Source organism: Astyanax mexicanus, chromosome 9, assembly GCF_023375975.1.
Source record: "Astyanax mexicanus isolate ESR-SI-001 chromosome 9, AstMex3_surface, whole genome shotgun sequence".
NCBI classification, from domain to species: domain Eukaryota; kingdom Metazoa; phylum Chordata; class Actinopteri; order Characiformes; family Acestrorhamphidae; genus Astyanax; species Astyanax mexicanus.
In genome coordinates, this window is record NC_064416.1 from 13,676,795 (window position 1) to 13,820,000 (window position 143,206).

The 143,206-nt window shown below is 37.6% G+C and overlaps 2 protein-coding genes across 4 annotated transcripts; both read left to right on the forward strand.

Annotated features, from left to right (window-relative positions):
- The first annotated feature begins 4,854 nt into the window (after positions 1 to 4,854).
- glg1b (golgi glycoprotein 1b) lies at positions 4,855 to 60,970 on the forward strand. Of its 3 annotated transcripts, XM_022679512.2 has the most exons (27): positions 4,855 to 5,232; positions 26,333 to 26,362; positions 28,497 to 28,583; positions 29,934 to 30,149; positions 31,343 to 31,546; positions 32,889 to 32,960; positions 33,222 to 33,408; positions 34,561 to 34,775; positions 36,767 to 36,888; positions 38,699 to 38,800; positions 41,809 to 41,962; positions 42,722 to 42,739; positions 43,584 to 43,721; positions 44,059 to 44,145; positions 45,420 to 45,482; positions 45,741 to 45,854; positions 46,046 to 46,134; positions 47,241 to 47,358; positions 48,695 to 48,787; positions 51,534 to 51,671; positions 53,150 to 53,273; positions 53,547 to 53,689; positions 54,735 to 54,836; positions 57,131 to 57,238; positions 57,528 to 57,648; positions 57,885 to 57,991; positions 59,280 to 60,970. In XM_022679512.2, exons 1-27 carry the CDS (start codon positions 4,909 to 4,911, stop codon positions 59,445 to 59,447), a joined length of 3,444 nt encoding a protein of 1,147 aa, XP_022535233.1. In that variant the 5' UTR covers positions 4,855 to 4,908; the 3' UTR covers positions 59,448 to 60,970. The 3 variants fall into 3 exon arrangements, with proteins under 3 accessions (XP_022535233.1, XP_022535235.1, XP_022535234.1); XM_022679514.2 differs by lacking the exon at positions 38,699 to 38,800; XM_022679513.2 differs by lacking the exon at positions 42,722 to 42,739 and having other exon boundaries at positions 4,856 to 5,232.
- A 19,822-nt stretch (positions 60,971 to 80,792) lies between these two features.
- zfhx3a (zinc finger homeobox 3a) lies at positions 80,793 to 119,915 on the forward strand. The gene is made up of 9 exons (XM_049483357.1): positions 80,793 to 81,121; positions 91,207 to 93,969; positions 96,089 to 96,317; positions 103,227 to 103,316; positions 103,477 to 103,613; positions 104,387 to 104,587; positions 109,764 to 109,872; positions 110,906 to 116,260; positions 116,374 to 119,915. The coding sequence occupies exons 2-9, from the start codon at positions 91,243 to 91,245 to the stop codon at positions 117,645 to 117,647; spliced, it is 10,122 nt and encodes a 3,373-aa protein (XP_049339314.1). The 5' UTR covers positions 80,793 to 81,121; positions 91,207 to 91,242; the 3' UTR covers positions 117,648 to 119,915.
- The last annotated feature ends 23,291 nt before the right edge of the window (positions 119,916 to 143,206 follow it).

The window sequence follows — 143,206 nt, forward strand, 5'->3', positions numbered from 1 at the left end:
TCAAAGAACAAAAAAGGGAAAAAGCACTTAATGAAAATACACCTATTTCTAACCCTTTTTAAACAGTGCAGTAAAAGTGGATATATTGTAGACTTGCTGCCAATAAGCATGTAATAGGAAAGTAAAGTCATTACAAGACATCCAATTATTATGAGATCTTAAGTCAATATTTTGAGATACAGGAATTAATTCATTTTAATTTCTCATTACTTTCAGAAACTATATTATTTTAAGAAGCTCCTTCATTATTTTGACATATTATCCTATTATTCTATTATTATTATTATTATTATGTTATTTTGTCATGCTATGTTAAGATAAGACCATAAATACTATCTCATTATTTTATAATTTTAATATTATTATATAATATTTGAGGTGTTTATAAATATTTTGAGATACTGGGATTATATTGAGATGTTGATGAGATAATGAGATGTTTTCTCATTAAATTAATTTGCCAATTATTTTGAGACACTATCTCATTATTGTGAAATGTTAGTTTATGTTTTGAGACATTGGAAAATTTAAGATACTATCTCATTATTGTGTAATGTTAGGTCATGTTTTGAGATACTATCTCATTATTGTGTAATGTTAGGTCATGTTTTTGAGATACTATTTCATTATTGTGAAATGTAAGGTCATGTTTTGAGATACTATCTCATTATTGTGTTATGTTAGGTCTTATTTTGAGATACTATCTCATTATTAGTGTGATTGCAGTAATGCAATCACAGTACTGTTCTTCTTAAGTCTTCTTCTTCTTCTTCTTCTTATTATTATTATTAGTGTGATTGCAGTAATGCAATCACAGTACTGTTCTTCTTAAGTCTTATTCTTCTTCTTCTTCTTCTTCTTCTTCTTATTAGTGTGATTGCAGTAATGCAATCACAGTACTGATCTTCTTAAGTCTTATTCTTCTTCTTCTTCTTCTTCTTCTTCTTCTTCTTCTTCTTATTATTCCACCTGTTTTTTGTCCGGTTAACTAGTGCCGCAGTTTTCGAAATATCGACTTCGTTCAAAAGAGAAAACGTGCGTCCTTATCGGGAATGGTGGGCTTGTATACAGCTTTCCGATCGGACTTACGTTTTTCGTAAAAACTTCGTAAGTACGCGTTTTTTTGCCCATTGAAAATGAATGGGCAGAACTTTGCACGCCCGTGGACGTCGCAATTTTTGAAATACGAAGATGAAACCAATTGAGGACCTGTAGAACTTATTGAGCTCTTTCCGAAAATATGCGTTACAAAAAGTTACGACGTACGGATTTCGTACGATTGTCGTACGAAGTGGCCCCATTGGAATGAATGGGGCCAATCGGAGGACGGCAGCTAGATCGAAGGACAGGTAGCTAGAACTCCAGTACTGTGAGTGTATGGAGCAGCTATGGGATAAAACAGCGTTAGGTCAAAAGTTTGGACACCCCGGCCCCCCAGTACTGTGTGTAATGGAGCCACGGGTCAAAAGTTTGGACACCCCGGCCCCCCAGTACTGTGTGTAATGGAGCCACGGGTCAAAAGTTTGGACACCCCCGAACGGCCAAAGCAACCTAGCGTGCATAGCTGATTGATGTATTTGCACGTTGCGTAGCAACGTGCAAACACCATTTAATCTAATTTATGCATATAAATCACCTAGCAACCACCTAGAAACACCATAGCAACCACCACAGATACCATAGCAACACCTTAGCAAACGCCTAGCAACACCTTAGCAACCACCTAGCAACCACCTAGCAACACCTTAGCAACCTCCCCGGATACCATAGCAACACCTTAGCAACCGCCTAGCAACACCTTAGCAACCGCATAGCAACCACTTAGCAACACCTTAGCAACCACCCCGGATACCATAGCAACACCTTAGCAACCGCCTAGCAACCACCTAGCAACACCTTAGCAACCACCCCGGATACCATAGCAACACCTTAGCAACCGCCTAGCAACACCTTAGCAACCACCTAGCAACACCTTAGCAACCACCCCGGATACCATAGCAACACCTTAGCAACCGCCTAGCAACACCCTAGTAACCACCTAGCAACCACCTAGCAACACCTTAGCAACCACCCCGGATACCATAGCAACACCTTAGCAACCGCCTAGCAACACCTTAGCAACCACCTAGCAACCACCTAGCAACACCTTAGCAACCACCCCGGATACCATAGCAACACCTTAGCAACCGCCTAGCAACACCTTAGCAACCACCTAGCAACCACCTAGCAACACCTTAGCAACCACCCCGGATACCATAGCAACACCTTAGCAACCGCCTAGCAACACCCTAGCAACCACCTAGCAACCACCTAGCAACAACTTAGCAACCACCCCAGATACCATAGCAACACCTTAGCAACCGCCTAGCAACACCCTAGCAACCACCTAGCAACACCTTAGCAACCACCCCGGATACCATAGCAACACCTTAGCAACCACCTAGCAACACCGTAGCAACCACCTAGCAACCACCTAGCAACACCTTAGCAACCACCCCGGATACCATAGCAACACCTTAGCAACCGCCTAGCAACACCTTAGCAACCACCTAGCAACCACCAAGCAACACCTTAGCAACCACCCCAAATACCATAGCAACACCTTAGCAACCGCCTAGCAACACCTTAGCAACCACCTAGCAACCACCTAGCAACACCTTAGCAACCACCCCGGATACCATAGCAACACCTTAGCAACCGCCTAGCAACCACCTAGCAACACCTTAGCAACCACCCCGGATACCATAGCAACACCTTAGCAACCACCTAGCAACACCTTAGCAACCACCTAGCAACACCATAGCAGATACCAGCCAGCACTGCAATCACACTCGCAGTTTCTGTAGGAACTGCAATCTAGTTATTATTATTATTATTATTATTATTCCACCTGTTTTTTCGTAAGTACGTGTTTTTTGCCCATTGAAAATGAATGGACGTGGACGTCGCAATTTTTGAAATACGAAGATGAAACCAATTGAGGACCTGTAGAACTTATTGAGCTCTTTCCGAAAATATGCGTTACGAAAAGTTACGACGTACGGATTTCGTACGATTGTCGTACGAAGTGGCCCCATTGGAATGAATGGGGCCAATCGGAGGACGGCAGCTAGATCGAAGGACAGGTAGCTAGAACTCCAGTACTGTGAGTGTATGGAGCAGCTATGGGATAAAACAGCATTAGGTCAAAAGTTTGGACACCCCGGCCCCCCCAGTACTGTGTGTAATGGAGCCACGGGTCAAAAGTTTGGACACCCCGGCCCCCCCAGTACTGTGTGTAATGGAGCCACGGGTCAAAAGTTTGGACACCCCAGAGCCCCAGTACTGTGTGTAATGGAGCCACGGGTCAAAAGTTTGGACACCCCAGAGCCCCAGTACTGTGTGTAATGGAACCACGGGTCAAAAGTTTGGACACCCCAGAGCCCCAGTACTGTGTGTAATGGAGCCGCTGGTCAAAACTTTGGATACCCCAGAGCCCCAGTACTGTTTGTAATGGAGCCACGGGTCAAAAGTTTGGACACCCAAGCCCCCCAGTACTGTGTGTAATGGAGCCACGGGTCAAAAGTTTGGACACCCCAGAGCCCCAGTACTGTGTGTAATGGAGCCACGGGTCAAAAGTTTGGACACCCCAGAGCCCCAGTACTGTGTGTAATGGAGCCACGGGACAAAAGTTTGGACACCCCAGAGCCCCTGTACTGTGTGTAATGGAGCCACGGGTCAAAAGTTTGGACACCCCAGAGCCCCTGTACTGTACCCCGGTCAGCCGTGCAATCACACTCGCAGTTTCTGTAGGAACTGCAATCTAGTTGTAAAATGTTATTTTATGTTTTGAGACATTGGAAATATTTTGAGATACTATTTCATTATTGTGTAATGTTGGGTCATGTTTTGAGTTACTATCTCATTATTGTGTAATGTTGGGTCATGTTTTGAGATACTATCTCATTATTGTGAAATGTTAGGTCTTGTTTTGAGATACTATTTCATTATTGTGTAATGTTGGGTCATGTTTTGAGATACTATCTCATTATTGTGAAATGTTAGGTCAAGTTTTGAGATACTATCTCATTATTGTGAAATGTTAGGTCAAGTTTTGAGATACTATCTCATTATTGTGAAATGTTAGGTCAAGTTTTGAGATACTATCTCATTATTGTGTAATGTTAGGTCATGTTTTTAGGTACTATCTCATTGTTGTGTAATGTTAGGTCTTGTTTTGAGATACTATCTCATTGTTGTGTAATGTTAGGTCATGTTTTGAGATAGTATCTCATTATTGTGAAATGTTAGGTAATGTTTTGAGATACTATCTCATTGTTGTGAAATGTTAGATCATGGTTTAAGATATTATCTCATTATTGTGAAATGTTAGGTCATGTTTTGAGATACTATATCATTGTTGTGTAATGTTAGGTCTTGTTTTGAGATATTATCTCATTATTGTGAAATGTTAGGACATGTTTTGAGATTATTGTGTAATGTTAGGACATGTTTTGAGATAGTATCTCTTTGTTGTGAAATGTTAGGACATGTTTTGATATACTATCTCATTGTTGTGAAATGTTAGGTCTTGTTTTGAGATATTATCTCAGTGGATTGATATGTCATTATTTTTGGTGTGTTTCTCTTTATTTTGATATACTATCCCACTGTTTTTTTATTGTTTGCTCATTACTTTGTAGTAGAGATATATAATCTGTAAGATTTAATTTAATGTGTTATAAATGGTTTTGACTGTAACTTACCGGGCTCTGTGTACTGAAGTCAGCAGCAGCAGTAGTCACTATAGTAGGTGAGAGGAGCAGTCGGGGGCGCAGTCCGCCCCCCAGCGCCCGCGCAGCCGCTCTAGTAGCGGGGGGAGTGCAGGCGCAGGCGGCCGAGGCGAGCCGAGCTTAGCCGTAGCCGAAGATGGCGGCGTGCGGACGTGTTCAGCTCCTGCTGTTGCTGCTGACGGCCCAGTGCTGCTTCGTGCTGCTCGTTGCGGGGCTCAGACCGCCGGCCAGCGTCAACCTCCACCCGCCGCTTATCGCCATTAACCGGCCGCTGAAAGCCGGAGCGGCTCCGAACGGCGGGAACGCGGGAGCCGCCTCGTCGGTGTCTCAGCCCCGGAGAAGCGGCGGCTGGAAGCTGGCGGAGGAGGAGGCCTGCCGGGAGGACCTGAGCCGGCACTGCCCCAAACACACCTGGAACAACAACCTCGCCGTGCTGGAGTGCCTGCAGGACACCAAGGAGGTGAGCTGACCGGGCGGCTAAATCGGGACGATTAGTCGACTGTAGACTTTAAATTTCAGTGTTGATTAATCGGTAATTTGTAGCTGGGACTGAATTACAGTGTGAGAGAGGGCATACAGTACTAACATACAGCACTAGTGCCCTGTGACTTCTACACTTCTGCTACATAATGCTGGAGCTGTTAGATACAGCTCTGGAAAAAAATAAGATACCACTTAAAAATGATGAGTTTCTTAAATTTTACCAAATTAAAATCCTCTGAAATATATAATCAAGAGGATGATGGATGATCACAACAAGCCATATTAATATATCCATGACAAAAATCCCCTATAATGCAGCACCAATGTTTTATTTTTTAATGCAGTGGAACAAAAAACGTAATCTTGCCATCAGGCAACAAATGAAAAACATTGTTTTACTACATGAGTGAAAACTGTCTTTAAACATCAACTATATTTCTTTAAATGTTCATGCTTAAATACTGTAGATATTGTAAAACATTTTAAATTTATACCTGCGCCATAGAGGTTTAAACACTAAATATTTATTGTGATGACATCTAATTAGGTTAATTTGACTTCTCTGGTCACCCCATTTGTATATATACAAAATATTTCTTAGTATCTGTCCAAAGTTAAATAAATCTCTGCTGTGTTTCACCACTATCATTTACAGTCTCTAATCTGGATATAGAATGGTAGAATGGGTGGGTTTAAAAGTGAGGCAGACAGATGTCATCAGCAGGGCTCTGACCAATCAGTATATTTTGTGATGCATTATGGGTGTTTGATACCTAATTGTACAGCGAATAAAATGCACTGTTGATATTTTGAACAGCACTAATTATAATGTCTGACAGGTCATATAGTGCACTGTTTGTTTAGTTGAGTAACTTGTGTGAAATGACCATCTCAAAGCAAATGTTTATTTATTATTTATAGACAGCGGTCAGTTGTGCACATTTGGTATAATATAATAACCATGCGCTTAAAGTTCTCAGAGACTTGTGAAGAGCACATATTGATGATTTTTGAGGAGTGTTTTGTCATAAATTTGCTTTGTGTTTTCAATTTAGACTTCCCAGTGGCTTTAAGCTGTCACTCTTAACTTTCTTTCTAGAACATTTCTAGAACATGTTGGATATATAGGGAGGGTGGATCTTTCTGCTGTTGACCTTTTAACTCCTGCATTTACTCCAGTATTAAAATCAGCTAGATTAAGATAACTGTTTACATATCTTTGCATTGACTGTTGTGCTTTAGCCTTTCAGCTTTTATGAACTTTTGTCATATTTTATAAGCAAATTCTCTTGACAGGTAAAACTGGTGTGGTGAATAATAATGAATGATAAAATATTAGCCAGCTCAATTTGGCTCATTCACACCTTCAGTCCACAGCCTACCGACTGCTGCTGGCTCTTGGCAGCTACAACCCCTACCAGCTGTCGGGCCTTCCCTGTACTGTTCTGGCTGTTTTCTAATGTCATATTTTTGGGGGAAGAAATATTGTTCCTAATTCTCCTAGAGATTTTGAGACTGACTGACCTGCTGAAAAGAATCCAGTTCAAGACCAACTTTAACTGGTTTAAGATGGTATAAACAGGGTTATTGTGGTTGAAAGCTGGTCATCCAAATTAAGTCATACCCTGTGCTGGTAACCAAAATGATTAACCACCTCTTGACCAGCACAATGTATGCTTGTTGACCAGATTGGCGATGTTGGTCATTCTAGTCATTGTGCTTGTTGATGCTTATTCTGTTTAAACAGCTTGGTTTTGTTGCCCATGCTGATTAACTAGAACAGGTCAGTTTTGGTCATACTTGTGGTTTGGCTTGGTCCGGTCATTTTTGTACTCCAGGAAAACCATTAAACTCAAACTTAGTTTGACCTGGCCATGCTTGGATGATTTATGTGGTGAGAGAGACCACTTAAAAATTATGAGTTTCTTTGATTTTACCAAATTGAAAACCTCTGGAATATAATCAAGAGGAAGATGGATGTTCACAAGCCATCAGACCAAGCTGTACTGCTTGTATGTTTGCACCAGGAGTTACATAAAGTTATCCAAAAACAGTGTGTAAGACTGGTGGAGGAAAACATGCCAAGATGCATGAAAACTGTGATGCCAGGGTTATTCCACCAAATATTGATTTCAAAAATCTTAAAACTTTATTTTTTCTCTTCTCTCAGACAAGGACAGACAGTTGAGGCTGCAGTGTGAAAAGGCTCACCAAAACTGGGCAGTTGAAACATGGCGAAACATTGCCTGATCTGATAAATTGTAGTTTCTGTTGAAGCACCGAGTAAAATGGTTCTGTGAACCCACATTGCAATGTGTCAACAGTCTGTGGGTTTAGTGTTTATCAGTGGGCTTTCTTTTCAGATCTGAATCAGGTAGCACATGTTTGGGATGTGGTAGTACCTGCTTATGACAGTCAAGCATGACACGGTCATGGTTATTTTGACCAAGTCTCAAAGGAGCTTTTCCAGGATTTGGAGTCACTGCCATTAAGAATTAAGGCTGTTTTGGTAGAAAAGGAGGCCATACCCAGTGTTTATTAGTCTTGTTTTTTTTGTCTCCGTCTGTCTTGCTTGCTGGATTCCTCTGTGCAGGCTCTTGGCTCTTGTCATTTAGCCTTGGCTAGTTTTAACTGTGGACTGTGAATGTGGCCATGGATTGACATGAGTGGAATGTGTTAGCTGTATGCCGGGCTTAAAAATGCCCTTATTATTTGTTTCCTTCTCTATCCCTTGCTTCCTCCCTCCCTCAGTCTCTTATTCTCTCTTATGCTTTTCCCCTCTGTCCGTCCTTGGCTAGGCGGTCGCACAAGATTTCATAAGCATACGCCCAAAGTTCATTTGCTGGAAGACAGTAAAACAGCAGTTTTGTCTTTTTTTTTTTAAAGGAAGTGACTGACGAGGCATGCAGGGTCGGAGCTTGGGACCGGCACAGCTCTCTCATTATGGTCACAAGTTAAACGACCCGTGTGTTTTGTAGGTTTTGTTTTCTATTGTTCTTCTTTTTTAACCTGTCTATCTTGCCAGTGTTTCACTACCTAACCCTTTGTTCAACCTTCTGTCTCGGTAATTCGTGGCTGAGGCTGCTCATTAGAGCTGGAACAAGGGTTGTTCTTCATCTTTGTGAAACAGATTCCTGCACAGAATGAAAATACAAGTTTTCAGGACCCAGAATCTCTTTTTCTCTTGGTTTTCCATGTTTTTCTCTATGCGCCGAACCTGCTTTAGAAATTCTGTATTTTCTTTAAAAAATTCTAAAGGTCTTTGCTGTGCTTCAAGCATGAACATCCTTTACTTTGAGCAGAAAAGGGTCATCATTGACCTGACTGAGCTTCCTGCCATCGCAGTCATTGTTAAATACTGTGCTCTGCTGGATGACATCCAAACAGATGCACACACCTCCTGACACATGCCCGTTTTCCTCCTCCTGACAGTAAAGATTGTTGCGGTTCTTTGGGAAATGAAGCCCTGCATCACTCAGGGTGCCATCACTCACTGGTGCCTGTCTGTTACACCAGGATTTGTCACAAGGATTTATATTATTTTCAAAGTCTCTGGGCCCAGTTTTTCATATAACTGCTGTAGGATGCTATATGTTTGTAGAAGTCTGATTGTGAGGCTTGAGAACAGACTAAAATATAGTGATGTGAAAAAAGACACTGGATGAAAAGCTTGATCTTTTTTTTATCATATTGGAACATATGGACATCTTCACTAGAAAAAAATACTGCAATGTAAAAAAAATGGGGCATAAGTTTATTTTTATTATATAATTAAAAAATACAGGCTTGAGCTTCATTTAAAGATGAGGTAATAAAACTGCACACACATACAACTGATTTCTGCAAATTTCAAGTTTCAAGTCTCATTAGTAGAAATGCCATTTTGTTGTGAGGAAATTTTTCTAGACACCCCCACAATTATACCGGTGATTTACCTTAAAAACCAGATGTTAAACCTGGGAATAAATAATTTACACAATTTTAAAACATGTAAAAAAAAAAACAGCCAAATGCTTTGGAGTTTACTCGTGTTTTATGGTCAGTCCAGCTGAAATATTTCCCACATTTTTGTTAGCATTGTTAGCATTGTGTCAGGTTAGCAATGTTAGCTATATCAGTTGATAAATTTGAATTATACAGTATTTGTGCATCACTAGACCCTGAATCTGTGTCCACATATTGAAGTTGTACAGTACTGTGTGCATGACTGTATAGTACTACTGATTTTACTACTGTTTAAATACAGAGTGCAGCTGACTTTGATTCTGAACTTTGGGTTTGTGAAGTTTTCCTGGTTTTCTGTGCAGAAGTCTGATATGTGGAGAATTTCCATTTAATTTAATATCTTCTAAATGGAACTTGGGAATTCTGGCATCTGAGTTCAAATATAATTATTTTAAATGTGTAAAATTATGATTTTAAATTGATATAAATACAATTACAAACCAATCAAAGAATATTTTTGCAGTTTTCCATGTGTGACCGTATGGATTTGGGAGAAAAGGCTGACCTTTCTACCGTTGCAGTCCAGTCATTGTTAAATACTGTAGTAAATGGCATTGAATTAGATTTCTCAGACTTCAGACTGAAATATACCCATTTTCCCTCTCCTGAAGGCTAAGACTGTTGTGGTTCTTTGGGAAATAAAACTCTGAATCACTCAGGCTGGCATCTGTCTGTTACACTGAGATGTGTCAGATGGATTTATTCTGTTTTTAGACTCTCTGGGCCCAGTGTTTCTAATGAATGCTGTGCGACACTGTGCGTTTGTTAAAGTCTGGCTCTGCTGCTGCTGAAGGACAGGGCCGAGACGCAGATTCACACCTGAGGGATTTCTCCAACAAAGGCCTGTCAGCTTTTCTATGTGCTAATTAGCTTTGTGACCGTTTTAGTGTATTTAAAAGTTTAGTTTAGATTACTTTTACACTGACAGCGCTAGGCTGATGCTCTTATTCAGAGTTCTTATGGCTTGATGGGCTTGTTAGTATTGTTACATTATGGACTGATTTATTATACAGCATGTTGAAATGCTGACATTAATTTTTGCTGAATTCCACATTTTTAATTGTATTTATTTGTGTGGTTGTTTACATATAATTGAACATTATCAATATTTTAGCCAATCATGCAGTGATCTAGGCATCAAAAAAACAAAAAAATAGAACCTAGTACTAGGAATTGAAATAAGACCCTAAAAGTGAAAATCACTGAAAAACACTGTTTAATATTGTAAGACAATATTCTTTGTCTCATTTTTTTCTAGGAGAATGTGGCAGTTTAACTACCTATTACACCACACCAACAGTTCTAACAGACCTATCTGTATATTTGTCAAGTTATGATGAATTCCAGACCATAAAACAATATAATGGTTTTATTGTGGGCAATATGCAACTGTGACTTTAGACAGCCTTCAAGTATTGATACATTAATCTATTCATCGTTTTTTTAAGATCTGGTGTTTTTATGTGTTGCTAAACAGAATAATAAAGTAAAGCAAGCTATAACTAGTAAAGTAAAAAATATTAAAACATGATAACACTGGCTTTTAAATCTTTAAACATCAAACATATCTGTGTGGAATGTTTTAAATCAGGACTGCACGATTCTTAAATAATTTTACTGGATTTTCTTTCTGAAATGTATGTAGTTATCAAAGAATACACAATTTTCTTTACTAGTGTTAAAATCCAGAATGTTTTAATAATACATTGCATGTACATTTTATTGTGAAGAAAAATGAATCACATTGGGCAGATTTAATATGCCTCTGGAAGAGATGTTGTGGAAAATGAATTTGAAAATGAATATGAATTTTCCTGTGGAATTAAACAGCAAAAAGCTAACATGATGTTTTTAATATAATTTGACATTGCTTCTGACAGTACATGTCCTGTGGTGTGACTACAGCGCATGTGCACATTGCAGTGGAGATACTGAAATAATATATTTTGCTTCTGTATTTGAAATGATGTGAAAGCCTTGTACATCCATAAAAACATTTGTAAATCTGGATAACCATTATTTAATGTAAAGGTTTTGTACAAAATTGATTATTCTTCATATTTGCCACATATTCTGGGCCTAAAAGCAATCAGTTCACATCTTTTACTGTGCCGTTTAGAGTGATCTTTGTAAATGATCTTTGTTCTAATTGACTTTTGTTAAAAGAAAAAGGCTTTTCTAAAAAGCTTTCATCTAATTTCATCATGGGTAGTGACGTGGAATTTTGTATATTTTACATTTATTGATTTATGTGGTGTCAAATAACATTTTATTGAAACATAGATGTTCTAAATCCCTTATACTCTCCTCCAAATTTCTCTTACCAAAGTTACTGCTTCATTACTCCATGTGATTGAGTAAATCTGCAGTGAAGAATTTTGGTTGAATACATCCCAAAAAAAAAAAAAATTGTCTTTTTTTTTTTTTTTTTAAACATTTGAGTATTTTATCCTCTTCATTCACATGAATGCAATGTATAGAATTGTAGAGAATTGTTTGCCATACATTAAGTGTTAGAAAATCTCAATAGCATAATATCATCATTATCGCAGATTACGTATTGTGATAATATTGTTTTGTGAGATGCCCTGTTATTCCCACCATTAATAATGAGTGGATAGTCCAGTCAGCTGTAACATTACAGTTTTATAGCCTGCCTTGGTTCGCATAGTCAATTTTGTGCAACCATAAAGCACTGACCAACAAAAGCATGGACTCCAAGACCTATGAAGTTGTCCTGTGGTATCTTGCACCAAAACATCACCATCAGCAGTCCTGAAAGTTGCTATGTGAGGCCATTTAGTATAATCAGTATTATCAAACTCATTGAAACACTATTTTGACCAGTAAATACTGCTGCACAGTAGCCAACCCCCCACCCCCCCCCCCCCCCCCCCCCCCTCCCTTCTCCAGACGCAGCATGCGAAGTTTGATTCCCCGGCTATTGTTTAGCTTCTTTCAGCGTATCACTGAGTTTAATTATTGCCGTAATTACTTTGCTGGGGCTCTGAAACAGCTGTGGCCTTCTGAAGGGCTAAATAGAGCCTATAAATCTCTCCCTCCCCGTCTCCCCCAGGCTAGACTCTTCAGGGCTTGTCTTTCTGGCAGAGAAGCTGCAGGCAGAGGGGAAAGGTGGTCCAGACACAGCTGCACCTTGTCTCTCACTCACTACACTCACTCAATTTCATTTGCATTTTGAGCAGGCTGCTCGCATGGGCGCTGCGGAGGGCTCGCGGTAAACAAAGGGCTGAAGTGTGACTGATGCGGGGAGATATTCCTGAGGGACGCCAGGCCTGATGGTGAGCTTGATTGAATCATGGGAGGAGGAGGAGACTCTGATAAGCTGGAGAAGGGAAATGAAATGGCATAACGCTTAATCAGGTGCTTGGTGTTGATTTGTGGGGAATGAAGAGGATTCAGTTCATGAGAGAGAGTGTCTCTCTCTCTGTCTGTGTGTGTGTGTGTGTGTATGTGTGTGTGTCTGTGTGAAGGTAGGGGCAGTGGATAAAAGGATGGTGAATTAATCGATTGAGCAACTTTTATGAACAGTTAGTTCCGTCCATGTGAGTGTGGCTCTCGCCGAATTCCTCTGCCTGTAATTAGTGCTTCTGCAGGATTTGACAGATCTGCAAGCGAAGCAGACCCTCTGCACCCAGCTGGTTGGAGACCAATGCTGAGAGGCTGTAATGGGTTGGCTTAATGTAGAAGAAGAAGAAGATTAGGATGAACTAAAAAAAAAAAAAAAAAAATATATATATATATATATATATATATATATATATACACTTAACTATGGTGATATTATGTTTAGACATTATGTATCAATGCTTAAAACAGTATTGAATTGTGCTTCAACTAATGACTATTTTAATAGTCGACTAATCTGATGATTATAAGACTTATAAGTCTTAAAATGTCTTAAATTAAAATTCAGGTAATTAAGGTCTTAAATTGTCTTAAATGTACTGTAAATTTGCTGTTATGTTAGCAGCAATTACAGAACATATTAATGTTAGCAGTGAGCTAGCTAACATACTAATTTTAGCAGCAAGCTAGCTAACGTACTAATGTCAGTAGCAAGTTAGCTACATTACCGCAGAGAGAATGAGGCTAGTGGAGAGCTAACTAACATTAGCGGCAGCTAGCTAACGTTACTGGGGAGAAAAGGTTAGCGGCTAGCTAACATGCTAACGCCAGCAGCAATTACGTAACATTTTAACAATAGCAGCGAGCTAGCTAACATACTAATGTTAGCAGCAAGCTAGCTAACATACTAACGTCAGTAGAAAGTTAGCTACATTACCGCAGAGAGAACAAGGTTAGTGGAGAGCTAGCTAACATTACTGAAGAGAAAAACAAGGTTAGCGGCTAGCTAACATGCTAACGCCAGCAGCAATTACGTAACATTTTAACGATAGCAGTGAGCTAGCTAACATACTAACCTTAGCGGCAAGTTAGCATAAGTACTTACGTTAGCATCGAGTTAGGTCAAATACTAACCTCAGCGGCAAGTTAGCTAAAATACTAATGTTAGTGGCGAGCTAGCTTACATATTAACATTAGCGTGAGCTAGCTAACATGCTAACTTAATTTTTAGGTCTTAAATTCTATTTATTTAGGTCCTAAAATTTCAGCATTAAATTTCACATTTGCAATGGTGCCAGAACCCTGGGTTAGTCAGTTAGCCACAGTTACTTTTTTATGCCCTCTATTGTTTGTGTTTATCAGTGAAGGTTGTGAACCACTTCATGTTTTACAGCATCTTGACAGCTAAACTTTGAGGGCCTAAAACAGATTTTCCAAGACATTTTGATAATTGATGTAATCACAATATATTGAATCTGTACATTATACTTTTGTACTAATAGTTTTGGGATATAGCTTATTTTATTGTTGCACAGTTTTTGTGAATAACGGTTTTTAGTGGATCTGCAACTGCTGATGTATTTTGTCTGCACATTAAAACATTAAAACAATTACTGTGTATCATTAAAATGTCTTTAAATATTATCATATGATATTTGAAACCGTATCACCCAGCTCCATCAGCGTACTCAATAAAGTAAACCGCAATGTGGCTTTTATACTGTTTATGTCGATATAAGAAAGTACTGTAATATTGTATTGACTGAAATAAAGATAAAAATGTATTGTGATAGAAATTTTAGCCATAATTGTGCAGCCCTGGTTCTGAGCCAGTCTTCTAGCTCAGCTTCCAACCTTACAACATTTTTCTCTCCTGCTTTTGTTTCTGTTTGAATGCTTCAGGTTTTATATGGGATCTGTTCCTTCTCACCTGTACATAAAGACCTCAACACCAAGGGAGCTCTTGTTTGGCTTTCAGTAAAGTAGTCTTATTAAAGATTAATACTGCAACACGCTGCAAGCGCCGGCACATCGCTGTTCAGTTCAGGAACAGGTGTAAACCCTTATCACTGTAAATGATTAATAGCTGCTCTGCTCTCTGCTGTTTAATTTCTCTGTGCCTGGTTCGGTCTGTTAGGACTTCTGTTCCTTCCCATACAAAACTGAGAGCTAAAGAGGAGCTGCTGATGTTGATTCAGGGCACTAAAGATAAAGTGGACATTTGCTTACTTCACTTCCTCGAGGCTACACTACATGTCTTTACTGGTCTTGAAAGTGGAAGAGCTTTTTTATGTATGCAGTTGAGTCCTGAAGCACATAGTTTTGGGTTAACAGGCCTGCGCTTTGTCTTCTGCATGTATTTGCATGATTGTGTGCTTGGGAAGATGGTAATGAAGCCAGAGAACATTCTGCAGATAATTTTTTGCCTTTCTTTTCTTTTTTTTCTTACTATTTTTTTTGTTGTGTTTATTCTTTCCACTCAGACTTTCATTGTTGATTTGTGTGCATTTATGAAACAATAAAAGTAGAGAGTGCATTTTTATGTGACCATTTCCCTACAATTTTCTGCATTTACCGATTTAATAAATGAGTTAATCCACCTTTATCAGTAGCAGATCTTGGCACATTTAAAAAAATATTTATTAGAGGGTCAGTAATGAGAGTGGGGATGGGGCTTAGTGAAGAGCAAGCAGAGTACAGCTAATCAGACATTTCTGCTATTCACAGGACATTTTTTTTTATTTAATCATCAATTTAGGTGAATTTACATGCATGGTAGAATTTACTTTCCAGCCTCAAAGCGGCTCACCAGCTGGATCATTTCACAGCATAAACTGTACATTTTTCTTTTCTCGACAAATCACTTGTTTTAACAAAATATAAGGTGATTAAAATAGTACTTAAATAGTTTTATACCTAAAGAGAATAAGCAAGTGAAATTTATACAGTAGTCCAATATCAAAACACAGGAAAAGATGGTAGCCAGATTGATTACAAAGTGGCAAACGATGACTAGTATAAATATTAGTGCTCAATTGTTGAAATGAAATTAAAATGCCTCTCCATACTATGCTAATGGTTGTGATAAATGACCTAGTCTCTGTTAGCTAACTATAACTGAAGCTCAGTGCTTACCTGCTCAAGAGAAATTTAGCCCACTTGGCATCCATTTCTGGACATTTTGGTCTCCATCTGTCAATCCTACTGCCAATATTTACTTTCATTTTACTCCTTCTTTGGTCATAGAGCTTTTTATATGGATGCCAAGGCTTTTCAGGCTGTGTGGAACCTAATGTTGCTTCTGCTTAAACAGTTGTTTGCCAGCTTCCATGGCTGCAGCACACTGTTTGCCTGCTATTGTGTTCTATACCTGGCAACCTGGGGTAAGGAAATGGGACTGGGGGAATGGCAATTGGCAGGTTTGGAGGCTAAAAAGAACACAGGCTACTGTGACTGTCACTCATTCTGGTCCTATTATGAGTTCCTACAGAAAATATACTACATTTTGGTTCTTTAAGTATGAATGAGCCTTAATAGGTTTCAAATAATTAATACGATTTAAATTTGAATGATTTTTTTACAGTATTTGTTTTGTATATGGCCTTTAAGATGACATCTTGTTAAATAATGTTGTAAAACAACTTGTTTATTATGGCATTCTTGCAAATGCACAGCTATTGCACATTTTATACACTTTTTATATGAATGTTTTCAGATTTACACTCATTGGAAAATCTATAGCATTGTTTTTTGTTTTAGAACTTTGAGACTCATCCTAGTCTGTGGAGAACTTGACCCCTGTCCCACCCACTCCAAAAACAAGGTCCTTTTAGAAATGAAGTTCTCCATTTTGGCACGGATATGATGCCATGTGATCTCTCTCATGACAGTAAATTTGATCATTTATTATTAACTGTGGGCAGCACTGTGGCACAGCAGGTAGGCTGTGTGTGTGCACGCGCCAGAGTTTGTGGCTTCAATTCTTGCTGTAGTGTCTGTCTGAGAGGAGTGTCCATATGAGTTTCTTACAGGTGCTCTGGTCTTTTCCCACCTCCCACAAGCACATGGTTGGAGGACTGGACTTTCTAAATTGACTCTTGGTCTGTGTGTGTGTGGGGTACTCTGTGGTGGACTGTTCTGCTTGAGGAATATGTCTGTGTTGTGTCCAGTGGTTCCATCTAGGCCCTGGAGGCACTGTAATGATCAAAAGTTTAATGCATGGATTGTTAGCTGCATAAAATAAATCAACATTACAAAGTAAAGAAAACGCAGAGTAGTTGCACAGCTAAAGTGGTGTCTATGCTATTTTGCTGTGTGCTGTAATGTTGCTGAGTGGGTATTGCATTGTGGATGGCAATTAAATCCAATATGTCGTTGCAATGTTTTGATTTTAGACACAATAAGTAGTTACACAGTGTTGTCTCTGTCTGTGTAAATGCGTGTGGGTGGTGGTGGGGCTGGTGATGTCATGGCCCTTGCATTGTTAAATATTGCGATATGTACCATAAAAAAAAATGCAATGTAATTTTTTTTTCAATATTGTGCAGCTTTAGTGGATGCTATGGTCTCACAGCAGTTTTCCTACTCTAGGTTTAGGTCAGGAGGATTGCACAACTCCAGTACTTGAGGACCGGTTTCTCTATTCAAATACACCTGATTCAACTTATTAGTTACTTCCCAGGCAATGTGGACGTGCTTGGGTAGGGCAGCTGCCAAACTTTGCTGGCACCCACGTCCTCCACGACTGGACTTGTGTACCCAAGATTTAGATTAAGGTGTGTACTGGCAAAGGACAAAAAAATAATAATAATAATAATAATGATAATAATAATTAAAGGCATTTCTTGATGGAACTGCATTTAAAATATTAGTGACCTTCACCAAAGTATCTTAACACCTTTTTATTTACTACATTGTGTTCAGCAGGAGGAAGTTTAAGTGTGGAAGGGGAAGAGTGATGATAATTCACCCTGACAATGGGAGTGATGGGCAGGCTGTGATGGCTGGTGTTGTTGACTCAGACGTTGCTTGCTGAAGCCTAATTCTTCAGTTTTATCTCCCAGTTGCAGCAGTCACCCTTGTGTTTAAGGATGAATGGGTTTTACGATGCCGTGCTGCATTACGCTCCCATTCGGTGCTGTGATCTGTTGTGGGATTCTATGTCATACGGTCATTTGGGGGGGGTGTTTACCTTGGTTTTGATGAATAAATTATTAAAAATAAAATGGCAAAGTCTTATATACCCTCTAAATGAACCTACCCAAATATGAGTGCAAGAAACAGTTTGTAATTAGTAAAAAAAATGTAACATGCAGTGATGGTTCTTTAGACTGTTAAAAGATTATTCAAATTGTTGCATTTCTATTACGGACATGTTTTTTATTCTGTAGCTAGGTTAACAGAGCAAATGAAAGTGACCCAAATCCAGTCTATTTCATTATATGTGTCATTTGTGTGGCAGTGTCAAGAGCAAAAACTGAGTACTGGTATTATGAATGTTGACTTGGTAATGCACACGATTAATCTTAAAACTTTCTTGCATTCTTTTTTTTTTTGGTAATGCTAATTATTTTAAAAGTCTTATTAATAAGGCCAACAGGCTGGCACTGGAACTCTTGATAGCTCCTGTGATGTTCTTAACATTGGGTTTACTTTGTTCCACAAAATTATACAATATATAAAAAAATCAGACTTCATTAGCAGACTAACATCTGAATAATATACAATACAATAGACCTTAAAAAGAGACAAAACCCCAACAACTTCAACACTGCTTTCTTTACAAAACAATATTTTTTTAAATATTTTAAATGGTTCCATAAACACTATAAACAGATTTTAAATACTCAATATTTAAGTGTTTTAAAGAGAGAGATTTTTCTCAATTCAACAAGTTAGACAAGTTTAATATCAATGTACAATATGTTCTTCTTGAAGCTATTAAAGGCATTACAGGATTTTCTTTAGTCTTTACTTTCTTCAGTTAAAAAAGTTCACTGTGCAACCTTCAAGCTACAGTAATAATATATTTAATCAGAGCTATAGTTATTTTAAAGAGTGCAGATGTGGTGTTGTGTGGCTTTGTTGGTCTCACAATTTCATTTTTTTTGTTCTACTATAAAGTGAATGTTAATATGATTACTACTCGTGGACATGACGAGTCAGAACCTGTCTCATGGCGTGTGGTTTGATTTGTAACTGAAGCTGAAACTGTAGGAGCTGAGGCAGGTACCGGTCAGTGAGGAGAAAAGTGCTTACTCACGCTGAAAGCTCAGGAGTTCAGGCCAGAGACTCTTCTTCTGTTCAGCCTGTGTGTGTTAAAGAGAGGAAATGAGAACATCTGGCAGGAGTGTGTGTGGTAAAATTCCAACGCAGCATAAAAATACAGAATACATTGCCTTTGCCAGGGGGAGTGTCCACAGTAATTTCAGGTCAGCTTCTGATCTGGGTGGTATGAAAATTCATTCTGGTCACTATTTTGAGTTTGTTTTCTCAGTATATATTTTTAATAATTACTTAATGTTTTGACATGGTTTCTCATGTTAACCTTTTTTTTTATTTTAAAATCATTTTTTTTTTTTTTTTTTCAAATTTAATAATTCCAAATTTAATAATGATAACTAATGATTAGGTCAAGAAAATATGTTACTTTTTCTGCAATATTAACATCTGGCTACATTGATATCAAAGCAAACCAGATTCTTGTTTCTCATGTCACTGCTGATGTTTTTGTCTTTTAGCTTAAACCAGGAAGGAGATTAATTAAACAAACTAATCAAAATGTTGCATTTTGCATCTTAAAAATATTTTTGACAGCCAATCAGAAGTCTAGATTTTGGAATATGAAGGCTGACCAAATATTGTAATAATAATTGTCTTGCTTCATGGTTATTATGCTGTTAGAGCTGCATTAATAAAACCAGATTTGTAAAATCAGAGTTGTAAAAAGTTTTCATTGATTCTCTGAGTAAATATTACAATCCTTTTGATGTTTAGATATTTTGTATTTGATTTGATCTTTGTTTCAGACACTTTAGATTCTCTCTGCTTCTGATTAATGCTGAAGTAAAATTAAATTGCTTCTAACAACAGTTTATGTTAAGACAACCCACATAAAATTAAGCATTTTTAGTGTACCAGTAGTTTGGTTTCTAATTTTTCCTGCGCATCTCAAATGCAGTCAAAGCAGTGCCATTAAGTTCTCATGATCCACACTACAAAATAGTTCCACACTACAGCTTAGCTTCAGTGAACATTCCTCATTACAACAGGCTGTGAATAGCATCTGTAAATGGTGCCTAGAGGATGCTTTGCTTGTACACAGCAGTAAAAACACAGGATCAGACCTGGATCAGGCTTAAACATTATTCCTGGACTGGCCCAGATCTTGTGAACATTCCTAAATATCCCTTATAGCAATATAAATAAATAAAATGTATAATTCAGCAGTATAATAACAAAAATAGTATTTTTGCCTTTTGTGCAGCCCTAATACATCCCAGTGTTCTCCCATGGAGAGTTTTCCTGTAGGCTATGTGTTGGCATCAGGAGAAACACCTACCGGCTGCTTGAGGTGCAGCTGCTCACAGGAGCAGATGGCAGTGGTTCAGAGAAATTCAGTGAGTGGAGTAATTATTCTTCTCATTGGAAATTAGTTCTTATCTTTTTTTGAGAGAGGTGGAAAAGTAGAATAAGGCCCTTCTCCACATCAATTTGTTGTTGTGTTTTATAACCAACATCGCTGATAAAAACATGATCAGTCTGGAAAGAACAAAAACTGCTCTTCTTCAAAAGCCTTGTGTCTTCTGTTAGATTCCTTCGAGACACCATCTGAGCTATCATGTGGAATTTCAGGAGGCAGGTACTGACACTGTAAGTGTAAATGTGTGGATGAGACATTACAGTGTTGAACTGTGACAATGCCGGAGTCTAGCTTTTGTTGTTTTAGTTTTTTTATTATTATTATTATTATTATTATTATTATTTTTTTTTTTTTTTATCTTTTTTATTTTTTTTAGCGGACCTATTGTACATACTGCATTTTCTGTAAATGTTATTTTATTTTCATAATACTTTAAATCACTTTTGTATACAAAATGTATTTAGAAGAGACACCACACTAAGCCTATTTATCTAATTACCCTACATGTTCTGTCTTAGTAGTTGCCTCCTCAGGGGAACCAGTGATCCCATGCATGATGTTATGTCTGATTAGATTATTAGGGGTGGGACAAAATATCAATATCTTGACATAGTATATTTGTTTTGTTTGCGATACACTATTGGTACGTGGTCTGAAATATATATTATTGTAAGATTTTTTTTTATTAAAACAGTAGCTCTAAACTTTCTAAGACTCGCCTGACACCAACAAATCCATAATTCCTGGTATTTGATTATTTAGCTTTTTTTTTTTTACCCCCATCAGTAACACAGACACCATTAAGTATAGTAGAGAATTGCCTTGTCATTTATCAAGTATCACAGAAGCACAGTATTGTGATACCGTTATTGTGAAATGCCCTGTGATTCGTACCCCTACCTCTCTGTTTCTCCTCCATGCTAAGCTGTTTTTACACTGAAACAGAGCATCTCTAATCAGAAGAGTAGTTACATACGAATCTTGTAATGAATGAGTTCATATGGAGCAAAGCATTTGAGAAAATTCATGGTTTATAAATGTTTGATCATTTTACTGGAAATTGTACTCATTTTCTGAAAGCAAAACTATATCAAATGTTTCAGTAGTGAAGCCATCTTTTAAAATCTTTTAAACTCCAGAAATAAACCTATTAAACCTGCTTTCAGTCAGTGAGGTCACAGTAGCAGTAATGCAAGCATAAAACCCATGTACTGTAGGAAATGTGAAATATACAGGTATGTTTTCTTTGCTCTTTTTACTAAACATATGTTGTCCTTCCAGAAATTAAAAGAATATTTTGGTGTGAAAAAAAAGTTCACACACTTTAATATTTGATTGGACCGCCTTTAGCTTTGATTGCAGCACGCATTCATTGTTTCAATAATCTTCTGCAAGATCACAAGATTTATTTCAATCCAGTGTTGCATAAATTTTTCATCAAGATCTTGCAGCAGCATTGATAATGGTAGAGTCTGACCACTGCACAAAGTCTTCTCCAGCACATCCCAAAGATTCTTAATGAGGTTAAGATCTGGACTCTGTGGTGAACTCTCTCAATCCATGTGTGAAACTAATGAGCTCCCTGAATCACTCTTTCACAATTCCAGCCCCATAAGTCCTGGCATTGTCTTCTTGGAATATTCCCGTGCCATCAGGGAAGAAAGATCCATTGATGGAATAACCTGGTCTATATTCAGTATATTCAGGTAGTCAGCTGACCTAATTCTTTCAGAACATACTGTTGCTGAACCCAGACCTGACCAACTGCAGCAACACCAGATCATGTACCTAGTTAAATCCAGGTGACAACTTTTTTGGGGGGCCAGGCAGTGTATTTTTTAATAGAGTTTTTAGCAGTTTGGCTCCATTAACCCCTTTTCATCGAGGACTCACTGGTGGGGCTCCCTCTAGCAGTGTGCGGTCATTTACATTTTGGGATGGTAATAGTGATGAATATATTTACATGGTTATTTTTGTTTTCTCTCTCAGGAGCTATTTCAGGCCCTGGCTAAAGATCTGCAGCTGTCTGTAGCTAAGCCACAGGGAAAATCAATATAAAGGATAGGGTGACATCTCAGTAGGGGTTTGTGTGTCTGCTATATTTACATCCTGGTGTTTGATTTCCATTCATAATATTGATTGGCCAATTTTGTTACTGATTTTTCTCTGTGGTCAGTCATAAATCTGCTTCCGTTAGCCGGAAATGCTGTGTGTGTGTTGTTTATATAGGAGCTGGATGAGTTGTGGTGAAACAAAACCAACCATAACATTTAAAGTGAAAGGCAGGTGTATCATATGGTATTCTGGAGCTGAGGCTACACAATAATTCAATATTGATATATCACAATATAAAATGTGTCAATAATGGTGATATGATTTTTAAACACACATTTTTGATATTCCAATACTGGGTGCATTACGTGAAAGGACACATTTATCTTTTAGAATTTTGTAGGTACCTTATTGACCACAATTAAGTAATATATTGTGATTTATACATTTTGCTAATATCCAACCCTAGTAGTGGGGATGACCTGACCAAGAGGGTCGTTTTGTAGTTGATCATTTTAAGCCAATTATAACCACACATGTGATTGTGTGGTTGGATTTTATACTATAATTTTATTTTAAATGTAGTATTCTGTGTTAATTTACTGCTGAAAAACACAGTTATAGACCAGGCTTTGCTGTTAACTGGTTTTAGATGGTCTTAGTCTGTCTCTGATGGTTAAGATGGTTTATAAAACTGGTGACCTGTGCTGGTAAGAAAATATTTTATTTATTCAACTTTATCAGTGTTTTTTTTTTTCCCGGATTCCAACGCACCTACTGAACTAAACAACTCATTAACAGACCATCACTGAGTTAGGGTGATGTGTTAAAGCAGGAAAAGCACTAAAAGGTGTACCACAGTGGTCCTTTAGGTCTTGGGTAGAATAGCACTGGATTAGACAGTCTAAAAGTAAAACCAGCAAGAACAAGCTGTTCATCAATCTGCTCATATTGGCTGAAGAACTAGTGGGGTGAAGCTGGCTGACCAGTTTAATCACCCTGGTTATCCTGGTGGACCAGCTTGGTCAGGTTGCTCATGCTCAGTCAGATTAATAAAATCAAATATATATAAAAAAAAACCATACCTGCCATTGATCGCCTCTTTATTTTTTTTTGTACTACTAAAAGTACTACAAGTACTACTCAGCAGCTTGACAATACCCCAGAAATATCTGTAATAAAAATAATTCATCAGTTTTAGAGAGTAAATGCAGTTAGAATATTCATTCAGCTTTTGTGTTTGGAGCTGAAACACACCAGCACTGTCTAAAAAAGCCACGATTCCCTCATGAGCCTGTCAGGACATGCTAAAACTTCATTTCGGTGCCTCTAGAGCAGAATCCATTTTCACCCCCCCGCCCCCCCCCCCCATCTTACCCCAAACATAGCTGATCAGCCACAACCTGCTGAGTAAGGTTTGCCTTTTATTTTATTTGAACTCCTCTTTATTTAGATATCAGAACTTCAGACTTTACAATAGCGGTACATTTAATTAATAAAATTTTTTTAACTAATGTCTCATTTTATTGTTATTTATACAACATTCTGAAGCAATAGAATGAGTAATGTTAAAAAAGTGTCTGTCAATTATTAATTGGTTTAGACATTACTTAACCATTTAACAACATTTATTACTGGTGCAAATACTGTTATTTGTGACCCTTATTGAAAAGTGTTCCCAAACTTCAGATATCAGAACTGTTCTATGAGATTTTCACAGTATCATAACCATCTCCCAATGTCAAACATATTATTTATGACAATGTTTTACAATTACTCTAAAGCATTAACAGAATAAAAACATGATAAGCAATGTTAAATATAATTGTTTACAGCTTAGTTCACGTGAATTGGTTGTCCGAAATTTATTTCTGTAAACACGTGGGTTTATTTGTTTTTCCTTGCTGGATTTCTCACTCAAAAGCACTATCCGGATGGGATTAGTTTCTAAGGGGGATTGGGGGTAATTTTATCTTTTATGAGTGGCCCTCTGTGATTTTATTCCCATCCGGAATGACCATGTATGTGTTTTTCTCAGACGTCCTCTGAGAAAATTACAGGCTGAGTTATCTACTGTTTTTCACTGAACTCCGGTAATTTTATGAATGAATGAATGAATGAATGAATGAAGTTCAACTTATAAAGCACCTTTCTAGAAACCCAAGGACGCTTTACAATTAACACGTTTTACACACAAGCACATTACACATCTACACTCATTCACCCACCGGTGAGAAGCAGCAGCCAATAGCGCACAGCGTACTCTCAACCGGAAACAACCGTCCACCTGGAGGACTGCATCGGGCACTACAACATTTACCCAGCACAGAGTGCCAATCCATATCTGGGCACAGTCATACATACATTTACACACACACTTACACATACACACTAGATCAATTTAGAGTATTCAATTTTCTGGGGAAATTTAGAATATCCAATTTACCAGATCAATTTAGAGTATTAAATTTTTCTGGGCAATTAAGCATATCCAATTTACCTGATCTCCATGTTTTGGACTGTTTTAATAAAATAGCTATTTTCCACTGCAATGCACCGTAATTACACTTTGGACGTGCGTTTCCAAGAAGATCCACATAAACAAAACAGCAAGTGGAAATGGAGGAGCTACTGAACACAATGTCATGTGACCGAGAAAGCCAAAAAACTTACTGGTCTTCCTGTTTTTTCAGCTGCAGTCAGAATGCAAGAAATTTATCACTGAGTAGAAGTGTGAAATATTTTCACACACATCCCCCTGAGAAACTAATCCTGTCTTAATACGGCTATAGGTTATGATGTACCTACTTTATAAAGCCTAGAATAGTGGATTAAGTGGGATGCTAACAGATGACCTTATCCAGGTTAAAGCTACAAAGCTAGAGGAAACAGCAGCCGGTATCATTTGTTTTGGAGGGCAGTGCAGGGATGCAGTCGTGTGGGAATCTGTAGGGCTGAACAGTGCAGAGTTAAATGAAATAGATTGAAACATCCATCCTTACTAGAAGCATTTGTTTGAGCGTGGGTTTGGTATGTGAATCTGGATGGTTGATTTGGGTGTAGTCGCTAAGATCAAATGGCCTCCTGATATTGGCAGCTCTTCTTACTCTATTTAGGGTTGGGGATGGCTGTGTGGGGTATCTCCGGTGCTGGCATGACTCACTGTATTCCAGAGCGTCTCTAATGAAGCCACGCTGTGTAGGCCTTCCCTGCCGAACGCCCGGTGTGGTTTCTCTTTCTGATGCTGGCTGTGTGGAGTCTAGTGGACGTGAACTGAGCATGACCTAGGAATATGGTATTCTACACGTCTCAGCATTGCTGCAGCAAGTCTGTGTGCTAATCTCAGGGCAGAGAATTCTGGTTTAGAACGTAAAAATTTCTGGACCTGAATTTCCACCTCTGGTTAATGGAATACCATAAATAAAGGAGTGTTTGGAATAACAGGCCTTGGCCTGTTTACATGCTACAAGTGTAGGTGATGCAAAACCTTTTTCTCTGTAGTAAAACTGTAAGAAGCTGCCTGTTCACTCTCTACTCCATTTAATAATTTCAGATCAGTAAGAAGAAACAACCCAAATGCCTCATGTTTGAAAATAGACATAAAAACTAGATAAACATAATCAAACAAAAGGTTTGTAGGACATGAAATATTTGATTTGTATTAAATTAATATTATTAATTTTTAAATGAAGTTCAGGAAAGCACTACTGATATCATTTTTATTGAATATATATTAAAAGTTGCTGATTTACTTCAATATTTTAAGTATTTTCTGTTGCAATTAGGATTTTCAGTAATATGTTTGTGTGCAATACTTGAGTAGAAATCCTCAATGTTTAGGTGTGTAATATTATTTAGAATAAAATTCCTGGACTGTTTAGAGGTTAAAAATACAAATTAATTATTTACCCTGCAATTTTAGGACAAATATTCATCTTTAAATTTGTATTTGCCTTTTTTATGACTAGTTGTGTCGTTTTTTTTCTCAAACTGTTTCTCTCTTCTCTTACAGGAAATAGACATTTCTGCAGACTGCAACCATGTAAGTTTTCTTTTTTCTCCTGATATTTTGTATTAGAGGATTTGCATTAAAAAGCTAATGGTTAATCACATGACTAACTTCAGACTGATTGTGTCTGATGATGTTCTCATTAAACTCAGTGACTCGGTCAATGAATGAATCATAAGGTAATTTTGAACAGATGAGTCATGAGTGAGTCACCTTCTGCTTTGTTCAGGGCTCCTATCTGAACAGACTGTAACTAGTCTACAGTATGAGTTTTGTTAAAATAAATTTAACTGACCATGTCATTCAAAATTTGTTGTCATAATGCAAATTGAGGTCTACATCCCTTTAAATCTTTTTTTTTTTTTAATTGTCAGTTTTTCACGGTGCTTGACTGCTACCTGTACTTTTCTTTTTTTTTTCTTCTGCCTGTAAATTCCAAACAGTTTGGAGCTTGATATCATTTTTTAAGCTAAAATCTGTATAATATTAGCTGGTGATATTAATGCAAATAAGCTATATATGTCAACTATTGATAATTTAAAGGGGCTCCAAGTGGTCAAGTAAGCTAAGGCATTGCCACTATGATCTGAGGATCGCTGATTCGAATCCCGGGTCATGCTGCCCACCATTAACAGCCAGAGTCCGAGAGAGAGCACAATCGCCTGCTCTGTTTGGGTGGGTAGATCATGCCTAAGGTGAGTCAGTCAGCACAGGCATCTGTTAGCTGATGCATCACAGTTGGGTCGCTGTGCTTTCCTCCAAGTGTACTGACTACTCAGTAATGCTGCATCAGCAGCAGTTAAAAAAGAGGCGATGGCTGACTTCACATGTGTCAACGGAGGCATGTGCTAGTCTTCACCCTTATAGTGTTGACTCATTGTTATTCATAGGGGGAGACCTAATGAGTGGGTGGGGTAATTGGTCTTCAAAATAAGGGAGAAAATAGGACAAGAAAAAAAAGTATAATTTAATGTACCTGTAGTTTGTTAACAGAAGTGTATAAGTAAAACAGCAGCATTACTGTCATAATTACAAATTGTGATTACATGACCCTTTCATGAACATGCATGATTGTTTTGTTGTTTCAGTTTTCCTTTCATGTTTAATCTTTAATCTCATTACCTTTTGAATCATGTCGCCTATTTACTCTCTCAGATATTCACAGATATACAGCTCTGAGAAAAAATAAGAGACCACTTAAAATTTCGCGAGTTTCTTGAAAAAAAAAAAAGAGTTTCTTTGATTTTACCAAATTGAAAACCTCTGGAATATAATCAAGAATAAGATGGATAATCACAAGCCATCAAACCAAGCTGAACTGCTTGAATTTTTTCACCAGGAGTGGCATAAAGTTTTCCAAAAGCAGTATGTAAGACTGGTGGAGGAGAACATGCCAAGAAGCATAAAAAACTGTGATTAAAAACCAGGGTTATTCCATCAAATATTGATTTCTGAACTCTTAAACCTTTATTAATATGAGCTTGTTTTCTTTGCATTATTTGAGGTCTGAAAGCTCTTATATCGTTTTTGTTATTTCAGCCTTTTCTCATTTTACTCAAACATATACCTATCAATAGCAAAATCAGAGAAACTGATTCAGAAACTGAAGTGGTCTCTTATTTTTTTTTCAGAGCTGTAAACTGTATTTTGACTGGAGTGCTCAAACTTTTGCATGCCACTGTATCTTGGAAATGAATTTCTCTACTGGGTGGAAAGCCTCTCTCACTTGAGCAGCATGTGATTTAAGCTCATAAAGCAATAAAATACAGTGTGCTGTACCATATCCGGCCTGAAGTACACCTAATAAACATTCTCCAACATCCTCCAACAAACCCACATGATGGAGTTATTGTGTTCCATAACTGGTTGTGGTGGCTGGGCAGACTTTAGAAGATTCTGTACCCATTCAGACTCGTGCTTTGCAGAGACTGAGAGTGTTTGAGATTGCAAGTGTTGGCATATTGGCACTGTCTGAGGTGAGACTGATGGCACTGTTCTCAACCGTCTCTGTCTCGCTGAGTAACGTCTTCACACACATTTCAGACATTGGTCCTGGCAGCAGTCGAGCATGATCAATTCAGCAGTTTTGTTAGAACTACTTTGGAAACACCTGGATATTTGTGGATAGTTATATTTTAACTTAATTTCTTCATTTATTTTTCTGCAGTTGCTGTGGAACTACAAGCTGAACCTGACTACTGATCAGAAGTTTGAGTCTGTGGCAGTGGAAGTGTGTAAAAGTACTATATCAGAGGTTAGTTTAACCTGCACTGCCTGATCACTCATTAATGCTTGTGTTAAACATTGAGTTGTCAGACCTGATCATTAACTCTGCGGATCACACTACACTCAGATATAGTTCCTTAAGTAAAGTGTTTACATAAGCATAAAAGCCATGTTTGTAATAAAGATGTGTACGAGGAACCGTTAGATCAGGAGAAAAAGCTTAAGGATGTACCAGATATTTAGCATTTAAAATAATTCAAAAGGGAACGTCAAAAAAAATTGAGTGTTCGAATAAAAGTAAAAAATATCAAAATATATACCAAACAATGACTCATTTATTTTAACTGATATTTTAGTTATTCTTCTGATGTTAAGCACTAGTGGCAGGCCCACATCCCCTGCCCTGGTGGTGCCTTTTATCAGAGCTAGAGGAGGGCAGTATGGCCCTAAAATAATATTACAATGTTTCAGGGTTTTTTGCGATAATGATCTTCTTGGCTATATGATAAAACAGTTAATAAAAACAATAATTTCAATAACACACTACTGCAACAAAAATAATATTATTTTTTTGGTGGGGGGATATTCTTGCATATGATATATATGATATGATATATGGCACACCCCTAACTGAGATTTTCACCAGTAACAAAAAGTAACAAAAGTCAATGATCCAGAATGTCATGATACTAATAACACTCCATATATCCAGGATTAAAGTAAAATAAATGATACTGGACATATATAATCTGTCTTTAGTAGATAATTTAATAGGAAACTAGAACAGTATGAATTTTCCTTTTGCTTAAAACGGCAAAAAGTTTGTACCCTGATGACCCTAAAATAATATCACAATATTTAAAGGTATTTTTTTTTATATGTCGATATCAAAAGATTTTCGCAATACTATTGCATCCAAAATGAAATGGCACAATGCTAAAACATTAGAGCACTGCTATACTTATGGCAGGAAGTCTGGGAGAGAGCCAGCAGAGAGGATAATAATAATCAGTTTACTACATATTCAAAAACTGTCTATATTCCAGCCAAAATATACATGCTGTATATGGCCAGGATTGTTACTGTAGTTAGCTAAGCAACCTCAACCATAGCATAGCCATAGCATAGCCATAGCATAGCCATAGATAAATAATAGCCACATCTGACTTGAGTAGCATCACTAAGGTAAATTTATGACTGAAATTTGCACTTTGTATTGTGATGTGTGTTATATTGTCAGGTTCTTGCCAATACATAGTGTTCTGTAAATCATCTGTTGTAAGGTACTGGCTGAATAAATGCTAAATTAATCTTAGTTATCAACCTTTATTTTTGAGATTATCATATAAATAATTGTTTGTGTATTTTTTTCCTGTAGCTTAAAGAATGTGCAGATGAGGAGAGAGGGAAAGGCTTTCTTGTGTCCTGCCTGGTGGATCACCGTGGAAACATCACTGAGTACCAGTGCCACCAGTACATCACAAAGATGACCAGTATCATCTTCAGTGACTACCGCCTTATATGTGGCTTTATGGACAAATGCAGAGAAGACATCAACGTCCTGCACTGTGGAAGCATCACCACTGGAGAAAAAGTGAGTATATGGATCTGTCACAGTAATTACACACAATGTAGAACTTTATATGACTTAAATAATTTTTGTTGACCTCAGTATATTTTTGTTTTTTTACTATGAATGAGCCAGTTTTCATGTTTTTTTGGCTTTCATTTTGTTGTCTTTGTTTAATTGAAAGTTAAAATAAACTCTTTAAATGGGTATAAATTTTGAAAAAATAAATACATTTTATACTGTTATATTATTGTATAAGCCTAAATTCCAGGTGACTCTACTTCAAAAAGCTGACTGAGAAAATCCAGCCAAGATGTGCAAAGGTGTCATCTAAGCAAAAGGGGCTTATGAATAATCTAAAATATACAACTACTCTAGTTTAACATTTTTTTTTGGTCTTAGTATACTATGCAAAACATTTTAAAATAATGAAAAGCACTAGTGCTCCACTCTATGAAAAAAGGTATTTGTTCCATAAAGGTGTGGGAAGTACCTTTGCATTAAATAGACCCTTTGACTATTACATCATTATTATTTTAGTACTTTAAAGACTCAAACATGAACTCTTCTATGGTATTGCTCTAATAGCTATCTGTGGCCTTCATTTTTAGAAGTACAGTCCTTACAGTTTCAGCAGTGTTTTCCTCTTTCACTCTTGAGATCTCTGCAGAAATCCCCTTTATTTTTGGAAGAAATCGTGTTTGGCGCAGATCACAGTGAAGGCTGAGTATAAGAACCCCACTCACCCAGTTGAAGGGTGTGGCCTTCTTCTTGCTATTGACTGTAAAACTCTTGTCCAGCTTAAGGGAGGGGACACAACTCAACTGGAATCAGCAGTGACTAATACTGGAGATCAGATCTTTTAGGTTTGAGTATTCTCTATAGATATTGTAAAGCTGTTGAGTAATTAGAGCTCTAGTAGCAGATAACACATCATTCTGTTGTCTACAGATGTACTGTGAAATTAGATTAGAGGGTGGTTGTTTGAAAGTGCTTTAGATATGAGGTGCCAGGAAATATCTGAGTGGGTGTGGAATCCCTCGAGTGATTCTGGTCCACACATTCTTTTAATGGAATGTTATTATAGTTACTCAGCTTCTCGGTTTGTCTTTCTCGTCTCCTGCTTTTCTTGTTCTTTTCTTGTGGTAGGAACTTCTAAAGTTAGCGTTTGTGTTTTACTAACTCTTCATCGGTTCTGTTCCCTGCTCTCCTCTCAGGATCTGCATTCTCAGGGTGAGGTCATTGCATGTCTAGAAAAGGCCTTGGTCAGGGAAGCGGAGCAGCAGGGAAAGGCCCAACAGATCAGAGAGGAATGCAAGAAGTCCATCATGAGGGTGGCTGAGCTTTCGTCAGATGACTTCCACCTGGACCGCTACCTGTACTTTTCCTGCCGAGATGACCGAGAACGCTTCTGTGAAAATGTATGCCCCCTCAACTGTCTGTGTATTTATTTTTCTTCAGTTCCTTTACTCTGAAACCCAAGCAGTATAAAACATTTGAAGGATACTGATGTGAGCGTGTTTGCCTTGAGAAACTCTCAAATTATTAACTGATATCAGCTAATATGGCTTAACTCTTTAACTCTTCACAAAGAAAAAACACAGTAAACTTCAGTTTTTGAATCAAAGTTATGAAATTAAATTACTGTTTGAAGTAAAAATAGGTTAACAAGTTCATATTCATAACGTTTTAAGAGTTCAGAAATCAATATTTGGTGGAATAACTTTGGATTTTAATCACAGTTTTCATGCATCTTGACATGTTCTCCTCCACCAGTCTTACACACTGCTTTTGGATAACTTTATGCCGCTCCTGGTGCAAAATTTAAGCAGTTCAGCTTGGCTTGATGGGTTGCGATCGTCCATCTTCCTCTTGATTATATTCCAGAGGTTTTCAATTTGGTAAAATCAAAGAAACTTTTTTGAAGTGATCTCTTATTTTTTTCCAGAGCTGTATATAATACTAAGACAGTGTGACTTCTAATGGACTTTAGCCTAGCTCACCCCTGTATCTACCCTGGTAAAGATGGTATCAATCAGTTTTAAGTTAAGTTAAACCTTTAATACAGTATAGTGACTCAATAGGCCATTATAACAATTGTTAATTATTGAAGCAGCATTATGTGAGGTTTTTTTTTTTCCTCTTACGGATCATGCTTAAGTGCACATTTACTGACAACTGAACTGATAGACTCAGTTTACACCTTATACACAGTGGACTAGAGCTTTCGTGCATGACCAGTGTGTCAATGACTCCCCTTTGCAATCAACAACATAAAGCTAATAATTTGTATTTTAAATAGTTTTTTTTCTGTCAATCTTATTGATGTGAACCAGTTTGCCTAATTTTGCATGTGTTTACTACTTTAATATGTAAGCAGATGGTCAATGTAAACTTGGCAGTCTGTTTAAAGATAACGCCATTAAAATCTTAGAGTTTTCCTCTCATCAGAGTGAAGCCATAAAATCAACTGAATAAACTTGATTTTATTAGCAACCAACTGATATAAGCCTGTATATTGGTCATATCTTACCTCTGATAGCATCCTCATTGGTAACTCATGGTGACTGATGTCAAAGATGTCCAAATAATGATGATTGACAGCTGACCCCTTCCCTCAGGCCTGAAATCAGCCTGTCATGGAGAAGAGGTTAGCTAACGCAGTTTCAGTGTCTGAGTCTGGATCTGAGACTCAAAGAAAGTCTCTTAATTTTTTCTGATGTGCTTTAAATGCTAATAAATCACTTTTATGCTTTCTTTCAGACTCAAGCAGGAGAGGGCAGGGTCTACAAATGTCTCTTCAACCACAAGTTTGAGGAAGCAATGTCTGAAAAGGTGTGTCCCCCATATCACTCTTTGTTATTATTTTATATTGTGTAATGTGCAGTAAGCAAACAGTAGTAAAAGAGAAGCACTACAGATAAATTCTATTTTTTCCAGGAATGTGTGTTTTGTTTTAGTGTTAAATATTGTTCATAAGACAGAGGAGCTTCTTAGCTGCTCCACACAGAGCCCCAGTGAAACCCACAGGAATGCTTGTGGTAGTGTGTGGTGCAAGTGTATGTCTGGAGCCTAAATAAGCATGTCTGTCCACAGTGCAGAGACGCCCTGACCACTAGGCAAAAGCTGATTGCTCAGGACTATAAGGTCAGTTACTCACTGGCCAAATCCTGCAAGGCTGACCTTCGTAAATACCGCTGTAATCTGGACACCAACCTGCCCCGAGCCAGAGAAGCGCGACTTTCATACCTGCTCCTCTGCCTGGAGTCCGCAGTGCACAGAGGTCAGTAAGTGTGTGGATGTGTGGGTGTGTTTTATGCTGTCCATGTAAAAAAAAAAAAAGAATATATAATTGTTGGATTTCTGCATATCCTCGGTGTCCAAATAACATAAAATATTTGGTGGAATAACCCTGGTTGAGAATTTATTTTTGGTCCATTAATAAAAAAGAAGTTTGGACTGTGTAAGGGACAGTCCGTCTGTTTACATTGTGTAGTAAACTAAAAAACAAAGGTTCATTGAACAGCAATGATATACAGCATTCTACTACCAGTGGCATCTGAAATTAGCTTGATGAGATGCATTAAGCACAAAAAAGTCCCAATATACATCTCCAAAGCTCTGCCCAACCACCCTGTCTTACACAATAGATAGGGATTTTTTTTTTATTAAACCTTATTTAATAAAATTAGATTTCAAATGGGCTGGCATGGTTGCTAGGTCAGAACTTGGTAAGCAATTATAAGATGCAGTTAATTACTATAACCATTTTTACAATTTTATTGACGATGTGGCACCCATGTCTGAGAGAAAAAGAATGAATAGAATGAAATAATATGATTTGAATGCCTGAGACAGAAAATATTTTGTTGTTTATATTTAATGTTGTGGATTGTTTTAAAAATGGATGAACTGTTGGAGAGGTTAGGTATGCTAACCATTTTATGCAATGACAGATTTTTTTCACACACAGGCATTCGTAGTACAGCTAGCAGAAGAATGCTTTGATGACTGAACTGAAAAAAGGGGAAAGCATGTATAAAATATAAAGATCAGAACTAAACAGCTAAAATTTAACTTAGAAATAATAAGAAAAACGGTACACAAAAATGTAAAAAATGTATTTTGGTAGAGAGCAGTGGATGTACAAAGCTACGTTTGTGTTCTGCAATTAGCTGAAGCGATTAAGTTTATATGCGTTTATAGCAGAGTAAACAAGGTAATGAGAGTTTCAGAACTTAGCTGTTTGTTTCTGCATTTGTGGCTCCTGTCTAAGCTTATCTACCTCTCTTTTCCTCAGCTGTGTCACATAAGAGACTCACTGTCATCAGAGTAATCTATATATGTGGTTGTTAGGTTTTCTGCAGTCGTGTTTTTGTCATTGTGCATCTCTCTCTGTATTATTAATGTCTGCTGCTTCTGTGTTTGGCCGCAGGCCGCATGGTGAGCGGCGAGTGTCAGGGAGAGATGCTTGACTACAGGCGAATGCTGATGGAGGATTTCTCCCTGAGCCCGGAGATCGTGCTGCACTGTCGGGGAGAGATTGAGGCCCACTGCTCTGGGCTGCACCGCAAGGGACGCACCCTCCACTGCCTCATGAGAGTGGGCCGGGGCGACAAGGGCCCGATAGACAACCTCTGCCAGAATGCCGTAAGTACTCATACATCTGGAAGGAAGTCAAGAAGAAAATGTGGGCTTCATTATCAGACTTCTTAAGCCTATTCGCAGAGGATGCAGCAGCTTGCAGTGCTGGAAATGCCTGGAAATGAACAAAACATGAGCATTCTAACTGACCGTTTAAAGTGTTGGCCTCATCTTTAGGAGAGCGATGGTTCAATCCCTGGTGATGCAACAGCCATCTGTTGCTGAAAGTACAAGAAATTACAATTAGTGTCCCTTTATCTGGGTTCGTAAGATGGCCATACGTTTCCCTCATCAGTCTGTACAGTTCTTGCCAGACATCTTGTAGCTCATGTTACAGAACTGGCAATTAGTGCTCTCCTCCAAGTGTATTGAGTTTACCCACAAAGAGATAGTTTAGATACTACCCAATATAAAATGATCTAAGAGGTATCTTTGGGCTCTAGTCTATTCACCCTACACCCTATGTTTTTACACCAGCACTATTTAGTCCAGTTAGCAGAGCCTGACTAGTTATCGTTGCATTTTTTTCTTGTGTAAAACCAAACCAAGCAAAGGGAGAAATGTTCCAAGGTAATGAACTCGTTAACTGATTGAAACCATATAAACAAACTACAGGTGAAAACACTCAAAGAATAATAGTGTCTGCTATCTTCCATACAGGTGAACAATCACTGTCAAGCAATAACCACTCTGGTGATTTATATTTTTTTGACTGACTTTACTGGATAGGGAAATTGTAACTGGTGGGGTGGGAATTAGAAATAACTAAATTGGGGAGAAAATTGGATTGGATTGGTTTGGGGTGGTGGTGTGGGTGGGGTTGCATGTTTTAAATGTGTTAAAATGTGCAAAATCTGATTATCTTAAATTTGATTTAAAAATATATTTTTATTTAATGAATTACTCACTTACTATTGTATAAGAAAATCCACTCTCAACATATTACTTGCGAAATCTGGTCTTTTTTCATATTTTATGGATATGGTGGTGTGTTTATACTGACACTTAAAATTGTAAAAAAAAAAATAAAAAAAAAATAGTATAAAAGTATATTGTCTAAATTAGAAGTTCTTAGCCTGGGAGTTTTGACAGGACCCCTTCTGGGTTGCGAGCTGCACTGTGTATGTGACTGGAACTCTTAAAGCTTATCAGAGTGCAGTTTAAATGATGATAAGTAACAAAATATAACAACCATTTTTATTGAGCTTCTATTTTACTAAATTTTTTATCTGATAAAGGATCAGGGAAAATTTCACCATCTTTAGTGCTGAGCGGCAATTTGGGGACTGTAGTAAAATACTGGACAAAATAAGTAATTAATAAATATATTAAATTTTTGTTAAATATGACCTTATTGTACTGTTGCTTTGACATTCCAAGGTTGCATTTTGAGAAAATTAAATAGAGACGTATTTTGAATCCTAAAAAGCAGTCACACATTAAAAAATGTGTTAACACTTTAAAATAAGACTACCTTTATAAAGGGTTTATAAATGGTTTACAATTAGTTTATTAATGGTTAATAATTAGGTTGTAAAGGCCTTAAAAATAATTAATATTCAGTTATAACACATATGTAGGAAGGGCAAAAATATAGATGGCTGTGTGATATAGTTCACTATTTGGCGAACAATAGGTCATTGTTGCCCTTTCTACTGTATGTATGTGTTATAACTGATTATTAATAATTTTTAAGGCACCAAAAATATTAACAACTTCTAATTGCAATAAAACAACACAATATATATAATAACCTGTATATTGTGATTATATACCCTTTCTCTCTTCTGTTACTAGGAGACACCAATAGCGGAAGTTAATTATTTGCACATTTTATTGACTATTTGTCAGGATGAATTCAGATTTGAGTTTGAGATTATATTACACTAGATAATATTAGAAAATTCCCAGAATTCAGTTGAGAAAGTCAATTATCTGATATACTCTGTCTGGCACTTCCTCTGTGACTGAGACTACGGTGTGTTTTTGCTCTGTAGCTTCAGGCTCTGATCCAGTCAGCAGACCCTGGTGCTGATTATCGCATTGACCGAGCACTCAATGAAGCCTGCGAGTCGGTGATCCAGACAGCCTGCAAGCACATCCGCAACGGAGACCCTATGTGAGTCCTGCTACGTGCACTGTGTCTCTCTTATAAACCACTTAAATGTGGAGAGCTGGGAATGATGTTTTAAGTTTTAAAGGCACTGAAATTAAGCATTATTTTTTTTTCTTTCTTCAGCACACTAGAATTCTCTTGTTTAGTTTCTCTTGAATACTTTATTAGGCAAAGAAAACCCAAAGAGGAGCTGGATTTAATTGGCCGTGTTTAATAATACTGTGAACCTTTTTATTCCCTTTGTAAAGACTTTGCAGTTAAAAAGAATACTGGTGCTAGTGTGTAGGCTCTATTGTACCTTCAGGCATTTTTACTAGGGTCTAAATTCTGATGGATCAGATTCCACAAGGTGTGTAAAAAACATAATCTAAAATCTTACAGTTCCTACAGAATTTCATGCTGTAAATCTTTTGTTCTGCCACACCTAATGTTATGTTCTACTGCAGTGGTTCCTAAACATTTAAGATATATAGCATATACTAGCCATTATGAAACAATTAATGTTCTAATTCACACAGTGCAAAAACTACTTTTAAAACTGAAGGTCAATCAGTTTAAAAAAAATTCAAGAACTTTAAAACCATCCTCAAATGCAGTCGCAAACAGGTAGCCAATGGAGCTCAATGAGTAGTGGGCCTCTCCTGCTTATTGAGCTCTATTATCTACTAGTTGCTGCTCGTATTAAATTTAAAGATCTTACAATTGCCAACAAGGTAACGAAAGAAAATGCTCCTTCCTACCTGCACTGATCACTCCTGAAGGCTTACGCTACCTCCCGGGGCTGTGCTCCTCGAGTGAACGTTGCCTCGCTTTACCAAACAAACATTCAGACAAAGCAATCCAGACTGTTCTCACACAGAGTTTCCCAATGGTGGAACAAACTACCTTCTACTACCAGATCAGGAGAATCTCTCACTATCTTTAATAAACTCCTGAAGACAGAGCTCTTCAATAAGCACTTACTCTCCTAACACCTCTTACTAACTACCTTCTACTACCAGATCAGGAGAATCTCTCGCTATCTTTAAGACACTCCTGAAGACAGAGCTCTTCAAAGAGCACTTACTCTCCTAACACCTCTAACAAACTAACTATTACTTCTGACCTCATTTTTAACTTTATTTCCCATATTTCCTCCTCTATCCCACCATTTCCCTTTCACCTCCTTTAGGCCCTATCTAAAAATATATATATATTTTACCTTGAACTTTCAATGTCTTCTATTACTAAATGTACATCATTTGGACAAAAGTGTCTGCCAAATGAAATGTAATGTAATGTAATGCAAAAACCATCTAAATTAAAACTGGCTCTCATCAGGACCAACCCAGGTAAGGAAGAGCAAGAATTTTCTCTGTTTGAGAACCATTGATTTCAGGGAAGCTGGGAGGATCACATTTGATATCATTGTTATAGTTATGAAACCAGTCTGACACACTGCAGTATTGGGGGGATAAAAGTGAAACTTTCCCAAGTAGTACTTTCTCAACTCAACTCTAGTCTCAACTCTATTGGAAGGTGCTGGTGGTGTTCTGGGGTGTTGTGGGGGTGTTAGGAGGAGGGGTAGAGTCTTACAAACAAACGGAATCCGGTGGGCATCTGTAGAGCTAGCCCTCCTCTGCCTGTGTGAATACTGTATAAGACGTGCAGCAGGGATGCAGGACTGGTGTGTGGAAGAGATGTTCAGAGAGCAGGATGTGCACTGTCTGTTCTGTTGATGCTGTCATGCAATAACTGGGTATATATAGGAGAAGACTGACAATTTTAGGCCACTACAGCCTGTGTGTGTGTGTGTCTGCGTGTGTGTGTGCAGGATTCTCTCGTGTCTGATGGAACACCTCTACACTGAGAAGATGGTGGAGGATTGTGAGCACCGGCTGCTGGAGCTGCAGTATTTTATCTCCAGAGACTGGAAGTTAGTAGTCACATTTCTCTCTTAATGAGCCTCAGCATGATACTCCTTTACACAAAGCCTGTGATTCTCGCTCTGTCTCTCTTTATCTTTACACTCGTGGGAGATATTGTCCTAAAATGATATAACATTATTTTAGGCTATTATTGAGATGATAATCTACTTGGTAATTGGATAAAACACTCAAAAATATTTTATTTATTTTAAGAATATGTGTAGCTTTCCATCAGCTGCCAGAACCCTGAGAGAGCACAATTGGTTTTGCTCTCTCTGGGTGGGTAGATGCTGCTCTCTCCCCTCATCACTCAAAAGGGTGATGTCAATCAGCACAAGGCGTCTGTGAGCTGATGTATCGGAACCAAGTCTCTGCCCTTTCCTCTGAACGTGCTATGATGCTACTTGCCAAAGCCTAGTGTTGGGGCATCACTAGTTATAGGGGAAGTCCTAATGAGTGGGTTGAGTAATTGGCTGTGTAAATTGTGGAGAAAATGGAAAAAAATAAAATAGAATACATTTTAAGAATATGCATCACAATAAATGTTTTATTGTTTATAAACGTAACAGGTTAAACTATAGTATATGTTTATCCAATAATAATAATGTGCCAAAATAAATTATGTAACTTATGTAAAAGTAACAATTTAACTAACAGTACGGAAGTGTAGAATATTTAGTACAGGCATATGAACAGCAAACACTGGGGTGTGCCATATTGTAACATACAAAATATATAAAATATAAAATCTGTATCATGACAATAGTAATATCATATATTGAAAGCAGTTTATTTATTATTATAATCTTGATTTACTGTGAAGCTTTAAGGCTGTTTTTGTAATTGTTTATGCAGGTAAATGCATGTAGAAATTCTACATTTTAGTACTGTGGTACATTTGTCTGGTTATGTTACAAATTCTTTAAATATATAATTTATTGTTTTTCATTTTTATTTATACAAAATTAGACTCTTGTTAAGTAACATTTGCCCTCAAAGTAGATGTAAAAATACATATTTTTGGTTTCTGCTGAATGTTTAAAATGTTGAATCTTCTTGAAATACAATTTTAATATTTGTGTTGCAATAGTATTTTTGTAATTGATCAAATATTTGTAATAAATATTGAATATCATCTTGAAACATTGTAAAAACAATATAGGGCCACAAGGAGCACAAACAATTCTACAAGAAATGCCCTTAAAGCATTTTAATACAGAGCAATACATATATATATAAAAATAGACTGCTTTTAAAGCTGTATATTTTTTTCTTATACCAGACATTGTTTCAAAAATGATAATTATTCTTATATATGATACAATTATGGCACGCCACTGTTCCACTCTTCCTGAAATGGAGTTTTTAATAATAGAGGAAAAGCACAGTAAAGAGGGATTAAAGCACTTTGCTTGATTGTGAGTGTCAGTTTGATCTTTTATAATGTTTTTAATTAATATAATTGTGGGTAGCACTGATAGCTCTTCTCTGTAGTGTTTGTCTGTAGTTTGAGGCGTGACATGTCGGAGCTGACCCTCTTCATCAGTACATCACTCTGGTGTTTTGAAATGGGAACAGAGGCGTTCAGGTGTCACAGAGATATGCTGTAATAAAGGCCTTTTCAGCGCTCGTAAAGTCATTCACAGCCCATTAGACAGGAGTATTTTTTAATTGGAATACTTTGTAGTGGCAATTTACTTTCATTACCCATTGTGAACGGCTGTCCACTCTACCGCTTATAGTGGAGCTGCAGCTTCAGAAGGCTGGGAGGACTGGGATCCTGCTGTGATCTCTGTGTGGATTGTAGTAGACGGTAGAGAAGCACAGCGGAGTCCTCTTACTCAGAACTGTAGAACGCTCTGTTAGACCGCGGTAGCTGAGAGATTTCACTGGGTTCTCCTGATTTAAAACCTCACAGCACTGAGTCATTTTCACAACCCTGATTAGAAGTGTGAAAATACACACACACAAACACACACACATGCATCATGATGCGTCATACCAAATTTGACAGTTCTGACTACGCTCCATCTTTTTAAAATTATTATATGATTTGATTGTAGTGAGAATTAGGTTTGGATGATATGGCTCTAAAATAGTATCACAATATTTTAGGATATTTTGTACAGTAAGAAATTATTGGCAATATGACAACACAATTAAATATATTTTATTAATTTCCAGAATATACTACTGCAATGAAATGAATATACATGTATACAATTATTTTTATTTAATTATTTCCATTCATTTTTTAAACAAAAAAAAATTACCAAAACAAAACCCCTGAATAACGCTTATGTTTTTTTTTTCATAAACTTGTTTTTTTTTTATTTTTCATTTTAATTAGTCCAATAAAACCAATCACTCACATCTTTTTAAAAATTATCCATGTTGTCACATGTAAAGAAATGGGTTTCTCAATGTTGATGTTCATCCTCATTTATATTGTCATCTGTTTTTTTTTTTTTTTTTTTTTTTTTTTTTTTCCACTTTTGGTTTTAAAAATAAAATAAAATAAATAAGCAATTCACCAATATTGTTATAAAGTTTTTTTTTTTTGGTTTGTTTTTTTTGTTTTTTTTTTTGGCGTGCAGCCAAATGCAAATTTCCAACCGTTATTATCTCAACTTCACTGAACAATTAAAAAAAGAAATACTACAATAACAGCCTGTCAGGCAGCAGGAATTGTTGGGATGAGAAAAGCGCCATCCTTCCCACCCAGAGAGAACCAAAGGCCAATTATGCAAATATGGGATCACTAAAAGAGAGTGTAGTTAAATATGGGGCTTCTGAGTGACACCCCTATTAGGTCACACTCACTCATTCACTCATGTTGATCAGGCTAAAGATTCACCACAAGGGGGCGCTCAAACTATTACTCAAATAGCTTTTAGTGCTTTACATCACTGCCCCTTTAAAAGGTGCCTCTGTAACTAAACAGTACTGACGCTTCCTCCACTCTCTCCTGTTCTGAAACGCCAGCTGACCTCACGATTAACTGTGTTCCCCACAGGCTTGATCCAGTCTTGTATAGAAAGTGTCAGAATGATGCTTCCCGGCTCTGCCACACGCATGGCTGGAATGAGACCAGTGAGTTAATGCCTCCTGGTGCTGTGTTCTCCTGCCTGTATCGCCACGCCTATCGCACAGAGGAACAGGGCAGACGGGTAAGTAACAGCTGCAGAACTGTAGCTTTAATTTCCTCTTACACACACTTTTTTTTTTCATTTTTGTGTTTTCTGAAATTGGAAGAAAGGATACAAATTGTTGCTGTCATATGAAAAACCTTTATTCACTTTCTGTGGAAGTTAATGTAAAAATTAAACATTTGTATTGGTCTGGTCCTTATAACACTTTAACATAAGGTAAAAAACATTGATCAGATTTACCTTATTGATTGAATAAAAAAAATCTGAGTAAGTATTTTGGTGAAAGCTCAACAATTAACTTGAATGTGAACATGAACTTTAACACCTATAGATTCAATATATTAGTGGCATGTAATGTTTCAATATAAATGGTAGGGGTGGGCGATATGGCCTTAAAATAATATCACAATATTTCATGGTATTATCGCGATGATATTCTTGGCGATATGACAAAATACTGAATTTAAAAAACATATTTCAAAAGTACACTACTGCAACAAAGGCACACCCCTAACTGAGATATTAAAAAAATACTGTCATATCTGTCATATAATGGAAAATAAAAACAGTGTGAATTATTATTTTGCTAAAAACGGCAAAAAAGTATTACCCTGATATCATAATTAGGGGTGGGCGATATGGCACGATATTCCAGAGTATAATATTGTTCACAATATTCAAAAATGTTGGCAATATTATTGCGTACTGTATGATATGGGACACCCCTAATAAATGATACATAAAAGATTAACATTTGGTATTTTTGAATTTGAACAGCTTGATCCAGAGCAGCATGTGAGTTCTTATTATTCAGTTTTACAACAGATAAAAAATGTTTGATAACGATGGTGGCAGGTACTGTAATTTTTAATACTGCAACAATGATTCTCTTTGATCTAAGCAATAAAATGAGGTGAAAATCAATACAAATCTGTAATGATAAAAAAATAAACATTATTTGTCTGTGTGATTCAGTAATTGTCCTGGTGCAGTGTGTCGTGGGGAAGGGGTTAATTAAGTAGGAGTGTAACTGTACATATGTTTGTATTTAACTATAATGATATAAGGGTCATGGTTCAGTGCATGCAATAACATACCGAATTAACCCTAACAGAATTTCACAAAAGTGTGCGTGCCTTAAGATGAATGCCATTGTAGGAACTGTATTATTATAGACACCCATCTTAGTTTTTTTCTCTGACTGTTCATTGATTACATATAGATTTGAAACATCTGGAAATAAAAAATATTTTACTGATATTCTGACTTGCACATCTTATGTAACTCATGCAGTCACAGTGTACTAGATGAGGGTGATGAGTCATGTTTTTGATTGTGTGTGTGGAAATATATGGTTATGTTTACTGCTACTTTACTGTTAAATTTAACACACTACAGGCTATATTAACTACATAAGGCGAATGCTATAATGACACTAATTGAAAAATACTATAACTTACACATCTGTCTGTTTAAAATAAATGAAAAATATTATATTTGTACTGAACCATGTTTGAACCGAACTAACTTTTTTTTATTTATATATATATTTATACTGTTACATCCCTATAATAAATTGATTTCTAAAATTGAAATCTAAAAATTCACTGACCTTTTTTTTTTTTTTTTTTTTTTGCAGCTTACACGGGACTGCAAGGTTGAGGTGCAGCGAATTCTGCACCAAAGAGCTTTAGATGTGAAGCTGGACCCAGAACTCCAGAAACGCTGTATGACAGACCTAGGAAAGTGGTGCAGTGAAAAGACTGAAACTGGCCAAGTAAGTAAAGCTCTTAAACACAGAATGTTAAAGTCTGAATCATCACTGATCGTGGGATGAGTCATTTGAGTGTCTGTACAAAGTGTCTTTCATTGGTATAAAGAATGAGGCTGCAGTCGATTCAGAATTCTAGATTATACTTTTGTTTGATTACAATGTGCTTCCTAAGTTGTACTCTGTGTTATGTAGACTCTCTTACCTGACTGTGTTATCTATTGTCTGTATGTGATTAAAATACATAAGGAAAATAATAAGGCTGTATGTAATATGTTTGCTAATGTTTTTAGACCTGTTCAGTATTCCATTAATGGATTTCTCCACACCTCCTTTAATCCAGGAGCTGGAGTGTCTGCAGGACCATCTGGAGGACCTGGTGTCAGACTGCAGGGATGTGGTGGGAAACCTGACAGAGCTAGAGTCTGAGGTGTGTGCTTTATATTAGACAGTTTTTGTGAAGGTTTTCATCCAGGCAGAACACATATAAAGAACAAGTAGATATCTAACAGTGATCCTTGTAAGAATGTCTTATTTCTAGTCTGGACCTTATTCACTTACATTTTACCATTTAATCATTTTCTTAAAGCAGCATTGTGAGAAAATAGGTGTAGTATATTCTGCTTCCTGTATAGGTGGGAAGTGTAAATCACTTTTACTCCACTGCAGTAAATATAAATCCTGCTTTGTGCAGCCCTTTATGGGCATTTGTTGGCAAGTTTAGAGATACAGTAGCAGTTTTTGAAGTGCAAGGAACATGTGGCCTAAAGACTAGTAATATGTGATTTTAGAAAGATATGACTCCATTTACTAGAGGTGGGTAACCTATGTAAGAAAATAAAATTTCATCCAAAGGTTTTCTTCCAACTATCTGGTAGAACATATCACAATATATTGCAATACTGTAAAGCAAAGTGATATACTGTGAGAAACATTTAGAAAAACCTTCATAGTATATAAAAAAACACCATCATATTTAGAGTTATAAAAAAAAAAAAGTTTGCTTTCATCCCATCAGAATAACAGACAACACATTCATCCTTATTACAGTCATTGAAGTGTAAACTGAATTCTGAAGCTAATTTTATAAGGTGAAAAAGCTGTGTAATGTTGCTTTAATGTAATAAATGTTTGACACTACATAAAGTTTGTATGTTTTAAGACAAAACAGAAGCTACCAGTAATCCTAGATTATTGCCCCAGTTTTTACATTATAGAACAGTATCATATCTGGCTAAATGATATTGACAATGAAAGTGTTGCATCATTTTCTACATAAAAAATATATATATTTTTTTCTCTAGAAGTAAAACATTTAACATGCCATGATGATAATATTAATAAAGTACAATTAATTGTGCCGGTGTAATCTCTTCATTTTTAAAAGTTTAAATTAAGAAAAGTGTGATTTTTGGTCAAAACCAAATTCATTGTAGCACTTTTTTATATATATTTTTTATATTATTGTCTTTTTTTAACATCCCAGTAGATACACCAATGAAACACAATATGACTAAAAAATAACATAATTGTTTGGCATAAATTATTCTCTCTTTTGACTTTTTTACTTTTATTTTTAGCCATTTATCTTTAAATCATTTCAGTTTCAATTCTGCAGTGTGACTGATGTGATGGGGATGCTGAATTGATATGGTGTGTAGCTTTAGTATCATATAGTATTAATGTATATTTTCTTACCCACAGGACATCCAGATTGAAGCCCTGCTGATCCGAGCCTGTGAGCCAGTCATCCAGTCCCACTGCCATGTGAGTACAGCCCTCTCTCTCTCTATTTCTTTTCTCTCTCTTTCCTCTCTCTCGCTCTCTCTGTTTAATTCTCTATTGTTTGCTTCTGGTAGATTGTGTTTATTATGGGTTTGTCTGTGATCCTAATTCAGCCTCCTCTGGCTTTATGAGGCCTGACTGTTCCTATCAGGATCATTTTCCCCACTTGTTTACTTCTCTCAACAGTTTGAGTGTGATTCAAATTTAATCAAGCAAACGCTTCTTCTTCTTCTTCCACAGGATGTTGCTGATAATCAGATAGACACGGGAGATCTGATGGAATGCCTGGTGCAGAACAAACACCAGAAAGAGATGAATGACAAATGTGCTGTGGGAGTTACACACTTCCAGCTGGTACGATGCTCATGTAGAGCTTTGGGTATTAATGATGCTGAATCAATGCTCCTCAGTCCTGTGGGATGGAGTGTGATTCAGAGAATTGATTTAGACTCTGCAGATGGCTCTATTTGCTGTATTTTGTCTGACTGTGTAAAACAATATTACACTAGCCTGAAATAGTGATTTGTTTGTTTGTATTTTTTCAGATTCAAATGAAAGACTTCAGATTCTCATATAAATTTAAGATGGCCTGTAAGGAGGACGTCCTCAAACTGTGTCCGAACATAAAGAAAAAGTAAGTTAAAGGGAATTTTAATGTTGTTTTTCTCATAAAAAAAACAGTATCTGGATTCAGAATAGTCCATCAGCACTATTTTATTCGGTTAAGTGGACTCCAGTTTGTGTGAACTCTTTGTAATCGCACTCAGGTGCAGGCCGATTAAATTTTCCTCGATCAGTGTTATACCAGCTTTATGCGCTGGTATGGAACACAATGCCTTCTTATTATATTAACCTTTTTGCTTCCTCGCCAGACACATCTGACCAATCAGAGAAGAATTTACGCATTACCCATTTATGCGTTTATGCATTGCATATAGAAAAAGCATTACATAGCACTATAATTTATATCATATTGCACCATTTTATTGCATTTTATATTCCACTAATATATTGCACCTTAGGTAGTAAATAATTATCTTAAGACTGAAGTGGTGTTTAGTAGCCTTATGGCAGAAGAAAACTTGTGGTTCTACATGTCAGACTACTGTATCTTCTGTATAGTGAGTTTAGGTTTGTGCCTGTGTGAAAACAAACCAAACCAAGCAGTAAACAAACATCAACTGATTCGGACTATAGAAACGCACCACAGGTGTGAAAACGCTATGATCTGAGGCTAGCTGCTTCAAATCCTGGAATATGCTGCTTGCCATCAGCAGCCTAATATTATACTGGTCAGAACAGCTATCTTCTAGCTGTTGTATCAGAGCTGGGGAATCAGCCCTTTCCTCTGACATCCTAGTGAAACTGTACCAGTTCGGCAGTTCCAAAAAGGGGGGCAGTGACTGAATTCACATGCATCCCCCCTCCTAGAATGGGGGCTTTGTTAGTGATGAATGAAGTGGTATTTAAGTTGGATTTAAACTGAATGTGGAGCTGTTATTTTCAAATTATGAAATTTGAAAGAAGCCAAAATTGTTGGTACAAGACTTGAGTGACAGCAATGATATATTTTTTAGTAATGCTGAATGTACTGTTCTGCATATTGTGCACGTAACAGGTAATCTCAGATTCATACCGAGTGCAATGCTTTTAATTTTACTCTCTCAACATTACACTACATTACCCATTACCTTCTGTCCGGTTCTCAGTCCCAGCCTTTCTCTGCTCCTCTCTCTTCAGGGTGGATGTGGTGATCTGTTTGAGTACCACAGTGAGGAATGACACTCTGCAGGATGTGAAGGAGCAGCGCGTGTCTCTGAAGTGTCGCAGGCAGCTCCGAGTAGAGGAGCTGGAAATGGTGAGTGAGGATTTGCGTTTCTGACATAACACCATCATTTATTTATTTCACATACACTAGAGCGCTTAAATAGGCTCAAATGTTTTGAATTTACATTTGGTAGACAATCTTCCAGAGTGTATTACTGATTAATCTTGCATTGTGTTGGTTAATGTACATTTGAATTACAATTTACTAACTGCAGTACTATAAACTATAACACTAATGAATTATCAAAGTTTTGGCCAAAGATTGGTTAAATTTACAGTTATTTTTCATTTAATGAATGAAACTGAAATTGCTTTGCTGTTACCTTTTGGTAATATTCAGGTAAGACCACCAATGGAGGAATTGTCGTGTTAATCATCTCGATCTTACACTGGGGATATAAGTCATTTATTTAAATGAATCATGAAGTTTTACCTCAGGAGATGGGTTTGTATAAGTTGTGAGGTGTTATATTGTGAATAAGGCTGAACATTGGCCAATGTGCTCATGGCAAGCTGACACGACATGAAGGCCATTTCCACTTCCATTTTGGAAGGTGTGCAGGCATTAAACATTTATCTATCCACACAGTCATATGTATACCTTGAATACATAATCGAAGACATTACCACCCACAGTGGACAGCACTGTGAATGGAAATGAGCATCATTTGTGGTGTCTGGCTTGCAATTCTAGGATCAATTATCTACATATTTACTGCAAGAGTGTATGTGTGTTTCTGAATAGCAGCTATTTATATAATTTATTATATATTTTCTTGTAATCTGAAATATGACAGTTGTTCTTTACATTGAACATTTCTTCTTCGGTATTTATTATAATAGAGATATAAGATTTTATTTGATGGCAACAATATCATGTTTTTTTATTTTAAGTAAGCCTTAATTCAAGTCCATATTTGCATTTAAATAATTACATTTATAGTAAAGTGTCTGAATCAGTACCCCTGGTCTGCTGCATGGAACTCCAGTGTTGCCCACTATGCTAAAACAACTGACAGATGGTAGATGGTTGTACTTAGATTTTACCTTAAATGCAGACAGCTTCTAACATCTAAATGCATTATTACTGCACTACAGGTTAATAATTTCTGCAGTGAACATTATAAAATGCTACAGCTGTAGAATAAATGCAGGATATATGCAGACAGCACCGGCAGAGCTGGCTCCCTGTCCTTCTAATAGATTGCTGAAATTCTCCTGACTCGTAAGCACCTGCTGTGAAAGAGTGATGGCCTTTGCCATGCCAATGAGCTGTATTCCATTTCTACAAGGCCTCCTGAATGAGTCGAGTGAGGAGGAAGTGATACCTCATGCCTTCTCACAGGTTTGCTTCTGCTTCTTTGCAGTCAGAAGATATTCGTCTGGAGCCTGAGCTGCACGACTCCTGCAAGAAGGACATCAACAGGTTCTGCTCTGCTGTTTCCTTCGGCAATGCTCAGGTGAGACCCCCAATGCAGGAGACTTGCTGTTAAATAAATAATAAAGCTCACCAGTGCTCAAAGTGGACCAGAGTGTACCAGCGCTTCTAACAAGCTGCAGTGCTGAATTTCACCTTCCCACCAGAATCTGACTTTCCTTCACATGCTGGTGCATCACACAACAGTATATAGATTATAGATTATGCTTGTGAATGTGAACTTGATTCTGCTGGGGAGAATAATTTATATATATATATATACAATTTTATTTTTAAATTTTCCCATTTTCTCCCCCAGTTTGCTTAGCCAATTATCCAACCCACTCGTTAGGACTCCCCTATCACCAGTAATGCCCCAACACACCAGGAGGGCTAAGACTAACACATGCTTCCTCCAACACATGTGAGGTGTGTTGGGGCATTACTAGTGATAGGGGAGTCCTAATGAGTGGGTTGAATAATTGGCTAATATACAGTTGTGGTCAAAAGTTTACATACACTTGTAAAAAAACATAATGTTATGGCTGTCTTGAGTTTTCAATAAGTTCTACAACTCTTATTTTTCTGTGATAGAGTGATCGGAACACATACATGTTTGTCACAAAAAACAGTCATAAAATTTGGTTCTTTCATAAATTTATTATGGGTCTGCTGAAAATGTCACCAAATCTGCTGGGTCAAAAATATACATACAGCAACAAAATTTGTCAATTTTGGTGATGTAGCGAGTTGTGTCAATCAAATTAGCTTCATGTCATGGCCTCTTCACTTCTTGTAAGTGATTCTGATTGACTACAGCTGTTGACTTCTCATGAGCCCATTTAAATAGGGCTCATTTGACCCAGTGATTAGACTCAGCTACAAAAGCTACAATGGGAAAGTCAAAGGAACTCAGTGTGGATCTGAAAAAGCGAATTATTGACTTGAACAAGTCAGGGAAGTCACTTGGAGCCATTTCAAAGCAGCTACAGGTCCCAAGAGCAACTGTGCAGACAATTATACGCAAGTATAAAGTGCATGGAACAGTTGTGTCACTGCCACGATCAGGAAGAAAACGCAAGCTATCACATGCTGCCGAGAGGAGATTGGTCAGGATGGTCAAGAGTCAACCAAGAATCACCAAGAAGCAGGTCTGCAAGGATTTGGAAGCTGATGGAACACAGGTGTCAGTCTCCACAGTCAAGCGTGTTTTACATCGCCATGGACTGAGAGGCTGCCGTGCAAGAAAGAAGCCCTTGCTCCAGAAAAGGCACCTTAAGACTCGGCTGAAGTTTGCTGCTGATCACATGGACAAAGATAAAACCTTCTGGAGGAAAGTTCTCTGGTCAGACGAAACAAAAATTGAGCTGTTTGGCCACAACACCCAGCAATATGTTTGGAGGAGAAAAGGTGAGGCCTTTAATCCCAGGAACACCATGCCTACTGTCAAGCATGGTGGTGGTAGTATTATGCTCTGGGGATGTTTTGCTGCCAGTGGAACTGGTTCTTTGCAGAAAGTAAATGGGATAATGAAGAAGGAGGATTACCTCCAAATTCTGCAGGAAAACTTAAAACCATCAGCCCGAAGGTTGGGTCTTGGGCGCAGTTGGGTGTTCCAACAAGACAATGACCCAAAACTCACATCAAAAGTGGTAAAGGAATGGCTAAACCAGGCTAGAATTAAGGTTTTAGAATGGCCTTCCCAAAGTCCTGACTTAAACCCCATTGAGAACATGTGGACAGTGCTAAAGAAACGGGTTCATGCAAGAAAACCATCACATTTAGCTGAACTGCACCAATTCTGTCAAGAAGAGTGGTCAAACATTCGACCTGAAGCTTGCCAGGAGCTTGTGGATGGCTACCAAAAGCGCCTAGTTGCCGTGAAAATGGCCAAGGGACATGTAACCAAATACTAATGTTGCTGTATGTATATTTTTGACCCAGCAGATTTGGTGACATTTTCAGCAGACCCATAATAAATTTATGAAAGAACCAAATTTTATGACTGTTTTTTGTGACAAACATGTATGTGTTCCGATCACTCTATCACAGAAAAATAAGAGTTGTAGAACTTATTGAAAACTCAAGACAGCCATAACATTATGTTTTTTTACAAGTGTATGTACAAGTGTACAAGTGTAACTTTTGACCACAACTGTACATGCTTTACCCATTAAGCAAAATGTAACAGTCACTTCTTTCAGATCTCTTAACAGTTTTCAAGCACAACAAGTAATGCTAAAGTCATGAGGTGTTTGAAAACTTCTTTCATGTAGCTTGCTATCATTTACTGGAGCCCTAAGAGAGCAAAATTGGCTTAGCTCTCTCTGGGTGGGTAGATGGCGCTCTCTCCCCACATCACTCCAAAGGGTGATGTCACTCAGCACAAGACGTCTGTGAGCATCAGAACCGAGTCGCTGCGCTTTCCTCCGAGCGCGTTGTGATGCTACTCAGCAATACTATATCAGCAGCAGTTCAAAAAGAGGTGGAGTCTGACTTCACCTGTGTCGGAGGAGGCATGTGCTAGTCTTCACCCTCCTGGTGTTGGGGCATCACAAATTCTAGGGGGATTCCTAATAAATGGGTTGGGTAATTGGCTGTGTTAATTGAGAAAAAACGGGGAAAAGGAAAAAGAAAAAAAAACACTTCAGTAGCATTGCTGCATCTGATCCACTTGTACCGTAATAGTGACAGTATTGGGTATCATGTTTACTCTCCCTCTTCTCTTCACATTTAATGCAGAATAAAATATGAGTCTTCATTCATTTGTTTTGCTTTATTGACTTTAGGTCATCGAGTGTCTGAAGGAGAATAAGCAGCACCTGACTCACACCTGCCATCAGAAGGTCTTCAAGCTGCAGGAGACGGAGATGATGGACCCTGAGCTGGACTACCAGCTAATGAGAGTCTGCAAGCAGATGATTAAGGTTTGAGACTGACTTGTGTGGTTAAACATTCGTTTATGCTCATTTATCTTGTCTTATCATGTTTTAACTGCCAGAACTGTATTATCTACTGTATATAAGAAAACGGCCAACAAATAAACGAGGCCTCAGTTATGTGGTAATTTAGGTATCTCTGCCATCAAAGTTGCTATGGTGGACAGTGTTTGACTTACCAAAGAAAACTATCAGTGAGGAGGGAGTTTGGTTGATGTTTACGCAAACAAAACATTAAAATGTCATTGTAACTAATGTAATTAGTTAATATTAAGTTTAATATAAATATAAATGTAATATTAAATTTAATATTTGTTAGCTAATATCTGTAAATTTGCTGGTTCTATATTGGCTTGTATTGGATTGGGACTGTTTTCTCATCTGACATTTACAATCTGCCTATTCTTTAACTGAAAAGTGGTGAGCAGTAGGTTCTGCTGTGTATTTATAGTGCATTTATGACACTAAATAGTTAAGACAAACAGTAGAAAATGACAAATTATCATTTTATTTGTTAAACGAAAGAGTGTGGTTCAAATTATACAAATCCATTGAATAAGGATTGGTCAATCATGGATTTATTTTTTTTTCACTGGTCTTTTCAGTCATAATACAAGAATATTTGTTTTAAGCTCTCTGTTTTGAAGTTGTGCCATACCACCTTAGATTATTTTAAAGTGAGAAGGTTGTCTGGGCCAGTCCAAACCCTTTATTTAGTTTCTTCTTTTTTAGTTTTTCAGAAGTGGATTTGCTGCAGTGCTTTGGATCATTGTCTTGATTCGTAACCCAACTGCGCTTGCGCTTCAGACTTTATGACTGAACTGCAAGATTTTCTAAAAGAGTTCTTAAATTTTTTGTCCAGATTCTTTTGTGACTTGCTGGATTTAGTCAGTGATTTACTCTTGGAGATTTTATGTTGGCCTGCCTCTTCTGGGAAGATTCTCTGTTCCAAGTTGTTCTTTGTTTAGAGTTAATGGGTCTCAGTGGGGTTTGCTTAAGTCCCAGAAGCTCAGAGCAGTTACTGTTTTCACAGAAGGCCAAACTTTAGCTGGTGTTGGATATCTTTGTTTTACAGCCGTAAATGAAACGCTTATTTAATGAGTGTTTATTATGGACTGTATAGTCTTTTTTTGTCTTTTAAAAGTTTAAGTTTTTAGTTTAAGATCAGAAAGAAGCAATTAACGTACCAGTGTAGGAATTCCCGGCATCTGGTTTTCCATGGGAATCTGTGGACATAAACATTCGGAAACTGGATTTTTAATAATTGGTGACTTTGATCCATCACTGAATATCAGTTTAACATCTGTCTAATGTCTTTTTTTTTTTTGAAGAAGAAGAAAATAAGTACATAACCCTGAATTCAATATGATTTGAATATCAGTGGTGCATTACTTTATGTAATTTAACTTATTTTGTATATCTCTCCTCTCTACATCTCTACATCACCTTCCTTGTTCCTGCATCAGCGTTTTTGTGCCGAGTCTGATGCCAAGAATATGCTGCACTGCTTAAAACAGAACAAGAACAGTGAACTGATGGACCCCAAATGTAAACAGATGATCACCAAGAGACAGATCACTCAGAGCACAGGTGGGCGAATAGACTGCAGTTTATCTGGTTCTCTACTCTGCAAAGTGGCTGGAATACGTTTTTTCTAAACAAAAAATAAATTCTAACAGAATAATCAATAAATATGTAAAATTATGTTTACCCTTCACATAAAATATGTTGATTTCACATGTATAACCTTGTTGATTAACATACCTTTAGGTTTTTGAGCTATAATTCCACTGCTCTAGATGCTGCTGTTCTTCTTTTCAAAATGTAGACTCTAACTCTGCCCTGTCCGGCTCTGTTGCTCAGACTACAGGCTTAATCCGGTGCTGAGGAAGGCCTGCAAAGCAGATATTCCCAAATTCTGTCAGAACATTCTCAACAAGGCCAGCGATGACAATGAACTGGAGGGCGAGGTCATATCCTGCCTGAAGCTCAAGTACGCCGACCAGGTACACACCACTAAATACTCACACTGTTTGCACTACAGGTCAAACTTCTTTTTTTCAGTAGTTCATTGAAAGCAGGATCCAGACAGGCCAGTGAGTTCCTTACTGCTGTTCCACCTGTACTAAAACCTGCAGCTCCAAGCTGTATCTTCACAGCTGAAACTGAGATTGGTCCAGTGTAGGCAGATCACGTTATAACACCTTGTAGCTCAGCTTATTCAACAAGCTTTTGGCTCTGGGAATTATTTTGTCACACCACTTCTTTTACCACATCTTCAGTTTTCCCCAGTTAACAAGAGGTTTTTTAATGCTCTAGAAAACAATGTTTATCATGCTCTGGCTTTATTAGTAATTTCTCTAAAGGAAAGCGCTCAACTTTTAAAATTATTTGTTAAGAGTGCTTTTTGAGTCTTTTTAACTGTTCTTTACTATTTGCAATATCAGTCCTTATTTAACTGTTTATTGCTGTTTTTATACTATTCACCTATGTGCTGTATTAATTGCTCAATCTTCGTGATTGTCAATCTTAGTAATTTTAGTGTTAGATTTTTTTTCTTGTATTTTTGAATGTACTGTATATAGATTTTGTATATATTTTTTTTTTGCATATTTTGTGTCAATTTTAACCTTTTATCTGCGCTGTTGTAATAGTACAAATTTCTTATCTGTATCTAGTCATTATGAGAGCTGCCTGAATGTGCAGTGTTGTGTGAATGCTGTAGTCAAGAGTGCAGCAATGCAATCTGTTCATGCAGTGTTTTAAGATAGAGAAAAGCAATTTGTTGAAATTTGTTTGCAAGTTACTTTGTTTTTCAGTTTTTAGTACATTTATTTTTCTCAATAATCCCTGCTGGCAGTTTACTGATCTAAATTAATCTTTGGAATATTTAAGGTCAATCACTGGACTTGAAGCACATAAATATTAATGAGTACTGGGACAGATTAGAGTATTTTAAAACGTGTGAATAGATTGAGTATTTCTTTATCTTGTGTCCTATTGATTTAATAATGTGTGAATTGAGTTGTGATTCTGATTCGATGTCCGTAGCGGCTGTCTACAGACTGTGAGGACCAGATCCGAGTGATCCTGCAGGAATCGGCGCTTGATTACAGGCTAGACCCTCAGCTTCAGCTTCACTGTAAAGATGAGGTGAGTCAGAGCCTCTGAGCCTCTCTGCCTCAGACACACAAGCCTGTACCATATGTACGGGATCAGACGGCTCGGGCCTGCACTGAGACGCACGCACCGCCTGCTGCTTTGATCACGGAGACAGATGCTTGCTTACAGACACCTACACACCATGACTACTTGTTTTTTTTTCTACATTTAAAAAGCTAACACAAATCTGAGATAGCTAGATTGTGTGGGCAATGGCAGTGCTTACAGTGTAAAGCTGTTAATGAGCATCCTGCTTCCATGAAGAAATGGGCTTGATTGGATGTATTGAGGAGACATTGTATGCCTTTAGGACACAATGGAAACTTCCTACAGATGCACACTATCTTTGTGTCTGTCCGTCCAAATGTTTTATGGACAACACTTGTTTTTTTTTTTTTTTTTTGTGGTTTTATAAGAGCATTTACAGAAGCACAGTAAATTAATCGTGTTTAACTATCCGTTGTATTCATACTGCCCACACAGATCACACCCAGCTTTCACTATTCTCCCCCTATCCACATCCAACAGACAAAACAGTCTAGTATTAAAAAGTGTTCATGGTAAAAGAAGAAACTTCACATCTTAAATTCCATTCAGCCGTATCCTCATTAAAGCTAGATTTGCTCCATCAATTCTAGCTGAAGATAATTCTAAGTAAAGAATATCTAAAAAGCAATGTAACCAGTCTGCAGAATTCTAGTATAATGAATTCAGCATTCTGCTGCTTTAATGGCATGTTTTCACCTGGCATTAAAATGCATTTTTAGTGAACAGATAATGTACAGCTCTAAATTTTTACATAAATTCTAGGGGAGTAAATCACAATTTTCTTAATGATTTACGAATTATTTTAGTCAACGATACAATGTTTGATACCTTAAAATATGTCACAATACGATATATTTATTTAATACCTAGGTATAAACATCCCCACAATGCATTGTGAACAGATTACTTAAGCATCACTCAAAACCCATTTGCAGGCGACCATAGAAGGATCCTATCCACATTTAATAAAAGTGTGAACAGAGCGGGCTTCCTTGATCTGATTTTAGAAAACGGTTCCTGTTTACACTTGTAATAAATTTTGACAAATTCCAACACTGACTATATTTTAAATGTGTTGAAAAAACATTGGTACCTAGCTAATACTGTGTATCTTAACTTCTCACTCCTGCTGTACCTCTCTCTCTTTCTCTGTGTGTGGGTGTTTATGTATGCATGCCTGTTCTCACTGGTAGATGAGAGCAGTAAAGTTTGTTCCCTTTTAGATTTCAGTAATGTTATATTTAATCATAGAGCCGTTACAGGAACATGAGAACTATTTATTGTTCCATTGTGTTGTAAAACTAAAACTCCCATTGTTACCTGTAAACTATACAAAGGCTGAATGGTTTTATTGAGAAACTGTTGTATACAGAGAAGAGAAAGACGTAATGTACGAGTTGTACTTTTTACTATGTGGGAAAGAAAAATCAGATATCATCTGGTCACACTGGGGGCATGTGTTAATAAGTGTAAACACAATCAAGTAAAAGTAGATTGTGGATACTGTCCAGATAAAAAACACATGTTAATGCCCGGTGTAAGCAGGCCATATGTTGCACTCATAGCTGACACAGATGTGCAAAAGCACATGCATAAACAACTTGTTTAGTCCCTGTAGAGAAATATTGTAATTTATCTGCTCTTATCAGAGATAGAGATTCTACTGGTATCTACTGGCAGAAACACTGGCATGTCACTATGCCTAGTTCCAGATGTGGGCTACAGAGTTATAAAGCCACCCAGTATTGATCTGTGGGGCAGTGGAAGAACTGTGTTCTCTGAAATGATGGGAGGTGATCAATCATGAAACTAAAAAGCGCCATATTTTTGGTCTAATAAAGACACCATATATCGATATTTGTTGTAGATTATTTTTGACCAAATGAGTTTTTATTTTGCTAATAATTCAGTTATCTGATTAAAAAATACTAATATGAGTAACAATGGATTTATTGTATTATTATGGCTGTTTATATACACTGGTAGCAGAGTTTGAGTGTTTGAAGCTCTCTCCGAACAGCATTCAGGAAATCATGAAATCCCAGTGCTGCCATTGCGATTCCATCATATCTCATGGAGCGCATTCATCAAACTCGGAGCCCAGGGCCAGACACTGGGTGGCTTTAAGAGGGGAAACATGATATGATTTTGTTTGTGCAGCTGCACTTCATTGGTATGGATAACGCCATTCATCACTGCGCTGTTCCTATTTCCTCCTCGGTGTTTGTGTGTCGCAGATTACACACTTGTGTGCCGAGGAAGCCGCTGCGCAGGAGCAGACGGGCCAGGTGGAGGAGTGTCTAAAGAATAACCTGCTGAAACTCAAACAAGAAGCCTGCAAGAAGGTAGTAAACAAGCCCTCGTACACACACACACACACACACACAAACACACACACACACACACACCAGCATTCCTAATGTGATCTACCGTCCGTGTTCTCATCACTGCTCACACAATCTCCCCAGAGTCTGTTGACCCACTCAGCTGTAAACTCTGCTCTGCCCTTCCTTATCTGGAGGCTCCACTGTTTGCTCATGTTTTCTTCTGTTGGATAAATGGAACTCAGTACGTTCTATTGTTCGTTATCAGAACTGTTCTCACCGTTTCGTTTCTGTTGGTTTTATGATCTAGGAGGTTTTGAACATGCTCAAAGAAAGCAAAGCAGACATTTTTGTAGATCCTGTGCTGCACACAGCCTGTGCCTTGGACCTGAAACACCACTGTGCAGCTATCACTCCCGGGCGAGGCCGACGTGAGTACACTGCTGACTGTGTAAAAGAGCCAACACCTTAACCCTTTCAACCAACAACCATAACCTTTATTTATGAATATAAGTCTAAATAAAGTTTTTTTTTTTTATGTAAAATCTCTTATAATTTTTATTAGTCTTATTAATCTGAGAAGGCCTTTATTAAAAACTAATGATTGTAAATGATTGTCCAGTCTCTTGGTCAGTGTATTATTAACCCCCTATGCTTGATTCCTCAGAGATGTCCTGTCTGATGGAAGCTCTGCAGGACAAGAGAGTGAGACTGCAGCCTGAGTGTAAGAAAAGACTTCAAGACCGGATAGATATGTGGAGCTATGCAGCCAAGGTTGGTTATACATATCAATACTATTATTACTGCTATACTAATACTATTTAAAACTGATACTTCTTCTCATACTGCTGCTACAGTCCCTAATACTGTTACTATAAAACTACTACTATTGATTTTACTTTTATTGCTACAACTTCTACTACACTTGATACTATACTACTGCTTTTACTATTACTACTTCTTATATTACTACTGTTACTACTATACCTACTACTATACTACTACTAGTGCTTTTACTGTTACTGCTACTACCATTACTTCTACTACTCCTGATACTATACTACTAGCTTTTACTATTACTACAACTCCTAATATTACTTCTAATATTACTCCTCCTACTAATAATAATTTTAATACTATTACTACTTCTGCTGTTATTTCTACTTCTACTGTACTAATATACTGTTAGATACTGCTATTACTACCACTACTACTACTATTACTGTTGCAACATAAGGTACTTCTGAGATTACTCCTCCTACTACTAAAAATTAACTACTATTATCATTACTATGTATACTACTTTTCATTACTAGTTACTACAACTACTATTTTTAACACTAATAATAATAATAATAATAATAATAATAGTAATAATAATAATAGTAATAATGGAATAATAATATTACTCTTACTTATACTGCTATCACTATTGCAACATCTTGTACTTCTGATATTACTACTACAACTCCTATTAAAATATAACTGCTTTTTCTATTGTTAACATTATATACGACTACTACTGTTGCAGTTATAACTACTATTCTATAATAATAATGCTATTATTACTTTTACTAAAACACTGCTGCTGCTGCTACGTTTAATATTACTGCATTTATGACTTCTCTTACTTTCTTGCTACCATTGGTATTTTTGCTACTAATACTACGTGAACTACTAGTATTAATAATGAAATAACAGCAATAATGATATTTGTGTATTAACATGGAAACGTCGCTACAAGGAAGTGTGCCATATTATTATTTAAACCAACTCTGATTACCAAATAAAAGACTAAACTAGTTAAACTGAAATACCAAAATATAAGTTAATTTAAATAATGGGAAAATTAGGTTGTCATTAAAAAAGTACTTTTATTTTTTGTACCTTTTTGTATTTTTTGGAAAGTATTTAAATAAATCTTTGTATTTAATATTCTTTTTCTTTAGGTTTCACCTACAGAATTCCTTGGCCTTGAGCTATACTAATAAATGTAATATATCACACTCAGGCCCCACTCTTCTGGCTTGAGTTTCACCAGCTGCTCTTAACTCTTCTGCAGGTGGCTCCAGCTGAAGGCTTCTCAGACTTGGCTGTGCAGGTGATGACCTCGCCCTCAAAGAACTACATTCTGTTCATGATCGCGCTGGCCATCTGCACCCTGTTCCTGGTGGGGCTGCTCTGCGGCCGCATCACGAAGCGTGTGACCAGGGAACTGAAGGATAGGTAGAGCATGGACCTGGGCTGATGCATCTCAGACATTCTTGGAAAAAAGCCTAGAACTTCTCTCCATCCATCCACTGCTGTTCCCCTGGCCCCTCCCAGTGCCCTCCCTTACCATACCTGACTGTGGATGCTGTAAGTAAAGTTCTTCTGGTGGGCCAGTGGCGTGTCGGACCCTCATTCCACCTCAGCTTGCCCCATGTCCCAGACAATGTCCCAGAATCCAAATATCAAAGACCTGGACAAGTCCTCAGATAGGCCTAAGAGCATTCTGGGACATTAATCTTTTGTTTTTTGTTTGTTTTTTTCTCTTGGTTTCTGATCTTAATTGGTTTATCGATTGCTTGTTCTTGCTGCTGTGCACACATTTGTCATTGTAGATTACTTTTTTACTTTACTTTTCTTTTTTTTTTTTTGAGAAGCACTTTCATCACTTGTGTATCGTGTCATATTTTTCATTTGTTTTCAGTCATGTTTGAAGTATGAGCTGAAATGAAATGAAATGAAATGAAATGAAATGAGTGCACATGAGCAGAGAAGCACAGCCGTCCAGCATCACTCCATTCTGTTCTGAGTCCAGAGTAAGTAAGTTGTAATTTGCCCCCTGATTCAGGATATGCGAGGGGTAAATGTGAACACGGACGCCCAAATAGGGTTTAATTCTGTGTAACTGACCACATAACTGATTCTTATCTCTAATGTTGCTTAAATGCAGTTTTTGGAGCTTCTTATGGTTTGGTTCCTGCTGAAATATTATAATGGACAGTATATCAGTGGGAAATCTTGTCCATGATTCCTTGGTCCCACTGCAGATTGTTTGGAAATAGCATGTGCCCTCTATGTGATATGATCAGTATGGTGCACATACTGAATGGTAAACGTGCACATATCCAGTGTTTAAGGCCCTCCATTCATATACAGCCATCCTGCACAGGTACCGTTCTGTTCAATTAGATCAGATCATTGGGGTTTAAGACTTGTGGTGGTGATTTACAGAGAGATCATATTAATAATATGGGTGAAAGGTTGAATGAATGAAAAGTGAATATCTGTAACAGTCAAAGTAAGTTATCATTGACGTTTCTTCATACTTCATCCAGATTAAGACCAATCGTAATTGATTTGACAAACAAATCTAATCTAACAAATTTAAGCAAGAACTACTTCAGTAAACAAGAACATTTTACTGGTTATATGATCTATAGAATGTGTCATGGATTAATTATACCATTCAGCATTTGTTAAAGATCCATTTCACTCTAGATATCTAAGGATATATAATCTGTAAAATCACAATTTACTAAGAAATATTGCAAATTTTGTGGCTCAAAAACTTGTATTATAGTATTTAGTTCATCATTTTGATTTCTTTGATATTTTGGCAGTATTTACGCTATGGGTAGAATTATGATTGAAAAAAAGGCCAGATTCGGATTCTTGGCACAATACAGGGGATACGATTCAATATATATTGCAATACTGTAAGTGGTGAGGCAATATATTTTAATTGTTTTAATCAAATAAATAATATGAAAAAACACTCCAATATCCGATTTATACATTACACTTTATATATCAGAACAGTGAGATCTGAAGACAGAGTACAACACTGCTATCTAGTGGACAGGGTTTAAACACAACACTAAATGACCACCGTCTGACACCAATCTTTACAAGTGAACTAGTTATTAAAAATTAATACTTTTTTTTTCTTCAATTAATAAGGTATTGTAAAATGAAATCACAATATGATATAGAATTTTTTTTTAAACAAACCTACTGTTTCAGATTTGTGCCGTAGCCAATATGTACCCTATACTACACAGGCAACAATAATGTAACTAAGCATCGCTGTGACACCTCAGCAACTCTGCATCCAATTCTCTGCAGTTACACTGTGCACAAACATCAGTGCACAGGTATAAATGCTCACAACAGCGTAGGCTACTTGTCCAGTCCTCACAGTGGACTCTGTTCTGTTACAAACATACTACTTTTCTTGCATCCAACCTATAAAACACACAGGAAGTCACTTTACATGTACATGAAGTGACTCCAGGGTAAATGAGGGTGTGGTGAAGAAGCAGACGGGAGATGGTATTTTGGATGAGTTTGGGTTTGGGTTGGTGTATGTTTGTATATGTCTCTAGAAGTTCTTGAGATTCTGTTGTGTAACGGTGATTTGATGAGTGTGTGAGAATGTGCAGAACCTTTCTGATCACATGGGTGGTGGGGAAGTTAAAACATTGAAAACAATGGATTTATATAGAGTATTGTCACTATACGAAGGCTAAACATCTGTCATGATAATTATATTATCGACTTATTGAACAGTATATGCCACTAATAACATGACCATTGTCTGAGTTTCCCTGCATGTTTATTTACATATGAATGAACTTCGTTCAATATTTTTACTGGTTATTGACCAGTACATCAATAATGTCGACTCATGCACAAAAAGATCCGCTCTAGCAGAAGAAGAAAAATTACACCTCTCTCAGAATAATATAAATTAAAATGAATTGTCTTTAAAAGGGTGTCACTGCATTAATATGCTATTATGTTGTATATCATTATATCAGTGGCATGAAATGGTCTTAAAATGACTATCATTTATTGCAATAATTTCTGGAATTTTATTGTGACCGGCCTAGTCAATTAAAAAAAAAATAAATAAAATTAATTGGTAACACTTTACAGTAAGGGTCACAATTAACAGTACTTAAGATGCTAATTAACATTGTTAAATGGTTACGTAATGTCTCATCTAATTATTAATTGATTCTATTTAAGACATTAAAATAACTACATTTAAAAGTTTAAGAATGTTGTAAATAATGAATCGATACATTGAGTTTGATACATGAATCGATACATATTGTGTAATGATTAATAATGTCTTAACTAGTATTGCTTGATAATTAGTTTAGTTAGACATTCTGTCATAAATACTGTTAATTTATACACCCCTACGAATCCCAGCAGACGGTACAGAGGTTTCAGAGGTATGTTAACTGAATGTTAATTAAACAATTGCACTTTTTGCTGTGCTTTTGTTTGGCCAAGGCCTTATTTGTTGTTTGTTTACTACCTACAGGGTTTCTAGTGCTTTTCTTTTTTTGTTCTTTTTCTTTTGTGTCGACTGAAATTCACTGGTTGTTGCCTTGTTTGTCTCTTATTTGCTGTCAAAGCTTTGGTTGAATATGAGCAGTGAGAGTTCATGAGTCATGAACTGTATCTGAACACACTCATACATCATGGGGCTCATTTACACATGCCTGTCTAGTAACATCATAGTTACATCATTTTTTGCAGACCCCATTTAACAGTCTTCAGATGGGTTGGTCATTGCATTGTTTGAAATGAGCACCTTCTGACACAGGATGGCCCAGAGAACTGATTAAAAACTTGGACAAATGTCCAAATGTTTGTGGACACCCCTTCTAATGAATGCATTCAGCTGCTTTAGCTAATATGCACCCATTACTCACACTGATGTGCAAATGCACAAACACAAAGCTTGTCTAGACCCTGTAGAGAAAAATTGCCAGTAGTGGATAAATCTACAATAAATTATTGTTGGCAATATGCCCAATACCAGGCAGTGTTTGCTAGTAGGGTATAAAGCTCCTCCAGCACTGAGCTCCATATAATGCTTTTGTTGGGGTGGTGATCATTCCACATCCTGACCTTACTAATGATATAATCACTGAATGCAGTCAGATCCTCACAGCAATGCTCCAGATTCATGTAGATTCATGTAAACAGACTTTAATGTTACTTGAATGTGGTTTTTGCAGCTTTGTAAGGTCCTGGGTCCCACCTTTACATGGGAATAGCCAGTGCTAGTCATAGTTGAGAATTCGACTATGACCACAAGCCCAGTGCTTTTATAACACCTTTATTTGGTTAGAAAGGCCCTCCAGCCATAAACAAGTAGGAAAAACTGGATATAACTGTCCCGTATAGAAGTACATAGAGGACTGCATATAATAATACCAACAACAGTTCTACTTAAAGAAGCATTTTATTAATGAAACTCACATTATACAGGTGCTGGTCAACGAATTAGAATAATTTGAAATAGTGCAATCATGAAATTCTTTGAATGCATTTTTTGTGCAGAAAGCAAATCAGGTGTTCACCGCACCTGTCCTACTCGTTAGACTAATCACAGAACTCGTTACCTGGAAAAATTTGCTCTGCTGAGCTTTCCAAAAGGCCAATTTAGGCCATTTAACTGTGACACTGTTGTTTTATTGAATTAGAATAATGGAGAAACCGTTTCATTGAATTAGAATAAATGCCCAAATTTTTGTTTTCTGTGAAGAGTGTTCACTGTGCAGTATAAAGTCAGGGTTGAGTAGAATTTCTAAGTTGTAAAATCAATCATGGGTAAGCAGCGCGACCTCTCAACCGGAATAGTGGCTCAAATTCAAGCCCTTCGCCAACAAGGCTTTACCCAAACTAAAATTGCTGAGCAGCTCGGCATCAGCCAGTCTTCCGTCTGCAAAGCTCTCAAGAAAAACTGCAGCAAGCGCACCAACTGTTCCGGCGTCCGAAAAACTTCTGCTCGCGACAACAAGCAGCTGAGAAAGATCGCAGTCAGCAACCGGTTCAAGTCCACTTCCGAGCTCACCGACTTGTGGAACAAGCAGACCGGCGCTGACGTCTCCAGATCAACCACTTACCGTCGTCTGCGCGAACTCGGCTTCAAATCTCGCGTTCCAGCAGTAAAACCGATGCTGAACAAGAAACAAATGGAGAAACGGCTGAAGTGGGCCAAAGAACACGGCGAGTGGACTGCTGAAGACTGGCAGAAAGTGGTCTTCAGTGACAAATCACGCTTCTGCATCTCCTTCGGTGACCAAGGTCCTCGTGTCTGGCGTCGTGGTGGCAAAACCTACAACCACGAGTGCATGAAAAGATCCGTCAAGTTTCCCCAGAGCGTTATGGTCTGGGGATGCATGTCCGCTCGAGGTGTAGGGAAACTCTGCTTCCTCAAGAAGACTGTCAATGCTGCCGTATATCAAGATGTTCTGGAAACGTTCCTGATTCCGACTGTTGAGGAACAGTTCGGCGAAGAAGACTTCATATTTCAACAGGATCTTGCACCGGCTCATGCGGCAAAGTCGACCAAAGATTGGTTCACTAAAAAACAGCTTGAAGTTTTGGCATGGCCGGCCAACTCGCCTGACCTTAATGTCATTGAAAACCTTTGGGCCATCGTCAAGCGGAAAATTCGCGACAGAAAGCCTACTACGCTAGACCAACTGAAGCAGAACATCGCCACTGCCTGGGAAGCTGTGAGTGCGGAAACTTGCGACAAGCTGGTCAAATCGATGCCGCGGAGACTTCAGGCAGTCATACAAGCCAAGGGGGCAGCCACAAAATACTGAGAAAGCGATCATTGTAATTATAATAAAAATTATTCTAATTCAATGAAACGGTTTCTCCATTATTCTAATTCAATAAAACAACAGTGTCACAGTTAAATGGCCTAAATGGGCCTTTTGGAAAGCTCAGCTGAGCAAATTTTTTTTTTCCAGGTAACGAGTTCTGTGATTAGTCTAAAGAGTAGGACAGGTGCGGTGAACACCTGATTTGCTTTCTGCACAAAAAATGCATTCAAAGAATTTCATGATTGCACTATTTCAAATTATTCTAATTCGTTGACCAGCACCTGTACCTGGAACACACCTCACATGGCCTTGCCTGATGACCCAGTCATCTGATCATCCCCAATTGGCTTTGGTCAAAGTGTCTCGGATGCTTACACTCAACTCCCAACCCAACAACTTCAAGATCTGACTGTTCACTTGCTGCCTAATATGTAAATCCGTCCCTTGATTGGTGACATTGGAAGCAGATAATCAATGTTATTCACTGTGTTTTAATGTTATGGCTGATGGGTGTATGTGTGTTACTGATGATAAGAGTCTGATTTTGTTTATATCTTGACATTTTGTAAAATTGGTAAAACATTTCCCTTCGAAATTTTCCAAATGTACTAAACTGTATGAAAAATTAATAAACTAAATGACGGGCCTTCTTTATATCCTCTGAGACTCTCCAAATCAATAGCAGTGTTTCTCTACCCTGGTCTTCGCAACCCACTGCCCACACCATTTTAGTGCTTTCTTTGTTCCCAACACACCCATTTTTCCCATTTTAGGTTTTTGTTTTAAGAACTGGTTAGTAGGAATGATTTCTGAGAAAAATAGAGTTATTTAATAATATAATAATCATTATTTTGGTACTAATAATTGACTAATCTGTCAATTGTTTGATTAGTTGACTAGTCATCAACTATTTTGCCATGCCATTCCCATCTTTACTTCCTGTGGGTACAGCTCATGTTCCTAGCTTCCTCTATTGCTACAAAATGACAGAAACAGCTGAATGTGGGACTTGCCCATAAAATGTTTAAAGATGTCTAATATGTTGCGTTTGGGCTCTTTTGGAGACACAGACAGAGATACATTTTAAATGGCTGACATTGTCAATTATGTCGACTAATTGTTACAGCCCAACAGGCCAGAGAATATGGATTATGATTACAAACTTTACAGATAACATTACACATTTTACAGTCATTTTTTATTTTGATAATGCACGTCACCCCTGTCAAATACAGAAATAAATGTAAATAATATTAACACACCTGAATAGCAGTGTTCTTTTTCTATCCCTGCACATTTTGGTGGTTTCCCTGGTTTTAACACACACATTGCAATGCTGTCAAAAGGGGTCCAAACCAGGTCAGAGAAATCTTTACATTATAGAGCAGAGAATCCTCTAAAATGTGCAAGGCAGGGTCGAGAGGCACTGCTGAGTAACAGCTCACTTTTGTACTGGCTCTCAGTGCTGTTTTTTGTGTTGTTTTCTGCTGGGATATAGCATATTTGGGATGCATTTGTATTTAATATACTTTTAAATATCTTTTGCCATGACCTCTATTCAACAGGTATTTTTGAAGAACATCAATACCGATGGTATTCTGTAAATATTAGAGCTAGATTGCAAGCTACAGATATTGTCCCATTTTTCCTGTTGTCAGCTTTGATTATAAAAATATCTATATATGCCTCTATATTGTAGATATAAATGTCATGAATAGTATTGCAGATACTATTCTCCTTTCTAAATTGTCAATAGATAGTGGTTATGATTGTATATTTGGGTTTTGCATTCTTTGTTTTTCTAACAAAAAAAACAGCTTTTATAAAGAACAGTTAATAGCAGCTACTTTTGAGGGTTAAGAACTGTTATCTTCTGTACTTTCCTTCACCAGCCTGTCTAGATGGGTTTAGCTCATTATTTTTTTTATTATTATTTTGAAAGGTCTTAAAGGTTTTATTTTTTGACCTTATAAAACCCAAAACCACAAGCAAATTCATTGCCTTTGTTGGGATTAACAGACTTTGTCTCCTTAGTCCGGTAATAGCTGTTCTGATGGTTGATGGTTGTGAAATGTACTGAAGATGATCTGATGTATGACCTGTGATAATGTTGTATAGGTAAAGATTGTAAAAGACCTTATTTGTTTTTTTTAGAGCAGGTTGGATCTTCATTTATATCTTGTTACAAATATAAATCAATAACTTTGTGTTTCCCTCTGGTGAGGTGAATGGAGTGCTCTGGAGCTGGGAAATTACTGCTGGGCTTTCTAAAAGCACGGAACCCCTAAAGGAATGTTGATGGGGTTTTTTTTTTAGGTAAAAACAACACCATGTGCTGAGCACCACTTACTTCTATTTTTTTGGGCCTTCAAGACTTGGATTGGATTGTAACTTTTAAACACAGGAATAGCAATGGATGCTCATTACAAGCAAGACCTGAGAGGGACCTGAGGGCAGCAGCAGGAGAAGAAGAATAAGAAAGAGGAGAACAACACACTGAGGAGCACTGATGTAAAACTTTCTTTGTGCTATTGTTCCCTCAAGTCTCTGATACAGAACAAAGCTTTATACATCTGTTGCCCCACATGTTTTTTTTTTTAATGTCTGTACAGATTATGATTTATCTGTTTAATAAGACTATATGCAGATTTTCCTACTCATTGTCTGTCTCTTGTGGTTTTCTGAAAGGTCTAGATGGTAATTCAAATATTAATTTAGACTGAGTTATGTGATGTAGCAGCTTTTTAGCTAATTGTAATTGTAGCCAATATGAATGCCATGTTTCAAGTTGAAAATTTCTAATCCTAGTTCTAGCTCACTACTCACAAAACACCTGTTTCAACTGATTATCTCATTAAACACACATTACTGAATTAAAGTGGCTGTGATAAAGCAGGAAAAGCACTAAAATGTTAAGGGGAATGGGCCTAATCTGAACACCAGTGGGCAGACCCTTTTGTCCAAGCTACAGAGATGTCCCTAAGGTGACATTATGTAAAAAAAAAAAAAACATGTCCATGACTTGTTAAGGTGTGGGAACATGTAAATCAGCCATTAAGTTGGCCACAATTTCCTTATGTTTCCCAGCTAACAAATCAAGTAGCTCTCAGGGTTTGTGAACAATATGACTGCCTGAGGAAGGTAAACAGGTCTGCATACTGTCTGCGTCTGAGCCAATCAGCTGGTAGTATGAGAATTAAGTGTCTTTTACTTAGAATTATACCCTGTCTCACTGCAACAGACTCCAAAATATCACCTTAATTCATTCCAAGATCAACAATAAAAAGAAACCAGTTCACTCTCCATTTTCTCATTAAAGATTATCCTTGGTTTGGAGCTTTGATGTAATATTCAGTTTCTTCATGAGCATTAATTTACAGAAAAGCAAGCTTTATTATTCTCCGGCTAGATTTAATTGAATCGTTCCCACTCCTTAATAAGTCGTGGCTACGCCTTAATGAACTTGTTTATTTAGTAATAGAAGACATAGAAGTTCAAGTTAAAAACATTTAAGTCAGGGCCTAAAGGAGGCCAAAGTGAAATAGTGGGATAGAGGAGAAAAGGAAGGGAAGATGGAAATGATGTTAGAAGTATTTCAAAGCACCCTTGGTTACCATGGATTCTTCAGTTTGAAACTGTAGCTGAACTTTTAAAGTTTTTTAGGGAACCTCCAAAAAACATTTTCCTCTAAGAAAAAAATATTTTCTAGAAGGTCCTTAAAGGCAGATTAAAGATCAGTGGTAGACGAGCTGTTTTTGGACAGAAATGTTTCTGTATATAGTGGAAACCTGTTTCATACTATATGTACATATTTGCATCTCTTTTTAAAAAGGTATTATTAATGGTTATTAATTAGGTTGTCAATACTTTAGTAACCAAATAGTTAAGAAATGGTTAAGTTACAGCACACAACAAAGAGCAACCGTGCCCTGTCCTGTGCCAAGTGGTGATTCCACATTCATTCATTCATACTGTTAAATAAATTGTACCATGTAATCATTTGATATATTGTTGTACACCACATAATGATTACTGGATGGAAAATGAATCTGGGTGGTTACATAAATAGTTATTAACCCATATGTTAATACTGACCACACATTAACATTGAACCATTGCTTTTATTAATAATAATACTTAAAAAAAAACATTTCTAGAGCAGTAGTTTTCGGCAACAGCAATATACAACCTTAAATCAAAAAAAGCTGAACAGTATAAAAATGCAAATGAAAAAAATATGCAGTGTAAATCTTCAGTTTACTTGAGTCTTTGATAAGCAATGATTGGTAGAGGATCTTCAGTTTGTAACAAATGCATAAGAAAATTATGTTCTTCAATGCTTTTCAAATAAGGAGTGGAAGAGATTTATTTTTTTCTCCTTGTACAATGCATAACATCATTAAATTATTCAAGGACAAAAGTACAAGCCTAAACTAAAAAAAAAACAGTGATCTCCAGTCCCTTAGACGCACTGCATCAGAAATCATTATTCAACAATAATCTGATAAAGAACCACATGAACAAGAAATTACTTTACACACCTTTATCAACAACAAGCTCTACAATACAGAGTTACTATATTCACTACTACCACTTCACTCACTTCAATTACAGGCAGCACTGTATTAATACATTATGTAAGTAAGTAATATACTAGGCAGTATATAAAAACTCATTTTTATATATAATCTGGATAAAGTGGAATTCTGTAAAGCAACTTTACCATTCAAATTCAGAAACATTGCAATTATACAGATAATATCATCATTATTAAAACATCAATGGTATAGTAAGTAATATGTAATGTGTATAATTAAAAGTGAATAAAAAAATCAAGTAATGATGAGCAGGTATAGGAATATCACACTAGTTATTATTATTATGTATCACAGAAGATTATGGTAGACTAATGTTTTACCATAAACCACTATTATATACTAGGAGTGGGACAAAATATCAATTTTGCAATATATTGTATCATATTAAAACATAGGCTCCCTAAGACTCACCCCCCAAGTTGTTGCTTCATTACTCCACATGGTGGAGCTAATCTAATGAACAGGGTAAGCCAGTGGTGAAGAATATTGGTTGTTAAATTCTGTAAAACTGACACCAATAAATCCACAATTCGTGATATTTGCTTATTTAAGAGTATTTGATCCTCTTTAGTAACACAGACACTGTGAAGTATCATAGAGAATAGTCTTGTAATAAACATCATTATCCTGGTCAACATATCTTGACCATATCATAGCATGAGACGCCCTGTGATTCCCACCCCTGTTATAAAATATGGTGATTCCATAGTATTAACAAAGATATATCAGCCCAGAACAATGACTTCCATAAAAAACATAGTAAAACCATGACAATATCAAAGTACGGACACAATAAGTAAAAGACATAGAGTATATCTGGGTAGAATCACTGTGAACTATATACAGCTCTGAAATCACTTTAAAATGATCAGTTTCTCTGATTTTACTATTTATAGATGATGTTTGAGTAAAATTAACAGTGTTGTTTTATTCTTGATGGTTGTCAGAATAAATATTTGTCTGCCAAAAGCAGTCTTACACACTGCTTTTGGGTGCCCATCTTTGAAATTCAGATTTGTTTGATGGCTTGTGACCATCTGTCTTCCTCTTGATTACTCTTCATTGAAGAGGTAAATATTTTTATTTGGAATTTGGGACAAATGTTGTCAGTAGTTTATGGAATAAATCAATAGTGTTTATTGTACTCAAACATATACCTATAAATAGTAAAACAAAAAAAGATCATTTTTAAGTGGTCTCTTAATTTTTTCCAGAGCTGTAATAGCCATATTTCTATGATGTTAAATCACACAAAAATCATATTGAATTTCTGTATATTATGATTACACCTACAGTGAAACTGTACTGGATCCATCCGGAGCTTTAGATCACATTATAACTGGAATTACGATTAGTTGAATGGTTAGAGGTAGTCAGACTTATTTGGATTCTAGATCACTTAATTATATTAATTATATTAGTGCCTAAAAACTAAAATATACCAGTCACTGCATCTTTGCTTTTGAGGTAATCGGGTCTTTGACTTAGGGTAAATAGGCAGACCTTGTAAGCAGGTCAGTGTAATGTTTATCTATTCAATTTTCTCAACATTTGGGGTTAAATTAGATAATAGAAAACTGGGTATAAAACCTTTTTTTATTAATTTTGCCATGTTTTAATTTCTGGAAATATGAAAAAAATCTACCTATTCTTGATTTTCTTATTTTTAATTTTTGCATGCTGTAATAACAATTGAATTAATTACACCATAGGATTTTTGTTACACAATATAAAAATGGAATTACATTTATACACCAAGTATTGTATTCTAAAATCTGCTTATTTCATTGTTTGGAAAAGACTGGCTAGTAAAAAAATAGCTTATTAAAATATATTCAGTAAACAGTTTTAGCTGCATTGTTGTTCTATTGGTTTCCAGCAGGTGGCGCCTATTGTTCAGAATTCCTCCTCCCGAATAAACCGCAGCTTTATGTCCATCTATGTTTATGTGGTATTTTTAAATTAATGTTAGTGTTTCGAGGTTTAAAAAATAGTATTATTAATATAATTCACATATTATTCATATAATTAGTATTATTTCCATTCACATTTCCATACATTTGGAATTCAGATCTCCTTAGTGTCCATATATAGATACAGTAACAGAAACATCAGTATATTTCATAGTTTATGTGTAATATTAAATTGTACAGTTTGAACAGTAATGTGCAGTGATGTGTATGTTTTGTTTACTGTAATGTATAGTGTAGTGATTTGTGTTTAATGTCTCTATATTTATACTTTACCACAATATTTTCAACTTACCTGTACTATATAAAATAAGAGACCACTTTAAAATGACGAGTTTTTTTTTTTATTTTTTCAAATTGAAACATTTGGAATATAATCAAAAGGAAAATAAATGATCACAAACCATCAAACCAAGCTACTTGAATTTGTGCACCAGGAGTGGCATAAAGTTATCCAAAAGCATTGTGCAAGACTGGTGGAAGAGAAAATGCCAAGATGCATGAAAACTGTAAATAAAAAAGGGTTATTCCAAATATTGATTTCTGAACTCTTAACTTTATGAATATGAACTTTTTTTTTTTTTTTTTTGCATTATTTGAGGTCTGAAAGCTCTGCGTATTTTTTGTTCTGCAAAAACTTCTCTAAATGACTACATCTTTATGTGGAATTTGGGAAAAATGTTGTCCGTAGTTTATGGAACAAAATGTTCATTTTACTTAAACATATACCTATGTCTCATATGACTAATTTATTATGTTTAATAATTATGTAAATATAACAATTATAATTTATACATATATAAATACATACACATTTTTAAATCATCTTTCATGTGTATATGTTAGGCTTCGGGAGTCTAAATGACTCCTGCATATGGATTATATTAACAGCTGCATTAGAATAATAACATTATGGTAGTAGATGTGCTTCTAGTATTCATGCATAACCATCACTCATTTACTAGTTTTCTGGTGTCATGCCCTTTGTGTGTGTGAGGGATAGAGGTGTGTGTGTGTGTGTGTGTGTGTGTTAGACAGGCAGAGGGGTCTGGTGGGTAATCAGGGCCATTGTTGTGCTGAAGGCCGTGAACTTGGCCTTTTGTGTTTTGGCCCGCAGCTGCCCCACAGCTCCACACACACACACACACACACACACACGCTCACGCGCACGCTGTTCACTTCCATATTTGTTTCATGACAGATTTCCATGTGCTGTCAGATCACCGAGACAAAATGTAAATGTAGCCCAAAAACCCTGTATCTCCACTTTCACCGCTTTTTTATTTACCATATATACCATTTCTATTTTTTATATCGAGTCAAATAATAAACTGACCATTATTAGCAATGCTTAAAATAAATAAATGATGTATACACCCTGCAACCTTACAAAAACCTTCACGTTCAGGTTAAGGGAACATTTGAGAATACGTTCCCACGTCCAATATAAAACATCAGGGGAACTTTCTAACAACGTTAGAAACACCATTCTGTTAGCTGTGAAATTAAACTAAAAGGTAAGGCTTCTTTTCTTTTTGGAGATACAAGGTTTAAGAGCAAAATCACGACGATTTATAATTAATAGAGTAATTAAAACATTAAGTCTCTCTCAGGTTTAGATGAGCTGAATTCATATTAATATTCACATTTATAAAACGTTTTATTGTTTTAATGTTTGCCAGATTATTAAAACAATAAAACGACAATAATTATAGACGAAAACAGCTGTAGTAAATAACAATAAGAAGAAATAAATCATAATAATAATGTAAAAAAATATTTAATTTTTATATATAAATTATTTCATTTTCACAGTAGTGTGAAAATAGGGATAGGGGTCTCTTGTAAGGGGGTCACTCTGTAGGGGTGCAGGGGTGGGGGGTCTGTGTGGTTTTGGGGGTTGTGTTTCCTCTCCAACCATAAGATGTATGTTTTCCATTAAGTCCATTCCATAAATGTTTTTTTAAAATGGACGATTTTTATAATGTTTCATTACCTACTGGATAATGGGTCATATAATCATATAATTAAGATTCTATATAATAATAATGATACGTATTATAATTATACGTATACGTATTATATAATAATAATAATAATAATAATAATAATAATAATAATTATTATTATTATTATTATTATTATTATTATTATTATTATTATTATTATTATTAGTTTAATCTTTTTAAAAGGGAAAAGTGTCTTCCCTTGAAATTATATTATATAATATTATATTGTATTGTATTGTATTGTATTGTATTGTATTATATTATATTATATTATATTATATTATATTATACATGCTATACATTGTTATACCTTTATAATAAATGTATTACATTACTGATTATTAAAAAAAAATAATAACTAGATTGAGTTCCATTAAACACACACACACTTATATCTAATTTTGTTGCATGGTCTCCTCACCCCCACTAAACACAGGACCGAACCGCTGTGGAGGAGGAGCGTGCTAAAGGCTCGTGTCGCGCGCGCGTCCTGCATATTTACCAGCATCCAAATGTATGAGAAGGGACACCTTATTTTCAGATCCTTAAAACTGAAACCACCCTCAAACACACACAACGTGGTAATTTTTAAATGGTACTAATCGTAGAAACATTATACAATGTATTTAGCTTCATTAATCATTTAGTAACTTTAAGTGTCTTCAACCATGCAAATCATTCTTTATTTTTACATAATGCAGAAACAGTGAAAAACGAGCGAATTACACAATTACACAATTATTACAGAATATAAAGAGTCACACAGCAGCACACAGAACATCCACATCCAACCATTCTCCCCTACCAGCATATTTACATTTCTCCTTTTCAGAACACCAGCACAAATAACGAGAATACGCAGAGGAACACAGAGAGAGATATTAATATAGACTGTATTAAATGAAATGGTTTAAAGAAGAGAAGAAAAAAGAAATTAAGAATAGAATAGTAGAGAGCAGAAAATAAGAAACCTGTTTAAGGGGAGGAAAATGAGAAAATATGAGATGAGGCAAAGATGGAGAAAACAGCAGAAGAGAAGAGAAGACAAGAGAAGAGAAGAGAAATAATAAGAAATAAGCGGGGAATAAGAGAATGACTATATTAGAGACTGTAGCTAAAGAAAAAGGCAATTAAAAATCAGAATAGAAAGAGATAATTACTTTTAAGAAGAGAAAACAGCAGAAGAGAAGAGAAGACAAGAGAAGAGAAGAGAAATAATAAGAAATAAGCGGGGAATAAGAGAATGACTATATTAGAGACTGTAGCTAAAGAAAAAGGCAATTAAAAATCAGAATAGAAAGAGAGAATTACTTTTAAGAAGAGAAAACAGCAAAAGAGAAGAGAGGAGAAGAGAAGAGAAGAGAAGAAGCAGGAAAACAGAGTATGACAATATTAGAGATTGTACTTTTAGAAATAGACAGTTAAAAATCAGAAAGAAAAAACAGCAGAAGAGAGGAGGAGAAATTTTGAAAAGGAGATAGACAGAGAGAAGAGAAAAGAAGAGATGATAAGAGAAGATAAGAGAACAAAAAGAAGAGAAGAAATGAGAGGAAAAAACAGAACAACCGAAGAGACAAGATAAAAAGGAAGAAGACTACACCAAATGAGAAAGAAAAAAAGAAGAAAAGAGAAGAGAATTAGAGATGAGACAGGGCACGAAGAGAAACGAATAAAGAGGGAAAGGGAAAAGGATAGAAGAGAGGCGAAGAGAAGAGAGATAGAATATTTGTGAACGAAAAACACATCATGCAGCTTCATTACAGCATATAAAACACACACACACCCACACACACACACTGAACAGAGCATTCTCATTAGAGAGATAACGCTGGAACTTTAGAAGGTGTGTTTTCTGTTTAACCAGAAGCTGATAAGTTCAGTGCAGCTGTTCTGCCTGTATTCAGACTGAAAATGGCATAAAGCTCAAAATGTGCTGTTGACATTACAGGTCATCAGGGGTCATCTCAGACCCTCTGAAGGGGACGTGATGGTCAGTGGTTCCACAGTCCTCTTCCTTATTCTCTGTTTCCCTCACTGATGTTCAGCTCAGTCGGTTCTTTTCATTTACGTGCATCTGTTTATCAGATCTGCTGTAGGAAATGATCCCTCGTGCTTCACTGATACTGTAGCAGAATGGACAGAGGAGTGTCAATATGTATGCAGATGAATAAAGTAATCTGGGGTCAGCGTGTAAAAACAAGAGAAGAGCTGAGACAAGGGTAAAAAATAGATTAAGAATTGAGAAAAGAATAAGTAATAAATGAGACAACATGAGAAAAGAAAGAAGATAATAAAAACCAAGAAGAGAAGAGAAGATAAAGGAAGCAGGGAAGCAGAGTATGACTATATTAAAGATTGTAGCTTTAGAAGAGGACAATTAAAAACAAAATAAAAGAAAAGAGAGAATAATTTAGAAAAAACAGGAGAGGCGAAAAGAAGAGAAAAGAAGAGAAGAGAAGAGAAGAGATAAAAATAAGCATGGAATCAAAGTATGACTATATTAGAGATTGTAGCTTTAGAAAAAGACAATTAAAATAAAGGAATAGAAGAAAAGAGAGAATGATTTTTAAGAAGAGAAGAGAAGAGAAGAGAAGAGAAAAGAAATGAGGAAAGAAAAAACAAGATGAGACAAGACATAAAAAGACGAGAAAAAAGAGACAAGAAAAGAGAGTAGAAAGCTGCATTTTAGGACCCTAAAACATCACTGAATCTGCAGGACTTGTACAGACTGGGGGTCTTGAACTGTGGAATTGATCTCAGTGTATTTTCTCATCCATATACTGTATGCAATATAGAGCAATAAACATTTTGTTCAAAGCTATCTGGATGAAAAATAAATAAAGAAAATGAAATAAAATCAGCCCGGCCGCCTGCCGAGGGAGACGTGTAGAAAATAGGCTAATATTACAGCTGAACTGATTGCTCACAACATCTTTATGAGTTTGCTTTGTTGTGTTTATAATGTTAACATGAAATAAATCCCAACAAAAGAGGGAGGAAATGAATGAAAGAGGGAAGGGTGGCCTGTAGGGGTAATTAACTCGTATTAGATAAATCTGTGAGGGAGATAATTGTATCACAGTGAAAAACAATGACCCCGAGTACAGCCTTAAGGCAGAGCAACACAGGGGGCTGGCATCAGGCCAAACACACTTATTCACACACACACACGCACACAATGAGCAGAGCTTTGTGAAAAGTAAAGAAGAGAATGAACATATAAAGAGAGTTAAAACCCACATTTATACAGAGTAAGTGTTAATGAACTCGGATTAGAGTGAGTAAATGAAGGGTTTACTGTCATCACTTACAAAAATACATAAACATCCTGACTTAAAACAAGGCCTCAACATCTTTGGTAAGTATGAGCTGGTTACTCCTGCAATGGTACTTAAAATGAGTTTTTTTGATTTGACCAAATTGAAAACCTCTGAAATATAATCAAGAGGAAGGTGGATGATCACAAGCCATCATACCAAGCTGAACTGCTTGAATTCTAGCCTCAGGAGATGAATGAAGCTATCCAAAAGCAGTGTGTAAGACTGGTGGAGGAGAACATGCCAAGATGCATGAAAACTGTGATTAAAATCCAAAGTTATTCCACCAAATATTTATTTCTGAAATCTTGAAACTTTATGATATAAACTTGATTTCTCTGCATTATTTGAGGTATAAAAGCTCCTCAAATAATGCAAATTTCAGCATTATTTCAGTAATTTCTCATTTTCAAATAAATGTTCTAAATGACAACATTTTATTTGGAATCTGGGAGAAATGTTGTCTGTAGTTTATAGAATAAAAAAACAATGTTCATTTTACTCAAATATATACCTATAAATAGCAGCTGATTCAGAATATATATCATATCAAACGTGTCAGTTACACTGGGTCAAAATTTATGATTGGACCAATAGAAATTCTTCTAAATTAAATTCTTTTCTTTTTACGTTGACTTCTACTGTAAGTTAAGAAGGTTTTATCTCTCTCCTTTAAAGTTGCTGTTTTAGGAGACGCACACACACATACAGTACATATATGGCCCTTTGGAATATATGGTAATATGAATGTCAAATCCTAAATTATACTGCAAATTATTCAATTCAATTTCTCATAATAAAAATGTTTTATTTAATGACTTTATTTGCACATAAGAAAAAAAACACAACTATGCAGAAATAGTTAAAGTGACCTCTATGGCCTCGCACTCTAAATTAAAACCGTTTCATCAAACCTTACAATCTCATGAGATGCTAAATGTCGAGTTACCTCGTTAGAATAAGATCCCAGGGGTCTTAAAGAACGAATAACACCGGCTGAAAGAAAGGAGAACCGCGTTATTTCGTTTCCCACCTGCTTTCCGCTAACAGACCCCTACAATGCAGTAAACCCGGCTAATAACTCACATTCACAAGCGGCCCGCTGACAGCCAGTACGCGCTGTTAACCAATCATGCTGCAGGACGCAGGATCGTACCAGCCAATCAAACAGCGGGAGGCGGGATTAGCTGGAAAACGGGTGTGGAGAGAGCTGTGAAGCCGCGCTGAATAAACAGCAGAGGGCGCTAAAAGAGCATCAGCGCTACGGTGAGAGGGGCTATGCTTAAAAAGGCAGGATTATATATATAAACTCTTATTAAGGCCTTTAGCTTCAAAAAAATCGATTAAATAATCACTTTGATAGTTTGACATTTTTCTTTACAACGAATAGTGTTTTTATATTGATAATCAATTAAAGCATCAATCAGAATCTTAATTTTATTAGAGACATTGCTGATATAATAGGTATAGATATAATAGAAATATATTATTATATTTCAATGCGATACTGAAATGTCAAATAACCTGATCATTTTGCTTGTTTGTTTCATGTATTTATTTTATAACACTGAGTGCACCTATTACTAATATTTATTGAAATGTATTGAGATCCATGTTTTCACTGAGGAGACTGCATGGTTTATTCTATATAGTCCTATATATTATAGTGTGAGGAATGTGTATTTGTAGTTATATCACACTCAAATAATACGAATGAATGCAGTAAATTAGTATTATCCTAATTTGGCTAACAAAATGCTTTCATACGTTGATCTGTAACCAGAGCCTTTTAAGGACACTTTTAACAGCTCACCTAATGATATGCATAAAAGTGGTATATTTTTATTATAAATAGTAGCTAAATGTAGCCAAATGATACGAACCTAGCTTATAGTGACTATATTTATATACTATAATTACTTTAACATAAATAAGCATCAGTTTCGTTAGATTAAAAGGAACAGTGATGATTTTAATCCATTTAAACCTTTCGATTGAGTAAAAATGTAATAATCGCAGTGCAAGCTAATATAAATAAAGCAAGATGGTCAAAGTAAGCAGATACCTGCAATAATTGAAAAAAAAATCAATATTAATAAATGCAAGAAATCAAATGTTATGCAAAAATGAATGTATAGAAATAAGAACAAATGTTTTTGAATGAATTTGGTTGACATGCGTGATCATTCAGTGAATTTAATCCGTATGAAACAGACTCAAGTGACTTTTGTTCGCGTTTAATTCGACTTTTCTCCATCAAAGAGAAGCTCATGGTGACTTTGCGATGGAAAAGTCCAGTCTGTCACTTTAATGAGGCTGCAAGACGGACACGAAGACACACACACACACACACACACATACACACACACAAAAGAATTATCATGACAAAAGCAGAATGAAAAACAGAAACGAGAAGAAATAAAAATCTGAACTGTTTTGACCAGTAGAAGTGTTTAATCATCTGCACCTTTAAAAAATCATTTCAATAGAATTAATGGAATTAATTTGCTTTTTTAAATCAGAATCTATCATCCAAACTACTGATCTGTAAACTACAAGCAAATTAGAAAATGAATAACAACAGCACAATTTCTGCTACTACTAATCTAAAATAGTAACAACAAAAATGTAATATATATTATATGCAGCATATTAATATTAGAAATAAACATCATCGTCATCATTTTCTTCATTGCCATCATCCTCATAATAAAATTATGTGAAAAAAGAAACAAATACAATACAATACAATAAAACGAATAATAATAATCATCATAATAATGCTAGCAATACCCATAATAATCATTATTTGTATGATCAACTTTAATGATTGCAATCTTTGCCATCATCGTTTTCATGTTCATAGAACCACACTGGAAAACATACATTTATATAATAATAATAATAATAATAATAATAATAATAATAATAATAATAATAATAATAATAATAATACTAATAATAATAATAAATGTCATTATTATAAAAAAACAATAATTATATTTAGATCAGCAATCATCCTTGTCATAATCATCTCCAATGGATAGCAAATAACACTTTAATTAAACATTTTACACTGATAATTATGTTAGTTAATGCTAAAAAGAAGAAGAAGAAAAATTTGAACTATGATTATAACAATCATTAGCATTACCATCTAATAAATAAAAACACAATAACCTAAAGCGTTAACATGCGTCCAATACGGTTCTTGCTATGTGCTATGCAGAATTTCCCTAACGCTACTTTAACCTACGTGTTTATCCGTCGCTCGAACAAATCAACAAAGCAAAACACGATAATCGATCGCGTTATTGATTCACTGTTTGTTGTTTATTTAACCTAATATAACGTAAAACATGTGTTTATGCGTTATGGATGCATTATGATCATTTGTTTAGTCTAATCTCTGCATTAATTTACATCCTCTATTGTTTCTCTCATTTTATTTTTTATTAGTGCATCAAATTATAATCTATCCCACCTCACTGTTTTACACTGTATTATTTTACTAGGTAAGACAGTGAGGCGTGTTTTTAAAATTAAATATAATCAAATAAATGTTTAGGAATCGCAAACACTGCGTTCAGGAGTGCTCTCTCTACTGTCTTATTCTATTGTCTTATTCCAGTGTCTTTTATACTGTGTTATGTTTTGTTTAGGTATTTATTATTTGTATTTTTTTTCAGTATGTTTACTATAATAAAACGATATAGTTATAATAAACGAGCTGCTATAGTATAGTAACACATTGGTAATGCTGCATTAATGACTGTAGTATAAACTTCCATTTAGCCTGGCTTAGCTAACTAACATGGCCATCTAATCTTTTCAGCTCTTAACCTCAGCTACTCATCATGGTTATTTTTTTTGGGTATATAAATAAATTTGGGGTAATTCCTTCACTTTTGCCCCCCTCGTGTTTTTGCCCCCTCTCTCTCTACCCCCCTTCATACCCCCCTATCCTCCTCCTCCTCAGCCCGTGCTGGACTCTTATTGATCCAGGAGGAGCTAATTAGCCCTTCCCGTCGTGACTGTGGAGTACTGCGCATGCGCACTGCCTTAATTCCAGCCATTTCTTGCAGGAAAAGTAATTAGCAGGAATAAAGACTGAACAGTTTTTTTCTCTCTCCCCCTTCAGTGTCGTCAAACCCCACTTTCGCCTCTTCCTGCACCGAGCCAGGGCACGCCGCGGTCCGCGTTACAACCAAATACTCCTCCAAAGGCTTTAAAAGACTGAAAAAAAGACAAGGATATACCTCTACACTTCAAAGAACGACCTAATCTAAGCTAACTGACCAAATGGAAGTAGGCGAATGGGATCTGTAACCACGACGCCCGTCCACTGGAATACAAAGCGAGAGTAACGCGGACGGACAAACGTGAGTTCAACTCTACTTAACGCTAATTTTGCTTCATTTGTTTGTCTGTTGGTTTTTTACACTTCATTTAGACTACTTTCCTAGCTCCTGCTGGGTCTGTTTTGGTGTTTGAGTTCGCGCAAAACACACACACACACACACACATACACTGCTGTAATAGCTTCGTACACACACAGGCACTATGGGTGTTTTCGCTACGAGAAGTTACCTTAGTTACCGCTATTAAACCTAACGCCAGCTAGTTAAGTAATTGCTAGTTAGCTAACGTTAGTAGCTAAACAGTTAACGCTAAATTGGAGTTAGCGCTACAAGTTTTACCTTTTTCGGCCGCTCCTCCTTCACTCCAGAGCAAAAAGAGAGTTCAGAACAAGTCCAGAGTCGTGTATCAGAGACAGTCAACCGTTTTTGCTCCTTACTTTGTCGAAAACAAACACGAAAAACTCAAGTTTCATATTTTCCCGTTCCACCTTAAACGCTGCGCTTGTTGTTAGCGCGGAGCCTTCACAAGTCTGTGCATGCTCCGCGCTTACAACAAGCGCATCGTTTAAGGTGGAACGGAGAAAATCCAAGTGAGAACTTGTGAGAACTAACATCCTCTGTTTTGGGCGTTGTTGGGTTTTTGAGGGTTACATAGAGTGGTCGAAAATGGTGTCCAGAGGCAGTTGAACGCTGTAGGATAAAAGTAAAGCAAGATATACGATCCAAGTGTCGAAAAAAAGGTCCAAAAAGGGTGTGTTTGCGTGCGTGTGTGTGTGTGTTGGTCTTCAGGTCTCCAGCGCTTCGAGTCAACAAAAATAGTGAGAACTTCTTGCTTCTTACTGCTGTTACACTGATTTAAAGAGGGTTTTTGCTATTCCAGGCGATTCCAGAAAAAAAGCTATGTGCTCTCAATGATGTTATAATACGATAAAAAACGTCTAAAAAGTAACGTTAGCTACATTGCTGCTGGTTGCGTATTTGTTTTGTTGTAACTAAGATATTTATGTATTTAATATGAGGTTACATATGTTGTCTGTAGTCTAGTCAAAAACTAGCTTAGATAGACCATTTCACACATGTAGCTAGGATAACTAAAATAATAGTATTTCTCAACACGAGGTTAGACATATTTTAGACTATGTTAGTCTATTTTATTCCAAGTAAAAGTGGAAAAAAGGCCAGCACTTCAGTGTGCAGGCAGGTCCCTGTGTAAGATAGGCTTATACAGAACCAGTGTGTCTGTCCATGGTGGATGAGGGGGAAGGGAGAGGAGGGGGAGGAATGCAGGGTCAGAGAGTCCTGACACCCAGGTCAGAGTGCATGGTGTTAGAGAAAGAATGGTGAAAAAGACAGATAGAGTGAAAAGAGGGAGAGTGAGAAGCTGAAGATACAAGCTGACAGGAGGAGGAGGAGGAGGAGGACTACCAGTCTGCTGGGAAGCCAAACTAAACCAAACCAAAGGGATGATCACAGAAATCAGATGGTTTTGTGTGTTTATGTCTGTCTCCGAGTGTGTGTGTGTGTGTGTGTGTGTGTGCGTGTGTCTCTGTGTTTATGTTAGTGTGTGTGTGTGTGTGTGTGTGTGTGTGTGTGTGTCTGTGTTTATGTTGATGCTTGTGTGAGTGTGTCTGTGTTTGTGCGTGTGCCTACTCATTAATACACCACCAAAAATATTGACATCATATATTTGGCCCTTCATATCTCAACCTGAAATAAAATGCTTCCAACCTTAAAATGTACCAACAAACACACACACTCATTTTTACACTCATGTATACAAAAACATACATACCCAAAGCTAATCAGTCAGTACAAGCGTGTTTGGTATCCGAAACTATGTGACTTAATATTGCAGACCCTTAAAAATCAAAGTAAATCACTTTTAGCTATATCATCCAGCCAGAAAATTTCCTAGCTGATTAATTGTGTAAATTAGATTAGATTTTGCACTGAAAATGTGGTCAGAAAATTAAAATGTTTATAGTTATCATAATGTCAATTCATATAGTAGTGCAATAGTGTAAAAATTTAATGATATGCTATATATTGTTTTACTTTACAACAAAAAGTATTACATTGATTAAAATTGATTAATTTGGCCAATCATATTTGAATGTAATTTTATATGTTTTTATCTGTCTTGGTCTCTGTGAATGCATTGTGAATAAGTATTGTCACAAAGCAAAAAAAAAAAAAAACTATGGTTAATAAAAGAGATGTTCAGATTTTATTAACATTTCAGAACTGAATTATTCATGGATGACAAGTATGAACCATAGAAGATGACAGAAGAGGTTTAGGTGATGCTTGACTACTGTACCATTTTTTTTTCTGTGTTTATAGCCCCTATAAATACATATTACATTTATCCGTATATACAATATAAATACACACATATATTACTGTGTATATATTAGTAATATACATTTTTCTGCCTGTACTCAGATGTACTTGATGTACATTTCTAGTATTTATGATCACACATCTCGGCCCAGCTAACACCGACTGTGTATCGTATGTCACACCGAAGTCAGCCCTGGAGGAGTATGTTTTGTTATACTGTGGATAGATTGCACTTCATCCTGACTCTTGACTTGACCTTATGTCTATACACAGTCTATTGCTACTTCAATTCTGACTCATAGCCCACCATACAATCAATAATACACACATATCACATATAGAATATGGCGTACTGATCAGTTCTATTGTGACTATTCCATCCAGACCTGTTCCATTTGTTGTAGATATTTTTAGTATACGTGTTATTACACGAGTATAGCAACATTCTAGTCAGTGCATTCTTTTTTTCTGTCTTGCTTAAATAAAATTTGGTTATTTGTTTATCATTCATATAGTACTGGCTTATGCGATACTGATACTGCAGATGGCTGTTATATGCAAATGAACCATTGAACGGTCAAAATAATGCAGCCTTGCCTTCAGTTATGTCACATGAAGGTGTGTTTTCCTCGTGTTTACAATTGCAAGAGTGAGTCAACAACAGTGTAGTGTAGTGTAACTGTGTTTATTTATTTTGTGGTATAAGTATAGGCATTTATTGTGTTTCTATCTGCAGCTTAAAGGTAATACCAGTGATGTCGCACCTTTAGTTTAGCTTAGCACAGTGAATGGAAGACTACATTGTTCTGTGATTTGCAGCCACCCAGCAGCCAAATATCACAGTGCTGAGAATTCCTAGTTGTAATAAAAGCACTTTATAGATATTATTTGTTGTTATTAAGTTTTTGTCACATCAATACTGAGACTAGTGCTGGGTTCTAGGGGATCTGTTTGAATGAATAGCACATAAAGTATGTACGTTTTTCTCATTTGAAAAAGATGAAAATAAAGATCTGTGCTTATCTCTATAGACCAATAGTGCATTTTTATTAACACAGAAACAGACCTTGCCAACAACCAAGCGTACTCTGACAGGAGTGGACAATACGGTATAAATGCAATGTCACAATACTTACTATACTGTAAGTTTTACAACATGTAATATGTCACAGTATTATTTTTTTATGTTGGGACACATTTTATACATTGGTTAATTATGCTCTTTTTGTCATTGGCTGTTTTTCTGGAAGTTCAGGCAGTATACTTTCTTAACTTTCAATGGACTTAAGTGTTTAAAGGTTTTTTTTTTTCCAGTGATGCTCTAATATTTGTGTTGCATTCATTAAAAAATATTGATGCAATAAAAAGAACAACTTTTTTAGAATGTTGTGACATATATATTAAACAAAAATGTAAAAAGCTATTATTTTTTTCTATGTATAATTAAAGAAAGCACTAGTTTACTAAGCAGAGGTTCAGACATTGGATTTAAATTTTTAATATGACAGGATTGTTCAGTATTCTAGTATGCCACATTTGTGGTACCAAGTAGCATTATTGATAGTTGTTTTAAAAATACTGTACATTAATATGTGTTATTATTGTAACATATATTATATATGTTATTATGATGAATCTGAAAAAAAAAATGTTCCATGCCGTGTGTGATTATAAAAAAGAACAATCACAATTGTTTTAATCAATGTTGAAATCACAGTTATTTAACATGACTGCTGATACAATGCAATACCAAAAAATGAGAATTGCAAGAGACAAATGAAAACACATTATCATAAGTAAAATGAAATAAGAAATAATGTTGATATGATTGGGAGGGGCGAGGCCACAACAATGTAAATGAAAAGGGGTTTGCTGTAAAAGGTTTGTCTTGATTATGTTGTTTTTAGAATTGTTGAAAGCCAAAGGAATTGACAGTAAAATGTGCTGGAGTATGTAATATATTATCATCAAACACAAACATGTTCATATGTTTATGCTGTAAAGACAAGTGCAATGTAAATAAATTAGACCTTCTCTGCATTAATGATGATTAGTAATAGCTTTTCTCCTCAGCTGTGTTTAGGACGGAGTGCAGTGAGTGTGTACCTGGTCAGTGCTGATTGTGTTTGTGGTGTTCTGCCTGCGCATGCGTCCACCAGCTTTCTCTCTGCTTATCATAACAATGGCTGGAGCTGGGTAGAGCTGAGCACGCTTGCTGATCTCTCTTACTCACACTCTTGTTCCCTCTCTCATCTGCCCACCCTCCCTCTCTCGCTCACCCTCATTCGCTCTCTGTGTTTTATCACACACACACACACACACACACTAGCAAAGAAACAGTCCATGGGGCCTCCTCTTGTCGGCTTAAGCCCTGCTCTCCATTACGTCCTCGGTGTGAGTGCGTTTTGTGTGTGTAGTATCTGTGTGTATGTGTGTGTGTGTGTGTTACATTAGTGTGCACTCTCCATACAGGTTTAATAAAGACAGACAGACAGCAGGAATGATTCAGTGATTGAGTCTCTCAAGTCTCAACAGAATGGTCAGTAAATATTGAGCTGCAGTGCTGGAGGACGAGCCGCCGTGCCTCTGTAATGTTTAAATGGAAGCAGACTGGAGTCAGAGAGGGGTCAGAGCTGTTCACGATCACATTTACAAGCAGTGTGCTGCTTTATCATTCACATGGTGTGTCTCTTACTGGAGCCTGAAAGAAAAACATTCACACATAATATTTATTGATTAAAATAATGTTTAGCTACTACTGTTGTATAAGATGACTAAAAATAAACGTAGCTGTAAAGAGCACTGACCAAATAGCAATAGCGCTAAACAAATAATATGTGTGATGTTGTAGAATTGATTTTAAAACATGCCACTAGGTGAATAAGCACTGCTATTTTCCCAGGTGTGTGTCCTGGGAGATTTTTTTCCTTTTGTTTACAGGAAGGCTCCCACCTTAATCTGAATACGTAGATGATGAGATTAAGGAATAACAACTATTAACAGTAATTCTCTGGGTTATTAAATCTCCTCTTAATCCACCTTTCTAAACACATGCTAAAAAGTGGATTGGCTGTCCTAAGTTGTTGGTGTGTTTGTGTGTTTGTGTGTTTTAATTGTATTAGCAAAATTCCTTAACAACCACATTTTTAAATACAATTAATTGTAAATGCAATCAGTTCCAGTACTGTTTATAATTCTAGGCCTGTTTCCATCAACACACACACACACACACACAAATACACCTAACTAAACTAGTAACATCTATCTCGGTATGTGTTCTGCTATAACAAACATGCAGATGCATTGGGTATTTTAACACATTAAGCACAATTGAAGGAGCCCCTCTTGGACAGTCAGACTGCTAGAGTTCTGCTTTTTTCTACTGCAATTTAGTGCACTTATAGGCAGGCCTGCTTTTCTTGCTTTACTGCCAAAGTAATTAAAAAGGTTGTAGATTTTACATTTTATGTTTCCTTTTTATTTATAATGCCCTGCTAAAGTAAAGAGACAAATGATTTATCTGAAGTAATTAAATTCATTATAGGGATATGTAATATTATTTTATTTGCTTATTTTGTGTCTTTCTTAAAGGGCTGTATGATTCAGAAGCTCTAGCAGTCTGACTGTCCAAGAGGGGCTCCTTCAATTGTGCTTAATGTGTTAAAATACCTAATGCATCTGCATGTTTGTTATAGCAGAACACATACCGAGATAGATGTTACTAGTTTAGTTAGGTTTATTTGTGTGTGTGTGTGTTGATGGAAACAGGCCTAGAATTATAAAAAGTACTGGAACATGCTTTTGACCTTGAGTTTCTTAGCTACGTTTTAAAATTCCAGCCTTTCCCAGTATGTAGAACTGGCTAGGGCTGGTCAATATAGATCAAGAAGATTATAAAATCCACAGAAAAACTGCCTGAATATTAGTCAGTGAAAGATGCTGTAAATAATGTGTATATTAAAAATTAGGCTATCACATTACAGAGGTTACAGTTCATTATATCATGATCCATTGAAATAATGTAAGCAATGTGATATATTGTGATTGTTAAAATCAAATTTTAGAAAAAAAATGTTTATATAATATTTGTGAAATCTGAGTAAAGGAAAAGTTTACTTCTTATCCAATCAGAACAGTGGGACTGTCAACAGACAGTTCAACACTGCTATCTAGTGGGCGGGGTTTCAACTCAACACAAAATAAACCCATGTCTGACACCAATATTTAAATGTAAACTAATCATTACCAATCAATACTGTGTTTAAAAAAAAAAATAACATTATTGCGAAAATAATTACAATACTTAATACTAATATAACTATATTTTCTCATTGTGTAAGTTATGTAATCATTCATGAATTATTTTTATCACAATATATATAGATATTGAATTATTGTCTAGCCCTGTGTGTGTGTATTAAGCATTATACAGCACCATTAAGCACACCAGCAGCATTCTGTTTAAAGCTTTGTTCTTCTGTTAATTTCCAGAGACTAGAATCTAAAGAAAGGGAGCTCAGCTGAGGGTGATTTCTGCTCAAACATGCCTACTACACCAGTAATTAACAGCTGGGTTGAATCAAGTGTGTTTGACCAGGGAATCAAATCACCAGACAGTTCTGAACCCCCAGTTCTCTGAGACCATATTTTGGCAACATTGTTGTAAAAAAATACTTTTTTTGTCTCTTTTCGCACAAAACTTTAAAAGCCTCTTTGTTTCACTGGTAACACCTTGCCTGTTTTTGTCACCCTGCTGCCTGGCTTGACTGGCTGTGTTTTTCCAAAGTCTTCCAGCCTTTCTCTCTCCTGGTCTTTTTTCTTTTTTGAAGCCTCTTTGGCTTCTGAATGGACTTAGTGTTTCTAATGGAAATGGTGCATTAAATCAAAGATCAAAGGCAAGCACACAGCAGAGGGGACAGCTGTCCAAACACAGAGAGAGAGAGAAAAAAGGAGAGAGGGAGAGAGAGAGAGAAGGAGGAATTAGGACTTAAGACTATGGGGGTTACTAACTGTTGAGCCAAGTAAACTGGCTGCTAAAGCAGTTTAAGTAGCGTGTTTGTATGTACATCATAAAGAGTGTGCTGTGTCACTATCTAAAACATGTATCTCTAAAACAGCAACTTTACAGAAGAAGGGATATTAGAGATACAAGTTTTTTTGTTGAGCAACAATGTTTATTTTATCAAATAAGGAACTTAATGTCAAAAATCTCTAGCACATTAGAGCAGATGAAAGTAAACATGAATACAGTAAAACGTAATAAGAATTTCCTAACTTAAGTAGTTGAGATCTTGTGAGGCCGTCTGAAGAATGAAGCTTGATTGCAGATTTATTTGTTCTTCAAGATGTTTTAATGATCACACTACGTTTTAAGGACTTTTTGTGTGATTATTCTGATTTCAGTGTTTTACTAAACTGACAATCACTTGCTGCCTAAATAAATGAAATAAAAAATAAAGGAAATCAATTAAATGAAACTTTTTACACTACTGTATCATCATTGTTGTGAAAAAAATGACATAATTCCAGAGAACAAATAAACCCCTCTGGCCCAAGCTTGGCATTTGGCTTTGTGCCAAGAGGGTCATGTTTATCTGCTCCATAGAGACTTATTCTATTGGCTGTATGTGTCTACAGGGAATAGACAAGCTGTGTGTGGGTGCATTTGTACGTCTGTGTTTTGATTTAAAGAAGCTAAATGTGTTTATTAGAAGGAGTGTCCACAGACATTTGGACATATAGTTAATATATTTATTTAAAAAGTATTATACTATATAGGATGATAGTCACTGGCTGGTATACTGGTTATATAGTAAATTAAAAGTAAATTAGTGTATCTGGGGTATCTAGTGTATCTATCTTTCTGTCTATCCATACAAATATGTGTATATAAATATATTTATATTATACTGTTTTATACATATTGTACTTTTCACTTATTTTCTTCTCATTTAAATGTCATTAACAGGACCGTGAAAGCTGCAGGCTGTTTCCAATTTGGCACCATGAGTGTCCTAACGATATGAACAGCCCTGCCAGGAATCTGTCTATCTTACTAAACAACTCTATATGCTGAAACTCCCCCTAAAAAGAACACACACATACATACATATATTTGCATGCTAATTGGTTTGAGACGTGTCCCAAAGAGAGTGATAATTAACCTAGCTGCTAATGAGGTACACCGCTAATTACAGCACACACACTCCCAGATTCTGGACAGTGACATTGATATGGTACACATGTACTCTGTGTGAGTGCTGCTCTTTGCTATTGTGAGACCGTGTGTTTGACTTGCCTCCAAAGCCTCTTGATCTAGGCCTGAGGTTTGTATTGAGCTTAAATCAGAGCTCACATCCTTAGCATGGTGCTAGCATCCTGCTCTGGCTTCCAGTAAGTTGCTTAGCATTCATGCTATTGATTTTCCTATAAGCACTTTAAACCCCTCCAGCAGTCGGGATCAGAAAGAGCTCAATATAACCGGTTGAATCTCCGCACAATCTGCACTTTTAAACTGGGAGGTTGAGCAATTACCACCACGTGCGTGTACACACACACACGCACACACACACACACACACATTTTGCCTCACATGTGTGTATAAGCGTATATACTGTACAGTGCATATATAAACAGTGTATTTATTTATATATATATATATATATATATATATATATATATTAACCAGATTTCCCCCTGAAAGCATGTGTGCTCACTTTGTATTACAGAACACACTCCTTTGAATTACAGGCACTGTTTTAAAAGCAGAGAAAAACAACTTAAGTTGAATAAACACTTTAAAAAACGACACAACCTATAAATACCTGTATGCAACAACAGACCATCATAATCTAATATATAATTTGACAACATAATAATCCAATATTATAAGATGTTGATAGTTTAACATTTTTGCATGTATTTAAAAGTAAAATTCTACATTTATTTGATTTCAACCCTTTTTTTTCTTAGTCACCTTATTTTCCTTTTTCTGTTAACAAAAACTGTTGTCTCATCAAATATGACAGAATGTAATATCAAGTCTAGGTACTAAGTAAGCAAGTTCCATATGACGACAGATGGTGCAAAATGGCACTCAAATAGAATTAAATTGAAACCACTTCTTACTCAAATAGCTCAAGGGCTTTTGCAGCTCAGATCTCTTGAGAAGCCCGAGACTTCGGGGAGTGTAGCCTGAAGGTGCTGGCATTGAACAAACCCCTCTAGACGCAGCTCCTTTACTTTGTAGCCTGCAGTTTGCTGACGGGGAGAGTGTTGGGTAAGAAAAGGGACAGACTTACCGAGAGATTAATTGAAGAGATTTTAGTGATTCCAAGAAACTTTCCTCATGTAATATTCAGCTTTTAGTGATGCAGCATAGCAGAGAGCTGAGCTATTGATCACAGTACAGCCTTTTTTTCTTTTTTCTCGGCTATGTATTTTCTTCTTGTATCTTTCTTTCCCCTCTCTCTCTCTCTATCTCTCTCTATTATTCTGCCTGTCTTTCACTTACTCACTCACTCTCTTTTGTTCTTGGGTGTCATAAAGCGATCCATAATTTTAACATCATCTGTTGTTTTAACAGCATTTATCTTGTGCTGGTATATAATGGCAAATGTATTTAGTCATCTTCTGGAGGGTTTACAACCTTTACCAGTTTACAGTGGGCAATATAGGCCTAGTGGTCCACTCTTAAAGTTATTTTTAATGGCAATAACAAAAGAAATTGCTTAACCTTCCCACATTCTCTTTCTCTTTTGTAGGTCAGGGTGGGATGAGTGTGTCCAATAACTGGGAGGATGGAGTGCTGTGACTCTGTCTCAGATGATGGAGCCTCTGGCCCTTACACAAACCAGCCTTCAGGGTTCTGCAGCCCAACATCCAGCCTACTCCACCTTCCTAGAGACAAAACCTCTCACCAGAGCTCGGCCACACAGTGTGAACCAGGGTTGAGGAGGAGAGTGGTGGAGAACGACGCAGAGGTAGAAGGGACGACACTTGGAGACGTTTGTGAACGTGGCGTTGGTGCAGAGCAGGATGATGAGTATGCTGTGGGTGATCCTTCAAAGAAAAGAGGGGAGATAAGGGAAAGGATTGATGAGGAGGATGAGGGTATTGATGAGGTAGAATGTCAGATTGGAGAGATTGTCTACCAGGCTGATGGTTCTGCTTATGTCCTGCAGAGCCAGAGTGAGCTGCCAAGGGGAGTGGTTCCATCATCCTCTCATCCCCCCATTATTAACACATGCCATTATTCTTCCTCCCAGAGCTCTGCCTTGAAGAGCTTCCATGTCTTCCATCTGCACCACCCCAAGAACTGGTGCCACCTGCCTGGAGATATTCGTGCTTTGCTGTCCCGCCAATCCAAAGATAGAGCTCCTGCCAGGACAGGTCTTTCTGAAGCAGAGCAGGTGCCATTTAGTAGAGCCAAACCCATTCTGTTGTGCTTCTTGTGTCGACTGTCGTTCAAACGTGTAAGTGCGTTTAGAGGTCATGTTTCACAACAACACAGTGTCACACTTAGCATAGAAGAACAGGGCCTACTCTCGCTCCAGGACACTTGTGCCATCTTGCAGCCTGTTGGCTCCAGCCACCACCCACTTCTCAGCTTCCTAGAACCAAAAACTAGCAGTGTGCATGCTGTGTCAACCCAGTTTGCAACCACAACCCAAGGGCACAACACAGCGGGCATGCTAAGTCAGGAGGAGAGGGAGAACCTCCAGGTCTCTGAGCCGGGTCTCCCTTTTCAGCCCTCTCTACCCAGAGCTCCCCTTCCTACCTCAGCGCTAAGCCCTGCCAAAGACCCTTCAACCCTGGGCAGAGAGGGCACACAGAGGAACAATGACAACGATTTGAGGAAAGATGACAGAAGTAGCAGAGAAGGAGAGGAGAGTTTGAGTTCAGAGGTAGTTTGCACTGCGAAAGACAGTGTGAGCGGTGTTAGCAGCAGTGGCAGACAAGAGCACGTTAGTGAAGAGGCTCTTTCAAACCAAAGCATTCCCAAATCTCCCAACTCCGTCACATTAGCAACCAGCTTTATGAACAACACCAAATCTCTTACAGACTCTGAGTTAGAGTGCGGAACAAGCTTTAACTGCCACGACCCTGCTCCAGTTTCCCCCAGTGTGCAAACCTCACCCACAGCCTCTACTCCAAAAGACCTTGGCAACCAAGAGACCGCAATGGGAACAAAACCAAACGACCTGTCAGAAAACGGCAGTGCCATGACAAATGAACCAAATGGCAGGCAGTGCAATGACAAGCTGGCTTACTCTGACCTACCCAGTAGCCATAATAACTCTCAGTCGCCAGTGACCCAGCCTATTAGATCTCCACTTGAAGACGTTCAAGCAGATGCTGGGTCTAGAGGAGCTTTCTTGGGCGATGGTGGTCTTGTCGGACGGGATGGCATGCAAGGATCTTCTTACTCGTTTGGGGGGCAAGTGATTATGACACACTCAAGAAACTCTTGCAAGACACTGAAGTGCCCAAAATGCAACTGGCACTACAAGTACCAGCAGACCCTGGAGGCCCATATGAAGGAGAAGCACCCAGACACTGAGGAAGGACAGTGCCCTTATTGCAGCAGTGGGCAGAGCCACCCTCGCTTGGCTCGAGGGGAGACATACACCTGTGGGTACAAGCCTTTTCGTTGCCAGGTGTGCCAGTATTCCACCACCACCAAAGGCAACCTGAGCATCCACATGCAGTCAGACAAACATCTCAACAACATGCAGAATTTGCAGACGCAGACCCGTCCGCAGGCTCCAATATCCCAGCCTAGCCCCCTGCCCCACACGCCACCAATCCAAGCCACCACTCCTTCTCCATCTAAGATCCAGGGGCGTGCATCGTGGCGATGTGAAGTCTGCGACTATGAGACAAACGTAGCGCGAAACCTTCGCATACATATGACCAGCGAGAAACACACACACAACATGCTCCTCTTGCAGCAGAACCTGGCCCACATGCAGCGCCAGCGCCGTCACAATGCCACCGAGCTCTACCGTTACTGCCAGGCCCAAAGTAAGCTGCCTGACCCCAGTCTGATTCTGCCACCTGGTGACATCCTGCAAGAGCCTTCCCAGAACCAAGAAGATGGCGATCCGCCAGAAGGGCTGTTTGAATGTGTTCTATGTGGTCGCTTCTTCTCTGATAGTCTGGAAGCTCTTAGTCAGCACCTGGCCGCACAGCGCTCGCTGCCTGATTCCGAATGGAGGAGCTCAACTGGTGACGCCCATCATTGCCGACTTTGCCATTACGCCACTCCCTTGAGGGCCAACTTTCAGCTGCACTGCCAGACCGACAAGCACCTCCAGCGCTACCAGCTAGCAGCACATCTGCAAGAAGCCAGCAGCAACCATGGAAATTCAGAGGAGGAGGATGAGTGGCTGCTCAGGTGTGTCGCTGCTGGTGTCCAGGTGCAGCTGAGGTGTAATGCATGTAACTACGAAGCCAACAGTCTGGAGAAACTCAAACTCCACACAGTGAGCTCCAGACACGAGGCTAGCCTGAGGCTGTACAAGGTAAATTCTTCGTTCTGGGTAATCTTGGTGAGCCTAATCTGACATTTTGCATTTGCTGTTAATAAGCCTTCAAGCACAAGTAGTTTTTAAAAGGAATCAGAAAGTTTTGAATTATTGAAGTGTTCTTTTTTAAAAGAAGTGAAAAATATCTGTAGCTCTGACACTCACTCGCTCATTTTTCATCATTGTTGGCATTTTACTTCTTCCCAGAAAGTAAACATTTTATATTTACACTGACAAGCCAGCATGATGGAGAAAGTTATTGCTTGTTGGCTCACTGTTGAATAATGCATGCACACTTCCACAGGCTGAGATGGCTCTGTTGATTTACTCTGCTCTCACCAGCAGCCTCTTCATTCTAAACTTCATCCTCCAGTCCTCTGAAGAGTTCCATCGCAATGCAGGGAGCTGTAGCCCAAGCCCATGCACCCTTAGGTTTTACCTGTCTTAATTAAATAAACATTATGTTTGGCCTTTCATGAGTGGGCTTAGCTATGGTTGAGGTTAAGGTCCCTCATATCTTGGGAATTCCTTGATGAATTTCCAAGATTGGCCATGGAAACCTGAAAAAGAAACCGCTGCCCTGCCTGAAGGTCTATGTGGTCTGTTTAGTAATGAAGATTGATTGTATGTTATTTTTCCCTCCTGCTAATGTGTTCCATTAGCCCAGCACATCTCTAATCAGTTTAGAGTTCAGCAAAGCAAGTGGACTGGTGTTTCTCATTGTGAGCGTGATTGTGTTTTACACACTCAGTGAGCTAATTCCCAATGAGTGCCAGATTGAAATCCCATCTTCTTTGGGTCTTTGGGTTACACTGTTTCAGAGATTGCAGTAACGATGGATGCATGTTGGTGTCTCTAGCAAAACATGCTGAAAAAAAAAAAATAGGTTGAATAGCGAATTTATTGAATTACATTACCTAGGAAAAACTTACATTACATTAAGCAAACTTTAATTCAAGTGAATTGTAGATCATTCCCTAGATTAGATTTCCAGTCATAATGTTGGTCATTAAATGTTTCTATCTAGTTTCATACACTAGTATGTTTTTTTTATTCTTTTTAATTTTCATGGAAGATAATTAAAGCAGACAGTAGCAGCTCATCTGTGTAATATATGCCATTTATATGTTGAAGAAAGTGAACATGATCTGACGGTACCTAAAGAATAAAGAACATGTAGAATATATTTTGGTTTCACAGCAGTAGAGATAACAGTGTTTGTGTGTCACATGTTAACTGATATGGAGATTAGGAGCAGAATATTTTAAAATTGATATTATATGGTCATAGCATTACTTGAACATATGTCATATATCAAAACAATCCAAAATGACTCACATTAATGTGAAAATGAGTGATTTTGTTACAGCAGCAGTGATTAATGTAAGCCCTCACCAGTCCAGCCCTCACACCAAGGGTTTGGTGTTCTATAGGTTGCCACATTTGACAGATGGGCCATTTAATGCATTTTAGTGAACATAACAGTCAACCAGTTTGACAGATCCTTCATTCTAGAGTGTATTTTATATCAAATCATTAATTCAAAACAAATGAAGGTCAATTTATTTGTTTTTCTTCTATAGAAAATGTATATGACACACTCTTAATAGATCTATGTAGATGATCTACTGCATAACTAAACTAAACACTGTTTCCAAAAGTGTAGTCTTGCAGTAATGCTGTTGTGTTTTAGCAGTGTACAACAGCATTTGAAAAAGTGTCATTCATTGGTTTGGAATCACTTTTAAAGTAATAGAAAATATGATATTGATGACTATAAACAATACAGCTCAACTTTTATTTTGGAAACAAATAAGAATAAAATAAGAATCTTTAAACAGTTTTTTTTATTTATTTCTTAATTTTCTTAACAGCTCTGTTCATCATTCTGAAAACATCAGACATAAATGCATTTACTTTTTTATTTTAGATTTAGGATTTTCTACAAATGATTTGATCTCTAAAAAGGTATACATGGTTAACATAATAATTGCATCTGTTAACAAATACAAATTATACTACTAAGAAAAACTATACTACTAGTCTGTCTGTAATATTGCAATTAAATGATAAATTAGAAGTGTCTCTCTCTCTCTGCACTCTCATTCCTGTTCAGTACCTGCAGCAGTCTGAAGCCACTATGTCGGATGGTGTGTGGCTGCACTGTGTGCTGTGTGATTACTCCACCCAAAACAGCCTCAGCCTCGTGCAGCACTCCAATTCGTTGAGTCACCAGAGAGGGGAAGGATTATTGCGACTGCAGCGAATCCAGAAAGGCTTAAAGGATGAAGAGGAGGAGCTTGGTGCCATCTTTAAGATCAGAAAGTGTCCTGCACAAGAAAACGGTAAGAGCAAGAATTGCATGGCCTTTCCGCCATTTCTGTTTCGCTTTCTTGTAGATCAGATTTCCAGCTGTATGAGTAGAGATTCTGTAACTCAGTAAACAGTAAGTGAGGAGATTAGAATAGAGCGAGCTCTCAGCTTTCAGAAAGTGTTTCAGAAAATGCTTTACATATTTGTTTTACTCATCTGTAGTGAGTTAGAGCAAATGTTTGATTTGTTTTAGGCAGGTTTTGTAAGGAGAATTTGTCTATAACTTTTGTTGAAGATTGTCTTGTTTTTCTTGAAATTGAAGCACTTGTTCAAAGCTTGTGCTTAGAGACCTTTTACCTGCTATGTTTAGACATTTTCTAATAATCTACTCCATCCTAATATTAATCACACATGAGGCTTCATGTGCTTTTGATCACTGGCCTTAACAGGTTTTGTAAATCCAGTTTTATTGATTTGTATTATTTTGAGGAAGACATACACTAAATAAAATTAGTTGTTTCACATTGGGCAAATCACCTTATTGCCTAATGAGAGGAATTTGGGCCACTTTATTGCAATTACAAAATTAACAACTTACAATTTATACAGGTGTGGGTATTCTCAAGTCAACCCCTTAGGAAATGCTTCTTGGTCAACAAATTTACATACTGCTATTCCATGTCAGTATGTACTATCATATAGTAAGCTATAGTATATTTTACACATATATTACTTCTACTGCTAATAATAATGATTGTATAAATCGTATTATATTTATTATATTTTTTATATATATTTTTGCTTTTGTTCTTAATATTTTTACATTTTATTTTATATTATTTTTGTGATCAGACAGTCAGCAAAGAACTGAACTGCTGCGTGTAAGTGTGTATACAGATAAACTTTGATTTGATTAGAAAATTCAGAACTGATTCAGTAATGTCTTTTATGAACTCGTGTTAACCCCACCTGTTCCGAGCTTATTTTGGTTAAAACAGAAGATGGTGTCTTGGTCGGTCTACCATGCTGTGCTTACCGCCGGAGAGTGCAGCTGTAAAAGATGGCAGAATGGTGGAGGGGGAGGGGCTGAAAGGCAAGCAGAAAAACAGCAAATCTGAAAGAAAAGAGAACAAGAGAGAGGGCGGTTATTTACTCCGGGGTAATTGAGAAAAGCTGGTGGTAGAGTCAATTAGCATTTGGTTCAAACCCCAAATCAGCTCAGCTAATGACTTAAACAATAGCTTGATTCTTGAACTCGGTCAGAGAGAGAGAGAGAAAGAGGATGAGAGTGAGAGATTTTTGTAGAGAATGGCAGGAATTGATTGTGTTAATTTATCTGCCAATAATCAGGCTTGTTACATCCTCACTGCCCACAAGGAGGCCTTGCTTGGGGTGGTGGCCAATCAATGCAGCCGATAAAGGCCTCACCCACTAACGAGCAATGAGTTAATTAATGCTCTCCAATTAATCTCTGAAGGGAGAAGGAGAGCAGATGAGCCAGAGCAGTAAGAGATTGCCTCATGTCCAAATTCCTTGAGGAAGATAGAAAGACATGTTTGATTTGGAGATTTATCTTTAAGTTATCTTAATTTAAGTTATCTTCATTTAAGTTGGGTGTTTTTTTTTGTTTAATACTTACATTAATTGCATGCATCTCTTAAAGGATCTAGATAAGGTTTCTCATTTGTTCTGTTTTCCATACCTTCCACTGTGTGATAGCATACCACTGAGAACAAACCCAGACCATTTAAAAAATAAAATTCATCATTTAGGTATTTAGGAAGGACCAGTTGTTTCTACAAATTGCTTTACATCCAGATTTCTTAAGGAAGACTTGTTCATGTTGGATTTGTAATTTTTCTGACTTTTAAAGTTGGGTATCAGGTAGGGCTGGACAATATGAGAAAAATAAACTCTTGTTTAAATATGTTTAAGAGAAATGGTTATATATACGATATGATTCAATATGATATGACAAAAACATTAACAACATATAATTAAGTATCTGTGTATAACACCAAAAATACAACATTCTATATATTTAAATAGTACACATCTAATCTTATCTGCATTTAAATAATTTTATAATAAGTATAAGACAGTTGCACTTGTGGTTTAAGATGGTAAAATAAAGTTGTTATGCTGCTTCCTTACTAATGTTTTTACAACATAATTTGTACAAGACTATTCTTTGTTGAGTAAAATGTCTCCAGAAAGCAAACCATTTCCACAAAAAAAAATTATGTTCTTTTTAGGAATTAAAACACAAACATATAAAAATGTGTGTAGTAGATGCGATATGACAGTATTTTCATTTAAAACCTGCGTTTCACAGTTTCAAATATATTTACATTTACCATATATTGCTCAGACCTAGTATGTAGGGTTTAATTCTTATAGTGTTGGGATAAAACAAAGAAAGAAAACTTTCCACATTAGGTGATTTATTCTAAAGAAGGTTTTACAGGAGGTTCTTATTTTGTTATAGCAAACAAAATAATATGACAATATAATGGATTCAGTGTGATTTTCCAAGTTAGGTAAAGATGGCATAAACATGTCACACACAGAGAACAAAAACAGACTCTTCAAAAATAATTGTCTCTATTAGGGTTTTCAGAAACTGACAGATGTTCCTACAACAGATAAAGGGAACAGGGGTGTCAAAGCAGTAAAGATTTCCTCAAGCACAGAATTTGTGAGGGAGATTTGTAGGTTTTCAAAGAGCAGCTTTTATTAAAGTTGGGTGTTTTTTTTAGCATTTGCTAGGGCTGTGCAATTAATCAAATTTTTATCATAACTGAGATATGAGTTTTCCTGACAAACATGTTGTAATTGCAATAATGCCTTAAATAACAGCACTACCACAGAGCTACCACTGCAAAATATATAGAGCTGGGCGATATGTTAAAAGAATATATAACAATATTTAAAAACATTTTATAATACACAATATTTATTGTCATGTTTTAACACAGGTAAAATGCATAAGCAGCAGCATATTTGAAAAGTACTTCTTTAAAAGTACAATTTAAATACTTTCTCATGAATAGCACAGTGACTTTTTTCCAGTTTTAAACACAGTAATAATAATCTTCATAGTGGATTGTACAATTGGATCAGTATTATTTTAGCACTAATAAGATCTTCACTATGCTTAAAAAGCCTACTGTTGACATGATAAGGTATCGTCGATAAAATATCGTCATACTTCCCATCTTCAGCTAAAACACTATATTGTGTTTGATGGTGTTATTTGTTTAATTCATATTTTTTATTGTAGTTTTTTGCCTTTTCTTTAAAAAGCAAGACAAATTACAGTTAGGCTATTTAGAAAAAAGTGATAAAAAAATATTGGTGCATTGGGATCATCATTTATCATGATATTCAACAGCGTTGTTGCATTATTCATCCATATCATTCTCCTCTAGTGTTCACCCCAAAACCTGTTTGAAAGACATCCTACAGAAGGGTTTTGTTCTAAAGAAGGTTCTACAGGTTCTTTCTTTGTTGTAGCTTCTGATGTTTCCTGCATGATTCATCTAGCTCTCTGGAGAAGGCATAAAATCTGCTGCCTATCTCTGAGAACAAACACACACACTTCACTCCTTGAAAAATAATAAAAATAATACGGGGGTCCTCAGGAACTGCCAGATGCTCACACAGCTTTACCTACAACACTTTTCTGTTTTCCCCATCACCATAGACACACGAGTCAAACACAGATGAGTTTGAATGAAATGCGAGTTGTAAAAGGTGTGCCGGGGGGTTACCTGTCACTCAGCGTGTATTGTGACACTGTGGGCTGTTGGAGTGTGAGTCTCCAGCTGAAAGCTGTGAGAGGTGCTAAGTGACTGGCTGTACTGAGTCTTTTAGTGGAGAGGCGGCTGAATAAACAGTGCTGGAGTGGATCACTGTGTCTCAATGGCTCACTATTGATCTCTGTAGGAACACCAGGGCATTCCCTAATTTATAATCAATACCAGATCAATGCTGCCAAGCATTTGTATACTGATCTCTGAGCCGAGCAGGAAGTGCTGATGAGGTGTGTGCTGAGAGTGTGTATGGAGTCTGTTAGCGCGTGCGAGTGCATTTTATCACTTCATTATTGGCTGGGTTGACCTCACCGCCCCGACGTGGATTCATCTGCTCTTTCTGCTCGCCAGATGGAAGCGAGGCAGAAAAACCATGCGGCTTCGATTATGTACGTTTAGTTAGAATATCAGTTGTTAGGCCCACTGTATAGCTGTAAAGATTTTGGGTTACGGTTATGAGATTTTTTTGTAAAGGAAAAAATATTTAATTACAACGGAAGTCAGTGTAAGAAATTTTAATTTCAGGTCATTTCTGTTGAGTCCATTCATGATAAAATTCTATCACAATTTAAAGTACAGCTGCCAAATTCACAAAAAAGGATAGCAATGTTTATTATTACATTACAATAACATTTTGTTTAGATATGACCAGTATTATTATATATTTCAACCAGTATTTAATGTTGCATTTATTGTTCTCTATTAATAAAGAATGATTAAGGATTTATTCATTTTATTGCCTTTATATCTATTCATAATAGATAGTATGGTTCTTTCTAAGGCTAATACTAAATATTTTCCCAATTTCTGCATTTTAGAATAGTTTATTTATCTGTGAATATAACCCTAATTTTTTTCATTCGTTGTGTGCCTGTTTTTTTCCACACTATGTCCAGGTCTTTGCTTTATTATCTTCAGTGTAAAATTCCCAATTACCCAAACAACAGAATCTTAGGCTGGACGCACTCAGTGGTCGAGAGTGCGGTTGCGTTCTCTGTAAGTGTGTGTGTGTGTGTGAGGGAGAGACTGTGTGTTGGGGGCAGTGGAACGTTCATAAGCAGAGCGGATTTGACAGTTTCAGGTTATGTGTTCTGTGTTTATGGCTGTGTAGGTCTGATAGGAAATCAATAGCATGTCTGTCAGGATAATTGGTGTTCAGCTGGCCTCTCCCTCCTTCTTTCTTTCTCTTTGTCATAATCACCCTCTCTGAGAACCACTAGCAGATACCTCAGCTGTGCTTTGATTGGTCTGTTATGACAACCCTTATGGCTTTTTGTCTCCTCTGGCTTCCCCGTCTCTAATCCTCGAACACCTACCCAAATCAGCTCCTCTCCTCTGCTCCCTTCCCCCCGTCAACATGAACAATTGCTCCACCAAGGAAGCAGAAAGCCAGAAAGCGAGGGGAGAAGGGGACGCGTGGGGTGGGGTGTATGGGTGGGGGTGTTATGGGAGGGGGTGGGGAGTAGGTGGTGTAGTGTGTGTCCTGAGGCACAGTGTCTTGTCCTCCTGCACCCTGGCCAAAGCTTTTAGACACTGAAAAAGAACAACAGAACGAATATCTCTGCCCAAGCTCTTTTGTGAAGGCTTGTTTGGGTTTGTGTGGGTTGCTCTCGGAATGCTCAGTCTTCTGCCTTTCACGAGTCATTTATTATTTTTACAGTGTTTATGAAATGTACGTTCACATATGTTTACTTTCCAAAAACACTGTAGTGTGTGTATATATATATGTTTCAATCATTTCTTTATAGAACCACTGCTACCATTTCTTAGCTGCTTTATACATGTTTTACTTTCTATATTTTATTCTATTCTATTACCTAAAATACTTATAAGTTATGGGACCAAAAGTATTCAGTGCAATTTGCAATACAGATATGTGTTTTATATTGTACTTTTAGGCTTTTAGCTTCTAAATCTGTATATTTTTTTGCTGCTTAATTTTATTATTGTACTGTGCATTGACCATAAAGCTATCTATATGTTTACCTAAGCACATCATTTAAGTCGTTTCTCTGAGCAATAATATATTTTTTTCTGTAAAACCTTTCTGTAAAAACTCTAATTATAAGCATTTCTCATTTTGAATAAAGTAAGTCAGAATATTTTCAGCTAATAATTCTATCAAAGAACAAAGCTTTTTTTTCTGGATGTTTTCCCTCAGCCAGCGCTCTAAATTTTTATTCTGGTAATTTACCAGAATTACCAAACCAGGTGTTGATATGATTACATAACTTTATAAATAATAATAGATTCCCATTAAGAAAGCTTCGGAGATGTTTTATTGAACACAGTGAACACAATAAAACCACTAGCACTACAACTACACTATTGTATGAATGATATTAGTATTTATTCTTATATTTTCATATAATAAATATTTATTTATTTATGACATTCAGAGGTGCATACAACTGTAATGTTATACATTTATAATTAGTTGGTTGAGATTCTTTACAAGGCAGAATAAATGAGAAGATTTACAGACTGTGTAAAAGGAACCGGTCCTTTTAAAGATCGTTTTAAAGGCTGCTAAGCCTGTTATGCCATTTTCAAAGCCTTAACTGTTCCTCCAATTTGTGCAGTGAAATGGACTGAGTGAGTGACCCTCCTGACCTCTGCAGCATTATCTCCCTCCTGTGACTTTCAAACCCCCCGTCGGTCAGATGAAGCTCTGCTGACATGGCTGAGCTTTAGCTTTCCTTTCGCTCCATCTCTCTCCCTTTTTTCCCCCTTGTCTCCCTTTTAGGACGCAGTGAAAAGCAGTAGCTTGTCTACATAATTTGATGTTGTAGCCTGTGTGTGTGTGTGTGTGTGTGTGTGTGTGTGTGTGTGTGTGTGTGTGTGTGTGTGCGCATGAAGCCTGTCCCTGGTAGTGTAGGGTGACCCCTATAGGCTAGAATGGGATTTCACACTCTTTCAGTACGCCAAGAGACAAAGAGAGGCAGTGATGGTCTTTCTCTCTTTTCAAAATGACGTTTTGTTCTTCAGATTTTTCCACAAAGCAACAAACACACACAACAGACAGACAGGACTGCAGTGCAAAATAATTAATGTGCTGTTTACAGGTTAGTTAAGCTGTTGTCAACCTTCTCTCTGTCTCTCTCTCTCCCCCACCCCCTTCTTCAGGAGATGTGAATGAGATGGAGTCACCCACTGAGATTACTGCTGACCAGGAGGAGCAGACCAAACACACAGACAGAGAAGGGGAGGAAACAGGTCAGAATTATATCTAAGCAGCTTTTCTCACTCGTTTATCAGCGCTTGGATCTCTGACAGTACAGAAGCTGTTTGAAATCTGATTACAGGCTGCTTTTAAGTAGAAAAGGCGATGCTCATCTTCTTCATCTGTGTGAAAATGTGTTTGTGTGGTTCTCAGAAACATCCATTTATGTGGAAAAAAGGCAGAGTGAGTCCTGTGCCAGTCCCAAACGCCCTCTTTCTGCATCTGGAGACAGTGATGACTCTCCTCCTCCAAAACGGCCTCGAGCACAAGAGGACATCTCCTCAGAGCAGGTTAGATCAGAGGCCAATGACCATCTGAAGCTATTGCTGCTTTTGTGGTTTGCTATGAGTCAACATAGTCATATCTATCTCTCTGTCTGTCTGTCTGTCTGTATATCGAACAATCATATCTACCAAATCTAGGAAGCTAGCCAGCCATCTGAAATTGCACTATATTACAGTGCCTGTGATAAACATTAATATGTCTTCCAAAAACTACAAAGTAATCATTATTATAGTAACGTGTCATCATAATTTTATGGTTAAAATTCTGTATCAGAGTACTAAATCAGAAGATAGACTGGCTGTAAGACCAGATTTTTTTGTAGGTTTTCATTTATTTCGTCACTATTTTCCCCACTGCACAAAATAAGTAATGCACTACAATTTAAAAATAATTATTGACTACATTTTTGACATCCCAGCAGACACACCAACACAATATTTTTCAAAATAAATTATTATTTATTTATTTATAAATTATTAATTTTGTTACATATATGGTCTACCCTCAAAAGGGACATTTTTGGATATTTAGAATATTTGATGCATTTCTATGTTATACTGATCACTTTTAAAAGCTGCTATCTCTTTCATTTTACTTTCTCAGCCTGTACTTTTTTATTTTTTCCAATTTGTAGGAGTTAGTGACCCTCCTGACCCCTGCACCATTATCCCTCTGCTGAAACCTCATTAAAGCTGTGCCAAATCTTGTTCACCAAGAATGTAAAAAATGTCTTATTTTCATAATAAATTGATACATTTCTCTGTCTCCTACTTATCAGGTGCGGCAGTGCCCGTTCTGTCGATTCTGTCACGCTGATATTGCCCGTCTGAGGAGTCACGTAATGATACAGCATGCTGTGCAGCCCACTCTCCGCTGCCCGCTGTGCCAGGACACCCTGCGCAGTGTCGCTCTTTTGCGCACTCACCTCACACACCTGCACAGCGTCACCGCAGACTGCACACAGAAGCTCATCAACACGGTGAGAATCATCAGATTCAATCAAATCAAAGTTTATTAGTCACATACAGTCATATATAGCACAACTTACAGTAAAATGCTTTGATATCTTTCTGCTCACATGAAGCAATAATGATAAACACAAAGAAAATAATTGATCATAAACAATAATATAACAACAATTACAAATGGAAAAACATACAGTAATAAAATACAACCTAGCCATGAAGATACATAAAAAAGAGATATGAAAAACACCACAAATATAAAAAAATAGAAATAGAATGAGTGCAATGTAGGAGCTGGTAAAAGTGTAGCATGCAAAATGTCACTGAGCCCTGGGGCCAGCTGCAGTAAGCATGACCTCTCAGTAGATGACCTCTTGCTGTGCAGCTAGTTAAACTCAGCTGCTGCTGACTTTGGAACAGGTGTTTATTTATGTAAACAGCTCCTGGACTGTATCTTTTTCACAGCTTACATAAATGCAGTTTTTGGATGAAGTTTATGAGCTATGGCTGATTTAAGATTTAAGAAAAATCTTCCAGGGGAATCCAGTTGGATGTTTAGTTTGTAACTTTCTCAGTACAGTCTTATACCTGTGTTCGGGAACCCTGATCAAATTACATGTGAAAGAAATTTAAATATATTTTTTAGAATTTATAGAGACTCTAATCTAATGTGATCTTGAATTTTATGGGAACAACCTCTTATCACCAGGATAAACAATGTGCTTAAGTGCCTAAAACATTTTATCTAATTATTCTACAATATCTTATTTCTGAATTGGCATGACTCTTTATTATGATTATGAAATTAGGAATGCATTTGTGTTTTACACAGTTTAGAATATATCAGTATAACCGAAATGTCATAAGCAGAATTACTGCAAGTCCCACAGTATAATGTAATATAATATTTAAGCCATGATGCAGCAGCAGCAGTGTATAGATGGTCTGCAGTGAATTACACAAGCGTATAATGGAATGGGTTCATTAATGCTTCATTCTTTGTTTCTGTGGAAAAGACAGGTGTTTTATGTATGAGTGTGTTTAACCTTATCTAGGCCATGCAATTAAGTCATAATTCTTATTTATAATGCGAGTCTGGCTTGAAAACCAGTGGTACAAATTTATAATAAACCACAACTCATCCTGCAGCCGCTACATTTATTTATTTTCATCCATTTGTGCTAATTCACTTAGCAGAAACCAGTCCACCAGGCTTATTTTTTATAGTAACAGTGCAACTGTTGGTGCTGGTGCTCATTTGTCTTTCATTTGCATGTTTTCCTTTTTTTCTGCTTCATGTATTCATCATTCTATCTCCTACCCTCCCTGTATCACGTCTCCCCCCTCTCCCTTCCCCTCCACCCCACTTTGTCTGAGATAGGGTAATGAAAATAATTGAGCTTCATTAGTCCTGATCTGGTGCTAGGTGGTTTTCGTTATGAACTGTGCTTCCCAATTATGTGGTCTAAATTAAATGTGACCTTGAGAAGGTCTCTGTGCTTGCCTCCTGTCCTCTAATGAAGCACCTTCCTGAAATGGTGTGCTTTGTGATGGAAATGGCAGCCATTTTGTTTTGTTGCGTGCCTCTCTCTGCCGCTCGGCCTCTGAATGCCTTTTCTGCCTCACAGATTGGCTGATTTGCTCATTTTAGAATTGAGAGGATAGAGGAAGAGTGCAGGGAAATAATGTGGCTTTTTGATCCAGGGCTGGCTGAGCACATTGTTATGGACTTGCGAGAGCTTCCTGTCACTCTTAACCTATGAACTCTCCTCAGTGATGCTTCCATGACTGCAGCTGCACTACTGGTCCAAAAAAATAGAACACTTTCTATTTTTACAGTTTTTAATAATATCTAAAATAGGAAATGTGTAAGCAGTTAACTGCCAGAACTTCTAAGGAGAAATAATGAACTAAAAACTGAAATATACTGTAAATTGCAAGTTTACCTTTCATGAAACAAGTAATTGGTAGAAGTAAATTAAATTGATGCAAACCCAATGTAAAAACAGATTACTGCACTCCTTTCCAGTACTTTACACAACACAGCACATTCAGATTGCTATTCTTGATGTCTAGAAAAAGACACATACAAAAAGATTGTGCATTATAACTCTTAAACGTGTAACTCAAACAAATAAAGCCAGAGTGTGGTGAGTACACTTACCTACATCATTAATAGTTGATAAAACATATCCAGAAAGTCCAGTACAAGAAGTGACTAATGCTCTAATGTCAAGAAGACAATTTTCTGAGAGTCATTATCTTTGAATTCAGTTTAACACTGGACCAAGTCTTAGTTTTAGCTGTGGAGAGAAGATGTAGAGCTGCAGGTTTGAGTTCAGGTAAATTGGCAGTAACAAAGTAATTGCTAAAATGGTAAATTAAGAAAAGCAGGCAGCACTGTCCTCTATTCTTCTGTGCAGTGTACTCTTAATAAAATGTGTGTTTGTATGTGTTCCTGCTCTACATAATAGTATAACAGCATTCTCCCAAGTTTCAAAATTACAAATACCTGCTGAATTAGATTTTGAGTAACCTCAGTGAAGCTGGCCCCTCATATTATTAGAAATGAAATAAAAATATGCCCATTGGTTAGTGCTGCGTTTGTGCTGGTTTGTGCAGCAAAAATTAACGTTTGTGCTGTTATCATTATTAAAATATAAAAAATTATATTTATTACCTGTTATGTAACCCAGCCCCTCATTTGTGGGCAAATCGCACCAAAGTGGTCTCATTGGTTAGTGCTACGTTTGTGCTGGTTTGTGCAGCAAAAATTAACATGTGTGCTGTTATCGTTGTTGAGATATTAAAAATTATATTTATTACCTGTTATGTAACCCAGCCCCTCATTTGTGGGCAAATCGCACCAAAGTGGTCTCATTGGTTAGTGCTACGTTTGTGCTGGTTTGTGCAGCAAAAATTAACGTTTGTGCTGTTATCGTTTTTGAGATATTAAACATTTAATTTCTGACCTGTTATGTAACCCAGCCCCTCATCTGTGGCCAAATCGCACCAAAGTGGTCTCATTGGTTAGTGATGTTTGTGCTGGTTTGTGCAGCAAAAATTAACGTTTGTGCTGTTATTGTTATTGATTTATTAGGAAAAAAATATTGAATAGGTGTGAAGCTGGCCCCTCATATAATCAGAAATGAAATAAAAATATTTCCATTGGTTAGTGCTACGTTTGTGCTGGTTTGTGCAGCAAAAATTAGTGTTTGTGCTGGTATCATTATTGAGATATTAAACATTATATTTACTGTTATTGACATATTAAGCATTTAATTTCTGACCTGTTATGTAACACAGCCCCTTATTTGGGCTAAATTGCACCAAAGTGGTCTCATTGGTTAGTGCTACGTTTGTGCTGGTTTGTGCAGCAAAATTTAGTGTTTGTGCTGTTATTGTTATTGATTTATTAGGAAAAAAATATTGAATAGGTGTGAAGCTGGCCCCTCATATAATCAGAAATGAAATAAAAATATTTCCATTGGTTAGTGCTACGTTTGTGCTGGTTTGTGCAGCAAAAAATAGCGTTTGTGCTGTTATAGTTATTGAGATATTAAACATTATATTTACTGTTATTGAGATATTAAACGTTAAATGTATTACCTGTTATGTAACACAGCCCCTTATTTGTGGCTAAATTGCACCAAAGTGGTCTCATTGGTTAGTGCTACGTTTGTGCTGGTTTGTGCTGTTATTGTTATTGAGATATTAAACATTATATTTACTGTTATCATTACTGAGATATTAAACTATTTAATTTATTACCTTTTATGTAACACAGCCCCTCATCTAAAGCCAGATTTCATCAAAGTGGTGTTGTTTTTCTAGTGCTGTGTTTGTGCTGGTTTGTGCTATTAGAATAAATGTTTGTGCAAGTTTAGTTATGAGAGTTATTAGATAAAAAAATATTTAATTGGTGGCATTACCCAATATGTATTTACACACATCACCCAGCCCCCCTCATTTATCAGTGTGGTTAGTGCTCACAAAAAGGCACTCAGCCCGGTTAAAAGGCATTAACATGGCAGTCTGTTAAATATATGCTTTCATAAGTGCAGGAGCAATTTTTACCATGGTAAATAAGTTTTTACCATGAACAGTCATGTCACCTGAAGACATTCATCTGTGCTTTATTAGATGTGTAAATAAATATTGTTTTTCCTGTAGCTGAATAATCAAAATACCTGAAACATTTATTTTTACAGCACTGCTGAATGAGACCACTGTGATTTGGGCTGTATTGGGGGGCTGGATAATGCCACCCATTAAATATTTATTCTAATAGCACAAACCAGTACAAACACAGCACTAGAAAAACAACACCACTTTGATGAAATCTGGCCTTACCATAAAAGGTAATAAATTAAATAGTTTAATATCTCAGTAATGATAACAGTAAATATAATGTTTAATATTTCAATAATGATACCAGCACAAACGTTAATTTTTGCTGCACAAACCAGCACAAACGTAGCACTAACCAATGGAAATATTTTTCTGGTTATATGAGGGGCCAGCTTCACACCTATTCAATATTTTTTTCCTAATAAATTAAAAACGAAAACAGCACAAACACTAAATTTTGCAGCACAAACCTGCACAAACGTAGCACTAACCAATGAGAACACTTTGGTGCAATTTAGCCACAAATAAGGGGCTGTGTTACATAACAGGTCAGAAATTAAATGTTTAATATCTCAATAAGGTTAACAGTAAATATAATGTTTAATATTTCAATGACGATAACAGCACAAACGTTAATTTTTGCTGCACAAACCAGCACAAACACAGCACTAACCAATGAGACCACTTTGGTGCGATTTGGCCACAAATGAGGGGCTGGGTTACATAACAGGTAATAAATATAATTTTTAATATCTCAACAACGATAACAGCACACATGTTAATTTTTGCTGCACAAACCAGCACAAACGTAGCACTAACCAATGAGACCACTTTGGTGCGATTTGCCCACAAATGAGGGGCTGGGTTACATAACAGGTCAGAAATTAAATGTTTAATATCTCAAAAACGATACCAGCACAAACGTTAATTTTTGCTGCACAAACCAGCACAAACACAGCACTAACCAATGGGCATATTTTTATTTCATTTCTAATAATATGAGGGGCCAGCTTCACTGAGGTTTTTGAGTATTTATGATTTTCCTTTCTTCGTTGCCAGGTGATTGCCTCAGATGTGCTGCCAGACAAGATGTTCCTACCAGTGCAAGACGCCAGTGCCCAGCAGATGAAGGCAGATTCCAGCTGTAATGGAATGAAGACAGTTGATGGTAGGTAGAACTCATTTCTGACCTCTGGCAAGTCAGTGAAAACAACACAGTCCTGCTATTAAAATAAATGAACGTTTCCTAGCATGAAAATACTATGAAAAGTCTGAGTATCTATATTTGGTATTATTTATTAGCTAACCATTTTGTTGCTCTAATAGCCATCATAAAGACGTTGGATGGGTAGGATCAAGGCCAATAAAATCAATAACTCTTTATTAAGAAGTAAAATAAGTAGAACAGTGTTGTTCTTTCAGCACTTTTTTGTCTGTCAGACTGTAACTATTGGAGCTGCATGGCACAGTTTTAGCTGTATGTCAGTAAAATTTATGTCTATATTGGGTGAACCATGGCAGTTGCAGACATTTTTATACAGTTTCTCCATCTGAGTGGACCAAAAGTACTTGGCCTAAAACATAATCTTAAATTAGACTGTCATGTTTAGTGGTTGGTCAGTGACCGCTTGAAATGTATGACTAGATGCCAGGTGAGGGTCAATAAAGCATATTGTGCAATTATTTGTAGTCACTTCTTGTTTCGAGGATAGTCCACACTAAAAATATATTAAAGACTATACAGCAAAGTCAGTATATTTAGCCAAATGAGATGATATTCTAATGTGATATTATTGTTAAAACTGTTGTAAGAATATAGTTAATTCTGATTTTGCTATTGTTGTTTCTAGATCAAAGTAGATACTGTGGGAATGAACAGTATGTTTATGACTTAATTGCAATGCATTTTTTATGAATGACTTTGCCACTCAACAGACTAATGTTTTTGGATGGATGCACACTGAACAAAAACAGTTATTTTAGAAATATTCTTCAGGTTGTTTACCTGAGCTCATCGCCATCCATGTTCTGTCTAAAATGCTTCGGTGCACTTTAGAATACATCCTTAACAATTGTACTAAATAGTAATACTGCACATTAAATTGTCTCTGTTAGTGCTCTGAATGCAATTATCTACTTCCTTTTGTAGTCAATTAAAAAAAATATAACTCCTAACATTTCCATTTGTTTTCGATTGCTAGAACGAAGTGAAGATGAACAGGATAGAATGGCTACCAGTCAACCAGAGGTATCAAAAAATGAAAAGCAGCCTTTAGAAGATGCAGAATCCACCAAGGAAAACACTGCTGCCTTCCCCTGCTGGCAGAAAGGCTGTAACAAAGTCCTTACTTCATCTAGTGCTCTGCAGACGCACGTCAACCATGTTCACAGCCAGAAGCCTCAAAATCCGATTTCTGATCGCCACGTCTACAAATACCGTTGCAGTCAGTGCAGCCTTGCCTTTAAAACTGCAGAAAAACTGCAGCTGCATTCTCAATACCATGCCATTAGGGCTGCCACCATGTGCTGCCTCTGCCATCGCAACTTCCGTACACTGCAGGCCCTGCAGAAGCACTTGGAGACTAGTCATCTGGAGCTGAGTGAGGCCCAACTGCAGCAACTCTGTGGAAGTCTGCTTATGACTGCAGACCTTCTAGGCACTGAAGGCCTTGTTGAAGAACAGGGAACACTTGAAGAGGAGAGAGTGAAAGAAGATGAAGAAAGTGATGTTGAGGAGAAAGTAAATCCTGTGGAAAGTGATGTGGGTTTAGGCAGAGAGGAGGTTGAAGCAAATTCTAAGCAGGCTGTAATTCCCCACAGAAAAGGCCCAAACCTTTCAACTGAGAAGTTTCTGGATCCATCAAGACCTTTTAAATGCACAGTCTGCAAGGAATCTTTCACCCAAAAGAACATCCTCCTGGTACACTATAACTCCGTCTCCCACTTGCACAAAGTTAAGCGCTCTGTGCAGGACTCTTCCACTGGTCTGCCAGAGACTGTCAGCAGCAGCACTACCACTGACCACAAACCCTTCAAGTGTAGCATTTGCAATGTAGCCTACAGTCAGAGTTCCACCTTAGAGATCCATATGCGATCTGTCCTACATCAAACCAAAGCTCGTGCAGCCAAACTTGACTCATCAGGAGCTAACCCAGCTCCTGTTAACTCTATGCTTGGTAAGGCATTTTCCTTAACTGGTAATACAGCAGTTAACTCCCCCACAGCCTCGAAATCCATGACTGCTATGAACTCAAGTGGCACTTCAACTCTCAGCCTGAACCACCAACAGGGCACTGAAGACAATGTGTCGTCAAGCCAAAATTCCAGTCATTCCTCAACAAGCGAAGAGGCCAAGACTAAACACTTAGTTGACATGATGGCTTCAACCACTAAGCAACAGCAGAAGATGTTACAACAACAGCAGCAGCAGTTAGTGCAAGCCCAAGCTCAGATTCAGCAGGAACTTCAGAAGAAAGCAGCTCTCCTTCAGTCGCATTTGTTCAATCCAGCACTTCTTCACCACTTTCCCATCTCAACAGATGCTCTCCTTCCACTGCAGCAGCAACAGCAGCTGCTTCTTCCTTTTCTCATCCCAGGAGGGGAGTTCCAGATTAACCCTGAGCTAAATGTAAAAAGCCCAGGCTTAAACATTAGCACAGCAAAAGCTGTCCCATCAGAAGATTGCTCTGAGTCGGCACAACAGGCTAGCCTTTCATCTTCTTCTAAACAGACACTAAACAGAGATGTATCTCATATGCCTCTTCAGTCACTCTCTGTGGCTCCTGAGAAGAAACTTCCTGTTCTTCAGCAAGCTAATGGACAGATATTGACCCCTGATCCTGAGAGTAACAAAGGCATGGATTTACAAAGCAATAACAAAGCAACAAGTGAGGTGGATGAGTCAGCCTCTCAAGATAATATGAATAACTTCAAAGCACAAGAAGACCTTGATGAAGAGGTTTCCAGCAGTGGAGAATTTTTCACAGTGTTCATTCCACCACGAGTAGCTCATAATGCTCCTGGAAATGTTTCCAAAGCATTGCTGGAGAACATAGGATTTGAGTTAGTCATGCACTTCAATGAAAACAAGCAACAGTGTCAAAAGACTGAGGTCCTACCAAATGAAGAGACTATGTCCAACGCCAAAGAGGAGGATGATTCTGAGGTCAAAGGGAAGCTGGAATGCGAATCCTGTGGGAAGCTTTTTTCAAACACATTGATACTGAAAAGTCACAAAGAGCACATCCATCAGTCCATTTTTCCAATACAGTCATTAGAGAAATTTGCCAAAGACTACAGACAACAATATGACAAACAATTTCCATGTAGGCCTCCAACTCCTGAGGCTTCTCCGTCTCCACCTTCTCCTACTACACCTCCTCCTCTTCCCCAGTCAGCAGAAGCAACTCACCAAAAGCCAGTGTCATCAATTCCTGTTACAGCACCCACTGTTACTCCTCCTGCAGTCTCCACTCCCCAAGTTCCATTAGCTCCAATTCCCTTACCAATTGACTTGCCACTCTTCCCTCCACTCATGATGCATCCCATGCCTCTGCAGGGTCTGCCCCCTCCACTACCTGTACATCTGCCCTCTGTTGAGACTGGACTCACACCTGACTTAACTCAGCTCTATCAGCATCAGTTAACTCCTGCCATGATGCAGCAGCAGCAGCAGGGTAAAAGACCTCGCACCAGGATCACAGATGACCAGCTAAGAATTCTGCGGCAGTATTTTGACATCAATAACTCTCCAAACGAAGACCAAATCCACGAAATGGCCAACAAATCGGGTCTCCCGCAGAAAGTTATTAAGCACTGGTTCAGAAATACACTGTTCAAGGAACGCCAGCGCAATAAAGACTCTCCATACAATTTCAGCAATCCACCCATCACCACACTGGAAGATGTCAAAGTGGATTCCAGGCCATCCTCTCCTGAACCTCTAAGGCATGAGTATTCTGGGGGAAGGAGGTCTTCAAGAACCAGGTTTTCTGACTACCAGCTGAGGGCCCTGCAAGATTTCTTTGATGCAAATGCTTATCCTAAAGATGATGAATTTGAGCAACTCTCAAACCTCTTAAATCTTTCCACTCGTGTCATTGTCGTGTGGTTTCAAAATGCTCGTCAGAAAGCTCGGAAGAACTATGAGAACCAGGAAGAGGGAGCGAAAGAAAGTGAACATCGAGAGTTTTCCAATGATCGCTATAGGCGTACCTCGAACAACAACTATGAGTGTAAGAAATGCAGCACAGTGTTTCAACGCATTTTTGATCTTATCAACCATCAGAAGAAAGTTTGCTATAAAGATGATGATGAGGAATTGCTTGGTGAGCAGAATGATCTATTTATAGATCCTAAATCTTACAGTCCATCTGAAGCCACTCCAGCTCCCTCCTGCTCCAGCCTCTCAAATGATACTGAGCCCCCTATGGATGTAAAGTCTACAGATAAACAGCAGATAGACCCTGAGCAGCCACATCAAGATGCCACCATTTCTGATTCCCTTACTGAGGATATCAAACAGGAAATACCTTGTGACCCTGAACCATGTCCTGGTGACTCAAAGCTTAATGAGTCAAATCCAGCCCCAAAGCTGTCCAACAAAGAGATGGAACAAGCAAGTGCTACAAAATTTTCCTCACCCACCATTCAGCAAAGCAAAAAATCAAACCCGTCAGTCACCCAGCCAAGTCCAGTTCCATCACAGAGCTCTCAGAAAAGTTTTACCTCTCTGGCAAGTCCTTCTCCTCAGCAACACCTAAAGCCATCACAGCCGGTGACTCCTTACCACTGCATTCAGTGCAAGTTGAGCTTCCCCTCTTTTGAGCACTGGCAAGAGCATCAACAGATGCACTTCCTTGTTGCCCAAAACCATTTTGTTGCCCCACAGTTCTTGGACCACCCTGTGGACATTCCTCTTATGCTTTTTGATCCATCCAATCCACTGCTGGCCAGGCAGGTACTTTCTGGAGCTTTTCCACAGATCTCAGCCAGTTCACCTTCAGTTGCAGCAATTCCTGACTCAACCATAAACTCACTGAAGAGGAAACTTGAGCAGAAATCTGGAAACAGTTCTGTGGAAAATGACTGGGAGAACAATGGCGATGATTCCCAGAGAGACAAACGCATGAGGACCACAATTACTCCAGAACAACTGGAGGTGTTATATCAGAAATATCTCTTGGATTCCAATCCTACACGTCAAATGCTTGACCACATTTCCCAGGAAGTGGGCCTCAAAAAACGTGTGGTACAGGTCTGGTTCCAGAATACTCGAGCTCGTGAAAGAAAAGGCCAGTTTCGTGCTTTGGGACCAGTGCAAGCCCACCGACGCTGTCCATTCTGTCGAGCTCTCTTTAAAGCACAGACTGCCCTTGATGCTCACATACGCTCACGTCACTGGCATGAAGCAAAGAGTGCAGGATACAGCATGGCAATAGCTGGTATGACTCAAGATCAGGAAGGCTCTCAGTTCAAAATGGATCCGTTTAATTTTTCCAACTGTTCACAGATGCCAAACCCAGGTGACGGTTTGAGTTGCCCAGAGTCCCCAACAAGTAAAAGCTTAGATCTGTCCTCGCATCAGCAGCGTTTGAGTCCAAAGCCACTGAAGAGTGGGGGATTGAATGACTTTGAAGGATCTCTTACAGCTCAAGAGACTTTTGAACGAAGCAAAGATAACTATGAGGTTGCATCTATGAACTTAGCCCACAATGGAACCATGACTCATGAAGAAAATTACTCTGCTGAGGGAAAACCCAATAGCATTGATCAGTTGTCTTGTAGCTCTGAGAGAGAGGCCTCTTCAGAAAATGAAGACAAGATATCTTCAGGGTTGGTTAGCCCTGCAATGAGTTTTAGTGCTAAGGATTTCGAAAACGATTTGGTCTTGGATTACAGTGAGAACTCAAGCTTAGCAGACCCTGCCTCTCCCTGCCCTGGAGGATCCCACAGTCAAAGCTTTGAGATTGACAAGCATGGCCACAAACGCTACCGAACCCAGCTAAACAATCTGCAAGTGAAAGTACTTAAAGCCTGCTTCAGTGACTACAAAACCCCCACCATGCTGGAGTGTGAAGCGCTGGGAAATGACATTGGACTTGCCAAGAGAGTAGTGCAGGTGTGGTTTCAGAACGCCCGTGCCAAGGAGAAAAAGGCAAAGCTCAGCCTCGCAAAGCAGTTCGGCACAGAAAGCACATGTAAAGAGAGACCCAAGACAGAATGCACTCTGTGCTCTGTGAAGTACAGCGGTTGTCTCTCGGTGCGGGACCATGTGTTCTCCTCACAGCATCTTGCTAAAGTGAAAGAAGCTTTGGGAGGACAAATGGACAGAGACCGGGAGTGTATGGACCCTACAAGTGTTTGCCAACTGATGACTCCTCAAGGCATGGATCAGCTGAAAAGGGCAAGTGAGGTCTTGTCGGGAATCCAACCACAGTCTGCAGAGACGTCAGGGGGCTTTGCTCACAGTACCCCTCAGTATTTTAACTTATCCACTGCTAGCATACCAGGGATTGGCAGTTCACCAGTAGCAAGCATCTCTTCAACAAAATCAGGTATTGTGTGTACTTTATGTAATTTAATGTAATGTATTAAAATATGTTAAGCTTTGTTGTATGTTACATATTCCTGTGATTGATTGTATGCTCTTGATTATATGTTTTTTTAGATCCTAGTGATGCCTCCTCAAGTGGACTGATCGGCAAACATATGCCATCCTCCTCTTCCTCCATGTTAGCTACCATTGATAAAGACCAAGTTAGCACAACCAACTCTGTCTTAACCCCAAAGACATCAGAGTTGGCCTCACATCTCCAGTTTTCCAAAGAGAGTAACTCCGAGAATCCCACTGAAAAGGTAGAGAGGGCTCCTGTTGGCAGTGCTACTCATTCCAGCTCTTCTTCCACCAATAAAGAAAAGCAAGAGTCTTTCACACCAGCGACAACTACACCAAAACCTGACAAAGAGTATACCATGGAAGCAGCTCAGCTACTAGCTCTGCAAGCAGCAGGGGCCACAGATCAGTCTGCCCTGCTCCAAAATTCCCTCCTTCCCTGTCTTATTCCAGGGTTCCCTCCAATCTTCCCACCTCAGATCCCCACAGCTCTTACTGGAAGCTTTCTGCAGCCAATGTTTGGCATGGAAGGCATGTTCCCATATAGCCCAGTCTTGCCACAGGCTCTAATGGGCTTGTCCCCAGGTTCCATTCTCCAACAGTATCAGCACAATTTGCAGGGCGCACTGATGCATCACCGGCTGCAGCTCCAACAGAAACAGCTACTGCAGCAACCACAGAAAATTAAAGCCAGCCAAGTCTCTGTTCCAGCTCACTCTCAGGACCTTGCTTATAACAAAGAGCTCGTCCTGGACGCGTCCAAACCTGAAGACGTTCAAGGCACTAAGAAGCTGGATGATGGCTTCCTAATGAGCCAATGTATTGTCTCCAAAGGAACGTGCAGAGAGAGGGAGAAGGATGTTTGTCTGTATGATTGCCTTGCCTGCAAGATCTCTCTCAGCGGGAATGAAGAGCTTATCCAGCACCTGGAGGACCCTCTGCACAGACAGAGAGCAGCGGAGCAGCCAAATGCCAAAGAGCATGCTTCTCGTCTATTACCTCACATCAGCCCCTCATCTACCTCGCAGCCAAACCCACCAAGCAACCAGAAATCCCCTCCAGCGTCCCAGCCCAAGCCGTCTGCTCCTGAGACTTCTTCTGCCAATGCTTTCACCCATAGCACTTCAGCCAGTCAGTGTTCCCCAACTCCATCAACCTCTACAGCTTTAACTGGGGTCGCACAAGCGTCCTGTACTCCAGCTTCCCCGTCACTACCAGTTCCCTTACCCTCAACTCTTACCTCAAGCCTAAGTGGTTGTCATCCAAAAACAACAGACTCTACCAATGTTTGTGGTGATAGAGCAGCAGAAGAACAAGAGTCCACATAGTATACTGGAGCTAAAGGCTGAACCCTGACTGTTGCATCTGTAGCTCTACTTTTGCCTGCCTTGGAACAGACTCCTCCATTGTATTGTAAAACAAAAAAAAAGAAGAAGAAGAGAAAAAACAAAAAAACAAAAGTAGGAGGACTGGGAGAGAAAAAGAGAGAGGAAACTCTCAGTATTAGGAGACGTGTGGTGGATTAAAGAAAACATACACAAGATGATAGATATCCCAGCGATAATTTGAAAAGACTTTTAAATGAACTGTATCCTGTAGGATAAAACTTGCATTTCAAATGCTCGTAACCAAAAAAAGAAACGTGTCAGTAGAATGTTTTCCCTTGTCAATATGCTGGTCAACTAAAACTTGAGAATAGGTAAACACTGTTTGGAGACTGAAGTGTGTGCACAGCTATAAGGACTGGAGTAGAACCTAAGATGGTTTTCTGATTACCTAATAACGAACTAACCAAAAGTCTGTTTATTCTTTATTCTATGTTTTAAACACACTCACACAAACACACACACACAGAATAATATAAAATATTGGCTTGCTGAACTAATGTAATGTATTTTAATGTTGTCTACTCTCAGGTCAACATCTATTCCTTACGTTCTGCTTCTGAACATTGGTGTTAAAAACAGCAGTTCTGAGTAGTTCTGATACGTACCAAGAGAAAATAAAAAATCCAAAAGTTAAATTGTTAGGATTGGAAACTTGCTTTTCCTTTTATATTGGACACAAAGAGTATTGCAGACTTTAATTGTGAGAAAAATAGTTTTTGTTTTGTTTTTAAATGGAGATTTAAAAAAAAAAAACTGTGTTAATGATAGATACATGTATTGACATTTTGGTGTTGGTTGAGTAGATGATTGTTGAATTCAAATGACTTAATTGTATGGTAGATTTAAAAAGAAATGACTTGTATATTTAATTTTTGTACCATCCCAAGCAAAGACACTTGTTGAGGTTGTTTTCAGCCATACCAATGTTAACTTTAACTTTACTCCCCCAAACCAACCCAAGCTAGCTGAACATTGTTACTGTACAACCTCCCCTCCTGTGCTGAGCCAAGTTAAAGGACCATATCTGTAAATTAATTAACCGTTAATGCAGATTTAAGACCTTTTTTTGTTGTTTGTTTTTAGATTTATTTGATTTGTGCACTTAATTCCAACTTTTTTAACCCTCTGTACTGTAATTCCTGCTTTTTTACTTTGTCAAAAGTAGTTTCTTATTCTCCTCAACAAAGTATCTTTTTTCCTGAATGTTTCTGCACTTGCCATATGTGGTGACAACAACAATAATGTTACTGATGAAAACAATAATTCCTCACAGTATTGCTTTAAAGGAAAATCCAAAGATAAAGTACCATTGGTGCATACAAAGGATGGGAGAAAAAAAAAACTCTTTATATTTGAGCAAATGTTACTGTTTTTAAGGAATGGAAACCTTTTTAGATGATGGAGCCAGCTATGAGAATACTGTTTAAGAACATTTGTGACCTCATATATAAAACAAACAGAAAACCAAAAACCACAAAGCCTCTCTGCTGAGGGTATGGGACAGCACCGTAGTTCAGCCATTGCAGTTTGTAATATAGATGGTTTTACCTTCTCTGTGACTGGCCTCTTGACCTTTGTTTCTCTTTGTCTGTTTACTTTCTCTCGTTTTTGCTATAAATGTACCGGGGTTTGATTTCTAAGGAAAGACAGTGTGCTGCTAATGTAGTTTTGTATTGATACTAAGATGCATGCTTGATTTTGCTTTCTCGCTGAAGCTTTAACGGCTACAGACAGTAGCCCAAACCCCGCCTCCACTTCGCTGCAGCTCCGCCCACACTCCAAGAACTACTGTGAAGACTGTGAATGAATATCCATTAACCGTGCTCTTTTCTCCTCTTTAAACAACCAATGTTAAAACTGAACCAACTAATGTTGAAAACCAATGATGTTATATTTATACAAAGTTTGCATTCCAAATATCACATTTGTTGTTTCAGTGGATTTTTTTTTTGTTCTTTGGTTTTTTCGTGTTCTCCTGTTCGGAGGAACCGTACCGTGTTCACTCATATCTCGAGTCTGGACTTGCTGTGAAGGACTCTGTTTACTGTATGTGCTCCTGGAAATGTTGTTACTGTTGCGATCGCCAAATAATGTACATGTTCATTATGCACTTGTGTTTATCATGTGAGTCATTGGGCTAGTGTCTCTCCCATCCTCTCTTATACAAGCATTCAAATTCAATAAAGTCTGTTTCGTTTTACTACACCATCTTTAGCTCTCTCCCACAATGCTGTTCCTGGTCTATAAAGTGGTTTAACATACTGTCACAAAAACCTTAGATCTTAACTTTTGCTGTTTTTAAATCACTTATAAAAAGTGAATCTGGAACAATAGGAAGGTTTGAAAATTAGTGAAGTAAAATCTTCATAACGTTTGACTTCCATTAAAAGTTAAAATGTTTTTTCCTTACTTGGTTGTGACAGAGACAATATTTGTATTTAAATTTTTATTGACTATTTAAAAATAAGATATTTTCTTAAATCTGCTTAAATCATTACAGGTTATGTAGAAATACACACTTAGTAATAGTGTACTGCATATTATCATTACCACAGAAAAACCTTGGATATGCATTTTTGTTTTAACAGTTAATCTGGCAGTTGCACTTCACATTGTGCCCAAACTTAATGATAAATGTTCCAATATTATTTGGAATAAGGATTTTAAAAGTTGACATCTTTTGAAAATTAAGAAGACTCCTTCTGTAAAATTAACATTTTTGCATGAGAACGATAATGTTTCTTTTGTCAGTCATTTACAAAACATCAACTTTACAGAAGAAGCACAAAAAGTCTTACTTGATTGTCTGCAACAATAACGTAAAAAGTGCAACTTTACAGAAAAGAAAAGAATCTTATATTTCAATGGTAGTAATAGATTTTTTCTAACAGTTATGGAACATTTCTATTTATACATTTATCATGAAATTTGTAAAGGATAATGGACAGATTCACATTATGTGAAAAAGAGAAAAACGTTAAATGTTATAATTTTGTTTGTGTGTGTGGCAGCTACAGTATACACCATATGCTCAAAAGTATTGCTTTCCTCTAAAATTAAGGGTATTAAAAATAGATTATCCTGCTTTTGTGGGAGTAACTGTCTCTACTGTCCAGGGGAGGCTTTATATTAGATCTCTAAGCACTGCTGTAAAGATTTGATTGCATTCAACAACAACAAGAGTGTTAGTGAGGTCAGGGCATTGATATTTGGCATGGTGGCCGCAACATTACCAAAAGCAGTTGAATGCATTTATTAGAAGGGGTGTCCAGAAACTTTTGGACATGTAGTGTATGTGCTGAGTGTTAGCTCTGCTGAGTGTCTGGCCTGTCAGTAAGCAGATTAAGTGTATGCTGAACTCTCCACTGACGGTCTGTAGGAGGCAAGCAATCGACAGGAGAATTGCAAATCAATGGAGGTTAAATGAGACACAATCAATGGAGCTAAGGTTCAAACTGAAATTCAAGTTCACGTCTATGTGTGTGTGTGTGTGAGAGAGAGAGAGGCTCCATAGTGATCTAGCTGCTGGGTTTGCATGTGGCCTGTGTGTGTGTGTGTGTGTGTATAAAACTGGCCAGCTACTGTTAAGCCAAAGAGGACATACATCTTTAACACCAGTGTGCGTGTGCATGTGCGTGCGTGCGTGTGTGTGTGTGTGTGTGTGTGTGTACACTTGCATGTGTGATTGCATGTCGGGGGTGTATTGTGCTGGGAGATGAGGTCTAAATTACATCTCACCTCAGAATGATTTCTGCGCATCTCATTAAGGCAGGGAGAGAAAGCCCAGGGGGGGATGGGGCGGAATGGGGGAGAGAGGGAGAGCTTGAAAGAGAACTGGAGGGCTTAATTGTGTTCATATGAGAAAGAAGACACTTTGTTTCAGCATCACTGCCTTCAAACAGGCTTTGAAATCAAATACCTTTCTGATGTGATCTCAGGCTCCCCCATGAACAGAGCAGGCGCGAGAGGAACACTGCGAGATGAGAGAGTCAGAGGGATGATAATTAGAGAAAAAAAAAACAGTGCGCATTTTAAAAACACATTATGAAGAGGACACTCATAATTGCATTAATACAAACCAACTCAACACCTCTACCAGTGTCCTCATACCTGCTCTCACTGTCTGCATAATAAATGCAAATGCAGCCTGTATGAGGCCAACAATTAAAATATATTCATCTTCAAGAAAATAAAAAAATATATAGTTTCACCCAGAAGGAACTGCAGAATTGAAAAGCTATTTGGTAGAATGATAAACCAGGTTACTAGATACAATCAGTGATTAAAAATCTAGACTGATATGAGCAGGAACTCATACTCAACTTAAGGAGAAATCTGGTGTAAAATGGACTTGAGGTGTAGTGAAACACGATAATGAGTACAAACTTTATATTTCACAGTATACCATGGTATACACAGGACAATGCATGGTTATCATTCTCCGGACAGTGTGGTTGGTGTTGGTAAAAAAAAAAAGGCAAACAAATAATCACTATTCCCATAACAAAATAATAACTCAGTAAAAACATCAGTAATTGAACGTGGGGTTCAACAAAACTGTAAACAACTATCAGCGAGTAATCCAGCTCAATGAAAATGTTATAATCTTGTCTAAAATGCTCTAAGACCGCAGAGGTTAGCTGTAGGTATCTGCATTGCAACCCTGCATGAAGAAAGTTGCTATGTCTGTTACCATTGCAGCTTTAACCTGAATGAGCCTGGCTGTTAGCATCACGGCTAACTTGTTATTCTGTGACTTATAACATAGGATCATAATAACCTACAATCAGTGATTATAAATCTAGACTGATATAAGCAGGAGCTCGTACTCAACTCAGGGACAAATCTGGTGTAAAATGGAGTTGGGATGTAGTAGTGAACCATGATAACAAGTACATACTTTTATCCAATAGCCCACCTCCGTTCACCCCTAGCATTCCCAAATACAGTGCTTTAAGCAAATGCTCCTAACAGGCTTACAGTGCTATTGATAGGGGCATAGAGGCTTATTCTTGAAAAAAAGGCTTATTACACGCACAGTACCTTCAGGTAGGTTTTTGGACACCACCACACCATCTTTAAATTAAGTCATAATAACTCAACTGATGAGTACGAACGAATAGGGGAACAGATTGCAATTTTTTTAAATTCATTGGAAATGCATGAATTCCAGCTGCTGCAGAAAATATCTCTAAAATAATCATGCATTTTCAACTTGCATTTCAATCACGCATTTTAAAGCTCCCAGCGCCTTGTTTTAAAGATCAGGGTCCTTGGAATTCTACCAATGAAGTGTGGAGCTACTTTAAGCTTGCACATGGTGTAAAAATATCCTAATTTCTTTGCATGAGTAATGCTATGCCCCTATCACAAGTCTATTGGAAGCATCAGCTAAAAGCGCTGTATTTTTTAATGCTGGATGTGAATGGAGGTGGTCTATTCTACAAAACTTGGTACCTAATCATGTTTCACTACCACACCCCAGGTCCATTACACATACAGAAGCAGTGTGTAAGGCTTGTCCAATGCAACAACCCAGATGTTTCAGCATGAAGTTGTAGAGGTTCCTAAAGCTGCACTGAGATAATCCATCCTATGCAGCTCCAACATTCTCATGCAGTTCCTGCAGATTTTGCAGTAGGGTGTAGTGCTGATAGTATAATAGTCAAATCATCCATGTATTTTTAATCAGGGACAGGCATGGGGAAAGGGGGGGGGGGGTTATATATAGCATAGTATCTGTGTCTTCTGGGGATAGTAGCAGTACAGTATGTGGACAAGAGTTGTCTTGTTTAAATAGCGCACTGGAGTGTGCGTTCAGAAAAACGAGGGCCACTGGTTGCAGGACCTGATTAATGCAACAATACAATTAAATGATCATATACTACATATTGGGACACCTGCTCATTGATTGAGATGTCAAGGGAAGGCTTTCTACTAGATTTTAGAGCATTGCTATAAGACTTTTGATTTTTTAATTCAGTTAAATTCAGCAACAAGAGCATTAAGATGAGGAGGTTGGATGTCACCACCCCAACTCGACCCAAAAGAACAGGAAGGAACCCAAATTTACATTTGGCATGGTGCCAATGGGTTCATGTTTATCTCCTCCATTAATGTTCTTTTCGATTGTAAGTATTCCTCTCTATAGGGACTCTATAGACAAGCTATATTTGCATTTGCACATCTGCCAAATTGCAATGGATGCAATTATTACAAGAACTGTTCACAAATATTTGGACATAACCAGATATGCCAAAAAGCACAGGTCAACAGTTTAACAGTCCATTTTTAGATCATTAAGTGTTACCTCACAGGATAGCTTAAAAATGCCCACATCTGTAGAAGTTGTGAGGTAACATCTTGTGAGTAAGGTTAAATATTGATATACAGTGTCACACGTGTATCAGGAATTCATAATAGAAAGCATTACCACCCACAGTGGACTGCACAGTGGTTGGTGCTTATCGTGACCGGTGATCTGGGCGGAGTTAATGCAGTGTTCTTTAGCTTCTATGGACCCGTGGCAAAAGTCATAGGACACAATAACAATTCCTAACCCTTTTCTATGACGTTTGCCGTGTCAGTATATAGTGTTAAATCTATATATAGTATTGTATTAGGTGTAGGCTTTGAAAAATCCACATTCGTTCTAATGAGTCAATCAACTGTTTATCCCCTCATCAGCCTCATAAGACGATGATGATTCTCTATTAGAAGGGGTGGAAAGTGTGTGTGGGGGGGTTGCAGAAGAGAGAGTGTCATTGGCTACTACAGAAGGTTAATTGACTTTGCGTTTAACATGCTAAATTATTCCAGTTTGCCTGCATGGCATTAGCGCTAGCGAGCCTCTCTCTGCCGAGGTCAGCCAAGACCAGTCATTAATTAAACTTGTGACATTTAACCAGATGAGTTTCCTTTGAGTGAGGATGATATTATTAATATTAACGGCCTCATGTGAATAGGAGCTGTAACTGACCATGTTTTAATCGGAGCGAGGAGATTGGATCTTCTTTATGCAGCTGATTTTTTCCTCACCCTGAAGCAGAGATAAAGAGTTAAAGCTGTGTGTGTAAATTGTGTGTATGTAAAGTGTGTGTGTGTGTGTGTGTGTTTGTGGTATGCATCTTGTTTTCCATGCCTGTTGTGCAGGAGAGTTGTGCAGTTTGGCCTGTAATCGCAAGGGCTTTCAAATGGTTCTATGAGGGAAGCCATAAAAGAACCTTTTTGTTTTTCTATAAAGAACAAGGTTTGTAATGGATATGTGAAGAACCTTAATATGTACTAATTTAAACCTTTCAAAGGTTTTTCACAGCTCAATTTTTGTAGTACGATTTTCTATCCAACTATGGACAACCAGTAGCTAGTTTCACTGTATACTATGGAATACATGGGAAATCGGATAGTTATCATTATCTGGACAGTTGCTCATTATTAGTGTTGGTAAAAAAGGCAAACAAATGGATAATAAATGCATAACAAAATAATCTAAAAAAAAAAAATCTGCATTGTGGGACTGCTTGGGATACTCCCTTAATGAACATGGGGTTCAACAAAACTGTCAACAACTATCAGTAAGTAATCCAGCTTAGTGAAAATGTTATAATCATGTCTAAAAAGCTCCAAGCTAGAGGTTAGCTGTAGGTATCCGCAATGCAGCTAAACTCTTTCAACATTGCCTAAGTAAGCTCCTATGTCTGTTACCATTGCAGCTTTAACCTGAATGATCCTGGTTGTTAGCATCATGACTAACGTATTATTCTAGGATTTATAACGCAGGATAAGAATAACCTACAGAAATGATATACAATACCACTCAAAAGTTCAACGTTTTTCATTTTTTTTCCTACATTGCAAATGAATACTGAAGTGATCCAGACTATAAAGGAACACATAAGAAATCATCTAGTAACTTAAATAGGGCTGTCCCTAACGATTATTTTTTAAACGATTATTCTAACGATTATTTTTTTCGATTAGTCGACTAATCTATTCATTGAGAAACATATTTAAATAATTATTATTTTACGTTTTAAAGCAAACGATAAATTACTATATTTATATATAATAACAACAACAACAACAACACAAGCCTACTAAACCAAACCCCACACTTATAATCACTTACATGTACAGCACGTTGTTTAGATCTATAACGCTAAAAATGGATAAGCTCCCATACACCACAACCGTGTGTTGTTTTCTGTGACCGCTAGATTTTGTGACCACTGGCAAGTAGTTCTCAGCAGACCGGTGCACTGGCCGATTCGAAACGTGTTCGTTTCTAATGTTTACCCCGACTGGCCAAAACGGTTCAGTTTAGGGCTGAGGGTAAGGTGTAGGTATAGAAAGCTTCCGTTTTGCCAATGAACGCTCATAACCGTGAGCACTGGTCACAAAATTCCGACGGTGACAGAATACGGTGTGACACCGCAGCGCCGACGGCGCTAGCTAAAATAACTTAAGGCAGCTAGCTTAGCTAAAGACCTGAACTTATGAATAATGCTACTGTTTCTGGAAACTATATATATAAATATAAACCAAAAATGTATAATTTCTGCCTGTGGCAGGTTTAAAACCTTTGGTAGACAGTCTTAAGTCTTTTTAAGGACACCCGCGGAGACCCTGATGTAAACGGTAACTTACTGTGTGACCCTGTGGACATAGTGCTCCTGGATGTTTGCGCTTCAAGTGCTCCTTTTGCACATATGGCAGAGGACCACATTGTTGCCCTTTTGCGTGAAATGCTCCCAAACTTTAGATGCCCGCTGGCGTTTTTTTTTGTAGCTGGAGATTGCTCTCCGGAGTCCATGCTCTCTAGAGCTTAGATTCTCTGCCCGAACCCGACATGACCCGAGGCCCGCCCGTAAATCCGACCCGGGCTCCAGAAAATAGTCCGAGATGTAGGCGTCTGTTTTTTAATTATATTTTTATTTAAAAAAAAAATAACGAAAATAACGAAAACTGAAAGTGAAACTAAACTAATTTATTTATAAGCGCTGTTTTCACTACCGCAGTTCTACAGCGGGGGTGTTGTGCCGATTCTGTCCGCGAAGCGGGAGTCAGATTTAGCAGAGAGTCGGATTCGGCACAAACGCGGCGGCACCTCGCGGTCCGCGGTGTCAGTTGTAAGCGCTCGCGCTAGCCGCAAAATACGGCAGAAAACACTGAGGGAGCTGCAGAATTATGAATGGGACTAGAATAGGAGCACGAGGAGATCAAAGAGAACCTTCACCTGTGAGTAGTTCTCACCAGAACACGCAAATCTCTCTTTCTCTCTCTCTCTCTCTGTGTCTCTCTCTCTCTCTCTCTCTCTCTCTCTCTCTCTCTCTCTCGCACGTGAACTCCTCCGCGTTTGACCTGCAGAACTGTGTTTAGCTGTTCTTAAAAATCATTTTAATTAAATAATAGTTCTATGCTTCTATGTTACCGTGTTAATTAACATAATTCTGATCATATTTCGCTCATTAAAACAGCCCGAAAACAGCCAGTTGGAATTTTTGGGCCCGATCTAACCTCTAATGCTCTCCACAGGCGCCGCCATGTTTACGACGCGCCGACGCACGTTATGCAAATCGATGTATTTTTGTAATCGATGACGTCGATTATGTCGACGCGTCGCCCCAGCCCTAAACTTAAACTGTTAAACAAACCAAATTACTATGTGAAGCATTTAGGTAACAGTGGTAACTCAAATAACTTATAATTAAGAGTAACCTCTGGGGCAGTCCTGATGAGAGCCAGTTTCATCATAACATTTGATTGTCTTTGCGTCTTCAATTAAGAATTCTTTCAAAGTTCTTAAGAATTGTTGGACTGTATGATCTTCGTTTCTTAAAATATTTTTTTCTTTAATTATTTGAGTATTTCTTACCATAATATGGATTAGAACATTAAATAGAGCTATTCACTGTTTAACAACTCTACCTCTTCACAACTTTACAACTGATGCTTTCAAACACCTTAAGAGGCAAGAAATTCAAGTAATTATCTCTTGATAAGTTCAGCACAGCTGTTAACTGAAAGCTGAGATTCCAGGTGATTCTACCTCATAAACCTGACTGAGAAAATTTGATTAACACTTCTTTGTTAACTAAATAATTCCATATGTTTTTCTTCATGGAATTTAACTTGACTGGTACTGTACATATAGCAAACAGCAAGACTCACACTATCTAACTCTCTCTCTCACCAAGCAGAATGCATTCATTAGAAGAGTTGTCCACTTTTATTTTCCATCTGGAGGTAAACTGTATTGCAAAAAAGCTTCAATATGGAAATAAAAGTGGTTCTTTTGAGGCATCCCTCAGGGATCCATTTGTGACCATTTTATTTTCAAAATTGTTGGTGTTAAGACAAGAGGTTATTCACATAGCTGTGTCTGTGAGCATCAAGACTAACCTGCGATTCTAAGTTTTATATAATAATGCAGGATCGCAAAAACCTACAGAAATGATGCACTCATAATATTATGTATTTATGTACATGAGTGGTTATTGTATGGCATCCCTCAAGGAAACTGTTATAGCCCATTTTTATTTATTTATTTTTGTTCAGAATAGAGAGTAGTGCTGTGGCTGTGCAACGTATGAATGTGAAACCTGAAGGTAACTGATGATTTGTAGGACGTTTGGAGGTGCAGAGGCCTTCATGAGGAGGAGTTGATTCTGTCCGCTGCTTAATTGCATTCTCTCTCTACCATCAGGCTGTAAAATTATGATTGATGGAATTTAATTTCACCACCGCTGCAACGCGCATGCTGATCAGCCAGTGGGAGAGGTGGTGTGATGGGTGATTAGTGATCGCAGGTACAGTATAAATGCTTGTTCTTAAGAGCAGCATTCGGGGGAAGAGGCTGAGGAAGAGGGTGCTGCTGCTAGTTGATGTAGCTGCTGTAGCTGCATAACTGTAACCATCCCCCATCTCCTCGGTATTAATATTGGGCAGCGCAGGGCCGTGCTGGTGATTTCAGCTCCTCTCTCACTCTGATAGATGGGTCTTGCTGATATATGATCTATGATGCATGCGCAGAAAGGCCAGCTCATCTTTATTCATGAGCCTTGTAATGTCATTTCCTTTTAAAGTGCTAGGGCCCACAATCTCAGCTGTAGCTGGAGCTCTTCTCCCCCTTTCCACACACAGACACACACACACACACAAACCCTGTATTTAAATAGGGGGTGTACACTGCCGCTGCCTGTGTTTTGGAGATTTTAGAGCCTCCTCGATGGTCCTTAAGAATGAAAGATTGGCTGGATTAATGAACGCTCTTCTGAATTAGACTTGTTTAATGGATATTGTTTGCTTCAGATCTCATGAATGTTTTTCACAGAAGATTAGCTTTTAGTGGCATTGCCATTATTTTTCAGTTGAGCCATTAATAGACTGGCCAAGTGTGTACCAAGTTGTCTCTCTCCACTGAAGCAGTTTTAGGTTATTATAATGATCTTCTCACAGCTAAGATAGTACCCCAGGACCTGCTCATTAAACCTCAGCAAAACAATCTCAGCTCAGGCGCTGGGAGGAGGAATCGCTCACTAGTGACTGAACTGTGCATAAATACACAATATATACCAATGCAAAATAACACACATATATACAGATGTTTATTTCAGGAAATTTTCTGATCTGCTGTTTTTTTTTAACTCCTCACCAGCTCTCTTTCTCTCCCACTCTCTCTCTCTCTCTTTTTCCCTCTGAGAGCGTTTCTCAGAGAGTTTCCTGCAGTAGATGTAGGAAGAACCTGCCGCCTATCTGTCTCTGAAATGACTTTTTAATGGCCTACTGGATTTGCTCATCTATCACAGGTCTGCTCCTTTCCTGATTCTCAGATAAACTCTAATGGATTCTGTCCCTAATGTTCACACACTCACCAGCTCACAGCTCACTGTCTCGCATGCAGAAAAAAAACGCATGCAAAATGAACCCGTCCGCCTGGGTTTTCCGCAAAGGCAGGATCGGCCGCAGGCTGGAAAAAAAAAAAACACAACAAGAAAAAATATTCAATCAATCAGCCTTTATTTAAACATGCAGTGCACTCAGGGTGACCCTCGTTTTTGACTGAGCCGAGCCTATATACACACAAGAAGCAGCAGAGTGAAAACTGAAGGAACTGTAAGAAGATATATACTGTATAATGTCACAGAATAAACTAACAGAAAATTATTATTACACATACATAGAGTGAGAACAGTCACTACAACATACTAAAGTCAATATCAAGTAATATAATATAAAAAAAAAATACAAAATAAATGAATTAATAAATAAAGCAATTGGAAGCTTGCTAAAGGTGACCACTTATTTTTGATATAGCTGAGCTGAGATCAATATTCATAATAAAATACAAACAGAAAATTCACACAGAAATCTATTAAGATGAACTAAAGATGAACTAAAACTAAACCAGGCAAACCTCAAATCTGAAACTCAGCGTAAAAGAACAGCACTGTTTGTTGTTTAAATAATTAATGTAACAAGACACACCTGAGCATCAAACACACACCTAACAGTCATATGATTCAATACTTTCAATAAAAAGGAAAAATAGTGGGTTTGAACCCTCCGAAAAATTATATATATTTTACAATTATATATAGTTATATAATTGTAAAAACGTCAAATCAGTAAAAAGACAATTTATACAACAATAAATTCAACTAGAATAAATAAATAAATAGAAATTACAATATAAACATAAAAACAGTAATTTAAATGTGTCAGATTCAGAAAGAAGCTAAATAAGATATAAAAAATGCTGGCTAAAAGTTTCAAATGGTTATATGATAGCAGTCAGTTGAGCTTTAGAGATTACAGTAGTAAGTCCAACTCACTGGTGTAGCTAAAAGCAGATTCTCCCAGTTTAGCAGAAGCTAAATCCAGCCACTGGAACCAATCTCATGCTAATTTGCTTTATTTACAGTGAGCACTGCTGTGATGTATGATGGCTTATAATAAGAGAAGCCAGTATGTTTTTTTTTGACGCACAGCCAAAGAGGAGCAGCCACAGCCAGCCCCCTAAACAGTAAAGAGTAGTGAGTAATGGTGCAGTAATAAGTCCTAAAGCAGATTGGTTTATAGAATTGAATGATTTAAGAGTAGAGCAGATGCATATCTACATATATCACATGATCATAATCCAGAACAGGCAGTAGATTTGCTTCAGGGTTGTTTGTCAGAAAGCTTGTTTTGTTTCAGAACAGAAAACTGAAATTGTGTATTAGATTACTGATAGGTTAATAAGTATATCTGTCACCTGATCATATGCATAGGTTAGAGTCAGCTAAAATGAGTCAGATAAGATTGTAGCATCATTGCTCTTTAAAATTTTACAGCCAAACACAGTAAGTGCTCTTGCATTGTTGCAACAACACTACTTTATATGTTTTACTTAATAGTTCTGATTGGGGCAGGGAGTAATAGGTAGTATATCAAAGAAGTCGCACAGTAAACAACATGTGAAGAACACAGCAAATTTCACTTATCTTTTATAAGGGTGATAAAGCAAGTAAAATGTTTCAAAACTATGTTTTGACCTGCTCTTTCAAACTATTTACAAAGTTGGATTTTTTTTGTGTGAAAAAGTCATTTTAGGGACTGGCAAATTTTTGCTGAGCATTGTGAGCACCTACTGATACTCTATCATAATTGTAAAACTCATACAAAGCTTATTTGATGGTCTTTTAGGTCGTTCACCAAAAAGAAGCCCATTTTAGTTGACTTCACCCTATTTACAGCTCTGGAAAAATAAAAAGACCACTTCCGTTTCTTTCAGTTTCTCTGATTTAGCTATTTATAGGTTTATGTTTGAGTAAAATGAACATTGTTGTTTTATTTTATAAACTACGGACAACATTTCTCCCAAATTCCAAATAGGAATATTGTCATTTAGAGCATTTATTTGCAGAAAATGAGAAATAAAAAAGATGCAGAGCTTTCAGACCTCAAATAATGCAAAAAAAAACAATTTCATATTCATAAAGTTTTAAGTTGAGTTCAGAAATCAATATATGGTGGAATGTTCCTGGTTTTTATTTGCAGTTTTCATGCATCTCGGCATGTTCTCCTCCACCAGTCTTACACACTGCTTTTGGATAACCTTATTCCACTCCTGGTGCAAAATTCAAGCAGTTCAGCTTGTGATCATCCAGCATTCTCTAATATTATATTCCAGAGGTTTTCAATTTGGTAAAATCAAAGTAACTCTGCATTTTTAAGTGCTCTCTTATTTTTTCCAGAGCTGTATATTCAGTTACTCTGTCAAATCCGATCCTTTCAACATGGCTATTTTAAAAGTGGTTATAAACAGCAGATTGTAAAACACTAAAGGTCTCTGACACAGTCTGTCCAACAGTAAAAAAAAAAAAGAAAAAAAAGTGTCATCATATAATCAGACTCAACAATGGAGATGACAGTATTATTAATGGGCTATGCTAAAATTGTGATTTAAAATACAGAAATATTTGACTTAGTCAAACCTGTTACTGTTTAACTGTTATTACCATTTAATCATTGACATTCGACCTACAGTAACAGTCAAAAGTTCAGACAAATTCTTATTTTGTGTTTTTCTTTATTTCCTACATTGCAAATAAATACTTAAGTCATCCAAACTGTAAAGGAACACATAAGTAATCATGTAGTAAACTTAAAAGTGTTTAAAAAAAAATACTCAGTGACTTCTGATGAGGGCTAGTTTCATCATAACTTTTTAATAATCTTTGCGACTGCACTTAAGGATACTTTCAAAGTGCTTGAAATTTTTCAGACTGACTGACCTTTATTTCTTAAAGTAATGTTTTTTTTTTTTTGCTTTACTTAATTAAGTAGTTTTTGACAAAATGTGGATTATAACATTACTCAAATAGAGCTATTCACTTTATATCAACCAGCTCTACCTTTTCACAACACAACTGATGCTCTCATTAAGAGACAAGAAATTCAAGTAATTAACTCTTAACAAATTCAGCACAGCTGTTAACTGAAAGCCTGAATCCCAGGTGACTCTACCTCATAAACTGACTGAGAAAATCCAGCAATGATGTGCAAAACTGTCATCTAGGCAAGAGGTGCTACTTTGAAGTATCTAAAATATAAAACATATTCTGGTTTGTTGAACACTTTTTTGTTGACTAAATAAGTCCATATATTTTCCTTCATAGTTTGAATGGCTTTAGAATAAATTTACAATGCAGAAAAATCACTGAATTTATTTAATGTATATAATAAATAGCTAGATTTCACATAAAATGTCGAAAAAGCAAAATTCTATGTATTTTCAACACATTATCATTTATTAAATACTGAATATCAAAATATCAAAATAATAGATTTTTCCCATTAGTTGAGATACTATTGGTATCCTCTCAACATTTTCTAGAAAACAATGAGAGAGGAAGTTTGAAATCTCACTTCACCAACAAAGGACGTGATAACACTGTGTGCAGGTCAATTTTTTTATAAGCAATTTTTTGGAATTAGCAGATTTGGCCCCATCATTACCCATGATCTAAATTACATAAAAACTTCTTGTTTTCCTAAGTTAAAAATAGTAAAACTCCTCCAGAGACTCACTTCTGCAGAGTTTAAGACAAAAGTATTGATTCTTGGATTAATACAACACTGATCTTACTTTGTCTATTTTATCAGACATCTTTAACATATCTAATACAATGATGTAAAGTCATTTAATTTAGTCATTTAATATGTTAGTATACACTATATTATGATTACTGGTAAATAAATGAATGTTTAGCTTAATGCATTCAATTATTAACATATGTTTATGCTGACTGATGGAAAAGACAAAGCATCCAGAATGATCTGTGGTTTTATTGTATAAATGAATGTGGAATCACTATATGGCAAACACCAAACCCATTGGTGCCTATAAAATTTGTGTGTTGTAACTGCTTTTTTTTTTTTTTTTTTACAAAAAAAGGGTTAACAACCAAATTAATAAGCTAAATGATAAAATCACTTATACAGGAGACTTTTTTTTAAACGGGTATGCAGTATTCATATAGAATTATTAAAGTGTTTTGGTTTTTTTGTGTTTAATCAGTTTTTTTTTTTGTTTTTGTGCTCATCATGATTAAAACACTGAACAACAACCACAAAGACTGTTGTATAAAACGATCAACCTCTACAATCTGGCACTGCTGCTCATCTTCATAATACTGGGGTTGGGTAGTGGTGGGGTTGGAGGGTTTTGGGAGGGGGTGGAGTAAGGGGTTTGGGAGGGGGTCTGTGGAGAGGTTTGGGAGGGGGTAGAGTGAGGGGTTTGGGAGGGGGTGGAGTGAGGGGTTTGGGGGGGAATGAGGGCTTTTTAGAAGTCAGGCCTGTGAAATGAGATGCTAATCAGAAGCAGCAGGAGCATGAACGGGCTACGCGTGGCCACCGTGAATATCTCACACTGATATGATAAATTATGCTAAATCTCTGACCCTGCGTGACCTTGGGGAGGCTGGTGTAAAAGAGCCGAGGTGCTGTACGGACGGCGGTGTGGGGAGCTAAGATGGATGGTTGTGGGGAAGGGAAGGATGGAGTGGTGGGAGAATTAGTGGAGTGGTTGAGAGTGGAGAGGAGGAAAGGCTTGAGAAGGTGGAGAGGAGGACGGTACAGTAGTGTAGAGCAGGAGTCTGGTACACAGGTAGGCTCAGTGCTGGTGTGAACAGCAGTGGTAGTGGTGGTGGTGGAGGTGAAGGATGGGCAGTAGGACGCAGTAGGAGCTGGGGAGGGTGTAGGGCGTCTGGCTGGGTGGGTGTAGCATTTCTGCAACTCATTAGCATCAGAAAAGAATGCTGCATAGTAGTTATGCTGCTCTGTCCGGGCTTGATAACAGCAAGAAGCGTGCCAGACTAGCACACACTTAATGATACATGACATCTCACCAGGTGGCAGCCAGGCACCACATGTCTTTTCCTACGTTCTGGGCTCTTTCCCCTCCTTTCTTTCTTTCTTTCTTTTTTTTTTTTTTGCTCTGAAGAGAGTAAATCCCTAAAGCGTGGTTTGTTCCTCGGTTGTTGTTCATATTAGAAGCCTGGGTTTTCTTTATAGCCTTTCGCAAATGTTTGTGCTATTACTATACGAAATTACAGCTGGAAAAAAAGTTAAATACTCTATATGTTCAATGGTTTGGGGACATCCCAACTAATGAATGCATTCAGCTATTGTATGTTACAGCAAGTTGCACTCATTAATAGTATTAGAAGTCTGGTTTCAAACGTTTCGCAAATGTTTTGTGCAATTCCATATAAAATAATGAATTCAGATAATTCATAGTAACTTGCACCTATTGCTGAGACATACTGTGCACACACATACACACACAGCTTGCCTAGTCACTGTAGAGGAGAAAAACTGCCAAAAGAATAGGACTCTCTGGGGCTGATGAACATGAACCTATGAACCTATTGGCACCATGCCCAATGCCAAGCCTGGGCTGGAATGACGGTGCACAATCTAGTGCTTTTGATGGAGATAAATTTATGAGCTTGGGATAGGCGAAAGAGTGGTGATCATCCAATATCATAACCTCACCAGTGGACAAATTTTTTTAGCAGACATAATGTGAAATACACTATACAGCTCTGGAAAAAATTAAGAGACCACTTCAGTTTCTGAATCAGTTTCTCTGACTTTGCTATTTATTGGTATATGTTTGAGTAAAATGATCATTGTTGTTTTATTCTATAAACTACAGACAACATTTCTCCCAAATTCCAAATAAAAGTATTGTCATTTAGAGCATTTATTCACTGAAAATTAGAAATGGCTAAAATTACAAAGAAGAAGCAGCATTTAGACCTCAAATAATGCAATGTAAACAAGTTCATATTCATAAAGTTTCAGAAATCAATATTTGGTGGAATAACCCTGGTTTTTAATCACCGTTTTCACGCATATTGGCATGTTCTCCTCCACCAGTCTTACACACTGCTTTTACAATTTTAAGCAGTTCAACTTGGTTTGATGGCTTGTGATCATCCATCTTCCTCTTGATTATATTCCAGAGGTTTTCAATTTAGTAAAATCAAAGAAAATCATCATTTGTATGTGGTCTCTTATTTTTTTTTAGAGCTGTATGTACAAATTAATGCACTCATATACTAAAGTGGCATCCATTGCTGCCATCACACACATACTGATTGTTTAGTTACTGTACAGAAGAAGCATTACCAATAAAATAGGACTGACTCCCTGTGGCTGATAAACATGAACCTGTTGGCAGCTTGCCTACTGCCAGGGGGTATAAACACTCCAGCATGTTGAGCTGTAGACCAGTGGGAGAACTGTGTTCTCTGGAAGGCAATCAAATACTCATAGCAATGTTGGACAGCAGAGAAGCTACTCCAACAAAAGTAGGATAAACTTTTTCAAAAAATGAGCAGGTGTCCCAATACTTGTCCATGAAGGATACCATGATTAGTTTTGGTACTAAAACAAATAAAATGAAGAGATGTAACTTGATCTCTAATAATAGTAAAATCAACTTTAAAATCCAGTTTTTCAAGGGTTGGGCTCAATATTTCAGAATGTCCTAAGCAACATTTGAAAAGTTGTGTCATAATTGGATTTTTGCAGAATATTCAAAACTTTAGTAAGTGTTAAACACATTAAAAGAGAGAGAGAGGCTAATTCACTTCACTTCACTCAGTGTTTGGTTCTGGGTTTGGGCAGGATAAATGTGCATTCCCATTAACAGATAAGTGTGTCATTAGACTTGGTTATTAGACATTTACAAACGTGCTACGCTTCCACTGTAGATTAACACAGCTTACAACAGGCCTGGCAGTAACTGCTCCATGTTTCTTACTGATTGTTTCTATAAGAGAGTGAGAGAGAGAGTAAGATAGTAAAAGAGAGAAAAAGGAGAGAGAGGGAGGAAACATCTACGTAATATTGTAGATACTAGTCACCACAACAGAGCTAATACAAGAATATTTTAATACAATTTTATATTAGCGCCCCCATACACATACACACACTGTCACTTCTTCATTATGCATGATGGATAGCCCAATTTAAAAAGCTGCTGAGGGAGTCTAATTTAGGCATGAGATTTTTAACGAGATTAAACATTTCACATTCATTGCGGGTAATCGATGCAGACGTTTCTATCATATATGGACCTCGCTGCCCCAGTGTTTACATACACATTTAAATACATCCGTCAGGGAGTAATTACATTAAAGTCACACTGCTGCTCGCTCATTCTTTTGTTTAGACCATATACTGCCTTTTTTACTTTACATATAGTGACGAATTACTGTTTATTATTTTTAATATAAGTAATATACAACTCCAATTTTTCTCCTCTCTCTATCTCTGTTTCAGAGGCTGTCCACTCTCGTATTTCGGGGCAAACAGTGGCCTGCAGACTGAGGCATGATTTATTTTAGTTATGTGTGGACGTCCAGTGCAGAATAGCCCATTGTGTTCATCACAAAGAGAAAGGCCAGTCTCAGCAGCCAGGCAGATGGCACATTTTAGAATTAGAGACAATAGCGTTCGCCCAGAGTTCTATTAAAGAACGCACAGAGCTGCATACTAATCATGCATACATTAAAGCAGTGGCCAGTGAAAGCCACACATGAAGGGTTTTACTTCCTCCTGAACATAAAATCAGAAATAGGATGCTCTCGCTTGCACTACTAATACAGACCAAATCACTGAACTCATTTGTGTGTGTGCTTCTTCCTTAAGGTGAATAGGTGTCCAATGTTAGAGGCATATTCACTTTACCACCCATTTGGCCTCTATATAGACTCATTTCTATCTGTCTGTCTGTCTGTCTGTCTATCTAACACAATCTTTCTAAAATAATGCCATTAATAAGCCTGTACATAAATTAACTTGTAAGCTACACACACATATATATACACACACAATATAAATATACACATTTACATATACACACGCTGTCCAATGAAAAATATGTCTCCAAAACTAAACTTTGAATGGGAGTCAACACAATGTAAGTTAATTCCAAATAGTTTTAGAGCATTTTATTGGTCTTTTCATCAATAATTATGTAGATTAGATTATGAGCAACTACAGGGTTCAAATGATGCAGAAATCTAAAAACAAACATGGAGATATATATTTTTATTGGACAACAGTGATATAAACGTGTGTGTTTGTATTGAATTGGTAAATATATCCATCTATACATATATTTATACACACACCTATATACATACAAAGATAGATTCACCAATTCAACATTATACAGAAAACAGAAATACTAGTAAAACATGTATTAATGTTTTAAAGACAAATACACTACACACTCTTTAATCGTGTTGTTGCACAAGCAAAAACAGTGTAGCAGAGCACATCATGGTCATGTTAATGAAGAGAATACAGCTATAAGATGCACATTAGCTAAAGCCATGAAGCAGCTCCCTTATTTCTATTCCGAACCGTCTTCTCTCTCTCCTCCCCCTTTCTGCAGGTGCAATTTAATGAGATGCAAATGAGATATGCATACAGCCAATCTCATGTGCCATGATTAAGCAGAGGATATTAACCATTCTCCCCCCTCCCTCCTTCCCTCTCTCTCCCCCCTTTTTCATTTTGTTAATTCCATCTTCTGCTCTGTCACTTCATTACAGAGCTGGTGCAACAGTGATATCCGAAAGCGAAAAAAAAAAAAAGGAAAAGAATTCTTCCAAATTATCCTGCTTGTTAGCATGCATGCTCGCGCACAAACACCAGCAGAAGTGCTCGCTTCTTTCTGAGCTCCAGTTCAGCCTAAAGCAAGGAAACAGGTGATTTTAGCCACCATGTTCGTCCTCTCCCTCCCGTATCTGTTGTCGTTTTCCTCTGACTGCACCCATTTTGGTCTCTTTTTTTTTGTAAAATCCATTTGCATAATGAAGATGAGGTGAAATTAAGATCCCCAGCGGAGTTGAGACGAGGAGGCCGACGATCCGAACCTCATTAATGCGATGAGATTAGCATATCCGCACGTAATCCTCCTCAAACGATATTTAAAAAAGAAAAAAAAAGAAAAAAAGAAAAATTCGTGCATGACAAATTCATTCGCTAATTTCGCCAGGTCGTTAATGTCTGGTTTCGTGTTGTCCCGAGGAAACAATGCCTCTTCCGAAGATAAAAATCTAATCGTTAGCCTCAGAGAGCCGCTGCCCTCAGATGCAGAATTGGCGAGGTGATGCCAACGCAACATCTGAAGCACAAAGGTCTGTAAATCCCTCCCTTCTGAGAGGGAGAGAAAACAAAGAGGAGAGAATGACGGAGAGAGTCGGGGCACAAAAAATGTGCATTATTCATACACCTCATCCTTGTCAAACATCCAGTGAGGATCTCAGTTCTATCAAAGCTCAAAACAACACTTAAGGCTTAAGTGCAGGTTAATCCCAGCATGCAGGTGGTCAAGCAATGCCACTTCAACAGTCCTGTGGTCATCTGGTCTCTCCCACAGCACTGTTTCTTAATGATTAAAAAGCTTTATGAGTAAAGGATACTGGCACTGGTACAAATGTCACTCCTAACTGTGTGTTAGAAAAGTTCTCCAGGGTCCACTGGAGTAAAGGGAGTTTCTGCTTGCTTTGTTTGAGCAGCCAGAAAGCAGTCTTCCATCGTAGACAGAGTCAAAAAGTACCCTGAATAGTGCATTTGATCATCAGATTTCCAGAAACTCTTTTTTTAAAGTCTTCCTAGAGCAAAAGCAGAAACCGGTAAGCAATAAAAGTTGTGGAAACAGTTGATTCTACAGCTGACTCCATTTTGCTGAGTCACTGCTGGCAGGTCCGAGGCCTCCAGGGCTCCCTCTTCAGTTCCTCACATCCTTACACCTGTTTCTACTGAACAATGCTTTCAAATCCTGGATCTGTGAATGGAGATGGATGCAGACTTGCTGCTGAGTTGCAGTCTCATTTTTATGTCTTGTTTCTTCTTCTTCTTCTTCTTTTCAGTGACTTTTCCCCTAATCATTTCTCCATGATCTTCCAGTTTAGATGTTTGCAGAGTTGCTGCAGGTTTGCTGCAAAGTTGTTGCACAGTTGCTGCAGAGTTGCTAAGGCTTCTTTCTCACTGTCATCTTCCTGTTTTTATTCTTCTTCTTAATTTTCTTGTTCCAGCATCTATCAATAGAAATGTTAGATTAGACTAGCTGCAGAGTTGTGCTCTCTTCTTCAGCGCATCGCTGTCATCCTGCCTTCCTCGAATCATCATCTTCATCATCACCACCAGCAGCCGGCGCAGCAGCATCTCCAACACATGGTTGGCACAGGGCTCTCCTTGCAGTCCTGGCATCCTCCAGCATTCCTTCGGTTAGCCATGCCCGCCCATCGCTTTTGTTTCCGCACGCATTGCTGCCACATTCCTCCTCTGTGACCAAATCTGTCACACTAATTAACCCAACAAACTCTGCTGGTGTTAATTAAGCTGTCGGATCAGAGTGTTTGTCGCTCTTTTGTTTTGTGTTTTTCTTTTCTTTTTTGTCCCCCGGGCTCTTTGTCTTTGCCAAGTGGCACGCGGCAGGAGCTGTTGCTGCAGAGACACCTTGGCACTGTGCCATTCTTGAAGCCGTGCCATGTTTCCAGCAACCAGACGGTGCAGCGGAGATCCTGGCACACCGCCGAACATTTGCAAGCGATAATGCGATGCGATGGGACACGAGGCGAATCCCTGGTGTCGTGAAGTACCCACGGATGTGGCATCGAACGGTATGTAGTACGGATACCACGAAGGCATCTTCTTCTTGCGGGGGGAAGATGCCATCTTCTTGAATGAAGACCACCATGTTGGCATACTGACCATATAGTGACCATTCAAGACAGGACGGAAAGTCAAAGATTGCGCCGGATCTCCCATATGTTCCGTATGGTGCGTATGTCATTTTTCGCGGTGCGCTCTTTCGCAAAATCAGTTGAGTCGTTAGAAATTGAAGAGGAAACATTTTCGTTAATGTAATCAGACCAGAATTCTCAGCGGTACGCTGGGAACACATATGGCGCACACATCCGCACTCACATGGTGGAACTCCTCAGGGTCCAATGGAATCCGAAATGGCCTCCAACTTTCCCCAACTTGCCTCCACAAATCACTTGTCCGTGGCGGATGGCAGCTGTGTGATGACTCTTTCAGTCTCTCTTCTCTTCCCTTTCTCTGATGCCCGCGTGCCTACACTCCCTCGCCCGCGCCCGCGCTGAGTGGATGGCACTGTGCCAACCTCGCACGACCACCTAGCTCATTCGCCACTCTGCATCAGGCCCTTCCCCCACCGCCTCCCCCTGCTAGCTTCCCACATCTCTCTCTCTCCGTCTCCACTACTCTCCCTTCCACTTTTGATCTTGATTACAACATAGAATTGCAGACATGTGATGATCACACTCAAGAGATATCAAACAAAAGCACGTGGGAGAGCACAAGCCCACTCGTATGCACAAAAAAACCCTCTCAGAGCTCGACATTGTTTTTTCTCTCTCAGTGTGAACAGATGGCCTTGGCCATCAATGTGTTTAGCTCATCCTTTAAGACACATGCATACTCAATTCGCCAATCCTGTCAAGTGGGCCCCAACAAGTTGTTTTCCCCTTCTGTCCTCCTTTTCCCTTTTCTCTTCCCACTTCATTCAAACAAACTGAGCGTGAAGCGCCTCGCAACAGGAGGTAGCCACAATGGAAATTAACTGTATTAGCATATCATCTAATTCCATGAATATGCAAACGGGGTGTCTAATTTATGGGGTTTCTATTCTAAACAATTCAACATCCGTCGATCTTAATCGCTTACCTCTTTGGCTTCCTTTAATTTCCTTCCTTTCCTTCTTCCTTTCTTTTTCCTCATCCTTATTTCTGAGAAGACGTGTTACGGAAGTCCTGTATAGAACAGAAATGAACAGGAATTAAACTCAGAATTAACAGAAAAGAGAGGTCACTGGAAGTCTGAATAGACTCTCTAAAAGAGAGTGATGCCAAAGAATAATCACTTTTACTTTCCAAAACAAAGCCTTTTAGTATGAAGAACCTTTACGTTGGTAAAGAAGCTTTGAAAAGGTTCTTCACACCTACACATCTTTTATGAAAAGATTCTTAATGTAATCAAAAATGGTGCTTTAATGGGATCCTTACAAAATATAAAATCTGCATTAAAAATACAATAAATTGCTTTTGAACATACCAATATAGGCATGACCCCTGCAATTGGTACCCTGTTAAGAAAGTATTGCTGCCCTGTGCCCAGATATATTAGCCTGGTTCCAGACTTACTATGACCCTGACCAGAAACAAGTGGATAAAAGATTAATGAAACACTCAATATAAAATTCAATAAATCAATGAATGAATGAATGTGAATACACATAACTACAGCAATAATCCGGTGAGATGTTAAAGGAGAGTTTGATTCCATTGAATAGAGAAAAAACATCAGAATCACACCATCTTGTCAAACTTCTCATTTCTAATCACAGCTATGAGACTGTCAGTGTGTTTAATCACTACGCAGTAAGGAGTAAATGTATCTCAAAGACTTACCAAAGTCATTCAGGCTCAGATGTGGATTGTTTAGTCTGGGAAATGACTTATTTAGTCTGAAAAGTGGTTTATTTATTCTGGAAAATGATTTATTTAGTCTGAGAAATAGTTTATTTAGTCTGGGAAATTATTTAGTCTGAAAAGTGGTTAATTTAGTTTGAGAAATGATTTATTTAGTCTGAAAGTGGTGTATTTAGTCTGGGAAATTATTTAGTCTGAAAAGTGGTTTATTTAGTTCAGGAAATTATTTAGTTAGTCTTAAATTAGTTTATTTGGTCTTGTTTCATAATTAAAGATGTGTAGCTCTGCCATACTCTGCTAATAAAAGTAAGTAATCTGAAATGTGAATGGGTTGAATGAGCACTGTTCTGACATAGGAGGTAAAAAGGTTGGATTAACTGCTACTGTTTAGCACTGCCACCCCTGGCTGTGCTCTAAACCTGACTCACTGATCAATACTGCTAGACAATGATTAAGTCCTATTGAACTTTTATGAAACAATTCACTGCATGATAAAATTTAAATAAACTGAAACTAAAATTTTACACAACTATTTAAATATTTTTACTGCAATTCACAATTCATGTATATTTAATTTGCAGCATTTATATATAATAGTATATAAATCATGTAAACACCTCTTATAGTTTATATGTCACCTGTAGACTAATGCATGGATGACTTGAGACACTTATTTCTGTGGTGATGAATGAGAATCGTTTGTCTAGTGGTTTCTGAGGTGGTCTGAGTGGTTTAGATGTTTTGTGGTTTCTGAGGTGGTCTATAAGAGTGGTTTAGATGTTTTGTGGTTTATGAGGTGGTATATGAGAGTGGTTTGTATGTTTAGTGGTTTATGAGGTGGTCTATGAGAGTGGTTTGTATGTTTAGTGGTTTATGAGGTGGTCTATGAGAGTGGATTGTGTGTTTGGCGATTTCTGAGGTGGTCTATGAGAGTGGTTATATGTTTATTGGATTCTGAGGGGGTCTATGAGA

Excerpts from the sequence above, each read along its gene's own strand:
- glg1b (XM_022679512.2), top strand. The coding sequence starts at position 4,909 with ATGGCGGCGTGCGGACGTGTTCAGCTCCTGCTGTTGCTGCTGACGGCC. Across the intron at positions 30,150-31,342 it reads GCATCACCACTGGAGAAAAA|GATCTGCATTCTCAGGGTGA; the intron begins GTGAGTATATGG and ends CTCTCCTCTCAG. Across the intron at positions 51,672-53,149 it reads TCTGCAAGCAGATGATTAAG|CGTTTTTGTGCCGAGTCTGA; the intron begins GTTTGAGACTGA and ends TTCCTGCATCAG.
- zfhx3a (XM_049483357.1), top strand. The coding sequence starts at position 91,243 with ATGGAGTGCTGTGACTCTGTCTCAGATGATGGAGCCTCTGGCCCTTAC. Across the intron at positions 103,317-103,476 it reads CAGAGAAGGGGAGGAAACAG|AAACATCCATTTATGTGGAA; the intron begins GTCAGAATTATA and ends TGTGGTTCTCAG. Across the intron at positions 116,261-116,373 it reads CATCTCTTCAACAAAATCAG|ATCCTAGTGATGCCTCCTCA; the intron begins GTATTGTGTGTA and ends ATGTTTTTTTAG.